The sequence below is a fragment of the Mchenga conophoros genome, linkage group LG15 (assembly GCF_057382185.1).
Source record: "Mchenga conophoros isolate Kocher_MC1m ecotype Shallow Benthic linkage group LG15, M_conophoros_male_GT1.1, whole genome shotgun sequence".
Classification (NCBI taxonomy): domain Eukaryota; kingdom Metazoa; phylum Chordata; class Actinopteri; order Cichliformes; family Cichlidae; genus Mchenga; species Mchenga conophoros.
The window spans coordinates 39,862,750-39,992,379 of NC_140540.1; the positions used below are offsets into that span (position 1 = coordinate 39,862,750).

At 39.1% G+C, this 129,630-nt stretch overlaps 1 protein-coding gene and 1 long non-coding RNA gene across 4 annotated transcripts; one reads left to right on the forward strand and one right to left on the reverse strand.

Annotated features, from left to right (window-relative positions):
• Positions 1–2,562: 2,562 nt before the first annotated feature.
• adgrl4 (adhesion G protein-coupled receptor L4) lies at positions 2,563–14,466 on the reverse strand. The gene is made up of 16 exons (XM_085247606.1): positions 14,340–14,466; positions 13,824–13,973; positions 11,264–11,413; positions 10,803–10,952; positions 10,473–10,543; positions 9,577–9,756; positions 8,979–9,162; positions 8,055–8,168; positions 7,771–7,970; positions 6,105–6,284; positions 5,231–5,434; positions 4,731–4,951; positions 4,166–4,232; positions 3,973–4,064; positions 3,599–3,767; positions 2,563–3,096 (listed from the first exon to the last, which is right to left on the reverse strand). The coding sequence occupies exons 1-16, from the start codon at positions 14,449–14,451 to the stop codon at positions 3,034–3,036; spliced, it is 2,307 nt and encodes a 768-aa protein (XP_085103732.1). The 5' UTR covers positions 14,452–14,466; the 3' UTR covers positions 2,563–3,033.
• A 22,424-nt stretch (positions 14,467–36,890) lies between these two features.
• On the forward strand, positions 36,891–101,020 carry LOC146558905 (uncharacterized). Of its 3 annotated transcripts, none has more exons than XR_014888598.1 (5): positions 36,891–36,964; positions 73,757–73,821; positions 95,620–95,738; positions 96,043–96,152; positions 97,367–100,723. It is a non-coding gene; the product is annotated as an uncharacterized LOC146558905 (long non-coding RNA). The 3 variants fall into 3 exon arrangements; XR_014888597.1 differs by lacking the exon at positions 36,891–36,964 and adding an exon at positions 100,959–101,020 and having other exon boundaries at positions 73,692–73,821; positions 97,367–97,435; XR_014888596.1 differs by lacking the exon at positions 36,891–36,964 and having other exon boundaries at positions 73,692–73,821.
• Positions 101,021–129,630: the final 28,610 nt, after the last annotated feature.

Below are 129,630 nucleotides of genomic sequence, written 5' to 3' on the forward strand. Positions count from 1 at the left end.
TAAAGATTCTGCCTTGGCCTAAACGGGTTAACAAACATCCCTGTTCGTATGTGAAGTTTGAACTGTGAGGGTCGTGCTCACATTTCACAATGCACGTCTGTCTTGTGCAATCACACCCAGTCTTTATTTCACCTCTAGGGTGATATGGAATATCATATTTTTGTCTTGAAGCTTGCAAACGTGTTTTAAATAATGTTTGTTAACACACTTGAGTGGCAGCCAGTTATGGTTTTAGATTCAACTGCAATTACAATCATAGATTCAAATGAAATAAAAAATGGCAACATTGTACCAAAATCACAGAAAAAATTATATTCCATATGTCCTCTGACAGATTTAAAATATCCTACTGTTTCAGCGTTTAAGACTAAATAGGTGCATTTAAAAATAAGAAAAATAATGAAAGTTCTAGTTAAGGTCACAAACTTCATAAACGGGATATGGCCACCGTGACATCACCCTGGGGATTTTTTGTTTTTTTTGAGCCAGACGAGTAAATATATTTAGAAAGAGAGCTACGTGCTCAGTTATCAGCTGCAACTGGCAGGCTTGTCAAGAGTCTAGCACGTTGGACAGATGCACATATACCTGCAAATAAAACAGAAATAGATACTGGACCAAAGACTTTTTGTATATGCTACAATTAAACAAATAAAAAGCTGTAATTTTATATTATTTTCTCTATTAAAATGATCAAAAGAGCACTAACACAGACACGCCTAGCAGACTGATATATTAGTATCTACCTGTCAGTCACAGACGTCTGGCTCCAAACTTTATTAGCTTTAAACCTTCAGGGGTTTCGACACAGGCCACAACACTTGCTGCAGTGCAGCGTTTGAGGGACTTCTCAGGTCTCTTTGCTGTGTTTCCTTATTCCCATAAGCTTTAACGGATCTGCAGAGCTAACGTGAGGAACACTAACAGATATAAGATTTGCTTGCTCCCATTTTCTACAGCATGTTACGAATGATTCATAATGTTAAATATACAAATAATCTGTTTATAAAATCGAAATTGTTGAAGTTAGAAGATTTAGTGTCCTCACAGACATTATTAATGATGTTCAAGGCAAAAAATAATAATACATTACCTCTTAAGTTACAAAGTTTATTTGTATTGTGTTCAGGAAGTGGGGACAGTAGAAGGATTATTATTATTGTAAGCATCAGTTTGGCAAATGTGTCCAACAGTTGTAGGCATAAGAATATGGAGCTCTCTCCATGATAATCTCAAGAGTTGTACAAATATGCACCGTTTTAAAATGCGTTTCAATATGAATTCAATATCTTCAATATGAAGAACACAAAAGTAATTTGGGCTAATTGTGGAAGGAACAATTCTTCTTTGCCATCTTGTGGTTTTGTACACTGTTGATTTTACTCTTTTGTTGTTTTGTTTTGCATTGTTAAATGTCGATAAATGTTAGAGTGCTCTTTGGGTTGTAGGTGCCCACTATTTGGTATTCAGATAGGGGGCAGGTGTCAATAAGAATTTATTCTTCCTCCTGCTCCTTTCCATTCACGGGTGCAGTGCTATATTAATGGGAATGATGTTTGCGTGTCGGAAACAAAATTCTGTTGAACCATGTGTGAAACAAATAAACACAAACCTGATGTGTACTTATACGTTTCCCAGGGCAGTGCCTACTGTGTCACCAGTGAGAGCACCTTTACCATTTAGATGGTTATTTATTATTTCATTAAATAAATAAATAAATAAAGATGAAAAAACTCGCCCTACTATACTTCCTTTAATTAAGGAACTGCTGTTTTTTTTTCACTTTCACCTGTGCTTTATTATGCAGCCCCAGAGATTACCACATGCTCTTTTTAATAATGACATACAGTTTCTCAGATAGTCTGAGGACTGTTGGGTGGCTGTAGTAGACACACACTGCTTTCTTGTTTGTTCAGTAATATAGGTATTGTAGGATATATCTTGCTAGCACCCTCCAATCAATAAATGTGTCCTATACATTAATAATTAACGCAATATACAGTGTTCCCTCCCTACTTCTGAAATGAACGAGCAGCATGAGAGCGTTTCCTGGCTCTATAAAATAGAGCACTTTCGTTTGTTTCACTCAAAAGTTTGAGGTTCAGTTTATTAGTAGAGTCATGACATATGCAAATGTACTAGCATGAAGACAATAATGAAATTTTTGGTAAATGTGTTTAATTGCTAGACCCCAGGCTGACGTTTCTTAACCTCATTAAAAGATCCCACAGCCTAGGAGACAGATAGTTAAGGAATGCTGTGTGCTGAGGAGATAACACATATTAATTCATTACAACATTTTTTTTTCTTAACATGCAGATAAATAATGCAAAAATACTCTGAGTTTATGGAAGAACGAGTGTGCCTGATAATCTCCACTAGATGGGGCCATTGGCCTATCCAATTGTTACTGTGGCGCATGGACAGGACACACAGCCATTCATGTTGGACTTCCTGTCCACTTACCAGTGTGTTTATTTAGCAAAGAAGGCTGATGAATGCATTAACCAAGCCCAATGATTATTTTGCATTTCGGTTTAAAAGAAATGGGCAACAGAGAAGTTTTGCTTTGACACATTTATTTTAATAATTTACAATCAATTTCAAACAAAAGATGAGAACAAAGACGGACACGGCATTGATTATTTGGAGTGTAATGCTTATAAAGGCACTAAGGTAAAGGTACTCAATTAAACTGAACATATGCAAACTATTTTTATTCTATTGTTACTCTCACAAGAATTGCTTTTGTGTAAAAGGCAATGCAATTGTTTGGCTTTTTATGTACTTTATGGAACAAAACAAACAATCAAACAAAAAGTGTGCTGCATAATTATGATTCCAGTCTGTTAAAAAGCAAACAAGACATTTGAAACTACCACTGCTACATGTTCTAATTTATTAGACATCTGTACTAAAATCCTCCCACACCATTTTTCCCAAAAGTGGAAGCACGAGTCACAGGATATTAAAAAGCTGTACTATAGACTATTATTATACAAGTGCAGATGGTCTGGCTTTGGCTGCATTAATTCATCTTAGGCATTCAAAACAACAGGGGACATTTTTGAAAAGCCTGTAGTATTCGTCTTGAATCTGAAAAGACACACACACACAACAGAAATATGCTTTAGATATAATACAATGTATGTTTAATCCATACAGTGGTGAGCTGTGCCAGTGTTGTTAACATATTTACAGGGTTTTCATACATTTATAAACCTTCACTTGGATATTTTGTACTTTTAACTCTAATTTATATATTTCACAAGTATACTAGTTTGTGACCTGTCAAAACACTAACAGGAAAAGTTTCAGTCAGTTCATTAAATGTTTGATAGGGAAAGATTTATGCATCAATCTGACCACCTGGGGAGAGAGAAAACATGGCAAACCCAAACAAACTGAGCATATTCGGATGCTTAAATCCTAATCCAAAATGCACATTTGCTCACACACAGGTTTCTTTTTTCATATAGCCTTAATATCTTCACCTTAATATTCTCAGTTGACTATATAAAATGTGTTTTGTTGGGGTCTATTTGTTCTATTTGATTCAAAAAAGCAAAAAGCAAAAAACCCAAAAAGCTGATGTTACCTTTCTGGACAGCACACAGAGGAAGATGAAAATGAACATCCCTTGGAAGGCGTTGGTGATGGTGAACAAATAGGCAGTGAGGGTTGTCTCATTGAGAATGTGCAAGACTCCAAACGTCCAGGTGGCACCGAGCACAAACAGCAGAGCCAAGGCACCACGGGCACAGGACCTGAGAGGGAGATAGCACCGATTTAAACACCCTGCACATGGCTAAGCTCCTTTCTCAATCAACAAAGAACTCAGCTGTAATTTAATTCTGCAAAGGCACCACATGATACCCTAATAATCCACCAGATAAGGAACCTACAACTTGACTTTCTTTTTTTTCCCCTTCTTTTTTCCAACTTACTCAACGGGAGTAAAGATAATCCTACCTGATGTTTTCATAGTGGCTGATTTCAGGCTTTTTCACAGCAGTATGCCGGTATACCTTATAGATGATTACTCCAAAAGCCAAGAGATTAACCTTTAGTGGAAAAACAACAATCAAATGAATATCTGTTATTAAAAAAAATTACTTTACTTGCTTATTTGAACACATTCATGAGTCATGATGTATGATTTTACCAGGATGATCAAACATGCAGGTCCGATGAAGCTCCATATGAAGTGGTTTTCTGTGCTGAGCCAACACCTATGATGGAATAATATTTAATAACATTTTAATACATTTGATTCATATTTTAGCAAATTATGATTTCCACCTTAGTGTAAAATTCCCTGATGTTAATTATAATAATACTGTACATAAGCTTTCTTATCTTAGGATAAAACCCCTAAAACCCCCTAAAAAAAGCAATCAACGCGTCTTTTGCACAACTTATCTCTTGTCTTTTGTAATAGCATTTTACACTAATAAACAACAGGGCTACTATTTTAGGGTTTTTTATCAAGCTCTCTGTGGTACCCAAAACATTTCAGAATTTATTTTCTGCCCCACGGCACAACCATCTTCAACTTCCTTCATGTCCCTCCAGGCCAAATTTAATCTATGTCCCCTTGTACTTGTAATTAATGTAACTTGTTTATCTTGCTTCCTGAATGAGTTTGAAAAATGAAGAAGTCATTTTACGACCCTTTGTCTATCCACACATACATATATATAAAAAAGCTGCAAATATTGTCAGCTTACACTTTATCTGTGCCATAATACTTGGAGCCTAGTGTTGCGGAAATGGCCACCACTACCGCTGGGCTTCCATAGCCGAAAATATAAAAGTTACGGTGCAGAAAGCCTTTGTTGTAGATGACGCCAACCACTATTAAGTACAGATGGATGCCCTCGATGCACATCCAGGCAAAGGCCGCAAGGAAGAAGTAGTGCAGCAGCCCTGCAATCACAGAGCAGAAAAGCTGCCAAGAAACAGACGGGAGAGAGAAAGACAGAGATTTTACAATTTTAGTTTAAATAAAACTGTGTTAAAAAAGTGGTACAGTATTCATATACTCTAAGTGTATTTTGCAATCTTTATTCAATGTGTATGTTGAGATGTACTGTTACTTTCTATTTTCATTTTCATAAAGTAAATTATCTGCAAGTCGAATAAGAACAGATTTACACCAGATTTAAAGCTGACAAACGGACAATATTTCATGATATTTCACGTTTCACTACGTCAAGGGCATCCTCACCTTATGCGTGTACATGTTGATTCCTACCAGGAAGATGAATTCGGCCATGAAGAGGCTACAGCACAGGTTCTTGTGGATGGTGGTTCTGGTGCTCTGAATTTCACTGAAGAACCAGAAGGTGAAGATGCACATGAACAAACAGATGAGCGAGATGATCATTCCCAGCTGGGTGATCCGGGTCAGGATGGTATAGTGGGCCACCAGCTGAGAAGCGAATGGAAAGGGAGGCGTTTCATTCACAGTTTCATGGAGCGCCGAGTTGTTGTCTTTTCTGCTTGGAATCATTTGGCATAACATAGGCACAGGCTGGGGTTACAGCAGCATGTTGTGCTTGGAGACGTTCTGGGGCGATACTGGTCCAAATATTATAGGCAAGTGGTTTGTTGTCAGTTTAAAAAAAAGTAACTTCCTCGTTGTTGGTGTGAAATTCACCAAACAATTTAAATTGGAATTGAAACCAACAATAAAGTGAGAGAAGGTTTCAAAAAGTAGTGGGTGGATAACTCTTATAGATGCCAAACATGTGCACTGAGTCACCTTGCCTCTAGGACCTGTTCAGACTTCCTCTGCATTTGGCTTTAGTTGATTTTTTATCTTTCTACTGTAAACAAAGCAGCGCTTTCAAAATATTTAGTAGAAATTTCCATCATCTTCACAGATAAATCCACATATTTAAATTTCTCAGCTAACAGGCGACTAATTGTCCACCAAGCAAATAATATATGACTTAAAAACAAGACAACATAGTGTTTATTTTGCATGAAATGAAATTTCTCCCTCAGTAACCGTGGAAACATTGGTGAAAAAAGCTGTTAAAAAACTCCTTGATCTTGCTCCATATTTCACTGTTGTAATTTAGTGTATGCTCACTCACGTTGGCTCGCCCAGAGGACATGAGGATAGCAAAGTGTGTGAGGTGATTGCAGGAGCAAGTGGTCGCATTGCTGTTGACGTGGACTGTCTTGCAGCCGTGAGTGGCCCACCGGCCCTGCAGGCTATCCGCCTCGTACTCCCAGAAGGCGCACTTCGTCACATCAGCTTTAGTGTCTATGGGCTTCAGGGGATGGAGAGGAACAAAGACTGTTAACTGTGGAGTTATTATTAGTTTTTGCAGCTCGCTGCTTTGGGATAACAAATCAATAGGGGCTTAAACTGATCCCAGAGCTGGTCTCATCAAAACAGCTGTGAGAAATCATCACAGCCCATCGAAGGTCTGTTGTTCTGTTATTGATTCTAACACTATTTATGAGCTTTGCTTTTTCCAAGTTTTCACGTTAATATTGCCATTGACATGCAAGAGCACAGAAAATAAATGTAATGGGAAGATCATTAATCACTGGCACATGAGCTTTTTTGCTGGGCTCACTGGGCCTATTCTAAATGATTATGTATCAAATATATATATTTTACAATGATATAATATATTGATATAATGATTTTACTTTTTTTTATATGTTTTAATGATCCTAAAAGAAAATACCAGGACAATATGTTTGTATATCAACGTTTAAAATTGTGTATTTTATACTCTCAAAGTCCTTAATTAAAAACTTAAAAGGTGCAGGCAAGAAAAAAGCATCCCGTGCATCACAGGAGAAAAAAAAATCTGCTTCAGTAGTAAAAAGTATCTGCACAAAAAAGGGGCCCAAATTATTGATTGTTGCTCTTCAAAGAAGGCAGTTCACAGAGAATTTTCACGGCTCGAAAATAAATCAACTCATCCTTTGTTAGCCTTAATACTCAAGGGAGCAACAAAAATAATGATTTTACTTTTTCATACATTTTAATTATCCTAAAAGAAAACACCAGTACATTAATTTTTAGGGCTGTTTATCTCATTACCCACGTTTTTCCATAATCTCGTCACGTTTCCTCAGCTATTCCCTTTAAATGAAAGGTCATTGCCGAAATACACGGTGCGAAATCTTAAAATTTCATAAAAACTTTACACAAAGCGCTAACTGTTCCTCCCATGTGAGTTTGTTCAAATTTGACTTTAATGGAAACTCTGGCAGTTATCAGGTTACTGCCAGACCCAATCTGGGACTGAGGAAGCTATTTCTCACAACAAAAGCACAACGCCCCAGTCTGACAAGGATATATATGATGAGATACTGACGAGAGAACTGAACAAGATCCTATTAGCTAATGTTGATAAATGACTCGTTTGCAGAATAGAAAGTTTAGCTGTAAGTTTAAAGTGGCACAAAAGTGAGCAGCAATGTTTGTTTTTAACGCCGTATTTAGCTTGTTTATCACACGACGCTTCGAAATGAAAAACCTTGAGTAACATAAACTATTTTGAATCGCTGCTCTTAATTTACCCTGATCAAATTGAGCAAAAGGATTAGACTGAATTTATATAGAGAATAAAAATGAATGAAAATCTCTAGTAATCGCTTCCCTTAAGAAAAGCTGCAGTCATGTGTAGAGGAGCAGCGACTTTCTGAAACAGTATATGTTTTGACATTACATTCTACAAATGCAGAAGTAAAAAAGCAAACAATGTAGCCTGCCTCAGCACTCTGTGCAGTCTGTACCTCACTGTGTCTCAGAGTGAAGGTGACATGGTCAAGTTGGTAAACGTCAGCAGGTTTGACGGCTGCTGCAATGACTTGGGAGTTGACAGTGATTTCCCCCGTCCCTGCATACCGCGAGTAGTCAGTGACACCTGGGTCGCTGCTCGGCTTCAGGATGTCACTGATGCTGTCATATCGCACAAACACCACTGACACGCTTCCTGAGGAAAAAAAAAATTTATACAAACTTTTCTTTTTGGCACAGATTGCATCTGATTTTCCTTTTAGGCTTTAAGCTACTTTACCATTTCGGTCTTCTTCTGGTCTCACTTTCAGTGTTAGATTTATATGATCTCCTCCCATGGAAGCAGACAGTTTGGCTTTTGTGTGATGAGCCTCGAAGGTGAAGAGTTTCACTTCTGCGGTTGAGGATAAAAAAAAAAAAGAGGTCAGGGATAACCCTCTCCATTTCAAAGCCTCGCCAAACTGGAGCCCAGTGATAGTTACTGAGTCTTATCAGGCACACTGTAACTATCACTGCTGTTCAAACACCAATCAAAATAAACCAAATCATAACACACTGTAAGGAAAGCTATTTGGGACACAGAAAAGAAGAAACTAAAAGCTAAAGTGGATTAAAATGTTATTTGGCTCTAAAAAGAGATTACGACTTGGAAGAATAGCTCTCTGCTGAAACAGAAAAAAGGAGACAGATCCAAAGCAACAACAAGCACACAAAAGGAGGACAGATATTAAATAAATAAATAAAAAAGAACCCGTACCCCCCAAAAAATATTCAACATTGCACGAGGGTGAAGTTTCACTTTCTCGAAAATAAAACAGTGAAATGAAGCCATGAGGTTCAAGATTATAAATAAATAGTATTTAAATAATTTGATGACCGACTGAAAATTCAAATAAAATAATAATAACGGGCAACACCTACTATTATACTACCATATCTAATTAATACATATGCTGTATTAAAATTCATATTATTTTTTTCATAACTGCCTTTTGTGTATTTTGATACCTTTAGTAATTTGTTTCTGTGTTTTTGAACCGCTCATTGAATTTTAGGGTGAATTAATTCATGGCATTCATTTATGTTTACAGATGATTTTTTTTAAACAGTGAAACTTCTAAGCAAACGTAGGAGCGCCCTGTCTGGTTTTAAAGCAAATAAAGGAATTAAATGCATCACAGTGACAATTAACTGAAAGCCTCACCCATATCTGTAGCTTTGATTTCAAGCTCTGTTGGAGTTTTGTAATTGCTGGCCAAAGACAGAGCGCTTTCTTCAACAACATGCAGCAGCTTGGTGATGGTATGCTCACGACGTTCTTCTTTCATTCTGGTCCAAGCCACCAGTTCATCCTTCTCCACCAGGTTGTTTACTGCATTTACTAATTTCTGTTTGAAAAGATTTTCTTCGAGTATAACATGTGCACAATAATATAGCATGTAATGCATGTTATGTCTGCACTGCAATATGCTTCCAATTAGGTATGATTAGAATGGGATGTTTACGTCAGTTTGGCTGTTTTTGGCCTTTCATTAAATACAAGCAGCAGCTACACTGTGTTTAAAAAATTATTGGTTAATGGGTAATTTTGCTGTCAGCTTTGGGACAACAACAAAATAATAAGTGCTAATAATAAAAATGACACATTAGCAGAAAGTAATAGTATCTCCAAGGCATAACTGTTAAGAAGGCAATGGGCTGCAACCAGTGCCACTTTTTCTTAAACCAGTTCAAAGCATAGCTGCACTTCAGGCAGACTTCCAACTGTTGACTGAGAAACAAGAATGGTAAACAAAGATTACTGAGAGAGTTGAGTTGATGGCAGATGGTTTGACAGCGTAATCCTTCTCCGCGGCACCCAGTGTTGATGCGGATCTACTCAAGGCCTCAACATATGCAATCACTTCCACTGAAGTAAGTTCACCAGACGTCTGCTTGGCAATTTCTTTCAGTAGACTTTGGGGCTCCGTGAGGTTGCTCATCTGGTGGCGGAGAAATGTTTAGATTGATAGATGTCCTTGTTATGTTTTTTTGGATCACAGCTGTGAAACGACCAAACTTTACATGAAAACGTGACGTATCCTATTCATCCTATTCACACGTGTGCACATATCTAATCACGTGAAGACTCTCTACAAAAGGCGGCAATTGTGTCAAGTGTTTTTACTACTTGAAAAGATGCTAAAAAATTTTCACGTACTCCTCTTAACTTCAAACTAATCACAGCTGCATGCAGTAAATCCCCAAATATGACCTTCAGAATTATTTTTATTTTATTTTTTGCTTTTCTTTATAAACATCAGTTCATGAACGACGGATTACTCAGCTTCATTATCACGTTAGTGAGCCAGTTTTACATAAATCATCACCTAACCACACGCTAATTAAATCTCTCCCATTCTCCTGTAACAGGGAACACAAAATGTGCTACATGACATCCATTAACTGGTCCTGCTATAACTTTACTCTCCAGTAGGGGGCAGGACTCCAAACCGAAACTGCTGATTGAAACTGCAGGTTGTGTTTGGATCATAGCGGCTGGTGTTGCATATCCTTGTTATCATACAATCTCGAGTCATTTCAGCCGTTTTCCTATTCCACCCTCTGTTTGTCTTCCTTCTCGCCAACAGAGGGCAGCATCATCTTATCCTTTCTTTTTTACCCCGTTTGGTTAAAATTGTGAGAAAGGAGTACTCACAGATTCCAATGTTCTGTTGACAACCTGCGTCACGCAGCCGGTGTTGTCATGGCAGTATTTCTGGGGATGCTCTGGAAAACAAACAGTTTGCAAAAGCGCATCTTTAATTCACTACCATGACTGGGCCAGTCTGCCTTTCATTTAGAAAAAAACAGCAGCTCTCTTTATCATCAACTTTACTTAAAACATCAAACAATTCAGTATTGCACTGTTCACTCGATGTATTGCATCGAGCGAACAGTGTGTGTGTGTGTGTGTGTGTGTGTGTGTGTGTGTGTGTGTGTGTGTGTGTGTGTGTGTGTGTGTGTGCTCTTCCATCCTCATACCGACCTTTACATCTAACTTTGCCCTCTGGATGAAAGTGCTTAGGGCCTGAAGTCAGGATGTAATCACGCTGACAGGTGCAATTGAAAGATCCATTTGTATTATGGCAGTCTGAGTTTGGTCCACAGACCTGTTCTGACTCGCACTCATCAATATCTGAAAGATGCAAATGAAGAGTTCAGCTTCAATTAAAGCAAAGCAGTTTGATGTTCCCTTACGTTGGCTGCTCGCTGACAAAGTTAATGCAGTTACAGATGTTTGTCTAGGCAGCATTCCTACCTCAAAATAAGAATTGGTTGGTTTTTTTAAATACAAATATGTGACCAGCTGTTCTTGCACGCATGTTACACATTGATAACTCTTTCTCACGACCTCGTTAAACTTTATAACTCTTTATAACTCTTTATGATACTGATCAAAACAAAGTTTGGTATATTTAAATCCTGAACAGGTCAACCAGACGTTACCGATGCAGTCAGTGCCATCGTTGGGCAGGAACTCGTCCCGTCCTGTCGATTTGTATCCAGAGACACATTTACAGTAGTAGCTGCCCACTGTGTTGGTACACTGGCCCCTGTCCCCACAGATATTAGTCACGTTCTGGCACTCGTCATCATCTGTGGTGAGGAAATGGAAATACAAACGCTAAAATGAGCTCAAAATCTTTCATCCTCAATAAGCAAAGTAGATTCAGCTTGTTACTCTGTTACTCATGGAGTGGGTAAACCAGCTGGTTAACAGATGACCTAGAACAAAGATGAAAGGAGTTTGATGTAGTCTGCATTTTTGCTTTGCATTAAAATTCATGTTTTTTTGTTTGTTTTTTTACAAATTAAAAGTTACAGCATTTTGAAAAAGGCTACTTTTTATTCTTAAACTGTTACAATATCATATTTCCATCTTGTCTCAGCAGATTCATTTCCTGTCCAGGTTTGTGTTGAGGCTGAAATGCATTTTACTCTAATGAGAAATGAATCAACAATAAATCAGTTCTTCTTTGAATGTGCAGCATTAATTTAAAAATCACTGAAATACTCAGACTCAGTTACTTTTTGAAAATGAAATCTTAATTTAATCCTCCATGATTAACCATATGCTATGCAAAGTGTTCTCTAAGTTTTTGACTCAAAATGTCACAAAAATAATACAAAAATTACTACAAAGACAGCATTTTTGGAAATTTCAAGAACCAACTTGAACTTATGCATTTGCCCCTAAATTTGTTGAAATTGTACTGGATGGAGAGAAAAAAGCAACCCATTTTTCATATCAATTTATATATTAAACCATAAAACTCAACATAACATCTTCCCAGATCCTTTTTAGTATCATTGTTGTTGAGTTACTTTGAGCGCATGTTAACACAAGTACACTCTGAAGTTTGATCCATGATTGCTGTTTCAGGAATGCCCAAATGTGATCGTGATCCTGAAGGCTGTGGTGTGGATGAGCTGATGAAGCTCAGAGATGTTAGTCTTCTTTTGATTAAAGCCTTGGCTGGGTGTAACTTGCACGCAGTTTAAATAGTTCACATTTGTGACTGATTTGCAGTTGTTTGCCTGTGTTTGATTTCATGGAAGTCAAATTACCTAAAATATTTTGCTTTCCAGGCTAACCGAGCACTGCTGAAGATGCTGCTTCATTATAGAAAATGCTGTTCCAGCTTTTTTTTTACTTCCAAACACACCTTCCGCCCCTTGTTTTTACTTGTCGACGTATGATGGACACTCTGCTCTTCCTCTCCTCTGTACCTTTGGCACACAATCTGTCCGGTAAGGGAAATCCTCTGCTTCAGCGAGAAAGGTGACCATAGTCAGAGAGGAAATACTCCCATAGCACATGTGATCCTTTATCTGTCATCCTCACAGACTTTTCACCCACATACTTCATGATTCACTTGAATGTCCTGTTTTTATGGATCCATTTTACCCTCCTATCATCACTTACTTCTTAAAAGTTAAAGATGACCCTTTTCTTCCTGTTTGTGTGAAATCTACAATTGTTGTTTGTTTCATGTGAATTTTCCAAACAGTTTTGGTAAAAATGCAGATTTAATAAAGCATGAGCAGACACAGTCTGAAATGCTCTTGCTAGTTAATATTGTCCTAATTTTACGTCTCTGGCTTCAGTGTAACCTTAACAACAAAAAAAACCCCTCTAACATTTTCATTTACTTTTGGCCCTTGGGCTATGTAAGCGGTGATTGTGGTCAGATTTGGCCAGGAAACCAAAGGGGTTCCAGGAATTCTAAACAGCCCAGAAACATAACAGGACTAACAATGCCGACTGTAGGCGATGCAGGCCATTAAAATCCTTCTAATAAAGCTGTATCTGGACGTATGTTCCACTTCACACTGTTCCCTTGGTGAATAACTCTGTGGCAACTTTTTAGGCAAGAAAACTCTAAAAAACCTCCCCCCTAACTTTAGCTGTTTTAAGCCAGCACAGCGAGTCGATCATACACAAACAAACACGAGAAAACTAACTTCAAATGACTTACACAGACCTTAAGTTTTTTTCAGCCATTCCTTTTGCCTACGTTTTCTAAACTGGCCAGAGTTAAGCTGAATTACAATAATAAATCTTGTTTGCTTGCACACGAGCATCCTTAGGTCGCTAATTTGCTTCATGTCTGTGGACTATTTTGAGATAATCAGAGATAAATGGTTCCAGAAGAGAAAAGCTGCACAAGTCACAGTGATTTATACTGATAATATGACCATAGCAGTGCCTTGTTCCTCATTAAGTTTTGACACAAACGTTTTTGCCATCGAGAGCCGTCATAAGAAGCTTTAACCCACCCAGAGTTATATTTTTAACGCCTCACATCTATGCTCTGCTCCGTCAAGTGTAATGTTCTAAAAATGTTCAATTAGCCCGCTTGTTTCAAAACGTAGGCCTAATACTGTTGTTTACGACACGCAGTCACAGCAACAAAGGCTTCCTAAAATAGTCGAGGCTTCCACAGTCTCGCTGCGTGTGCTCTTTAATATAAAGGTTGATTTGTGTATGCGTGCGTGTAGTCACCATTGCAAAATGTCGTTCCGTCTCCGGTGTATCCGTGATTACAGTAGCAGGCCTTGTTTGATCCATTCAAGGTCTTACATGTTGCAAGTGTGTGACAAGAAACACAAATGTCAGAGGGGACGCATGGGCCCATCAGACTCGAGAGCCACGCTGCGTAGACACAAGAGACACACTGTGTATGTTTTAATTACACCACAACATTATTATTCCAAACCTTCCTGAAGACGTGTGATTATATAAAAAACAAAACATGTTAACCTCCAAATTCCTAAAAGTTGCAGAGTCAGTCATGCAATCCATCAAACTTCAACTTAAACCGAAAAGCAACACGTACCTGTCAAAAACCGGTTAAACCCCCCCAAAAGAAATAAAGTTGAAGAGAAAATTTATGTTAAACAAAACCACCTTTCCAAACTAATAATACTTGATAATGCGGACCCCTCTGAGGGACATACATTTAAAACAGTCTCCCAGTAAGACATCTGGTACCCGTCGAGTATAAATTAGCTCACGTACCTGTCAAAAGTACAAGTTTCATTGGTGACTTGAGCAAAGAATCCATACTTGCGCTGTGTCTGGATTTTACTTGATCGTAGACTGCAGTGGGCTGTCTGGTGACGTCGTTCATTTCCTTGCATCAGTTTTCCTGTTTCCTTAAACCTGGCCCTTCCTGTCCTGCTCTTTAATCTGCTTTGAAAAACACGCAGCTTGGTCGAGTCATCAGCCACACAGACACGTTTGCCTCCATTTTTCACTAAATATAAAAGGACTTTTAGTTGCATTGAGTCGCTTTTTCGTAGCGTTGCTGACACTTTGTCTTAGGTTGTCATTTTGGAGGCCTGCGTGCCATTGTTCTCACTTGACCACATACAGTAGGTTACGTAAACACAGGCCTAAACAACACCAGCTAACTTCATTGAAGGACGACCCCCTCCCTTCCGCAGGCGCTAGCACACAAATTCACACACGGACATTCCAGAGCTGTGTCTTCCACGTATCATCTTACACATGCTATCCTTTCCAAGACACACGTTACTAAACTTGAGATGCAGACTCTTTGGTGGTGTGTTTAATGCATCGGGGCTCCTGCTCTTGAGAAAACACAGTGAAAGGAAATGTTGATTGGCCAGTGTTGACTGGTTCTTATCAGTGGTCCCACTGCAATTTCTATTAACAGTCTTTCTTTTTGGACTTTCACTTAAAAAGGCCCGATTTTCCACGTTTCCTCTAAAACAGCGCAGATACCATTTTCCATTTATAGAGTTGTTGAAATACGCTCCAGTTGGCTATTGTTCACTTTGTTATACACGTTGGATTTCTATGAGCACTGCCAGACTAATTGTCATATTGTGTAAAATGGTAACATAAACAGGTCATTGAATGAAGCTACATTTCGAGTTTGTCTTTGGAGAGAAGTGATTAAGCAACACATTGTATCGCAGGTTCTTTGACTGTCATGGAGCAGTGACCCCTTTCTTGCGTGAGGGAAATGAGCGGGGCCGAAGGTTATTTGGTGCGTGTGGGCCACTGACCTACACAAAATGTCTTCACTTGGAGTTGCTCATTTCAAATGCAGATATTTTCAGTGGCGCCTTTTCACCTCACCCATGAACATCGGCCCTCAGAATTGCTGTTTTAAGGTGGAATTGAACTAGCAGTGCTGCTCCAGAACAGGTGAATTAAAATGTGATGCAGTGACAATGGTTCCAAAAAGAAAAGTGGCCATTCAGGTGTCTGAGGTCTTTTCAAAATACCCTCTACTTTTTCAGCACACAAACTCATTCAGTGATGAATAGTTTCACTTGGAAGATAAGTTCTTTGTTGACTGTATTGCAGTCTGTGGAGGCGGTTTGAATTGCTTAGGCAAGGCGTTTAGCAGCTGCTTTGAATGACACCATTAGAATCGCTCTGCATTACTGTCCTGGGAAAGGGCTTGGTGAAAACCACATCTGAATGTCTCACTCTGACACTCTCCTAACGGTAAGGAAGGAAGTGATGTTGCCTCGAACAAACCTGGACTGATTGCACCCTTCCTCCTCCGCTTTTTTGTCTCAGGAAATCTCTCATTTAGTAAGAAACTCAGTAAGCCCACAGGAGCTTGGTTGCTCCACAATGACATTGTAAAAAAGACATCTAAGAGAAAAGAGCTCTTCAAATGTGTCAAGGCAGTCTTGTGTAAATGTTTCCTCCTTTCCTTTCCTCTCTCATGGATATGGAAATTTTGACTCTACGGTTGCAGTATTTTGCACGGCTTTCTGTGTGTGTGCAAGTGTGAGCAAATGAAGAGTGTTGTTTGTGCCATTGGGGATACTGAGATTTGCAATACGAAGAAGGGTGAAGAATCTATTTTGATACTTCTCATAGATATCTGTTCTGATGCTGGCCGTATGTTCAGCCATGATGGGAGGACTGAACGCTGGGGCACAGATGGCAGCAACTGTCTCATAAACTTGGAGCTCTTGAATATTTCAGGACATGGCGTTGGAGAGACAGAGTTTGAGTTCAGAGCTACCAGCTGCTGTGTGTGGAGAACCCTCTAGAACGTACACTGAAGGCACATATAGGTGGCACTACTTAATAAAAAGAGCCTAGAAAAATATGACCATGATAAGAATTTAAAAAATAACCTGTTGCTATTTTGACGACTGTCACCAATGCCTCGAGTTACCAGCTGCAGCACAATTATTTGATGCACTGAGATTGAGTTTGGGCTCATCAAGCACTAAAGTAAGTTTTCTTCTGGTTCAAATTTTCCATTTATTTTGGGCAGCTTTTGGTCAGGGGTAGATAAGAGGATCAAGAATATCCTCTTAAGTGGACCAATCGCCACAATTTCAGAAACTATTTGGTTGACCAGAAAAAAAGAAACCTTAAATTATTTTAGTCTGCTTAGATGTTTCAATCAATCCTTGTGCAGACTAGAAACTCTCTCTTACAAACTCATTAAATCTTAATTCATGTAGCAGGATTATGCACACCATGGAACAGGGATAGGTATTGAAAACCGGTTCTCAACAAGAACCGGTTCCCACTGTTTCAATTCCTTGGAATTGTTTGCCATTTTTGCAAACGATTCCCTTATCGATTCCAGTCGCCCCGAATAACGTCACCGCGTTATTCCTGCTACGTACCTGGCAGGAAGTTTGATTATACTTTACGAGAACGGATGACAACAGGGCAACTTGCAATACTTGCAAAGTAGATATTTCATTTAAGGGAGGAAACACTACAAATATGCAAAAGCATTTGCTCACAAAACACACGATGACCTTAAATGAATGTCGTGTTTTTAATTCCGCTCGACTCGTGAATCTCAACCCAGCAGCAGCGGTAACGTTTGCGCGTCCTCTCCCGTTAATGCGGCAGGTAAATAATCAACTAACAGTGCATATTATGTTAGCGCGAGTTTGTGGTCAAAGGCTTGCATCTATTTGCCACACAACAGATGCCCCCAATTTTTGGTAAGTGAATGTGTTTAATTGTAGGCAGGGACATTACTGGATATTCTTGCTACAATTGTTACAGAATAATTTATGTTATACTTTGTTATTGCTACAGAAGAATATTTATTTTATTATTTTACATTTACAATTTCTTTTCCTGGGGACTCTGTGACACTCCATTGAAGAGCCGTAGGCTGTGGATCTCTTTGTAAGGCCATGTTACTCCTAAATTTCTATCTTGTTCAAAGAGAAGATATAAAACAAAGTTCTAAGCTAATCGACCTTAGTGTTCTCCTTTTTTAAAAAGAATCGATAAGAGAATCGATAAAGAACCGAATCGTTAAACAGAATCGAAAATGGAATCGGAATCGTGAAAATCGTATCCATACCCATCCCTACCATGGAACAAACTATGTCTATTCATCATGATTGTTTAGTCAGGATATATTTTGCTGATGTATTTGATGAACCTGTACAGCAATGCTTATATTCAGGGCTGACGTTGAGGTTTCTTTTCATTGGGCACAACCGTTGCTGAGACCAGACACACCCACTCCCAGTGTGGGAGTGGGTGTGTCCAGACCAGAGATGGGCAGTAACGCGTTACTTGTAACGCGTTACTTGTAACGCGCAACTTGTAACGTTACTTGTAACGCGTTACAAGTAACGCGTTACTGTAATCCAATTACTTTTTTCAAGTAACGAGTAAAGTAAGGGATTACTATTGCAAAAACGGTAATTAGATTACCGTTACTTTCCCGTAGGAACGCTGCGTTACTGTGTTACTAAAACCGTGATTTTTTTGCGAGAATGTCTCATGACAGTGACGTAAGCAAGTGCGACGTTCGTTACAACAGCTGTGTGCAGTCAACAATGGATCATATATCCAGTGCAGGAGAGAGTATGAGCATGCAGCGTTTAAAGCGTGGAAGTACTGACCTTACTTTAAGTTTGACTCCATAAAAAGTGACAAAAACATTAGTTACTTGCATCTATTTGAAAGAGTGAGTGTAAACACAAATATATATATATATACAAACAGACAAACAGAAGAAGACGGCCGTAGTGATCGATGTAGCGGTTCCGAATGACAGCAATATCAGGAAGAAGGAACACGAGAAGCTGGAGAAATACCAAGGGCTCAGAGAAGAGCTCGAGAGGATGTGGAGGGTAAAGGTAACGGTGGTCCCCGTGGTAATCGGAGCACTAGGTGCGGTGACTCCCAAGCTAGGCGAGTGGCTCCAGCAGATCCCGGGAACAACATCGGAGATCTCTGTCCAGAAGAGCGCAGTCCTGGGAACAGCTAAGATACTGCGCAGGACCCTCAAGCTCCCAGGCCTCTGGTAGAGGACCCGAGCTTGAAGGATAAACCGCCCGCAGGGGCGTGCTGGGTGTTTTTATATATATATATATATATATATATATATATACACATACATACATACAGTGGGGCAAAAAAGTATTTAGTCAGCCACCGATTGTGCAAGTTCCCCCACTTAAAATGATGACAGAGGTCAGTAATTTGCACCAGAGGTACACTTCAACTGTGAGAGACAGAATGTGAAAAAAAAATCCATGAATTCACATGGTAGGATTTGTAAAGAATTTATTCGTAAATTAGGGTGGAAAATAAGTATTTGGTCACCTCAAACAAGGAAAATCTCTGGCTCTCACAGACCTGTAACGTCTTCTGTAAGAAGCTTTTCTGTCCCCCACTTGTTACCTGTATGAATGGCACCTGTTTGAACTCATCATCTGTATAAAAGACACCTGTCCACAGCCTCAAACAGTCAGACTCCAAACTCCGCCATGGCCAAGACCAAAGAGCTTTCGAAGGACACCAGGAAAAGTATTGTAGACCTGCACCAGACTGGGAAGAGTGAATCTACAATAGGCAAGCAGCTTGGTGTGAAAAAATCAACTGTGGGAGCAATCATCAGAAAATGGAAGACATACAAGACCACTGATAATCTCCCTCCATCTGGGGCTCCACGCAAGATCTCATCCCGTGGGGTCAAAATGATCATGAGAACGGTGAGCAAAGATCCCAGAACCACACGGGGGGACCTGGTGAATGACCTGCAGAGAGCTGGGACCAAAGTAACAAAGGTCACCATCAGTAACACACTACAACGGCAGGGAATCAAATCCCGCAGTGCCAGACGTGTTCCGCTGCTGAAGCCAGTGCATGTCCAGGCCCGTCTAAAGTTTGCCAGAGAGCACATGGATGATACAGCAGAGGATTGGGAGAATGTCATGTGGTCAGATGAAACCAAAGTAGAACTTTTTGGTATAAACTCAACTCGTCGTGTTTGGAGGAAGAAGAATACTGAGTTGCACCCCAAGAACACCATACCTACTGTGAAGCATGGGGGTGGAAACATCATGCTATGGGGCTGTTTTTCTGCCAAGGGGACAGGACGACTGATCCGTGTTAAGGACAGAATGAATGGGGCCATGTATCGTGAGATTTTGAGCCAAAACCTCCTTCCATCAGTGAGAACTTTGAAGATGAAACGAGGCTGGGTCTTCCAACATGACAATGATCCAAAACACACCGCCCGGGCAACAAAGGAGTGGCTCCGTAAGAAGCATTTGAAAGTCCTGGAGTGGCCTAGCCAGTCTCCAGACCTCAACCCCATAGAAAATCTGTGGCGGGAGTTGAAAGTCCGTGTTGCTCGGCGACAGCCCCAAAACATCACTGCTCTCGAGAAGATCTGCATGGAGGAATGGGCCAAAATACCAGCTACTGTGTGTGCAAACCTGGTAAAGACCTATAGTAAACGTTTGACCTCTGTTATTGCCAACAAAGGTTATGTTACAAAGTATTGAGTTGTATTTTTGTTATTGACCAAATACTTATTTTCCACCCTGATTTACGAATAAATTCTTTACAAATCCTACCATGTGGATTCATGGATTTTTTTTTTTCACATTCTGTCTCTCACAGTTGAAGTGTACCTCTGGTGCAAATTACTGACCTCTGTCATCATTTTAGGTGGGGGAACTTGCACAATCGGTGGCTGACTAAATACTTTTTTGCCCCACTGTATATGTATATATATATATATATATATATATATATATATATATATATATATATATATATATATATATAGATAGATAGATAGATAGATAGATAGATAGATATTTATTTATTTTATGTGCTGGAATGTGCAGAAAATAGGTTTAAATATTAAACAAATATAATATAATTAAATTTTTGCTTGATGCATAAAGTTAAAAGATTAAAACTAATAAAACAAGTTTTAAAAAGAGACTTTTCCATTTGATTACATTTTGTATGATGAATTATGCAGAAAAAGTAGAATTGTGCTGAAAGATCTATCGCTTTATCACCTATTCAGATTGTAAATCGTGTTTTTAAAAAGTAACTAAGTAACTAAGTAATTAATTACTTTTGAAAATAAGTAATCAGTAAAGTAACGGGATTACTTTTTTGGGGAAGTACTCAGTAATTAGTTACTGATTACTCTTTTCAAGTAACTTGACCAACACTGGTTCAGACTGGTGTCATTTCCATGTAAACAATGCAGTTTTGTCACTATGTCACTAGCATGTCGATTATGCACAAGGTGCTGTCTGGTGTTGGAGTGAGATGCATCAGGAAATGGTTTTCGTGAGACGAGGCTTTAACTGAATCATATTCTTTTGATAGCCAGTGAACTGTAAATCTAAAAAAATGTTTTGAGGTGGTAAAACTAATTTAAGGAGGGAATGGTTATCACAATATGGGAGATGATGAACAGCCAATGGTAAGTGTTAGTTTAAATGTGAGTCTTAAGGCCGTTACACATCAAGCGCATTGCAAAAAAAGCAAACCCGAAATTCCGAATTTTTTGGATCCGAACTTGTTGTGGTTTTGTGGAAAAGCTTTCCTCAAAAAACAGACCGTGAAAAAAATAAAAAACTGTATCAAGCGATGGTCGTGATGTTTCTAAGCAGCAAAAGGAAGGAACACATTCTGGGTCCATCCAACTCTCAAGAGAAGGCAGCAGCAGGGAGAACTTCATAGTTTGATCCAGGAGTTGAAACTGTATCATGGCCGCATTCATACATTTTTCAGGTGCCAGTGGGGCAGTTTGAGCTCTTGTTGGCAGAGTTGGGAACACATCTGATGAGGGAAATCATTTCAGAGGGCCGATTGACCCGGAGCAGCGCCTAGCTATGAGGTAAAACAGTATTATTTTAGTATTTCCTCGTCACTGTATAGTCACTACTTGTGCCCGTTTTGCGCTACGAGTGGTCTGATTGGTCATATCTGTTTCAGATAAGAAAAATCTGAAGAATTCAAGCTTGGTTTGGAAGAATAAACGCTGCGAATTCATTCATTGAAATTACATGATCTGTGAATGAGTGCATTAAGAATAGGTGAGTCCAAAAAGAGTTTTATTTGCATGGTGTGTCAAGTCTTTAAAGCTTATATTGTTCAGTCCGAAGCTAGCAAGCTTCATGAAAGGAGTTTCGTAGAGAAGACAAAAAAAAGGATAACGTCAACAGTTTGCTAGCATGATAGTTAGCTAGCTGTTAGTCCTTAAAACACAGTAGCAACCATGTCTGAGTAGTGCTATATGACCATATTTATTTCACTGATGGAGTATTTGATTTGATCTTAAATGAGAGCAAACCTCCAAAGAGTGACTCTGTTGAACTACGAACACTTGTAAGGCTGTATTCTTGCTAGCTTTGATTTCCCGATTAAGCATCTATCTGTTCCAGCCTTCAGCCCTCTTTTTTATGCAGCTTTTTGCAAACAGAAGAAACAATAAGTAGTTTTATGAAGAGAAATGATACTGGTAGATACTGGTTTGATACTGGTTTAGATACTGGTTTAGATAACTGCTAGCAGTTATCTAAACACTTACATCGCACCCAACCGGCCACGGTTGGTAGCTACCACGTTCCTTAGCCTGGTTCTCCTGGATGTTTTTCCTATTAAAAATGATTTTTTTTTCCTTCTCACTGTCGCCACGTGATCGTGTGATTGCTGGGATTTATTTCTAATATTGTAGCGTCCCTCGCTTACAATATAAAGCATGCTGAGGTTACTGTGAATTAGTGAATCAGTGCTATATAGAAAAATGAGGTCAAATTTTTAATTATTATTATTATGATATTTCAAGTTGTGCTGTTGTTTGTTGAATCTTAAGTCTACTGTTCAAATTTCTTTCAATGCAAAGCTAAGGAGAGTGGAGTTTCAGACGGTATAAACCGTCGCTCGTAGCTTCATCCTACATCTTTATAATGTAAAAGACTGACTCTAGCACTTCCGACACACCTGTTTGCAATCTAGAGTAAATTGCTACTAGAGCAAGCCTTATTGACAGTCCCATCTTTAGCCATGAATAGATGTTAACATTTCCTTATGACATCATTTCCATTCAAAATGACTGTTTTCACTTCAGCTTCTTAGACATAACAATAAAAATAACACATAAAAGGAGTTGAATTCTCTCCTGCCTGTGAAGTGTAGTGGCCTAAATGGAAGTTTTGATTTTGTGGTCTCAGTTCTGGGAAAAAAGTTACAGAGGATATATTGTGAAATTCAGAACAAAGGGCCCTGGCAAGATAAATGAATAATGCATAGTCAGACTACATCAGTGCACACAAGAAAAAACAGACCATTAAGCATGGCTAAGCTATTTTTAGCCCCAATAATTAGCTACCATGATAGTAATAATTAGTATAATTATGAAGAGGCTGCAAATAATATCAATGACGTTCATAAATTGTGGATGGTTTATGTTCATATTTGGTTTTTATTATTCTTACAGGTATGCTTGTATGTGTAAAAATTGATGACGATAATAATAAAAAATGTGGAATTGGGGTCTCACATTGTTTTTCACCGCAGCTCGGCTTGCTCTGTAAAAGCATGTGCAGGTGTGGCGTGAAGAATGTGTGAGGTCTGCACATTTTTACTGCATGTTCTTCCCTTTTTTAAAGGAAAAATTCCAGAAGTGGGACAAAGTGTATGTATGGTTTTTGTGCTTGCACTTGGCTTCTGCATTTATCCTTGTTGCCGTTCATCCTCACCTTCTGTCATGGTTTTGTCTGTTATGTCCATACACTTTACATACAGCATTAAAGCTCTCGCACAATCTATCCAAGCTCTTTTTAATTATTATTATTATAGAGTGAATGATTTTATGATTCGGCAGGCTGAAACTTGCTGCATGAGTAAATGCGTAGTATTTAAATAAAGTTCAATTGCTGCTAATAAACAGCTTACAGAGGTCATAGTTGAACCAATAACAAACAAGAAACAAGATTCTCTCTTGTGAGGCAGGAAAACTCTGACCTTCGTTGTACTGCCGTTTCGCCTTATTACTGTTGCTCCTGCATATTTGAAGGCACACGGAAACTCCAGCACAGCTCACGGTGTTTACGTGTGCCCTTACCACCCACGCACCGTATTGTTCTTCTGGAGCTAGATAGAGTTGAATAACAGTGCTATGGGTTAAAGCAGCTGCCTGGTCAACAGGAGTCAGGTTGACATTGGCTTCCTGTCACGTGTGGACTACAGAAAGCGAGCAGCAGGCAGCATTTCCCTCCTCTTGTCACGGAGTCAAAGGCTTGACCGTTATCAAGCTAATTTTAAACACTGAGAGATATATTTGTACAACTTTAGAACCAATTTAAATTTAAACACGCCCTTGCTAAAATTTAAAATACTACAGAAAGGTAATCCAGGAAAAAAGGACTTAAACTATACACATAAACCTAAATAAACACAGGTCTAATGTTTAGCTTTTGTCTATAACTTGAAAAGTTCCCAAGGACACTTACAGACTAATTGTGCAAATATCTGAAAGTTGAATCTTGCTCAGTGCTGCATGGATGACATTAAAACGCTGCTCTCAAAAAGAGTCACTGAATTTCCAACCACAAACAAAAAAGCCGTGCACCGTTTACAAATGAATAGGGCAAACCTCTCAGCATAAAAGCACTGAACCTCAAGCTTAACAGCTACAGGGTTTTTCTAGGCCACGCGCTTTCGTTTGTTTACAGGAGCACTCAGGTTCAGTGAGGCAACTGTCTGAAAAGATCGTCTATCTAACATCAAAGTGGAAGTGTGTGATTTAATGGCATACTTGACACCACTTTCCATAATTGCAGAGGTGGGACCAAGTCATTGTTTTGCAAGTCTCAAGTAAGTCTCAAGTCTTTATCCTCAAGTCTCAAGTCAAGTCTCAAGTAATGTCAGGCAAGTCAGAGTCGAGTCTCAAGTCACTGGTGTAAAAGTCCGAGTCAAGTCACAAGTCTGAAACTTTGAATTTCAAGTCCTTTCGAGTCTTTAAAAAAAAAAAAGAAAAAATAATGTTGCAGTTATGCTAAATGTAAATATTAGACCATGTAATTTTAAAATCTGTGTTTTTCTCAACACATGACAAAATAGTGAACTTGGAAAATATACACAAATTGTGAAATTGCACCTCTTTAAAATGCAGCTCAATTAAACTTAGCTCCAAGAATAATTTTCACCGACAGTTCTGAGATAAGCTGCATGTTATTCTTGGATGCGGTTGTAGGACCGGCTTTAAAATCGCATGACAAAAATATCATACACATTAAAAAAAACTGTATCACCAACATAGCCTGGACAACATTTGCTAGTTAGATGAAGTCAGCTATCTCATCGTAGCATATTTATATTAGAGATGGACCGATCCGATATTACGTATCGGTATCGGTCCGATACTGACCTAAATTACTGGATCGGATATCGGAGAAAAATAAAAAATGTAATCCGATCCATTAAATATCACGAAAGCACCTCACAAAACTTGCAACACGCCGTAACTCACCTCAGAACGTATGCATCACGTGATAGAGCAGCTGTGGCATGCAGGACCTGTCGGTGGTCTGGATAGCATTTGGAGCTTCGCTAGCAACCCGGCATTTCATCTCCGACAAAGTTATCCCCGAGAGAAGTAAAGCAAGTGTGTAAGTCCATCTCTGAATGTTTGTAAAGCATTCCTGCGTTAAGCTTAACAAGCGACTGCCTCTCGCTCTCTGGCTGCTACTTCAATCGTGAAACTGCTTAAATCAGCTGATCGGCTTTTCTGTCGCGAGTCTGTCTCTCGTTTGTTTTTGGTCCACTTTGCGCCAGAAAGAGGAAACCAGCGGCTGAACAACAGCAGCACGTTTAAGCTTGATAAGCTGTTGTTAGAATTTATTTAATATTACTTTCTACTCGAGGATCTTTTTCTACGTAGCTGACGCTGGTAACTGTGCAGGGGCGGATCTAACAAAGTTTAGCCAGGGGGGCCGATAGGGCATTAACAGGGAAAAGGGGGCACAAAGACATACTTTTCTTTCTTATTCTCATTTAAAATGTCTAGCTTTTAATAAATAATTATCTGACACCCAAAGTTTTAATTTGATGTAAAATGAATAGAAGTCAATTACTGTACATAGTGACTATTAAGTCTAATATATATACCCTAGTAAGCTATAGTACTTTTTACTTTGGGAAGGTACCATCTGTGCAGTCTGCAATTTTGTTGAAGAAAGATGTTGAATCTATTTAATATTTCTTGAAAAATAATTGATTTCTGTGCATTTTTTTTCACACTGCATCAAATTAAGGTTGATTACGTCGATTAAGCATCAGGAGGTGGCGCGTGAGGGGTGGTTCCCTATTTTTTATTTATTTAATTTTGTTGTTGCTGGGAGTTGGAACCCTATTAGTTAGGTTGATTAATATTTACGCTAAGTACTCTTTAAAATACCAGAATAGGGAGGATGGTGTAGGTCTAAGTTTATTAGATTGATCAGTATTGCTGAACTATGAAATATTTTTTTTGTATACAGGTATAACAGAATAGCTTTAGTGTAGTTGTTGTTTTAAACTTGAGTATGAACTTGCAGACTTGCAAAATGCAGCAAGATATTTTAAAAAACAGTTTTGTTGATTAAAAAACACTATATCAGATTCATATCGGTATCGGCAGATATCCAAATTTATGATATCGGTATCGGTATCGGACATAAAAAAGTGGTATCGTGCCATCTCTAATTTATATGCATATTTATAATCATACGGTTCTTGGAGTGAGTGCATACACTCATGAAGTTTAGTAACTTCAGGTCACTGCAACAAGCCCAGGTACAGTTTACCGACGGATGGGTGCAGTACCTTAAAATGCACCGTGTAGAAAGTAAAGACCATCGTACGTATCATAAGTTTACCAGTCTCACAAATCGTCGTCATAAATACACATTCCTTAACCGTTTATTAATAGGACCTTTGAGCTCAACGGTAATTAATTAGTAGTGGAAATAATTTCTGGTAGCATCACAGAAATGTAGCAGTGACAACAATATTGTATCCTGTAATCGTACTGGACAATTAGTGATACAAAACAACTGTTTTATCCTGTGAATAAAAGTATATGTTTTTGTCAATGTACCATAATAACAGAAGCGAAACGCAATATTGTGTCAGGACAATTCACTATTTATGCACAATAAATAAAGGAGCATAGCGCGACAATTTCTGTTCAGCGCCAGACTTGCTTGTAACCTATATCACTAATTATGTTATGAAAATGACGTATTAACTACTAAAAAACACTGACCTTCGTGTAAATGCTTGGAGCAGACTAACCTGTGAGCTGGAGTGTTCTGGGACGTTATATTTGGTCTTTGAATGGCTGCGATCCAGGCCATCCGTCGCGTCTTTGTTACTTCGGAAACATGGCTCGAACAATTTCTCTTCAACGACGTAATCCGATAACAACCGATCTCTTTACCCGTCAGCTTCTCGTGGCTGTCATGCGACCGGCTATTGCAGTTAATAATACAACGGCTTCTTGACATTTTTGTGTTTCTTTTTATCGCTGTATAACTGATTTCAATTGAAAGCCTGCGTACGCTAGTACCGCTTGCCACGAGTTCCCAGAATCCTTTGCGGTTCTACCCGTGAATGACGTCACATTTTCAATCTCTATATAATATGCGTGTTAAATTTTATATTTGGGGTAAAATATCAAGTCTTTTCAAGTAAACCGGTTCAAGTCCAATTCAAGTCCCAAGTCATTGGTGTAAAAGTCCAAGTCAAGTCACAAGTCTTAGAACATTTTTTCAAGTCAAGTCTAAAGTCATAAAATTAATGACTCGAGTCTGACTCGAGTCCAAGTCATGTGACTCGAGTCCACACCTCTGCATAATTGTAATCAGATTCAAGTTTGTGTGTACAACAGACGTATGAGATGAGTGCACTGAGGTCCCTTAGTTAAGACAAGGACTGCCCTGATCTATTCTATGTTCCTTTACAGTGAATATTTCGCTCCTTTTAATATGTGTATTACCTTTAATGCCGGGCAGTCAGTAGACTTTAAATATACCTGCACAAGGGGAAACAGGGCACCTTTCTGGAGTCAGTTCGTAATTCTCATGGGAGTGGAGATCCTTGAAATAGAGTAAATTCTCACCTCTTTTAACCAAGAAAAAAATAACATCATCAGTGTACACAACCTCTTAACCGGAAGTTCACGAGGCTTAATAGTTAAATATCCCTCTTTGTCTTTCATTTATTACCTGGGGTTCTAGCAAAATGTAGAACCCAATGTAATGTCCTTCTGTGCCATAGACAATCTTTGTGAAACTTAAAGAGCCCCCTAGTGTCAATGTAAGGAACATGTTTAGCAAATTGTTTAAAGGACAAAATATTTACATAGTTGGAAAGAATATATCCATTTTTTTTACTTGCTCCTCCATAAACCACTGATTTTTGCACAAATATAATTCATTATTCTTCATTCACTTAAAAAAGTGTTTGAAGACCTCGGTACTCTGACTGCATCTCTTTCTGCAGAGCTCAAAGCTAAAACATATTTGTTCAAATATACAAATTGATGCAATTCAATTCATTCATTTTTTTTAAATAAAAAAAAACCACCTGCCAAATTTCTCGAAGTATTTAATAGCTTCTAATATGCTGTACATACAGAAATGTTTAGTTATGTGCAGTTCTAATGTAACATATGCAAAGTATATTAAAATGCACAACGCGGTTTGTGTAGTGTATTTTAATATATTACTGCTCAAGTCCATTTTTGAAGTCTGTGTACAGCTGGATAAATGAAAAAGACTTTGTTCTGTGTCGATCCTGCATCTGGACCTGAATTGGAAAAAGAAGGAATTTTTTCCAAAGATCGGGTGCAATTTACAAATGAATTTCCTTCATGCTCGACTGCTTCATAAAAGCATTTGTCCTGACTCAGATTGAACACAGTTGAATGATTCTATCCATATTCCCGACTTCTTTACAAGACAATGTTTTTCATTTTCTCAAACAGAGAAGTCTAAAATTTCCATGTTCTCAGGTGCAACAAGTGTTACTGATTGGCCCTTTTTTTTCTCCTGCCACCAACCTCTTGTTAGGTTAGCGACTGGAACAAAATGACACTGGAAGAGCTTGTGCTCGTTCGAGGATAAAGGGGGTCCTATTGAGGTGACAAAGCTGTGTTATACAAAATATACGATCAGCGTGGTTTTTGTTTTGTTTCCGAACTGGATTCAAATACACGTAATTGCTGAAAAAATCAGCAAGAGAAACTGCCTACTGGTAATTCTACTGGTAATGGTAATTCTTTGTGCTAGATTTAAACTATCTGGGGAAATCTGCATTAAATTTCACATTTTTGGAACTTTAATAAATAAGAAAAGAAACACACACACACGACCTCACGCACCTGCCATTCGCACTTCCAAAATTACTGCATGTTATGATGTTAAAAACTGCATTGATACATCCTGGCATGATGTGTTCTAACCTTTGGTGCAATTGATTTATGCAAAGCTAAAGGTGAAGCCATTAGTTTCTGGTATGAGATCCCTCTGTGAGGCCGATTCTGAATTTATAAAATTTCAAGAAGCTCTGATAATTTAATTTGGAGTGCCCTTTTATAGGTTAGGTCACCTGCAGCGTGCCTTGCAAATTGAATAAAGAACAGTAATAGAAAACAGGATGTCAGGTGGGCTCCCTGCTTATAAAATCATTAACAACAGTATGTCTTTTCTCATAAAGGAGCCCATTTATTTTGAGGAGGGAATGTTATGAAAGTGTAGGGAGCAACTCAATTTATTTTTCATTAGGAATTAACTCAGGAGAATCACTGAGAGGGTTAATAGCTGTATGTGTACATAACCAGTATGAACTAATAGGTTTGAGGACAGCCTCTTCGAAAGTCTGTTGCACAGTTTTAAAGTATTGCTCTCATGCAGTGTGCATTTTTAGTGGGTTTGTGTAAATACATGTAGATTTAATGACGCTTAGTGAGTGCATATTAATAAATAATAATAATAAATTTATAATGCCTTAATTATTAACATGTTGCAGTTTTACTTTCACAAGTAAAACAGAAGTTGAGGTCTTTGGTAATGTGACTTATTTGCTATTGAGAAGATTTAGTCATTGTGTTATTTTAAAAGATTAAGAAAGGAGCTACAGATGGCGAGTGCTTTGCTACAACGCCTTTACTGTCTCCTTTATGTATCTTTCATTATTATGAAGTGAAGTGTTTACAAGACTAAATCACATCTCAGCCACAGACTTTGTTTTTGTTTTTTGAGGAAAAATTCAAACACACGAGATTTCGCCAGCCGCCTCCACCCAGAGTGAGCTGGGAAAGACTCCAAACTGAAGCTCACATTTCATAGGTCAAAGGTAAACCTTGCTGGGACCTCATGTAAAAAACATAGACTGTATTAAAAGACAAACATGAAGCATGATTTCCAAAAAAAAAGTTTAAAGGTTTCATCCTTTTATTACTGTCGCCTCTAAATGTTTTCTGTTGTGTTTTGTGTGATTTTGCAGTGCTTTTCTATTTGCTGGTGTATCCTTATGATGCATTACTTTTGACCTCTCAAGGCCAAAGTTTCAAAACTACTCGGCTAGTGGTTAGTGAATGTTTGAGGACAAGACAAGTTTTCCATGCAAACTTTGGCTGACCGTGCCAAAGCAACTGCAAGTTGCAGCTGATTTCAGCTGACCCCCCGTTGTTTCTGGCCTTTAGGCGTGTATGACTGAGACCATGATCAAAATTAGTGAACGGCCACTAGTTCAGCTCTTGTTATATTACCTCCACAAAAGTTCCACACAGGCATCAAAATGTTAAACCACAAATGTTTAGGATGCACAAAAGGCATTTGTTTGTATTCTGATTGTCAGAGTTATTTTATAATGTTCAGTATTTTCCCTCGGAAGAAGAATTCTGCACAAAGATTGTCTCGGTCCATTTACACCAAACACTGAACTTCTTGCATGCTCTCCAGATAAAACTGATCTGAAACAAAAATACATTTTTGTCCCAGATTGCTTTTCGAGAAAGTTGCATTGATGCTACTGTGGTCATATAGAGAGATAATAGAAGCTTCCTGATTTACTGAAATGTATACATTGTATCACTAAGTGCCTCTCTCACTATAGAGCACTATGAACCTTTGCTTGCTTCTTTCAGAAAAGGAATCCCTGCTAGTCAAGGAAGTAGAGCTATCACGACATCCTCACACACACCACCTTCAAGCAGGCACTGTCAAAATTATTACCCTTAAATGTTGAAGCATCTTCAAACGTAACCCATATCTAAATGATGTCCGCTCTCTGCCTCCCCCAGTGAGATGTTCCAATTTGAGAGACAAACTGGTTCATTCTGACACCTAAATCTCCTGCAGGGTATTTTTGTCATGGCCACTGTGCACAATATTTCTAAGCCACGTATTTTTCACATCTATGCACTGGCAAAAAATAGTCCTTAGAATCTGTCATTAACTGCAGTTACACACTATAAGTTAAAATGCTTAGTCTGGTTCATGTCAAACAAATAAAAAGAACTTTAAAGATTTGCATATCTGCACATCCAACTCCAGTACATACACAAACATGCATTACGCTATATTAGACATTTGTGTGATATTTTGTTGCAATTAGCCTGCACGACCTCATGCACAGGCTTATTATAAGCAGACACAAGCCTCATTAAAGTGGTGAGGAACTGGAAAAAGTATTTTCTTCTTCTGGAGGTGGTGACATCGTCAACCCAGCGCGCTGCGGACAGTCGCTACGGTCCCCACACTTTAAACACAGCCGAGGCATAAATGAAGAGCTGAGTTTGTCATGTTTCCCCTAATTTGTCACACATGACTAATGTTTATACTCTACCCTTATCTTTGTAATTTTAAGAGAGGCACGTGTTTCCTCGTTACTCATTTGGCGGGTTAGAAAAACGTCCCCTTGCCCATACCCACACCACAAAAATGGCATAAATCCCAGAATATGTTCAAATGTAATTATTTATGTTACTGAAAGAGATTTAATTTCCTGACTTAAAACCTCTTCAGTTTTTACAATTTAAAGACAGAAACTTAAAGGAAGGACTGTGGCCAAAACAACATCTCTGATGGACAGAGTCTCCCACCCCATGCATGTAAATGTTGCTGAACTGCAGACAGACTGCTGCATCCTAGATGTACGAAGGAGCGTCTCTGCAGGTCCTTCCTCCCTGCAGCTGTCAGACTGTACAATCAGAACTGCTCCCAACAAACATAGATGTTTACATCAATGCTGTAACTGCAATAAGTTAATTAACCGATTCACATTACAACCTGGTTTGCCTCTCATCTGTAGTTATTTTTATTTAATTTAATAACTGTACAGTATTCTGTATATAGTAACCACTGTCCTTAATGTAAATATGTAAGAAAAATTGTGTATGTTTCTGTTCTGTGTCCTGTGTACTGTTTGTTTGTGTATGTGTCTTTTTGGCTGCTGTTACAACCAAATTTCCCCTTGAGGGACAATTAAAGGATTATTCTATTCTATTCTATTCTATTCTATTCTATTCTATTCTATTCTATAGAAACTGAGAATGTTTGTATGCCTGAAACAGAAGAAATATGATAATAAAAAATTACAAAATAAAGCTGTTTTGGTTTAGTAACTTATTTTAAGAAGGACTTGTAGAAAAATATTTACTTCAAATTAGGTCTATTAGAACTAGACATCTAATAAAAAACACCTCAGCTCTGTTTATCATGTAATTTTCATTTATTCATAAAATAAATAAACAAAAACACTAGGTCAGCCAGTTATCTCTGTCTAAGTTGCCTTATTAAATGTTGAGTTATCGGAACAAAAAATGTTAAAAATTTAAAAAAAAGGAACGAGTAAGAGACAAAAATAGAGTGCACCCCCTACCCTGGACTCATGCTGATGGCTTTTGTTTGGGTCATATCAGAATAATGCGGCAAGCAGGTCAAATCCTTTCCGTCCTGAACAGACTTCAACAGAGCTCCTGGTGTTCTCAGCATGACTCAGTCCATGTACAGCAGGAGGTAGAAAACCCTGCCTAATCCCTTCAGTGCTTTTACAAATATCTGTATTTCCCCACTTAGGAGTTCTGAAGATTACTGCCACAGTCTGTGTATCTGTGGACAATGAGTGATTATTGTACCCACATGGTGTTTTTTTATTTGGCCCAGCAATCTATTTTATGGTTCAGGCAGCAATTCTGTCATGGATCCTGGGAATACAGTACAGGATGTGTTATAACCTCTGCGAGACGTGTGAAGTTTTCCATTTTTGGTTGTTTTCTGTGTCCATTGTTTAACCTGTTCTTTAACCTGTACACTTATCATTTTAAATGGAAAACTTTATGTTTGTTTGTTGAACTAAGAGTTCAGAAATGAGGTTTTTAAATTTTTTGAACCTGCAAAATGTTTAGATTGTAAGAATATGGTTTATCGGACAACTCAAATATAGTGTGATAAAATCTTAATGATGTGGGTAAACAAACAATTGAAAATTAAAATAAAAACAAAATCATTTTCAGACAATTATCAAAAAGCAGTGCAAGGAGCCAGAACAGATGTGTGCTGGGTGAGCTAATATCAGTTGCACTGCAACTAATACCAGTTACACCGCAACTGATATTAGTTGCAGTGCAACTAATATCATCAAAAACAAATTTGATTAATTTTAAGAAAATAATGCAAAAAATTTTGCCTGCATAGGTTGATAAAATGTGACAATTTATTGCTTTACTTTTTTTATTATCATAAAATAAAATAAAAAGAAATAAAATAACAGGTTCATGTGTCGTGTTTTATCCATTGAATTACTGTATAGTACAAAACTAAAATGTGCGTCTTTTTCCTGTTTAACGTCATTTTTTAAATTAAGCTTGAACAATGAAATAATTACCAGAAATTTCTTTCTTTTTAACCGGCCTGTTTATTGAACCGTCTGACAAAAAGAAATTAAATATCATTCAATCATTAAATTTGTATTATTTTTCCTGCGTCCAGGATTTTTTTGTGATGTATTGTCTTAACAAATAATTGGGGAAATTAATATTTACATATTTAATATTTAGTTTGATGATGTGGAGGTCCAAAAAACACAAAAACACATGCACCAAATATGACACACTTGTGTTACAGGGTTAAGTAAACAGTAATAACGGCCAATTAAGCGAGGTATTAAAATAACATTTTATTGATAGTATTTTGAATTAAATATCATAAATAACTATCAGTTGGTAATGTGACTACTGCCTGTAGTATTATTGCTAAAATGAGAGTAATGATAATTGTTAATGTTTTTACCCGACTCTGTGATGTGCTGTCAGTCATTTATTTACTGACTCTTATTAGTAACGGGCTCATGCATACTCACCGTGATTTCCCCAGCCTCTGCTGATGTAGAGAAAAAAAAAGGTTTTATACACTGTCATCTGCATAGATCGTGATATTGAGTGCAACACTATTCTTTTATGTATGTCTTCATTAGTGTAATCTGCAGTGTAAGATGTGATTATAATATAAGCTTGAACAGCGAGTACACTCATATGGGTTATTCATGCATGTTGTGTATTAATTAGCAAGGAGCCTCTCTGGTGCGTTTCTTTTCAGGCCGGTTGTTTGAAGTGTTTCTTTACCAGCAGAGGATGCTCATGGCATTGGAGCCAACTCTGAGGAAGAGCCTCTCTTCCTTTTTCCCTGAAAGTTCACCCACCAGGGAGGCTCTGCTAATAAGTTCCCCGGGCTAACCCCAACCTGTTTTCAACCTCATTCCCTACAATATAAAGAGAACTAAAGATGCATTTGTTCTTGTAGATATTTTACTAGAGCTCTCAAATGTTGGACAAAGTATTCAGCACTTCATTCATTGTGGACTTAAAATGTTAAGTATTCGCGTCATGAGATATAAAAATAGAATGTATGGTGCTAAACATAGTTGAATAGTTTCTGTGTTCCTCGCCATTTCATGTGAATAAGGATTAAATAAATTGGAGGGCTAGGCCATTACTGGACATATTTTCACAGCTTAAATCTGAAATGGAAATGAGAGGCAATTATAACAATTTCTAATATCACCATTATTACATGGTGACCCTTCATTTCACACAGTTTGGGCACTTTGGATAAAGCAGGCTTGTTGGAAGTCACACGGGCTTTTATTTTTCTTTCTGTCTGAAAGGGGCACTTGTCTTCGCTTTGACCTCTCAGGAGAGTGCTTTGTGTGCTCACTTTACTATGTGTTTTTTTCTCCCTTCTTCAGCTGTATCAGGGTGTCTGACTGTCCAGGAAAAGTCACCCAATCTGCCCCGCTGACACAGAAAAGGGCTTTTACAGGCTTCTGGGATTTCTTGGAGAACCGCAATCCAAAGTGTCCACTATGACCACTTAAAAGATGCTGACAACAGTATTAATGAGATTTCCTTTAGGCTGAATGGGGAAAAAAATGATGCCACAGTTTCAGTTCAAATATTAGCTCTGTGGTATTGGTTTCCAAGGACTAGACTTCACTGGTACTTCACTGGTAATTTGATAGTTTAAGATGTAACTTTACGAAGCTGAAATAAGAATAAAAACTTCAGAAATTAATAGATTTGTTCTCAATAAATCAGTGTCAACAGACATATGGTAACAATCCTTTAAATGTAGCTTTTCATGTCCAAGTATTTATAGGTTTATCATTATGCAGTGATTATATGACACAAAGGTTATTTTACTGTTTTGGGACATTGTAAACAACAAACGATAAATAGAAGTAATTAAGTAACAATCTGTGCTTTAATCAATCAAAAAAATAACCTTGTTTTTCAATCTAAAATAATTCTTTCCCCCCTCACAATCACAGTGATCATGATTTTATTTCCTTTGGTTTTGTAAAGTCTGCTCTCGACTCTTGCTTCATTAATTTTTTTCCTCATCAGTTCATCTCTGTAAGAGTGATGCTTGTTGACACATATTTGGACAGGGCAGAGGCTGTTATATCAGTGGAGCATGCCCATGCTTGTGAAGTTATCACCTTCAGCAGATCAAAGACAGTTGGCACATTATGTATGCATTGCTGAAAGGTGAGGTATTCAGTTGAAGTCAGCCAGCAAAGCATAGCTACCCTTTATTCTGAAGTAATGATTTCCTCTTGATTGAGTGCATCCAGTCAAATGCTGAGAGATCTGTGTTCTTTGTTCTGTGTGGGGCATAATATGAGACTTCAAAATAAAACAGTATTTTGTGGGGTTTTGTCAAATAATGTTGGACTGAAACACCCGCAAAGTTAACTGTGAGACCTGATTATTATTATTATTATCTTCAGAATTACTTTGCATTGATTTGTGCTAGGGTAAGTCGACTGCTATTTACTTTCCTACAGTGTGTTAATTTCAGAAAAAATGAGTAGTGACACAAATACACAGGGCTAACTAAAAGGTTGTGCCCCCAGACCGTGATGATCCTCAAAAAATTGTTTTATAGAGGATATACAGCGGTGAGCCCGAGGCTAGTCTTTAGCTGCTGTTGTTTCCTAAGGCCTAAGGCAACAACCTTGGTCCGTATCATAACCCACTTTTATTATTAGGGAGGATATAAAAATATATATTCTGTGTCTTCATTGATTATCTCCCCCAATGGATCGGGTTCTTCGGGTTATAGCTACTGCTTTTATCAGATTTAACTGATGTGCTGCACAAATATAACATGTAGTAAGCTCTTAATTATTTATATTTATTTATTTTTTAGTTGATGTCAGCAGTTTGGGCCGTCAGTGAACCGCCACAAAGAGTTTGGTCCTTTTTAAACAGATGTTTCTAATGAGCAGAGGAAGCAGATTTAAGCAGCCTGCTCGGTCAGGACTATTTTCACTCAAAGGTCATTCAGGAAAGAGGAGGTACACCTCGTCACTTTTTGAAGGACTAAGTGTTCTGCTTTGAAACAGACCATTGGGAGACTCAAATGACTCAAAAGGCTATATCAGCGAGCACTTGTGGTTGACGTTATTTATTTATTAATTTGAGGCCTGTCTGCTGACACATCTGAGTGGTCTAATTGCTGCGAATTGACACCGGTTACAGTCCATAATGGGAGCTTGGGAGTCTTTCCTAACCGCAGTTCATTCAGCCGCCCCTCGCTGCAACTTAACTGCCCTTAAAATGTCTGATTGCAACATGGGAGCTGTGGGGCGAGACAGGATTATCAGTCTTTGTTGTGTGACTGTGTCTATTATCCTGACCTCTATTCACAATGGGCCCTTAGGAGTGTCGCTTCCAGCCACACAGCAAACTACCCCATACCCGACAAACAACAAGTGAATCAGAGATCTCCCCCTGTCCCAATGCTCTAGACACTTACAGCTCCAACACTTGGCAAAGCGCACCACTGCAGGTAAGGCTATCAAATCCCTATTGATTTAATAAAGATAAATTGGAGGCACTTCCTTTCGGTGTTATTGCTGCAGAGCCGATTGATTGTTTGTGTTGACTGGCGATATTGTCACTGCAGTACTGTTAGTTACGCAAGTTCATTAGCTGTGAAAAGTTGCTTGCAGGGTCTTTTGTCTGGGATGTAGAAAGCTTTTGTGTGTGTTATAGTGGTTAAAAGTGGATTTGCACATGCATGTGATTTTGGTTAAGGAAAGGCCATTTTGGAAAAGCTAGCATGTATCTCCTGTTTTTATGTTGTTCCATGAGGATAGTCAAGACAATCAAACATTTAAAAGAATACATTTGAGAAATCCAATTTCCAGAGGTAAACTGTACAGCTTGTTCTTTTTTTAACAGATTACATTTAAAAAATGTTGTGATTAAAACAATCCTAATTTTGTGTTACATGAAACATTGTGTTACATTGCATTTTAATTCAAATGCATTATTTATCACCATTTAGTTTGGCATCAGAGGATGAGGTTTAATATTGATGAAAAGAAAAATAAAGTTGTAGAGCACCTTAGTTGGAGTCCCAAAGGAAATATATATCTTTAAAATTTTAGATCAGTAAATTAAACGTTCCACTGCTCACCAATCCAAGGTTTTGTAACTTTCTTTTTTTTTCACTTGGATTTAAAAATGTAGCTTCTGTATAAAACAAAACTCTCGAGCCTTTTCTCTTTGTGCCAGTGAGAAACGGTAAGAATGGATGTGAACAATGCCAGAGGAGACGTCTAAAGATCCTACCAGCAGAGGGTTTTAGATTGAATCCTGGCCCAGCGTAGCTCACAGACATAGCAAGCGTCTGAATCAATTCCATACATATCCATTAAAGCACAACTGATTAATTCATCATGTTTATTTTCACGGTGGATGACACGCAGCCTATTTATAAACTCGCTATAATCATAAAGGTATCAAGGCAACAAGAAATTGAGGGCTTCTGTGGCTTACTTTCAATATTAGATTTGACCTAAAACCTAAATACACGCATGATGAATGAAAGATGAAGAAGGACAATCGATTTTTCCCCCTTCTTTTATTTTAGTTTTCGCATATCTAGTTGAAATCTCCGTGCTGTCGTGGCAGGTTAAAAGGAGGAAAGGGCGTTGAAGTTAACATCATCATCCATTAAGCCTTTTTGAAAACCAAATATGGCAGAGCTTTCGTTTTCGCTGAACCTATTCTTTCAGTAAAACGGTGCAAGCATAATTCTTCTCCATCTGTCAGGAGAACTTTAAAGCACAGCAAGTGTGAATTCAATTTATTTCTCTGTGCTCTGCCCCTCGCTGCAAATTGCTTAATGGTTTGAACTTTATTTCTGAAAGCAGCAATACAAAGTTGGGCGAGATAACATCTAGTCAGGGCCATTAGAAGTGCTTTGATTGTTTTGCATTTGTGTTATTGTAGAGTATTGTACCGGGGCCGTCCTCTGAATGCACTCTGTTTTCTAATTATCAAAATCTTGGATTTTTGAAACCTGAATAAAAGCATCAATTCATAAAAATACACGAGGAAGGAAATTCAATAAACTAAAGAGGGGACAGATTTTATTTCATGTGATCAGTTGTTACAACAAAAGTGGGATTTTTTTTGGCACTCTTTGGTTACAGGAAATAATTCTTGAAACTTCCTTAGTGGACTGCTATCGCTGAAGTCATCTCAAACGTGTCCTACTGTCAAACGGAGCTGTTCCACTGACTGCAGACTCACTTATCCTCTCTCAGCCCACTACATGAGATGGGGATGATTGCAGTCTTGAAATCAATGAAACCACAAACCTTCCTGATAATATTCCCTCTTGGGGTGCAGTGGCAGATACATTCAGCGCACTATTTATCCCTCTGCCAGAGTCTTTACTGGAGGCATTTGTGGGCTCAATTTGACGTGAACTATACTCAATGAGCTGGTGACAAATCTGCATGTTTACCACAAAGCTGTTCAAGCGGTGTCATATGTTGCTCCAAAAAGAAAGTGAAGAAGTTTACAATGTGTGCAAACAGCAAACAGGTTTAGCGCGTTTTTAGGTCTTATTCTTAAAGTCGGAAAGACTTGAGGAAGATGATGCTTTTGTTCTTTGGCTTTGTGTGATCGAACCCCCTGGAGAAACATTCACACATCTCTAAATACAAGTTTGACAATAAAAAAGTCTCTCAAGCCCTCCGATCAGTCATCGCTTTCCACAGCATTATTCCCCAAACAATAAAAAGACAATATCAGATTAATATATAGCCCGTTCTTGGTTGGGATTTATCCTTGTGGGGCAGGCAACGTCTCCCTGTCTGAACTCACCAAGCAGTAAGAAGGATTTGGTTGACAGAGCACAGCGGGCTCAGAGATGCCTTCGCATTTGAGGTCACTGGTGGATAGCGAAGTTATCTAAAGCCCCAGTTTGTGTCGATTTCCCCCACCGTCCCAGCGCGAGTGTCAGAGATTAGTGGTGCATCCATCCTCTGTGACCTCTAGGAGCTGAAGAGATACTTTGTCGCCATTTTGTTGCTGTCAAATGATGTAAGGTGAATACAGTGATTTCATTGGCAACCTATGCTGGCCCCGTTTTTGTAGCATGGCATCTAATTTAGTAATGACTTCATGAACTTCTTCACAAATAAAATTTTTATCATTAGAGAAAAAATTACCAATAATCATCCCACAGATGTAATATTATCTACAGCTACTCTTAGTACCATTGATATTAAGTTAGACTCTTTTTCTCCAATTGATCTTTCTGAGTTAACTTCAATAATTACTTCCTCCAAACCATCAACGTGTCTTTTAGACCCCATTCCTACAAAACTGCTCAAAGAAGTCCTGCCATTAATTAATTCTTCGATCTTAAATATGATCAACCTATCTCTAATAATCGGCTATGTACCACAGGCCTTCAAGCTGGCTGTAGTTAAACCTTTACTCAAAAAGCCATCTCTAGACCCAGCAGTCTTAGCTAATTATAGGCCAATCTCCAACCTTCCTTTCATATCAAAAATCCTTGAAAGAGTAGTTGTCAAACAGCTAACAGATCATCTGCAGAGGAATGGTTTATTTGAAGAGTTTCAGTCAGGTTTTAGAGCTCAGCACAGCACAGAAACAGCTTTAGTGAAGGTTACAAATGATCTTCTTATGGCCTCTGACAGTGGACTCATCTCTGTGCTTGTCCTGCTAGACCTCAGTGCAGCGTTCGATACTGTTGATCATAATATCCTATTAGAGCGATTAGAACATGCTGTAGGTATTACAGGTACTGCGCTGCAGTGGTTTGTATCATATCTATCTAATAGACTCCAATTCGTGCATGTAAATGGAGAGTCCTCTTCACACACTGAGGTTAATTATGGAGTTCCACAGGGTTCAGTGCTAGGACCAATTCTGTTTACATTATACATGCTTCCCTTAGGCAGTATCATTAGAAGACATAGCATACATTTTCACTGCTATGCAGATGACACCCAGCTCTATCTGTCCATGAAGCCAGATAACACACACCAATTAGTTAAACTGCAGGAATGTCTTAAAGACATAAAGACCTGGATGGCCGCTAACTTTCTGCTTCTTAATTCAGATAAAACTGAGGTTATTGTACTCGGCCCTGAAAATCTTAGAAATATGGTATCTAATCAGATTCTTACTCTGGATGGCATTACCTTGGCCTCCAGTAACGCGGTGAGGAACCTTGGAGTCATTTTTGACCAGGACATGTCCTTCAACGCACATATTAAACAAATATGTAAGACTGCTTTCTTCCATTTGCGCAACATCTCTAAAATTAGAAATATCCTGTCTCAGAGTGACGCTGAAAAACTAGTTCATGCATTTATTACTTCCAGGCTGGACTACTGTAATTCATTATTATCAGGATGTCCAAAAAACTCACTGAAAAGCCTTCAGCTAATCCAAAATGCTGCAGCAAGAGTCCTGACAGGGACTAGAAAGAGAGAGCATATTTCTCCTGTTTTGGCTTCCCTTCATTGGCTTCCTGTTAAATCCAGAATTGAATTCAAAATCCTGCTCCTCACATACAAGGTCTTAAATAATCAGGCCCCATCTTATCTTAATGACCTTGTAGTACCATATCACCCTATTAGAGCGCTCCGCTCTCGCTCTGCAGGCCTACTTGTTGTTCCTAGAGTATTTAAAAGTAGAATGGGAGGGAGAGCCTTCAGTTTTCAGGCCCCTCTTCTGTGGAACCAGCTTCCAGTTTGGATTCGGGAGACAGACACTATCTCTACTTTTAAGATTAGGCTTAAAACTTTCCTTTTTTCTAAAGCATATAGTTAGGGCTGGACCAGGTGACCCTGAATCCTCCCTTTGTTATGCTGCAATAGATGTAGGCTGCCGGGGGATTCCCATGATGCATTGAGTTTTTCCTTTCCAGTCACCTTTCTCACTCACTATGTATTAATAGACCTCTCTGCATTGAATCATATCTGTTATTAACCTCTGTCTCTCTTCCACAGCATGTCTTTATCCTGTCTTCCTTCTCTCACCCCAACCGGTCGCAGCAGATGGCCGCCCCTCCCTGAGCCTGGTTCTGCCGGAGGTTTCTTCCTGTTAAAAGGGAGTTTTTCCTTCCCACTGTCGCCAAAGTGCTTGCTCATAGGGGGTCATATGATTGTTGGGTTTTTCTCTGTATCTATGAAGCGCCTTGAGGCGACTTTTGTTGTGATTTGGCGCTATATAAATAAAATTGAATTGAATTGAATTGAATTAATTTCAGTCAGTGCGCCTTCCTCCCATCCTTTGCTTCATAAATTGCAGACATGGAGTCAAATTATGTGGGGATGCTTAGTCTCATTCTCCAGGAGACCACAGAGTAATGTGGGAACATTATTCTGACACCAGTCATTTTGGGTATTTGTGTTTATTTTTAGTTTGATTTCATGTCAAAAGAATTCTCAAAAATCTGACTTTATCTCATGTCTTTAATGTCACCTACTTATCAGAAACACTTTACCCTAAAACACACTTAATGCCAGTTCTAATTGCATAGCATGCAGAAATCAATCATATAGATCTTTCAGTTTTTAGTACATTGACTATTTAATGACACTCCATAGTCTGACGACTAATTGACAGACCTTCACTCGTGGTTACCCAACCGTTAACGGATCACCTCATATTTCAGTATATTTCTCATTTCAGCTGACAAGACAGTGATAGAAATAGACAAAACTTGTACAAGTAGTGTCAAAATGTCAACCCGACCATCTATGATCAACAAAATGTCTGTATTGAATCTCTCTACGGCCTCAGTATTCCCCGGCCAAAACAACAGAACTCAATGCAACCAGAAAACTGGCATAAAAACCTCAGCCAGTTATCTGACATTCCCATTTCTAAGGCTGTCAGTCCTTTGCCTGGTTCTGGCATTGTGCTGTGTATAAATCCTTCCCCTAAGGAAGAGGAGTTACTCAAAACACAGAGCTACACCAAAAAGCATACTTTACAATATCTTAAGAAACGATCTGCTGAGTGTTGAGGTGCGTGCATTATCTGAGAAAAGCAAGCAATCCATTCAGAATATCAGCAGTGAAAGTAAAACCTACACTTTCTGAGATCACCGCGATAAAATATGTACAACAGTTCACATAATGTCTAATTACCATTCCTCCAGATGTCCCCATTGTAGTGATTTAGTCTAGTATGAGAGAATCAATGTAAAAAGTACATCTTAAATTTATAGACGGCTCTCTGATTCTGCACCTTCTTGTTTTATCATGTCAAAAAACATGCATTATTAATCCCATGTGTTGCCTCGAGTAATAAACCTATCTGAGGAAGAGCATGCGCAGCTCACTGAATGACGAGTCCTTAAGAAGGAAGGAAGAAACAGGAAATCCCCCCACCCCCACCCTCAGTATGTTTCGAGGTTTCCACATTTGAAACAGCAGTGCACTTCTTTATGCATTTAATCTCCTCTATAGATAGACCTGAATAATGCAAGGAGTTCTGTGCCAAAATGTCTGTATTTGCATCGGCAGGGGAGAACATATCTTGGGTCCACTCGTGCAGTTACCATAGCTGCAACTCCTGCTTAGGGATGGGTACCGGTGTCCGGTGCCATGATGGCACCGGTTCTGACATAAACGGTAGTAACCAGACCGAAAAGCAGCGCACATTTCGGTGCTTTATTTCGGTGCTTTTTTTTCCTGAGCTGTGATACACTTCTAGCCAATCATTTTATGTTTCCCAGGATAGTAGGCGGGGCCAGGTACGTAAGTTCAGTTAGAGCAGAGCTACAGATTAAAAATGTCCAAGGCGAAGCGGTCAAAAGTCTGGCTGTACTTCACAGCAAAAGATGCAAACTCAGCAGCAACAAGGGCTTTAAGCTGATACTGTGATACTGTCAAAGGAGGTAACACCTCGAATCTGATGAAACACCTGGCGACGCATAGCGTTTTGTTAAAAGCCGAGAAATGCGCCGTATTTGATAGCTTGCTGCGAGACCTCACACTGTGCACGTTGGGTGGGTTGCCAGTTATCGGACCCGGAGCAACATCCCCCAAAAACCCGAAGAGGAGAGTCCTGGCCCCTAGCCCTGCCAGTGTAGCAGAAATGATGAGGATGATGATGCAGCAGAAGCCGTTCTTCTCTGCGTGAGTCGCTTAATGTTGTTCGAGTGTAAATTACGTTGAGTAGGCTAACCACGTTATTACATTAATGCATGTAAGGTGAACTAGCAAACACCATCATAGCTACATGCGGCTGACCTCTTGTTTGATGGCAGATGCTCCCTTCACCCTGGACAAAAAGGCTAAAATGACCAAAGAAAAAGTGGGAAACAGTTAAACATGAGAGGTTTTTGGACAAAGTTTGTGTTTTTTTCCATTGTTTAAGCACTGCTTCCAGCCAAGAGTGATACCATATATGCCCCATAGCTGCAGAAAAGGCTAACATTGTTATCTTTTTACAAAAAAACAAAACAAAACAGCTGAACATGAGAGGTTTTTGGACAAAGTTTGTGTTCTCCATTCTTTAAGCACCGGTTTGAGCACCGTTTAAGCACCGGCACCGTTTCAAAAGTACCGATTTGGCACCGGTATCGGATAAAACCTAAACGATACCCATCCCTACTCCTGCTTTGTAAACGAGCGCCAACTTTCGCATCAAAAAAGGAAAAAAGAAAAGGAAGAAACCGCATTTTCTACAAGTAATTGTCAACTTAGCACATTGTATTGTGTTAATGTAGGAGTGAAATTGGCTGTGGTTACATGCATATCTGCCTTTATGCACACAATTTTTTCTTTGTGGTACACAAAATGTGGTCCTAAATGCTGGAGTATGTAAGGTAGCAAGGGTGTTTTAATTCACCTGGCTAATAGTGTGAGACAAGGCCCTTTAGGTCATCAATTACTATAAAGTAATGATTTCTAAAACTGCAGTTACACTTGGACAGTTCATGAATTATTCAGGAAGTACTAGAAGGATTAGAGGGACATTGTCCTCTCATGCCGATATCTTCAGTGGTTTACTTAGAAGTTTTTCCTTTTCTCACGTTGAATTTCATTGACGAGCATTCAAGCACACAAAAAATCCAAATAAACTATCTGCAGCAGCCATAAACATCTATCACATGGAGTTCATTAGGACTTTAGAAGAAGGAATAATTAGGTAAAGGCACAAGGAGAGGTTGTCTGTTTGTTTTGCCTGTAAGTAAGTTTATTTGGCTGAATCGTTCAGTTTCCCCAACAGTGTCATATCAGTGCAAACGACTGTAAATCATGCCAGCAATAAGCATGCGTATCACTATGTCTTGATTGCAAACGGAGGAATGAAAATAGACACATCTCTTTTGCCTGATTTTTTACAGAATTTAACTTGACATTACTTAAGCTAAAACACTGTGCCGCTCCTACTGTGCTGCTGTGCCTTGTTAGGCTGAATTGCTGCTGGGGGATGTCAGGGAAAGAAAAGGCCCAAGTTCATGCTTTACCTGCAGTAGATATTCACAGTAGAATATATATATAAAAAAGAGTTGCTTTTCATTATATCTACTCTTTGCCCGGCAAAAAGCTTGGTGGGTGATGGGTCGTGTTTATTGTGGTGGTGTCAGCAGGTCCATAGAGGCAGACTGGACTGGTGTAATAACCATATAATTCAAGTTGTCAGCCCCTTTTCACCTGGCAACACAGAGAAGGAGCTGTCCATCATGTGCTCCGGCTTGCCTTTTAAATGGCCCTTTTCAAGTGATACTGGCCACTCGGGCGCTTGCATTCCAGATTCGTGCATGACGCTTTCATTACGATTTTAAGAGCACTCTGAGAGCTGTTTAAGTAGTGTTTAAAAGGAAACTATTTGCTTTACTCCTAACTGAGTGGAACAGGCGCTCCGGACCGGAGTCATACTACCAGTGATATGGCCTCGCTTCAATCAGGCCTATAACAATATGCCTGGCAGTCAAAAGTTAATGATAAGTATTGGAAGGAATAGCATTATCTGCTTAGTGTTCATCTCCACGAGCAGAAACTAAATGTGCTACCTGGGCCCAAGGCAGAATCTGTGTTCATACCTAGATAGGACCCCAGCTGTGTGTTTCACTGAGATAGCGCACCACAAAAGTAGCCATGACCAAAATGCTGATAAATGAATCGGTGACATTTGATGTGTTAGTTTAATCCCCCCCACCCCACCCCACTTTTAAGGCTCGATTTATGTATCAATTCATTTTGTGGCTTTGCTCCTCCTTAGCTACGAGGAGTTTGGATTTGTGGCTGCAGGAAGACTTGTGGAAGATTGATGTGTTATTCTTATCAAGCATGTCTTGATTAAAGTGTTTATAACTTTTCTGCCCTTAAGGGACAGGATGTGACATTTAAGGGTTTTTTTACCTTTTATGTTCATGAAGAATTTCATTTTAAATCTTTTAGTTCTGCAATTTTTGACCCATAATCCCATTTTTTGGTTCTTTTGATTGGGACTTCAACTTTTTGCAACTGAAAGCAAAGACTTAGTATCTTAAACCACAAAAATATAACAGTCAGCCCGTTTATATGGAGTTCCAGTATCAAATTCTGTGGAGTATCCCAATTTACAATTGTAATAATATGTGAAAAATCTCATTGTTCACAAGCTTTATACTAACCAAGGCACGCTATCGTTTGTGACCACAAAGCAATTTTACGTTAAAAGCCAAAATATATCTATATGAATGCATTTTAAAAACGTAAAACTATATTACAACCCAAATCCCTCATTAATGAGTAGATCAGCCAAAACAAGAGACTGGATATGAAAAAAACCAATGAACAAGCTTTATGAAAGAGCCAAGATATCACAGGGTATCACATGTTCTATGGGCTTATTTGAGCTGCCTGAGATTACAATGCAAGAACAGCGAGCTTTCTTCCTTGAATCGACTTCAGAGCACACTGTTTTCAGATGCCGCTCCAAGTTCTACTACATGCCATGATTAATTCAGCCATAATGTATGTTAATATATGTTAATCTGTGTCACTGATATGCTAATGAATACCTTACTCCCACAATCCAACTTGTCTGTGGCAGCAGCGCACGCTACTTGAAGGAGGTACAATGTTAAAATTCTACAGAAAGATCGTCTGTACAAATTGTGCTCATATAGAAGCCCTGTGGTGGGCTGTGAGTCGACTGTGGCGACGCCGAGCATTGCCGGAAGTACTGTCCACCGTTCTCACAGAACTGTAACATAGAAAGAGATCAGTCAAGTTCATGATCACACAATTACAACGTGAAACCATATTTCTATTTGTGAAAACATGTTGTACTGAAAATGGCTTCGTGTCATTTTTACATCTGTTTACAGACACTGAGATTTGTGAGAGTCCACAGTTTGAAAGGAAAAACTCCCATACATCAACAACACACACACACACACACACACACACACACACACACACACACACACACACACACACACACACACACACACACACATCAAATAAAAAGGGCTCTAGGAAGGAAAACTGGGTAAATATGTAATTTGGAATCACGGTTCCACTTTCCTGATATTTTTCAAAGGCATATGAACCTCGAGCAATATCATCTCTTTATTAACAGTAGATGGCACCATGTCATCGTGATATAAAGAGTAAGCTTTAATTCATCTTTTATTTCCAAACCATCTCTATCACAAATGGGAGGAGGAGCGGGGATGGGGGTGGGGTACCAGATCTGCCAAAATCCACTGAATGGGAAGATTTTCTTGATTTATTTATTTAGAACTGTAACATTATTGAACGTCTTGTAGTAATAATAATAATAATAATGCAGTTTATCATATTTGAAAGAAGATGCTCCGATGTGTCTCGTTCAGCTTGGAGCATGCATTGGAACTGAACGCTCATTGTTTGTGATGCAACAATTGTGGGTGTGAAGATGTTCACTAGAAGAGCTGCTGGAGTGTTTGTGACTACACCAAAGTACAATCAGCGCAAAAATGTGTTGCAGCAGAGACTAGACGAAATGTCAGAGCGAGAGTGAGGGTTCACGTTTGCTGGAGATAACTCTCTTTGAACCTTAACCTGAAGGCTTCTTGACTGCTATTACCTGTTGCACTTTAAGAGGCCCGAATGCACTTGATGGTATCTGGTCGACATTCTTCGTCTGTAGAAAAGTTTGAAGAGGGCAAAGCTAGAACATCACACGCTTCTTCAGTGGTTTTAGTATTTGCTGTCCGTGGTCAAGTCTCCCTGTCTGGGCGAGGACACCTGCATCCTTGTAAAAATGACTGTGGAATTAATCATTTTCAAGCCAACACTTTGGTGAATATTTTATGATTCTATTTCGCTCTATTTGTCTTGGTTTTTTGTGACAATCAGGCCACTGGAAAACAGTTATCAATTATTCACATTTGCTCAACAGGCTCATCAACATTTACCAGAACGGTGGGCTGACGAGACACCTAGTAATACAGGAAAAAACGCTGTTAAACATTTTTGTTTTCTTAATTAAGTTTTTGAAGATAATGTGAAAACATAAGAATTAAGGAGTACAAGATACGAGATGTTTAATAATGTTGTCGTATCAGGAGCACGATGAGAGCGGAAGAAACTGCAGACAAAGAGCGGCGTGTTCAGGTTTACAAAAACAATGCATTTTCTGTGAAATAAATCATGTTTCTTTCAAACTTTCTTTACTCTGAATATTTCTGATTGGAAAGACATCAAGCTTTAGGGTTATTGGACTTCCTCTGATTCATTTCATCTGCTTTTTTTTTAAGGGCGCACTATTAATGATCGCGGAACTCGTAAACACACTCTGGCCATTTGCTTCGTCAGTGTTGTAAAAGATAATGACATGTTGAAAATAAATGAGCCACTCATAATCATAGCTAATCTGCCATCGCAGTCCTTCTCGTGAAAGACATTAATCAAGTTTGAATCCAGTGGGATATTTTATTTCCAATGCCTCAGGATAGCAAAGTGAGTGTAGACACTTAAGCCAGCTTTGAGTTGCACCTACTATAATACAATGGCCGCTAATTGCTAATTATGAAATTCTCTGATGGGCAGAGACACAGTGGGTTCATCCCATTATTGTTTATTTCTCATTATGCTGAGCTTTGTGCTAATGATTCCATTTTATTCACTGCACATGCACTGAAGAGTTTATCCACTGTCATGTGCAATATACTGTATATACTGTGCTGGATATAGTCACTGAACATAGGTCAAGACTACACGAAAACAAACCTTTTAAAGGACTGTTTTCAGCTGTGCCATTTCGTAGTCGTAATTGAATTTAAATGATTGTTTGCTCAGCGGGCCATAAAGTCCCTCAACAAAATGTCTCTAGAATGGAGCCATAACATCAAGTGAAGTCTTTTAAACAGTCATGGAAACATAACAACAAATCTCTGAGCAGCTCAACTGTAAAAACTAATTGTTATTGTCGGTGGAAAACACTTTCACGAAGCAATTCAACTTTGTATCAAGACGAGATCTAAGCAAATCTATGGAATGTAATTTTACAGCTTAGTTGTGTTCCTGCAATTCCCAAATGGTCACCCTCAGGATAAACTAAAGATTGTACCGCAGCAGGGCCCCTAATGACTCTAATAGTATTGGTGTTGTGAAAATACTGCTCAACAACCAGCACTGATCATACTATCAAAGCTTTTGCAAAGGCAGTGCAGAAAGTTACAGTTTTGAATGCTTGAATTTCACTTTAGGTCTTCACGCTGTTTCCAAAAAGGCTTGGAGGCAGCACATCTTCAACATCGCATCAAACCATCTGTTTGCTGCTCTTTACACATCAAAGGTTCACACAAAAAGTCCACTTACAGGTAGATGTAGTCAAGTCACCAGCATCGGTGTCGCCCAGTGTTAAAGCGAGGTCATTTATACCTCGTAAGTGCAAACTTTGAACCTGCCTCAAATTTACTTTGTCACAACACTGAGCAGTTACATAAGGAAATTTGCAGTTCTGATGCTCTGGAGCAAGAGTTGGAGCTCATTTATTAAAGTAGGACACCCCTGTGCAGCCTGCCACTGTGCTCTGCAGTGCTATTGTACAGTACAAGAAGAATAACATGGCAAGAATATCAAAATGTTTAAGGAGGAGTTTTTCTCTGTGACTGACAGTAATTTCTTTTTAGTTGTAAGCCGCTGATGTTTGTGTATTCCCTCTACTTCGTTTATGGTTCATCCTCATAGTTTTTAGGGGAACTTCTTTAGGGCGGTCTCAGTATTCACCTCGACTGTCCTCCTCCAGACAACATACATAGGTCATTTGTAAAAGCGAGAGTGCAAGTGCAAGCGAGACTTGTACTCTCTGTGCTCTCCGCTCCCGTGTCAGCACCCCCCGGTGCTCGCTGCTCTTCGTGCCTTCCACGCTCCTCCTGCGGGAAACAATAGACGCAGCCGTCAGGACACAAATAACCGCGGGCATACACTTACACACATTAACTCAATTCAATGGGACGACTAACGTGGAGTCTCAAGGAATGATCCCGCGTCGGTGGGAGCTCCAAGACTCTCCTAAGTAGCTCCCCCGACGAGCCCTGATCAGCGGCAGGTGTGTGGCTTCGGGTGTGGCCAGTCCCCTTGCAGGGCCACACCCTCCAGGCCTGACGCCGCCTATAAACAAGTGCTCAGCCACCCACACACACATATACACAAGCACAGGGAAGGGGGAGCAACACCAAAATACACAGCAATAATAATAATAATAATATAATACATGACTGCTCAGGGATCCTGGGTCGCCCAGTCCCAGGACCCTGACAGATTGTCCAGTTTCCAAACATGTACTGGCCACATAGGGTTCTTTTATCATCCCACGGGATTGTTATCAATTTAGTTATACTTGAACTTTTTATTGCATTCAAATGGCTAGAGAGTGAAACTAATTTAAATGCAGACGAGTTCATGTTTTTCCTTTCACCCCTGGCTATCGAGTGGGTGTCAGTTTATGCATGCTTGTTAAGATATGTGTGTAATGAAGTTAAAAAATCAAACCAGAATCCCGAACATGTTACACTTTCAGTGGGTCTGTCTGTGTTGTGCATTTTGGTCAGTTTGCTAGCAGGGTTTATTTGTCCCCTTGGAGCAAATCAATAAAAAAATATATCCGTTTTTTCCCCACGATGTAACATATCTGTCCTGATAGGAGTCGTTTCCTAGTATCAAAATAATGTGATCACATGATATGACCTGCGGTTATCATATATTAACTCAAACATCTATGTTTTTTTGCTTTTTTTGAAGGATGGTTTTCTGAGTTACCAGTATAGTTTTTTTTATCGCTAAAGGGTCATCGTAGCATCTGATGGTTCTTTTTTACAGCATCTGTGTTTGACTGAATAAATTCAACTTTTTAGACCTATTATTTCATTATTACACATTTTTCTGCACAGAAATAGTATTTTTTACAAATTGTGATAATAGCCCTGCCTCTGTGGGGTTAGGAAGGTAGAAGATTTTTACTCTCCCATAAATTATTTTTAAACTATTTTATTATTATAAATAAAATAATTTCTCTTTGAATTCAGATTTTTTTTAACCTGACTGCAAATTCCTGAGGATAACATTATTTCTTACAGCATTTACAACATATACTACTGAGCTATAGTATTATCTGCAACTACATTATGGATGATATTATTCATTTTCATGTAACTGCTTCAGGGTCAAGAAAAAGAGAGAAAATACTTCAACTACTGTTTGATTTTTCACGTTTTCATCATTACAGAATTTCGAGAAGAGTCATTTTTGCATCAAGTTTGCAACGGCAAACTTGATTGAACCTCTGCCACCAGCTCAACTATTATGCTCCAAAACACCTCTGTTCCCCTACACTTCTTCATTTCTGACATTCCAATTATCTTTACATCAATCATTAAAATCTATTAACATTTCATGTGTTTTTTTATGGATTATCTTAGGCTGCAGTTCCAGTCTTCGTGCCGAAAGATTTTTCTGGCAGAATAAAAATTTTACAGCTCAGTATAATTGAGTCTGTGTGTCACTATATCATGCAACATCCAAATGGACTCGTATACACTTCCTCTTAATAGTGGTTATAGCCATATGGAGTGTTTTATGATACATAGCTTTAATTAAAATACAAGGTGTTTTTTTTTCTCTTCAGCCAAGTTGGACAAAGTTAGAAATGATTTGAAGCGTGGATTTCCTTGTGATACTTGTAGTATCACAGAGTGTATTTGCCTTTCACACTTGGCTCATAAGTCACACAAGTATTCCTACAGATTACTCATTACTGATCTGATGCAGTATCAAAGTGATTGCCTGTTCAGTGACAACTAAGCTCAGTAAATATATTTAGTCATGACAATAAGAGCCAGAAAAGTCCCTTTGTTGATGACTATTTGCTTTTGAGCACCATTCACTATTCCTCAGTATTATTCAGTACTTGCTGATTATTTGGTTTCATTTAATTTCTATTCGCTCTGTGTTTTTAATTCACACTGATGCAAATCCATTCCAAGATTGTTTTATCCTTATTTTTACTAAAACTGTCACAATTTGAATTCCTTTTCAGAGAGACCCCATGGTAAGATTCATTACAGCCAGGAGGGAGATCAGTGCTAAATAACTAGCTCATGGTGGCTTTTAAAGGCCTCCAACTTCCGCAACGGCAGGAACCTGAAACTCTATAGCATATCCATTAAGTGCATAAGTTAGCAAAATGAACTTGATAGGACTGTATTTGTCAGCAGAGGGTCAGGATTAGACTTGGGTCTAATTTATTGTGGAGAATATAAGATGTTATTTCAAAAGATGGGTGTTTAAAAAAAGCTCAGTTTTATATCTTTGTGGGTTTAACAAGAATTTCACAAAACTTTAAAAATGTGAAAAACAATATTATCTTAAATGTTGCTTGTAGCAAATCAATAATCAATTTTATAGTTTATATATTAATGTTCTTTAACAACATTTATTTTACATGCTTTCACAACGGGGCGATCGTAGGTCAAGAGTTGCAAGTTTGCCTTGTAATCGGAAGGTTGCCAGTTCGAGCCCCGGCTCGGACAGTCTCAGTCGTTGTGTCCTTGGGCAAGACACTTCACCCGTTACCTACTGGTGGTGGTGGCGCCAGTGTCCGGCTGCCTCGCCTCTGCCAATGTAGCTGCCATCACCAGTGTGTGAATGGGTGGATGTGTAAAGCACTATACAAATACTTTATACTCCATCACTGCACGATGAAGAAAAGTGAAGTTCAGGCTAGCTGGAGAATATAATAAATCTACATTTATGTCTTAGGAACAGATTAAGGATATATTTTTAATGCTGATGTAACAAACCTGCAAGAATGAAAAGAAAGGCTTACCAGATGGTAGTGAGTGCCTGCTGTGATGTATAGTCGGAACATGGGGGTACAAACAAAAAGAAAGAAAGCTGAGCGCAAAGCTGAAGATGCGAAGATTTTCAGTTGGAGTGACCGGGATGGATAAGGTTAGTTTTCAGAGGGACAGCTCAGGTTGAGCAACGTGGAGTGTAGTTTGGAGGAGGAATAGTGAGGATGTTGAATATGGAGCTAGCAGGCAGGATGAAAAGAGGAAGACCACAGAAAAGATTCATGGATGAGTTTGGTGTTACAGAAGAGGATGGTAGGGATAGGTGAGATGGAGACAGATGATCTGCTATGCCCATCCCTAAACGGACCTGCTGAAAGAAGACGAATGTAAGCAATCGAAATATTCCTTTTTCAATTGATTGCTTGCCATCGCCACCTCGCCTTCCAGTTTATATCTCACTGGCGTCTGCTACTCAGATAATGTATAAGGATGAAGAAGAACAGAACAGAAAACTGCTGGTTTTACTGAAACAAATACATTTAAACAATTCAGAAAGTACATTTAATGAAAAAGAAGAAAAAATGAGATTGAAAGAAAAATAATGCACTGTTTTTGTTCTCGTGTAATGGGGAAAAAAAATCTCAGTGCCAGTCAAAGAGATTGATTTCCATGTTCACAGGGGGGTCAACTTTCATATCAACGATGCTGTGATGTGATTTTGATTATGACTGCTTCAGTGCCACCCTGCTGAGATGATGTTTTTGGTTGCTGTCTCAGATATTTAAAATTGCTTAAGCAACAAAGTGAACTGACAGACAAGCAGACTTCTCAGAGAGCAGACAAAGTAGGAAAACCGATTCCTTCATTACTTACCTTCAAATTGCAGTTTGGGTAGTCAGAGTTTACAAAAGTTCTCATGTCGCTGTAGAGCAATTGTCGTGTTTACAGGAATAATGAAAGGACAGTGGTGTTCTCAGTTTTTCCCTTTGTATTGCAGCGGAGACTTCTCTCAACGCCGCTGTGAAGACATCCAATTAAAATCAGAAAATATGGACTCTGAGCTGGAGGTTACTGCTCCCAGTGGTGTTCCACCAACAATATTTTCATGGATAAATGTCTGTCGATGGAAATAAATATACTTCACCGTGCGTGTAAGACCCCAAATAATGGCAGGCCTGATTGCGACTGAGTATTTCCCACTGTTATGGGCTTGTGTATAGTTTGGCATGTTCACAGTTAAATAAAAAACAAAAAACTTGAAAACTGAAGCATAATTTCCTCAACTTCCATCTTAAAACCCACCATGAGTGATGTGGAAATGTTTGGGAAATAATTTCATAAAGTCATAAAGAGATTGATTGTTCTGCACAGTGATGTAAATCAGTGCAACCGTTACAAAAATCACATATTTATTGATTACAGTTGAACAGAATAGGTGCTCCAATAGTAAACTTACCAACATTTGGTCTGCCCTGTCTGAATTAGTTCAGCTTTGCCTCCGTGCCTGTAATTACTGCCCTATCGGAATGAGCTTAGCAAGCTAGTGTGAAGAAGTCCAGGTGAGGCCCAGCGTGGGTCCTTTCAGCCCTGCATATTCCAGCCCTGCCATTTAAAAAAAATGTTTTACCGCCTTGCAGCTCTGGTAAATGTCATGCCATTCTCCCCTGTGTGGGAGGAATTGCAGTCATGGCGGTGGTCAAAGAACCCCAGTCCTCACAACCAACAGGAGGCCGGGCATTTTGAGAAATAGATGAACAAACAATACATCCTGGGTTTTTTTCTTTTACTTATTTGAAATGGAAGCGGGAGGAGAGAGAGGGTGTGTGAAAGTGATATTACAGTAATGTGGATCAAAGGTATAAATTTGCTACATTTGTATTCACAGTAGAGGCAGTAACAAAAGTTTGTATGTGTGAACTCTGCATAATGTTCATGTTTAAGGTCAGTGTGTGTGTGTGTGTGTGTGTGTGTGTGTGTGTGTGTAGGTGGGTCCATATTATAAATCTTGTGAGTGGTTTTGTTTTTTCTTTCTCTGAGGTAGAACAACAATTTGTTTTGATTAAATATACGATTTCCTTATTAACGGGTATATTTGTAAAAGCAGAGATTTAAAAACAAAGAAAATCTGTTGTAATCCGAATATTTAATACGAGCATTTTGCAACATTGTTGTTCTTCCCTGTGATGCAAATTCACACCAGAGGGTATTAATTTCTCTCAAAATGGGTTGTCACAAAACGAGACTAACCTGACTGTGAGACATCTCTCGATTTAAAACACCTATATTTGTGAAGATGCAAAGTGTTTTCTGCTAATCCTGTTGGGAAAGCTACAGACACAATTAGTTTCAGGAGAAGATAATCATCATCTTAAAAAGCCTTTTCCTTATCCATGGAAAATATTAATACTAGAGCTTAATATAAACGCTATATTTGTCAGTCATCTACTCACACTCTCCTTTCTGTCTCTTGGAAGTGGTCAGAATCATTTTCTGGGGAGTTATTTTCCGATCTTTGTTGTTAAGCTCCTCATCATCTGTGATTCTTGGCAACTTGGCAGATTTCTGGGCTCCGGTATAATTTTTCTTTCTTTTTTTGTCTTAGTAAAGATGTTAGAGGATAATTTTAACTTGGGTTTACTCATCAGGAATTTTTGCAGCATTTTTTCGAGGCGCTGAAACATGTCACACATTTCACTAACTCCTGTTTTTGCTGGTACAAAAAAAATGGCTTCACTGTAACACTTTACTTGATTGTCCTTTCATATTTTAATCAAATATTGCATTGGAGAAGTTATTTATTCTTATTATAAAAGCTGCTATAAGCATTGCCCAGATGACTTATTTGTTTATGTTAGGCCAAAGTCAAAGAGCTCAGAAAAGCCAACTGGTTGATAAATCATTGCAGGAAGTGGCTCAGTGAAATCTCTTGCAAGGACAAACATTTCTGTAATTGCTTTGTGTCTGCAAACACTCATCAACAACTCACCATTGGATAGTGAAGCTTCAGAAAAAAGCAACATGCAAACCCTTCAAAGTAAAAGTTGTGCCTTCCACCTGCAAACACCAACACATTTCAAAAGGTGTCTGAAACATTCACATTTTTCACTTGCAAGCAGTGCTTGTCAGGGTACCAGTGACTCGTCTCCAGGCCTGTGGGATTTATGCACATACTTCACACACACAAGCAAATAAAAAAATAAGCACACACACTGTATAGTCAGACTGATACATTTATTTGATTTAATTCCAATACATACCACAGAGTAAAAATATCCCAGATTAAAACAGAAATCAGTTAAGAGCATATATACTGTAAATGCAGTGTGGTACAGTACCAGGATAAAGACTTGTTTTCGTAGTAACCAATAGCGGCCAAACATCATTAATAATAAAGCTTGAAATTTTATTTCAAATTTGTGGATCTCCGTTTGTTCCACTTACAAAAACCAATCGGAAAGATCAAATGAATCATCTTTGCAGGCTGAGGCAATTAGGCAAGCAAGCAGGTCTCCCATATGCAAAGGACTCAGAGTGTGTATTTTTACTCAAAAGTGAGCATTCATCATATCACAGCTTGGTATCCTAATCAGCTTAAAGAGTCCCTTAGGTGATTCTTCTTTAAAGACATTAATCATAAATGCTTATTACACATGACCTGCTGATACCAGGTTCCTTCATTTATCTTAGCAAGAAAGATCCCCCCACCCCCCTCGTGTGTGGTCAAATACTTACGCCTGATCTCTTTGAACCCCAGCAACACTTACAAAACCTGGTCTTACTCCCCCGTAAAAGTGTGGAAAGAACTGTATGATATTTTAAGACTAGTTTATGATGCTGCTCTGGTGTTAGTGCTGAGCGTAACCCTTTCATGCATGAATTATGACAACCTCAATCTAGATTTTCATTCATCTTTAGGCATGAAAAAAAGTTTTTGACTTACATGTCCACTTCAGGTGGACAACATACGTTTTGACTTATGAATTTGGTATGGAGTGACACATCAGTCTCCAATGTAGTGGTTTATGTGCAAGTATACAATCAACACTGGCACAAATACAAGAAAACAGCCTTTGAATAGCTGTAACTGTAGTGACCGCTATGCATGAAAGGGTTAAATAAAATAGAACAATAAAACTGATTTTTATGTTTTTATTTTGAAAGTTATTACATCTGACAAGATCCCTGAACAAGCATTTCTATTACAGGATAATATCAAAAAGTCAAAATAACACAAATGTTAGTTTCTTTTTAGTGATTTTGTTTAGGTAAATTACTGTCACCACCATCTGAAAGGAAATATTATTCTACCGGGGAATTATTGTCACTATTAATGCTAGTAAATATCGAGTGTTTCTCTGGGTGTGGTTGTATTTCATGTAAAATCAGGTTTAGAATCAGTTCAGAAACCATTTAGATTGTTATGCGAGTCGCATCAGTTCCACCTAAATAGTCCCATGGATTCTGTGAAGGATAATAATGTAAATAATTCATGTTCTTAATCAAAGTCAGTCCCATTAGGCAGGTAATCAGTTCTAGGATCATTCACAGCTCAAATCCACATAACGGTGGCAAGTTTTGCAAAGTGCTTTGATGTAGTAAAAAACTGTTCTTGAATACGTAGTGCAAAGAAGGAAAAATTTGACATTTCAAGGTGACAGGCTTTTAAAAACATCACTTCTTTAATTTAGCAATATTTTTTGCTTTGAGTTTAAAATAGGTTGCAAATTAACATTACATACAATATAAATCAGAGAAATTCAAATAACTCACATCTATATGCTATTTTTACCCAAAAAATTCAAATTAATCATAGTTTACTAATGAGCTCAGATGCTCCTCGTTTATGTTTTATTTTATGGATAATAGGGTCACAGCAGCTGAGGTGAAGTGTTCCTTAGGATGACTCCTGTGCTTCACATCAAAAAGGCTCAGAAGGTGTTTGAAGTGCACGAGCTGTCTGCACCACGGTTGCATTGTTTTAATGTTGATCTGGAAGAAGAGAATGTGACTCTGAACCTGAAACGCAGCTTTTAAAAGGACAGAAGCACGATTGTGCTGCTTTCTCTGGATATTTTTTTAGCACTGTTTATAAAAAAGGATTTATAAATAACCCAATTTGATTCATAAACTAATTAAATGATTTAAAATTAAAAAGATGCTTAAATAATAAACATACTTTCAAAAAATGTATTATATAATACATTTATATAATAACAAATGTATGAGTCTGCAGACTACAAAGGACAGTAAACTGTTTTTACTCAAGTTTCCAAAGAACTCAAGTTGATGCAAGTTTTTTGCTTTTTTTCAGTTTTTTTACCCATGAAACATAATCTGGTTTGCACAATTTCAGTTTTGACTTTGAATGCAGCTTATTTCAGTTCAATGCCTTTGGAAGAACACTTGAAATTGTTATTTATGCTATAGACAATAAGTGTTTTTCATAGTGTATCCAGGAGAATTGGGCATCGTTTATTATTTAGCAAACATTTGTTTTTCATTTATAAATAAATCACAACATTACTTTTGCCAATTTGCTTCAGACTATTGTATCTTGAACAAGGGCAAAGTATGAAATTATCAGTAGCTACCTGATGTGAAGATGGTTTATATGTATTATGTGAAAGATAGTCCCTGATGAGGTTTCCATTATCAGAAATGAATGGACCTCTTGGAGGCCGTAACTGTGCAGAGTTTATTAATGCCTGACTGTGGACATGTCAAAGGGCATAGTATAGTAACTTGCTAAGAATAAGAAAGGAAGTGAGACCGTGAATTTGTATTTTTGTGGACTATTTAATAAACCATAACATGTTTCACTAACACATGGAGCAACTGTTATCACAATAATGTTCTAATGAATAAGAAAACTTCTTTATTCCAATAAACCGGACAATCTGTAGATACAAGTTGTCATTTTTCTGGGTCTCTCAGCTTATGGCAATGATGCTATGATGGACTGCTTAGAGAAAAGGTGTGTTCTGTTCCTGCCTCCACTACAGTAAGGCTGCAGATCAACCTCGCGTCAATGACGTGTTTATTAACATTATCTCAGCACTCTCCAGTGTTCCAGTGAAACAGTGATGGATGTATAATGGACATCCATCCATCTATCCATTTTCTTAACCGCTTGTCAATTGGTTGCTTGGGGGCTTGGAGCCTATCCAAGCTGCTGCAGAGCAAGAGGCTGGGAACACCCTTGACAGGCAATCTTTTGCAGGGCGAACACTAAGAGACAGACCGCCACTCATACTCACATTCACACCTACAGCCAATTTAGAACCACCAATTAACCCAACACTTTGGACTGTGGCAGGAAGCCAGAGTACCGGGAGGAACACCACGCATGCACAGGAAGAACATGCATTTAATAAGACGGGAGAAAGGCCCCATCCAGATTCAAACCCTGGATCTTTTTGCTGTGAGACAAGAGTGCTAACCACCCCAATAGGCTAAATATTTGCCTACAACACGTACATGTAAGACAGTAAATTATCTGAGGTGCAGATAATAAAAAGGAAGATTGTGTATTTTTTTAATATTAATTAATATTATATAATTAATATTAATAAGATTTTTAAATAAATTAATAAAACTGTACATAGCACTCTCTCTTACATATTATAAAAACAAAAGTACTATCTCTGTATGTTACAGTTAAAATACAAGTGTCTGACTGTTTCTTTCCTCCTGCTGAAGGAAACTCAGACAGAAGCTCATCAGAGTGTGATGCAGTCCAACATCAAATCAAAATCTCCCCAACATGCCAACAGCAATACTTTATACTGTATTGGTTTTACTTTTCTTATCATGCAGTTCAATTATCTCATGCAATTATCGCGATATTGGACGGTCTCTGAAATGACACCATGGTAACAAACAGCTGATCAGCTCCTATTCTTCCACTTGGCTAGCTTGAATTGTCTGCACTTCCAACCTTTAGGCCCAACCTACCATTAAGACTATGTCTGTTTTAGGGGGTTGTGTACAGAAAGGGTGAAACAAAGGTTATGGAAGCTCTTCAATATTTTACAGGGGAACCCCTCCCTTGCCATAATTAGATAGATTACCTGTTAGCCATGCTTCTGTGTGCAGAAATGTTTTAAACTACTTTATCCTCCAGGCAAATGGAAAGGAAAGTCAAAAGGAATTACACGCTGTCCGGGCAACAGTGACTGCGCTATTAATGGCCACAGCCAAAGTGAAAGGGAAAAAATAAAAAGAAGGCAGAGTAATTTTCTCATGTTGAGTAGTGATTAATTTTTTACTGCTCTAGAGTACAAAAGGTTTGGTTAAAAATTTAAGGGCCTTGTGGCTGACAGTGGCAATCAGATGTCAGGAAGGTTCAGTCACTTTTACACTGACTGTTTGTCTAGCTTTTCTGCTCTCCACATGGACACAGTGCAAAGCACTGAAAGAGGACATTTTAAGTCATTCAATACGAAACAAAACAAAAAATATGTTGCTTTTTTTTGTCTGTTTGGCTACAGTTTGGATTCTGTCAGCTGCGATCTTTATAACAAAACTAAATTATATTAACTTAGTCCAGAGCAGTCATTTTTGATCAGTGCCTTTTATACTATTTTGCTCTGGTTTGCATATTTCAACATACTTTTCTATATTAATAAAATTGTGTCTATGACTTACTTACTTATAAGGGAAAGGAATATCTTTAGCCACAAGAACAACAGGGAATCTGGCAAATGAAGGTATGGCCCCACAAAGGACATACAAGAATATAAATTACCCACCAAGCACCCTGGAAAACTGGTCAAACCTACAGTCTGCTACTGTAAAGGACAGAAGATATACAAGCCCCTAGACAATCATCTCATAAACACCCAATGTCGATAGATAGATAGATAGATAGATAGATAGATAGATAGATAGATAGATAGATAGATAGATAGATAGATAGATAGATAGATAGATAAAAGCTCAAAACACACACACATAGAGAAACACACACACAAAGAGAGACACACACACTGGTGACTTCAGGTTTTATGACCAATGTCTTACTGAAATTGCCTCTTTTGGAGTTCACCTTCCATAAAATGCTCCATAAACACATTTTAATTTGCTGCAATGTATGAAGTGAAAACTTTTTTAAAAATACCTTACTGGAGTAATTAATTGTTTCCAACTTTTCCGATATGATTGCTTATGCTATATTTAAACCCAGTACAGCCTGTATGGTGTTTCCCCTGCGGACAGCAGGGCCATCTGTGTTGTCATTTTTTTACTGATGACACCAGTGCTTCAGTTGCACAATGTTTCTAAACCTGGCCCAAACTGGATGCGGTTGCCTAGCTTGCCTATTGTCTAGTTTCCATTTCAACGTTTTCTGCTCGTTCACACAGTTGGTGTTTTTGTGGTTGGCTGTTCAAACATTGCTGGTTTAATCTGTAACAGTTCTGTAAATCTGTAAACAAGCATTTTTTAAATATTTGGAATGGGTTTAAAGATTTGTTTCTGTTCTTTAGTCTAACAAACATATATCTTATGTGATTTAGGTCAGATCATTAAAAAAATATAGTGAGAACATGTGCGTAAAAACTTGTTTATCATCATGTACATGCATCCTTCATACAGTACAGCATAAGTCGCACTCATGACAGCTTTCTGCAATGTCAGATTAACTCTTGCCAAGCAGAGTTATAACAGATAAGATGTTTGAATTACCAAGCAGTAATTTCTGTCATCTTTATCTTGTGCTGACACCTAGCCTCAGGTGCTTTGATTGTATTTTAAGTATGAGTGCAATTCTGATGCAATATTTCAATTTGAAGCGAGCAGTAAAAGCCTTATGAAAAACACATGCATCACTGCATATTACGCTGCCTGAATGGCAGCTGCACTCCTCCACATTTGGTCCATCGGCATGAAAAGCACTGGACAAGAAGCTCTAGAATCACAAGTCTTATGGGAGTCCACCACAGGGGGGTTGTGGACATGCAAGTATCTTTCTCACATTTTAACTAAAACATTCCTTTTCTCAAAGCACGGGGGGGGGGGAGTTGCGTAAAGAGATGTCAGATCGAAAGAAGGCCAAGAAGATATACAATGTCACCGCCAGACTATCAGAAACTTTTTCTTTTAATCACAGACCCATATAATAATATCCACACGCGTCTGCCTGTTCATTTGCAGTGGTCTGAGCAGCACCTCTGACATACTGAATGCTCTCGCTCTTTCCCTGCTATAGGAGGTGATGATGTTGATTGACCCAATTAGACAAGTCCACTGGGTGATGCTTGCTGCTTATTAGTCTTTCTCATTCATTGGATGTGGTATGTGAAAGAGGTGTAGAGCAACCTGGATAAAGGCTGACACAGGCCTGTTTTCAAGGGCAAATTAAACCACATGATTGCAACCTTTGGTTCACCAGCTGTGTTTAGTGTCCATCAATACAAAAAACAAGTGCTTAGTAGGTCACTGGTTTGGAGAAACCTAAATAAGTGCAATAGGACTTTTGCATATATATATATATATATATATATATATATATATACATATATATTTATGACTCAAACTTTATTAAATTTTAATATACACAAAAAAAAACAAAAAAAACCCATAAACCATATATACATATATATTTATATATATATGTATATATATATATACACGTGTGTGTGTGTGTGTGTGTGTGTGTGTGTGTGTGTGTGTGTGTGTGTGTGTGTGTGTGTGTGTGTTCTCCCCGGTGTCTTTCACATGTGGAGCATTTGTGACATTATTTCAAGACATAATGAAGCAATATTTTATGAGATGAGCTGTAGAGAGGTGGGATGTTAAAGAAGCAAGCAGCAGAGCATTGTGCTACAGATGCAGGTGAACTCCCTTGTGTGACGGATGGAGGGGAAAAGGTAATTTGTGAAGAGACCTACCTGCCAAGATGATGAAGAGTTCTCCTTTGTTGATTTTCCCAAAAGTGTCTCCCAGTCAGGAGTCATAAGAGAGCAGAGCTTACAGTGACACTTTGACTGGCATTTAGGGAGGGCTAGTCCTTTCTTGAAGCCTTGTGTGTGCATTTAAAATAAAGAATATCATTATGTTTTGATAGAAATTCTCTGTCACTTGCAGAGGTAATTCTTCTTCTCAGCGTGACATTGTTGCCTTTGGGCTTACTGTATGACAGTATTTGTAAATAGATTAAACTTTCCTTAAGGAATGCACTAGGCATTCAGTAACGTAGACAATAGTTCCCTAATTTGGTGTAGAGGATAAAGGTGTTCATGCAGCTTGTTGTTTAAACCATGTAGAGTGATTAATGTCTGGAACTTTAACCCAGAGGTTTCAAATATTCTAATGATCATTATATAAAGAGTCATTATCATAAAATCTGTAGACTAAAGTTGTGTTGTAGAAAGTTGCAAGCATCACTTCTCTTCTCACTGTCCAAAGATGCTTTCTGAGATATGTGCACAGAGCAAGAGAAATCATTTCAGCATGCGTTTTAAAATTCTCTTTTGACCGCTCAACTTTTTCATTTCAGTTTCTGGAATAATATTTTCTCTGGTTGCATCACGATGTGACTCACAGTTTGAGGCTTTGTCTAAAGTCCAAATGTATTTTGGCTGCTGCATTTTTGTTTTATTGCAATGAGTAAGGTGTTTACTGAGTTGATGCATGGTTGCATTTTTACGTGTTCAGCAAGGAAGAAAAGTGGAAAGAGGAATAGGCTTTTTTTTTCAGAAATATGCGTGTGGTATCAAAGAATCTGCAGAGGTTACGCCACTCTGCTGTGCATGTTATGTGGGTACTTTAAAGCATCTTTGTGCAATGCGATAATCTTTTCTATTCATTCTGTCCTCGTGTTTCTGAAGAAAGTTCCTGGGAATGCAGTGAATTTGATGTGAACTATTTATTTAGGTCACTGCAATCTGCTATTCTTCAACTGTTTTCGAAATCCTTCCTCGCATATTTATTAAAGCATGAAGTATTCAAAGCTGAGCTGTTTGCTGTTTGATTTTCAGTTAAATTATGCTTGATGAGGTGACTTGGAACAGAAATGCCACAATTTCAGCCGCGGTGGTGTCACACTTGGTGATAGGTACTTGTACAGAAGTTCTTGAATACTGCTCGCACGCATAGTCGCAGACAGGTGTTGTTTTAACAAACAGCATGCACCTAAGCACACCCCTTAAGTGAGATGCAGTCAGGAGCACATCAGGATCCCCATCTGTCATAAAGAGATGGAGGCTGGCCCAGAGGAACTCACACAAGTAGACTCAGTAAAATCAATAATAGGGCTGCATATGTAATGTGCTGTCAGACTTCATGATGGTGCAACATTCTCATTTGTTCCGAATCAAATTTAATTAGAAGTTGTAAAGTCTTTATGACACACATCCTTTGAGCAAAGTGTTCAGAGCTGCAGTAAAGTTAGAACTGCCTTTACCGATCTCAAACAAAGTACTTTACAGCTGTGCTGCATGTTTTTTATTACAATTATATCTTTTTGGAAGAGGTGGTGAAGGTTCGTTCGCTGTGTTCAGTGAAGCAGACAACTTGAAAGCTGCCATCTGATCTGTACAGTAGCGACTGTGCATTTCTGTACTTTCCATAATTGCAGACCTGACAACGATTTTAAAAAATCTTTTTGAAATAATGGAGATTTTCTCTGCTACAGCTTGAATGCAAGTATGCTTGGTATTAAGCATATTAATGACTTGTGAATTAAACTATTGTCCTGTGTACTCCATAACCTATTGGCATGGTCCCCTACAATATATACGTGATATGTTTGGTTGGCTGTGTCTCAGGAGGTAGCACAGGTCATCTACTAATTGAAAGGTTGGTGGTTCAATCCCCAGCTGCTCTGGTATACAAGTATCCTTGGACAAGATACTGAACCCAGGGTTGCTGGCAGTGCGTTAGCCCGAGTGTGAATGTTAGGCAGAAAGCACTTAGACACATAAAAAAGTGTTTATTTGAATGTATGAATGATGCATGTTGTATAAAGCATCTTGAGTGCTCAAGTGGAGCAGAAAAATGCAATATAAGAACCATTTATGTTATTGTATATAAGAGGAGCCCGTCTGTGTAGATAGCAAGTATATTTCTGACTACGTCAGACTGTCTGAGCTCCTTTTTCCTTAATGGTAACATTTATTGACATTAACATTTGGTACATTTCTTTATTTAAGTAACGTTAACCAGTGCTGTAACATTAGAAGCCAAGGACACCTTAAACAGTCAATCATTTAAATATTAGAAGGATTCAAATGTTTAACATTTTGCAGCAACATGGCGGCCTCAGACGTGCTGTTATGTTCACCACACACGTGATTGTGCAGCTCTTTGTATGAAATCACATTGTTTGTACTGCAACTGTACAGATGTGTAACCTTTTAAGCTGAAACCCTGAAAAAGATTTATTCATTTATGTCACATTGTTGAGGCAACATTTCGATTATGCGGCCTGTTTCAGGTTTATTTGTAGTTTTTATAAAAACAAACAAACAAAAACCAAATGAAAAAACCAAAAAACCCAAATTTGTTTTATTTGTTACCCCCGATGCTGTCTGTCAGAGGAGCGTCACCCTCTCACAGTTGTCACAAGTGCTCTGTCTCGTGTCTCCCCTCGGACTGCATTAGTGTCAGCATGTACTCTGCTCCACTCATTGTGTGTAATCATTTCTTTGTCTCTGGCGCCCTGACACACACCTCACTGCATGCAACTTCCGCAGTCCCACCGGTTCCCCACCACCAAATCTCTTGCTGTCCCCTGCGCCACTGAACTGCACTCGCCTCACACCTAAAGGGATTGCTGTCACAGTGAAAAGGCCAGGCTTTCTATGCCTGACAACTTGCATATTTGTACACCGTGATGCAAATGTTTCCCCACTGATATTGTTTTGTCACTTAATGGTGACCCCCACTAGTGCGCCATTAAGAACCAGGCATTCCACAGTCGTGCAGAACCAAGGCATTTCTGCAAACTCGTCCCCATTGGACATTTTCAATACTTGTCCTTCTAGTTATCTGTGTGCTATTGTATGCTGCACAAACCCATTTTCTACTTTATTCGTCCCCTGCTGAAAGATTTTGCTGGGAACCCATGGGGGGTGACAAGAGCCCTTCAACTCTTTCTCACTGGAAACTTTCTGCTATTGTCTGCGGTCTTATTTCTGTGTTAAGATGACACCTGGGAATAATCCCGAGGGGGTCGACATAAATGGAATTCAAATTAACTGGATTAAATGCTATAATCATAACAGGCATAATAACTGTTACAACTTTGGATATGTTTTGATTAGGTCTCTCATTTCATATTTTCCTGTTTTTATGCTCACATCTGAATAAGTGAGCATTTTTTGTGGAATAAAACATTAAATGGAAACAGTTCTTATGTGGTGCCACAAATGGTGCAGCACACACGTTAAATGAGAGTGGGACCACTCGCGTATAAACCCATTTTTTTAATGAATTTTAGACACCTAATGAAATAGATATGATCCAAAACAAAAACAGCAGACTCTGTTATGGGATTTAAATAATTTGCATTGAATATAAACTGTAATGGATCTGCTTCCAGTGCTGCGTGCAGCATATGGAACCATATGGTGCAATATTCTTTTGCTGCCACTTAAGGAGTCAGCCTGTCTCCGTGCACATAGTTTACCTTGTTACCTGTCACCACCTCTGCTTTGAGAAAGTTTGTGTCAGCAATCACTGCCATTAGTCACATGGTTGGGTATAAACAGAGCCTTTCACTTCTGTTAGCAGAGCTGTCACAGAATCACTGGCCAACATCATTAAAGCTTTTCTGGTGATATGTTTTAAATATCATTTTAGTTTAGCTGGCTGACTGTTGACATCAGCAGCAAAGACATTGTATTTCAAACTATTATCTATGAAAATGCTGAGAAGGTTGACTCATCCTTGAACATTAATAACTGTTATTCCAGCGTCTAAAGCGGTGTGTTTTTACATAATGTAGTGATAAAAAACAAATGTACAACTTTTTTTTTGTAAACCGATTTCAAGTTGCGATCAAGTGCGGACGACTGGAAAGCAAGGATTTCTTGTCATCTTCTGAAACATTTACCAGAGGTCAGAGGGATTAATTGAATATATTCCACTTTTTTTCCAAACGAGTGCTCTACAACTGTAAGAGGCCTTGTCTCAATTTTATGCAAAATTTGAGGATGTGTCGAGGGGGTAAAAAAAAAAGAACACTGTCTGTTGAAACTTTGCTGCTTTCAAGGACGTGGCATGCATAAAGCCTAAATACCTGGGGGGATATGTTTTCTTTTTTCCCCCCCTCCTTAATTGTACATCTTTTACAGTATATACAATGAAGTGCATCCTCTTACCTCCCTTTTTTAATTAATTGTGAAGACTATGATACTTGCATACTTATGCGGACGCAGTTTCTAAATAGGTACAGGGGAGCAGAGGAGCCATATGGTGTTGTTTGACATGAAGAAATTAGGCCACCAATGCTGTCTGTTCATTGTCACCAACTTGGCCACCTGCTTTGCTTCTGCAGTGGGTGAACTAGCGTGGACTCCCTCCCGCTGCCTCCCCAGTCTAACTTGTTATATCTTTATGAGACGAGCCTCAACAGAAAACCAAGCTATGTCGGGGCAAGTTTAGATACAAATTAGCTAGAAAGGCCAGTGGAGGTTGTCTGGCTTTACTCTAGAGAGTTCGGTATTTTGTCTAATATGAAAAGTAAACAGGTTTGTTTGCGGCTTTAGTGTGACGATACAGATGGTTAGACTGGCCCCTGCCATATCCTGTTCGTTTGTGTCCTTGACGTTGAGATTCTGGATGCTAGTGCCAAAGCCCACTCACTGCGTGGCCTTACTTTTCAAATGGTGTCCAACCAATGTTTTTGTGTGTCCTGGAAGCAGGACATTTTTCTTTGAGCCTTCCTCTTAAACAGACATACACGCGCTAATTTCAGCAGACCTTTAAGGCCACCTCGATACGCTGCGTTTGCATTGTAGTCACTTGCTCGGATATACCGAGTTGTAAAATACTGGTGGGAAAACATATGGTGGGACTAAAGCTCAGACTTTCAGTCAGCAGACACTTACTTAGGTCGCATTACAAGCTGCCCCGTACCACTCAGAATAGGGACGAGAACAACCTCTGGGGACAGACTACACACTCTTCCTGAGGCACTTAATTTTTTTCGGTGTCTGAATTAATTTTTCATCGTTGTGCTCTAGACTCAGCAAGGCTCCTTGGTTTCACTGATCTACAGTGGAGCGAACTGTCATATCCTTTTGGCAACAACTCACAGGCTACACGCAGCTGCTATGTTTGTGGCTTTGGTACGATGACACAGATAGTTGTTTAGATTGTCCTCTCTCGTATCAGCTTAGAATGTGTCCTTGACTTTTGGATGCTGGGATGTAGTGCCAAAGCCCACACAACACCAGGCAACTTTACTTTAATGCTCCTTCCAACTAATGATTAACTATTTGCTGTCAATACCCGGGTCCATTTCGTTTTAGTGCACTGCAAAGTGAATGTATTTACTAATTTCAATACAGCCTGTGGTTGTATTTTCGGATTTTTACGTATACGTAATCTTCTTTGTATCAGAGAAGATAACCAAGGTTAAATACGTCCTCTAAAAATCCCGTAACATATTTTTTTTCCCGACCTACCACAAAGCTCTGATGACCCTTCCCTTAAAACCTTTGCTGTAGACAAGTGATGAATATTGGCACATGTCTCAGCCCTTGGATATGAAGCGTTAAAAGGTCTCCTCAGTTGATTTGGCCCCATGAACAAGTCTTCCAGGCCTTTGCTTGAACCTTGAATGTGCCAGATTCCGGCCTCGTTCTGGTTTTGCAGGGAGGTTTTTACTCGCAGTGAGTAAAAACCTCCCTGCAAAACCAGAACGAGGCAAAATCAGGCTCCGTGAGGCCGCAGTGGCCCCACGGAGCCTGAGGAAGGATTAAAGATTGATGAGAGCTCTCAGAATCAGTTTATTGCTCCAGAGATCCTCGCTTGTGTTATGAGTGGGTAGATTGTGTTGCTGTTTTGCCTCAGTTCATGAGGCTGGCACAGCAAAGGAGTGTTTGACAATCAAGGTTAGATTGTTTTCCCCCCTCTCTTTCTTTTTTTGGCACAGTCGATTGCTAGCCTTTGGATTGCTGGAGCACTGAAAGTAGCCAACAGTACAGTATATTCTGGTGTAAAATGTGATGAAATACTTGTGCTATCAGGAAGAAAAGCGTTCACATTCCCACCGACTCATGCATTTTCCCTGACTTCAAAGTTGATAAGGGTTACACTCACTCACTATTGCAGATAATGCCTGGGCCATCCTGAATAAATTCTCACTTTGGCCTTTCTTTGCTGCACTACATCTGTCTGAAAAGAACATGAACCGAATCCGCTCAGCTTTAGTGAAAGGATATAATACTTTTCAATGCAGCTGAATTTGTAGGTGCTTACGGTAAGTTTAGACCCTGTGCTGTTTGCGATCCCTCATAAAAACATGCGATGCATCCAGAAGTTAGTGAGCCCATATTAAAGGGGAAAAAGTAATTTAATATTTCCTCTCACCTCTGTGAAGAAATTGAAGCAGAGCAGAAAAACAAGCAAAAGAAAAAGAAAAATCTGTATGTTAATAATTAAGCAGATACAGAGATCTCCGTTGACACTGCATGATTACTGTAAGTGAGAAACTCTAAATCTAGACAGTGGAAATAAAAACTTTAAATTAGAACATGAGGCTTCGCCCAGGACTTTGGTGTCTATGTCTAATTACTTTTTCCTGTGCCTCTCTGTCCTGATACATTTAGAATATTGATGCAAAATTTCATCTGTCTGTAATTTCAATATTAAATATGTCTGCAAAATCTTATATCTGTCAAGCCCTATTGGACGCGTTCGAGGCAGACCTGAAGCAGTGATAGAAATCTCTGTGGGGGGAAATAACACACTGTATTACAACACGTTAATTTTTTGGTGTTGAGTTTAATTTTTCATCCATGTGCTATAGACTCAGCATGGCTCCATGGTTTCACTGATGAACAATGGAGCAAACTGTCATCTCCATTTGGCAACTACTCACAAGCTACACCCGGCTGCATCCCGCGGCACAGGGTGCAGGGGGGAAGGGGACCTGCTAACAACACAGGGGTTTATTACCTGGGAAATTAATGGTCTGAGAGACTAAGATGTAATGGCTGAACCATCTGCAAGAAATCATCCCAGAAAGGACCTATCCCCTTTACTATCTGTATCTGTCTATTCAGCCATAATGCTCCAGCAGCATAAATCAATGAGCTAATTCATACTGTTAAGGTGAAGACACCAGAGTTAGCACACACAACCTACTGACTGATTACCTGCAATTAGACCACCGATATTTTTTTTCTTTTTACACAACATTTTTATATTTATGTTCTTTTTTTTGGGGGGGTTGTATGGAAGCCCCAAACGCAATTTCATTGTTCTTGACAATGACAATAAATAAATAAATACTAAATACTAAATACTAAAAACATTCAAAGGTTGCTGATTTTGTGAGGTTGCATTCCTCACATTTTTGTCATTTTACTTTTTGACCTTTTGCAGACACACTGAGCACTATAGTGTGAGTTACTGGGTGAAGACTGGAGCTCAATGGAGTAGTTGATGTCATTACTGGTGCAGGCCTGGTTTCTATGGAATGGTTGAGCTGGGCCATACACGATTGGCTCACAGGGTGTTGAAGAGAGCCAATAGAAGTGTTCGGTTTCTGGTGTGGAGCGCACACTCACCAATAGTGAGTGAAGAGGCACCCCCTGTTGCATGGTTGTAGAATTTGCTCTCCCGGCTCCATCCTCCACCCTGCTGGGGCTCACTAGTCCATAGTTTTTAGAGATTATAACCTATAGTAACGGACCAAGAGGCCTCAACAGTATTCTACTTTGACAGCAGATTTACTCCATAAACCCCAAGGATGCTGTAGCTGGATTTTGCGGCACTGCTATGTTCATGGTCTGTTCTGTGAGCTAAGCATTGTGAATTTAGAGTGGAGAGAAGGGACTCGATGAAAATCAGGCATTTTACCATGACTGGGGGAAAAAAACGCGTGCCTTTCTTGGTGAAATTCGATCGGATTATGCAGACGATCACACTATGGGGAGCCTGGCACTAAACTTTCACAGACTCAATTAATTGCCACAAGTGTCCACACTGTATTTGCAGTATTTGAAAGCTAATAATTCAGTCTTTAGAAGGTCATTTTGCACAAAATTAAATAATATGTTATTAATTAAATGTGAAGTCCATTATTGCCTATTAACAATTCAAACGGTAATGGATCATTTGCTAACTTGCGAAGAAGGAAAATGAAATGATTTTTTTTTTCAAATTTATACAAAAGCTGATTTCAGTGGTCATAACTTTTTAATTATTCTCACCAGCAGCATTCTTCTTTTTTTCCTAAATAAAATAGGCGTATTTCTTTCTCTCTTGCTCCAGCTCCTGCAGAGTTGGCACAATCACCCATTTCTCTTCTGCTGCTAATCATATTTTTTTTGTGAAATTGCATTGTACCTGTTGTTTGCCGCATATCTGGTGAACACACTCACCTAGAAATTTGTGTCCCTTTAATTGAGCCGTTAGCCAAGCTGCCATTCAGCCCTATATCCTACACACGTCCCCTCAGCTGACAGGATGCACAACCAGGAGGTTCCTCATATGAAAAGCTCTGACCTTTCTTTTGTGGTGCAATCAAATGGGGCTGCCTTGGTCCTTGGCTCTGAATAATTAATTCCTCCCCTCAGTAGGAGTGTTTGCTAAACAGTGGGGTCCTTGGCAGTTCACTTTTTCTGCACCGCTGCCACTGCACCCTAGGGGAGAGACGAGTGTATGCTTTAGTCAGACTTAAGATGTGCCTTTCAGAGAAAAGAGAGACAGTCAGGAGATATTGGAAAGCCTCTCTTTTCTTTTTTTTCTTCGAAGAGGAAAAAAATCAAACAAACAACTTGACGCAAGAAAAAAAATAGTTAGCAAACTTTGCATAATTTGTTGCCACCAGTTGTTATCAAAACGGGCTCAAAATATGAATCATTGCACTTCCTGTTCTTTTTCTAAAATGAAGGTCTTTGTTGTAGCAGCGCACGCAGCAGCAAATTTACACTTGCAGTAAATCTCTCTGAGATGCTGGCGTATTTGCCAGTAACACGTTCAGGGGTTAATTTAACTTTAGAGCCCTAATGTAACGGTCAGCCCAGGAGTGGATTGGTTTGCCTAATATCATGCCCCCTGCTGCATTTGCCTCGTAACAGCGTCATCTCCACCCCAGTACACACTCTTTCATCATCCACAGAGGAATAATATATTGTAGGGTGATGCTCCTGAACCATCCTCCACTGGCAGTGTGTGACAGGCACTTTGATCTCACTGTGAGAGGCTGAAGCTCCAGGAGAAATTATCAATGAGATGGGGAATGAGAGAGACAGGAAAAGAGAGGCAGCAGGAGTGGTCTGTGGTGTATGTGTGCATCTTGGGCATGCGTGTTAAAAATAGCCAATCCAATTAGAATGTGAAATTCATAATTTAGAGCCCACAGCTTACAAATCTGGAAAATGGGGGGGAAAAGAAAAAGAAAAAAGCACAACATTAATGAAAAACTGATTTTCTCTTAAACTGGAAACATACAATAGACGTTGCCTTTTGCAACATGTTAATTTCACAATGTCACGCTGCTGGCACCCTGCAATCATATAGTTTAACATACTGCAAGAGGGCAGCACAGGACTTTATTACAGGAGACAAAAAACCTTCAATCAAAGTGTTATTTAAGCCTGACCCTGTGATGGAGCATTAGCAGTGATCCACACTGGGTCTGCATTAAAGCCAGCGCATCTGTGATAGTAAATAATAACCTAACCTACTTTTTCGCTTGCAAATACCAGATGATCAAATACATTTACTGAGCAACAGTGTATGTGTCACCATAGAGTGGTGAAAGGATGATGCAAATCGTGCTTATTTATTCACAAAAATACAGCATTTGTTGTCTTTGAGAAGCTCGTTTTTACAAATAAAAGTACATCTTTGACAGCGTATTTCAAGAAGTCTTGACACCCTGCTTTTTTGTCAGGAAAGAAAAATACTTGCAGTGCAAATCATACCTGAGCTGTGTTTTAAAGATGGGATTTCACATTTAATATAACATTTAGAAAATATGCAACAGTCTATTCTGGACCTTGTAAATAAGGAAAGCATGGAAAATGTTTTTTTGCATTTGTCAAACCACATTGATGCCTACCACTGCAAAGCAGATACAGTTACATGGATATGCGGAGCCGAATAAAGCAGTTCCTCCTGTAAATGTTAAATGACAACAAACTAATTTTGCTGACCTCTTTGTATTCTTGGGGGAAAAAAACTATAAATACAAAGCATGTGTAAATACAGACAAAGCAATAAAAACATGATTTCATAAGCAACCTCTAAGAAGTGTTGAGAGGAAAAAAAGCAGAACAAAAGCAAAACTGTGACGTGTAAAGCAAAATATATCCTTTTGTAAAACTAGGGGAAAACACTAGTTGGCACATCTGCATATGAAAAATTGCAGTGTAATGAAGACATATTGGCCCGTAGAAATATTATTACGGGTGGAAGGAGGGGGATTGTTTTTTCACTGGGAGATCAGAGATGGTGCTGTCCTGCTTTCAGTCCTGATCTCATCTGTTTGGCATGAAGGGGGAGCTGTGGCTCCTCCTGTCTGACCAAGGTTAAAGCTCCGGGCTTCACTGTGTGCCTAGCACATTTTCTCACACTATTCTGGCTGTGCTGTGCCACATTGATTTAAATGTATCTGTTGAGGGGAAAATAATCAATGCAAATTCCCTGGCAGTGCAGCCAACAAATAAGACATGTCTGATTCATCAAGCGGACATTGCTATAAAGACCACTCTTTCTCTTTTGTCCCACTTCTCCCTCTTTCATTCTCTCCATTTCTCTCTCTCTCGTCTCTCTCACCTCTGGGCCACTCCACCCTTTTTTTACTCACTTCACCTTTCTCTGTCTATAAACTCTTAGGCTGAATTAGTGGAAGGAGCTTTATGTTCATACATGTGGAATTTCATCATAGCAATTCAATAAAGGTAGGTGCAAATAATTACATTTAAAGTAACAGTTATGATTATTACTTTGATAAAAAAAAAATCTGTGCAAACATTTGATCATCTGTGGAAATCTTTTAAAAATTCACTTATTATTTATTTACTTGTATAAAAAAGCGATGTGTGAGATTTATTTGCATACACACATGTGGATAATTTTATGGTTTATCTGAAAAGATTTATTTAAAAAATGCGCCTCGTTCTAAACGTTTCACAATCAAAGTAAGTCAAGATGTTTAGGAGGAAGAAAGTCTCACCTGACACCCAACCTTAACATTTTGTTTTGCTCCTGCTCCAACTTGGGCAAATAGTCTGGCTTATAACAAGGGCAGAGTGTACTCTGTTTATGTAAATTCACTACATGTGTGAGAGAAATAAAGGCAGGGGCTATTTGGAAATTCCTGTGTGATGAAAGGGAAAGAATATCCCCCAAAAAATGATTAATGTGGTGTTCAGGTACACAGAAGATTGAGTGATCCTGTCATCGTGCCATATGGTACCAATTTATTCCAGCAAGCATAAGGCAAACGCAGTGGAGGAGCTCTCACGACTGTGCTCCCAACACTTCTCAAAAGGGGGGAAAAAATAATACTCTCTCACACACACACATATATATGTGTGTATATATATATATATACAGATAGATACAATTTATATATATATATATATATATATATATATATATATAATTACTATTTGCTGTACATAAAATGCAATGTAGAATTTAAAAAAACAAAACAAACTTTGTCTCATTTCTTCTTCTCCATCATCAAAGTTTTGCATCATGAGAAAGTCGCCTACATTTTGACAGAAAAAAACATTTCTTTTCAAACTGAGTAATTCCTTAAATCTAGTCTGTTATAGTGAAACCTTATTTTTGGCTTTTGGAGAGAACCTCCAGGTTTATTTGGGTTTGAGGTCACTTTAAAAATATATATACAGGTAGAGACAGAAATTTAGTTTAGATCTGACAAGCTTGTCAAATCAGGATGAGGGCTGTAATTTGACACGGTTTGTTCATCGTCCTGCACTTGAATAGAATCATTTCCCAGAAATAAATATTCCGAAGTGCAGAAGACTGTGTGTACCTCTTTGACCGAATCATTAAACATTTTAAATACGCTCATTTTATTTTAGCAATATAAATATCAAAAGAACATTAACCTTGTTGCCAAAGCAGTTTTTCAGTCAAATGATTAAAACACACAACTTGTAACTCTGTATCTTTATTTTTTGTATACATCAGTAAATACGATGTTAATTTTAATTGAATCATTTTCTAAAATCGACCATCCGGTGAAACGTAACGCTCACAGCGAGTCCTCTTTTGCCAGGCAGCCTACAAAGTGCTTGACATTTTGTGACGTTGCTAAGATGCACGGAGTGCAGCATCTTCACATCACGTGACCTCAGTATCTCCTTCTAATGCTGCTCAAACATGACTTTTAACTCTCCAATCTCCTATCTCGAGTCATGAGCGGAAATGAGAGTTTTTTGAAAATGCAGATGGCCATTGGCACAGGGGAACAGGTTAGGGAGCTGGACTCCTACCACTTTTCTTTTTCACTACCTTGTTATTTGTCGCCTCACCCCTGCAGGGCATGCTGACAGGAACTGATAAACCTTTTTATGGGCTGAACTGAATTGGCTCCTATTATCCAAGGTGTGGAGCTGCTCAATGGTGGAAATAAAAGACTTTATCCACTGCCCATCTGCCCACCAGTCACTCTCTGCCCAGTTTTCAGGATTCCATGAAGCTGTGTCCAATTTGTACTTGTAATAGTTGTATACAGCTAGGTCGGGGAAAAACAACGCAAGTGTCTTGTGAGAGAAATATGGTTTGTTGCCAAATGCCTCATTTGAATACTGGCCTAATAGCTGCAGCTTTTGCCATGAAAAACAAATTGCGCATGTAAAAATCTTTTAAAATATGGGTGTAAGTGCAGTTTTATTATGTGGGTGTATAGCTCCTCACAATCAACAGAGAAAAAGGAATTGCTTTTAAAGGTGCACAGCCAAATCTTTTACGTCAGACATCTTTTCGGTGCTTTTCGTAATTCTGTAACGCTGTTTTTTTTCTGAAGTTGGTTGTGGTTGTGAACTTTTCTGAGGTGCAAATGTTTTACTGTCTTTGTGAGAATTTGATAGTGTACCAATAGAGTCACGTGAACGAGAAAGTACACACTCTTTCATTTCGATCATTTTAACATATCAGGATATAATAAGATATAACCTGGTCTAGAACATGAGATATTTATATTTTACACCGTGATGTTATTTATTCAACAAAAACGAAGCCACAATGTACAAAGCATTACACCCGTAAGGAATTCAGAGGATAAACAGGCAGCCAGGTGCTGCTAAATGCACTTGATGAACTGATTATCAGCAAGTGTGAGCACCTCTGTAAGAGGAGAAGGTTTGAGTTTTCGGGTCCAGAGCATTCAGTTGTGTGTTAATGTAAAGCCAAGGAGGAAAGACATCAGCATTGATCTTAGAGGAGCCATTGTTGCTGCCCATCAACCCATGAAGGGTTATGAGGCCATTTTTAAACAAACTTAAGTTCCTTATTCTACAGTCCCACTGCTACCTTTGGCTGGTCCCTTATTCACTACGGGTCGTCACAGTGGGTTGCTATGCATGTTTGGTTTGGCAGGTTTTTTTATTCCAGATTCCCTTCCTGACGCAGCCACAAAGGGATTTGCATCTCCTCCTGGGATCGGACGTGGGATTTTTTGTTTGTTAGTAAAATGTGGAATTCACTACACTGTTCTGAAAGTGAAAAAAGGTTATTTACAAGTGAGAAATGTTAAAGACAGTTGCCAATCTTCCCAGGATTAGGCATTACAGCAAATTCATCCCAAGGTCAGCTCATGCAATACTCAGACAAATTGCAAAAAAACCCCAAGAGCTACAACTGTGGCTCTGCAGGCCTCAGTTAGCATCCTAAATGTTTAAGTTCATGGCAGTACAGATAAAAAAAGACTGAAAAAGTATGGCTTGTTTGGAAGAGGTGCCAGGAGAAAGCCTCTTCTCTCCAAAAAGAACCTGGCAGCATAGCTATGGCTTGAAAAGTTGCATCTGAACAAACTACAAGACCTCTGGAACAATGTCCTTTGGACATAACAGACCAATGTGGAGACCATATAATGCACAGCTCTGTATTAGGCAAAAACCAAACCCAGCATATCAGTGTAAACACTTCAAACCAACTGTCAGTCATGGTGGTGGGGGGATGAGGATTCAGGCTTGTTTTGCAGCCGCAAAACGTGGGCCCCTTTCAGTCAGAGTCGACCATGAACTCCTCTGTATAACAAAGTGTTCTAGAGTGAAATGTGTCCAACAGCTAAAGCTTGGCCTAAATTGGGTCATGCAACGGGACAATAAATCCCATGCACAGCAGCAAATCTACAACAGAATGGCTGAAAAAGAAAAGAATCAAGGTGTTCCAGTGGCTCAAAGTGCAGACCTCAACCCGATTGAAATGCTGCAGCAGTCCTTTCTGAGAGCTCGAGCAAGGCTGTAAAGAAGAGCGGACCAAAATTCCTCCACAGTGATGTGAGAGACTGATAAAGTAATACAGCAAATTTATTATTGGTCCTAAAGGTGCCGGTGAAGCATGGGCTATGCTTAGTTTTTCACACACTGCTTCTTCAGTTTGGTTTGGCTTTTGTTAAAAGAATAATGACACCGTGTAACATGTTATATGTTGTTCTACTGAGGTTGTTTGAAGATTATAAACCCTGAAAAACCCTGAAACTGAAAAAGGTGCATTTTCCTTTTCAAAAGAGTGTATGTGAGTCTGACCAAACAAAGATGGTGCATAAAGACTGTGTTGTGTAAGCTGCCTTTTACCAAAAAGTAAGAAAAGCAGACAGACTGATGAAGTTAAATGAGGACTTGGGGGTGGCTGAAGCATCAGAGCAATGCTTTCATCTCATCCTCTCTTGTTATGCTCACTTTCTCAACTATATTTCTTTATACTTAATATTACATGGCATCTTTTGTCATGAACAAACACAGACAAGACTCACAAAATGCAGTACTTTGCAAAATATTGGCAAAACCTCAGAAACAAGAAAAATCACTAATTATATTTTGCTCTCCTGTGTTTTAGACTATTTGCTGTAACGGGACACATAAGCGTCTGGTGTGCATATGCTTAACACACTGTGACAGTTAGGGTCTGTTGAAGACCCCGGTGCTCAGTGGTGGCGGCGTTATACTGATTTTACATTTTGATTGTGATTTTTGTTTGTTTCACATTCAGATTCTTCAAAGAGAAATGAGTAACGATGAAATGTGTTCTTTGTACAGTACACTGTAAACCTGTGTTTCGAGAGGGTCAACTCAAGTTCATCCAGAATTATTTATAAAGAGTGTTTTACAGGAAACAGAGGAAACAAGCTAAAAAAAAGAGTTATTAAAGATGAGATGAATAAATGAATCACAGACTTTATTTGGGGGGTTTTGAGTGAAGACTGCTGCACAGGATAGCACTTGAATGACAATGAATCAGTGTGTGATAAACAACAGCAGTTTATTAAATAAAGAAAATGAATGTTAGCCAAGAGAAGGCAATGACATATAAAGAGTTTAGGCAGATGTTCTGGTGAATCTTAGACATACAGATGGAAACATTCAAGTGTGTCCGTACGACGAAGTAATCTAAGCTTAATCAGCACTGACTGTAGCTGGGCTCCAGGCTGCTGAGTCATTACCCACATTCTCAAAATACACAAAAATAACAATAAACATGCTTCAAAACTCTGAGCAGAACCACTCGCTTCTAAATGCCAAAATAATTTTATCCTTGAATACAGGACCAGCTAAATTTAAGACATACTTCACGGTGACTAAGGACTGCCGGCTGTCTTAAGCCACTGCATACATTTTAGCAATTTGGAAGTGTCATTTGTGAAGCTACATTAAATACAGTATTACTTCTCAAATACTCGAGTCACCTTGAAATGAGATGGCTATCTATCAAAAGTGCTATAGATGTGTAATTGTTCTTATGAAATGGATGAGCAAAGCATTAAATTAAACTGACTGTACTTTAAAGTCATCAGTGGAAACCCAACGAACGAGGCGTACACAGCCAAAAAGGCCCTAAATTAATTAGGAGCTCACTTTGTGTATCTATTTTTACTCTAATTCTTCAAGATAAAACAGGCTGTGACTAAAGGAAAAGAAAAAAAAGTTTGTGCCATGCAGTGATTGTATTTCCTCTTACCTTGAGCAAACGTGCTAAAATAAATGCAGGCTGACAGAGGCGTAAAAAGCACTGCATCGTTATTCAAGTCCGATAGGCGACGCTTTAAAGGAAATAAACAATTTAAAATATAAATGAATAAATGAAACAGATTTTGAAAGTTTGCTTTAATGTCACTTTGAACAGATGACAAAAAAAGTCGGGTTAAATGTCTGTATATTCAAGGTGGCTGGAGCCAGTAACGCTCACTTAACATTAGTGTCACTTGACTAGTTTAAGAAATACAGCTGACAAGGATCCAAATCCTTGAGAGAAGAGGGTTAGGCTGTGTGACAGGGAATCTTTCCCCCAAGCCGTGAGTATAATGACTCTGTTTGCAAAGATGGATGTTTAGTTTACTGTAGCGCTATCTGCAGAGTTTTGGACCGCTTTAAGCGAGTTATCAAAGCCATCTGTTTGGGCCTACGGGCTGAGGCTGATTAATATAGCCACTGAATGAGAATGTCACAAAGAAACTAAAGTCACAGGAGCCGACAACAATGTTTTTTAAACTAGCTGAAGGATTTAAGGCCTCCGACTAAGCATTATGATTTTGATCCTTCACCTGGGTAGACTCAAGAACGCACAAGAACAGCGTGACCTGAGGTCATAATGACATGTGTCACTACAGTGCCAACAAAAACGTGTTAAAAATATTCTTTGGTTGTTTTCAGGGTCATATTTGTTGAGCATCCTGTCGCCTCTGTGGGGAGGTATCTGAGCGATGTGGTGAGAAAGAAGTGTGGAGAAGCTTCAAAAGAGATGAATGACAAGGTTTTGGTCTGATATATGCCTCAAAATACAGCGATGATAGTTGCTGCAAAAGTATCTTCATAAAAACAAAGCGTTACAGGTGTCATGTTAAGTTTAACTTGCCACAAAGTTACAGTTAGTTAGCAATCAGTGATTACCACATCAGTTATACTGAGCAATTCCAAAACAGCCTTTTTCTTATTAGCATTTAGATGGGCATGCTAAATGGGATATTGCAAAGAACATAGTATAAAAGCAACACCCAATTCATTGACTCCGTGCTAACCACTCACAAATACATCAATAAACACAATCACAAGTAGTCCTACACTGCCCATCCTTGCCATTTGAATTATTTCAATTCAATTTAACTGCAGTGCCCCACCCTCTCAAGCACCACAACAACATTCGAAGTGCTCACTGAATTTCTATTTTGGACTAATAATCCAGAAAACAGATTTCCCTTTCCGACCAGTAAGCTAAGCGTCATTGATAGTTAAACGAAGACATTAGCATGAGTCAGTGGTTAATGACATTGTTTAATGGTGTGTTCACTTTGTTAATATGGCTGACAACACAGACACATTATGCTCGCAACTTTGAGTTGTTGTGAGTTCAATATAAAGAGTCACTTTGAAGGATAAGTTCACAGATTTTTAAATCACATTTCAAATGACTTCTTGCCTGCAGGCTCGTCTACGGGCCAGGTGAACAGGGAGTGACGATTGGGTTACAAGCGCTAAAAATACAGGGCGAATTGTGTGAGAGCAATTAGATAGATTTTTAAATAAATAGAGTCTCCACTAAGTGACACAACTCTTTAAACTGTGCAAGCAGAAACTGATGTTTTCCTCTTGTAAATGAAGTTGTGGATGCAATAAATTACTTCAACTTCAGGTGCTCTGCATTTAAATAAAACAGCGGTTGTGTTTTAGTGTCTCCAAGGGACCCATATGAAACAAATACACAGAGAAGAGCTCTGATGCTATAGTGAACTTCCAGAATATCTCAAGTAATTAGGATAATCGCCGTGTGATGCATTTATCCCTCATAGTTAATTATAACACTTCTCCTGTGCATGAGCCACAGCGTTCATGAATCAAATGCTACAACTGCAAGGCGAAGATAGAAGGATCCGTCAGAAGTCGCCTTCTTCGGCTCTCTGCGGTCATCAAAAGCTACATCTCTTAGCCTCGCTGTGCTCAGATGGGGTAATCATTATATAGTTCTAGTGTACTAATATCTCTCTAATTGTGGGATGTTAGACTTTGAAGTATTCCTTTTCTTAAAAAAAGCCCTTTCCTTGTATTCGCAGTCCCTTAAAAAGCATGATGCACTCAACCTTGACAATGCATCAATAATTCAAAGACATCATCCTCTCATGATGTAGCTGTCTGAAATTGCGGAGATTGTGTCTGAGGGATAATATTGCACTCTGTCACATCCGACTAGCTGTCACCTGCTAGAGCACGAATAAACCCAGCTAATAAATGCAAAGTCAAGGCAAACACATTTTCATGATTTGCAGTACAGTAACTGCTGCCCTTAGCAGGAAATGGGACTTTAAGATTCTACAACATTCAGATATTAAATAATTGGGTGCTGCATACATTTTTGGATTGCCCTTGAGTATAAAATTGATTTTAGGGATTTCCCAGCCCAACTTTTGCCCCCAATCCCGATCACAGTCCATTAGCACTCTACCAGAGTATCTACCACAACCAAGGCTGACCCAATACTTTAAAATCCCCCCTTCCCCCCCCCTACACACAGCACCGAGGTCTTAGCATAAAGTAGACCAACATTAAAAGAAGTAGAGCAATTTAAATATATTTGGCACACATCAGAGCGGCTCAGTTGTCACAGGACTTTTTGATTTTGCAGTTTTCTGATTTTATCAGTTGAGCGAAACATCAGTTTATTGTTCAATCAGCCCTGATATTCAAATGTAAAAAAAATAAAGCACAATTTAGAAAAAAAACAACTCAACGCGACTCTGCTCACAAGGTTTGCTAAAGCGTGCTGTTATTAACCGAAACTGCCGGCTGCTGTTTATTTGTTTTGAATGCTCAGCAGTTCTTAGCAGTGTGGCTCCAGCATTTAGGGATGCACGGCAGTGGGTTGGTGCACATGGCAAACAGTAGTAGCCTATCATAAACTGATTGGAAGTGTGCTGATATCATGCACCAGAAAAAGTATGTGAATCGATCTGATCTCATTCCCGTAGATCGGCTTGAGATAACCAGCTCTTTTCATCTCATTGAAGAAATAAAAAGTGTTTCTCGCACAGTGGCATCAAACTTGAGTCTCGCCACCATCTTCGCAGTCAGAGGCTTAGATTGTGGCTAAATCTCCTTCCTTTTAGGAAGCTGTGCTGAGGTTTGTCTGTTTGTCATTAAATGTCTTTAAACGTTTTCTAGTAAAGCAAAACCTTCAGTAGCTTAAGTGAAGCGCTCGTTTGAGATTTTACATTTTTAGCTGGGCGTGATGCGAGATTTTGCTACTGTTCTGTGTCTGTTGAAAGGCTATCAGTGGATCTAATTAAACTGTATAAACTATATTAAATGATTCACCAATTGAACGGCGGGGTCTGGAAATCTATTATCTGTTGTCATTTTCACTGATGAGATAGTAATGGATTTGACTAGACTCTTCAAATTTGATTAATTCATCATTACGCTTGAAAATTAATACAAATTTTCGCGATCAATTTGGCTGCCTCCCAGTAACTTCTGGTACAAGATAACCAAACATGGAAAATTAGTAGATATGTAAAATCATTACCCACTGTTAATCATTATGGAAGTTTGTCTCGTTCATTGTCGTTGCAGTATCAGCACACTTGTGAGACAAGAATATTTCACTGATGTAATGTAATCAGAGATGTCTATCTCGGAGAAGTTTTGGCTCAATTAGTCCTCCTGAACACTCAAGGCTGAGTGCCGTGCTAATTTTGTCCTCTACCCAGCACCTGCAGTGCAGTCAATACAGTCTGACAAACTTCATGAAAGAAAATATTTAAGAAGCATATCTAGGCGAAGGTTATTAACGAGAGATACAGATCCTAAGAAATAGGTATTGTCTGAACTGAATTTAGTCAAATTCATAAAAGAAAAAGCCTCCAATGTCCACAGGATTAAGGAGATTGCATCTAACATAAACAATCAGTGTGGTCTGATTTAAAGCACACAGCAATCCTCATCTTTGTCTATTTGATAATCGTGTTTAGTCTCCACAGCGCAAACAATCCTGAAAATAAACAGTCACGAAGCGATAATGCCGTTTAGTTTCATTGGAAACGTGCTCTGCCTCCCTTGGGCTGGAAGATATTTGGATGGTCGAGTGAAAAATTGCTCCGAATTCTGACCAATGAATCGTTTTACACATGCTTTAATGCATTTCATAAATAATCTGCCTGAGAAGGTAATTAGTGCAGGTGTTTACACATATTTCTGCCATCAGGGTGCACAGTAGGATCACAGTTGGCTGAGTGAGTTTTTGGTTATTAAATTAGGCCCAAGGTAACAGGAAGAAGGATGAGCTACAGTTGGGCAGGTATGAGCAACAACATGTTTCCCTATTCATCATCCAACCAAAAAAAAAAAATACATATTCAGGAAATTATGCAGGTTCAAGTCATCTCCCATTTGAGGAACGGACTCAGTGTTTGCATAATCAGGCCTGTATGCAGAAAGATTTTTCATGTTCAAGACAGGAGAGAGGTCAGTAGCAGAGACACATCTCCCTGGGGGGCTTTCCAAAGATGAAAGAAGGGTCGGACCTAAAAATGGAAAGAAATTAAACTGCTTAACTTCACAGGGCCAAGTAGAAAAGCAAATTAATGCCATCACTGTCTTGGAAATAATGCAATAAACAATATAACAGAGGAAGCCTTAAAAAAGAGACAACTTGAGGATATTACACGCTGCTACCACAAGACTCATTCCAACATAAGCAGTGGTGGCTTTTGTTTTGGGGAAATACTCCATCCAGCACCGCAGAAATCGGTCCGTCACCTCCCTTAGAGTCACAGTGACCTGCTGTCTGCCAGATCCATACGTCCCACTGCAGTTGCTGTTAAAACATCATTGCTTCTTAGTGCTGCAGAAACTACACAGGTGATGACAGGCCGTTCCCCGAGGTGAAGCTGATTGTTCCGCTGACCTCACCCGGACATAGAGCAGCAGTCACACTATTGGGTTTTGCAGCCTACGTACAGCAAACAGATGTCATTTTGACAATGAATGCTTACATTCTTCTTGAATCGGTTTGTTTAGACTAAAACCAGAAATGTATGTCTGTTTTCTTTGAAACACAAGAAGTACGGATGTGAGGGGAAAATGCGGTGCCATAACCAGGATAATTTGTCAGCTTATGAAATGTTGTAAAAAACAAAAACAAAAAAAACAAAACAAAAAACGAACTAAAGATGCTGTCCAGTAGATGACATATAATCCGTAAAATTCCGGGTTTTTAACTTATTTATTTTTTTGGAGGGCTGTTTTATTTTTTTGATAAATAAAAAAACTACCTAAATGTGCATTCATGTGCCTAACTGGAAATGCTGATTAGTACAGTGGCAGCTGACCAACTGATTTTACTAAGACAAAACTATAAAATTATAGAAATATGAAGACGTTAAACACATAGTAAAGGCCTAAAGCTAATTTGCTGCTGAAGCCAAAGGAGCGGTGTGAGTTTGTGTACTGCATGTGTGTGCAATTTAAGTGTTTTGGTCAATGAGACCAGAAAAGGCCTAGTATATTAATAAAGTGTTAACCTTTTAAAACTAGGATAGTATTAGTATTAGAGGTTTATCATTAAGACACAAAAGAATATGATGGATTATACTGTTATTCCATTAACCTCCTAGGACCTGGCGTCCACATATGTGGACATCACATTTTGGGTTATTTAGACCAAAATACTCAATTTTGCTCTACAAGGGCCTGATATGCACTTACGAGGACATTATGCTGCTACTGTTGTATCAAAATTTTAAACTAATATTGTCATATGTGGCTATTATTTTTCTTAGAAACAAAAATTAGGTTAAAAAAAAAATCCGGTAATTCTTTGTTTTTACATTCATCAGGTCCCAATCAGCCCAAATATGAAAGAGAAATTAAAAATGCCGTGGAAGAGTTCGGGTCTTGGGAGGTTAAATTGATGTTTAGACGTGGGTAAGAGAGTCTATTGATATTAAGGCCTGATGGTGCCCTGTTTTTACAGTCACATATTAATGGTTATAGAACAATAAACATGCTGTCAGCCAAGGACAAAAATGATTAAAAAAATCAATGAATGTTATCAGGGAAAGATAAAGAATTTAATCACTATTTAAAATCGTCACCTATCTGCACACTGCGGCCCAAGAAGTCTTCCAGTTTTCCAAAGAACTGTTGAGTCATACCTGTTTCAGTCGATCACTATTCACGAACATAACCTGCGCCACAGCAGGATAGGATGTTAACCCTAAAGTTACCCCACTAAGCCTAAACCCTGCTTCATAGCACAGGTCTCTTGGCATGTTACAGTTTTTTGTGTAGTTGCATTTTGCTTTTCTGCCTAATCATTGTAATGTTTTGGGAATCAGTAACTGTTGATGGCCAGGCTACCACTGTGTATGTAACCCCGCCGCCGGGTAGTTTGTGAAATAGTCTCAACCTTTAATCTATTGATTTGTGTTGCTGGGCATAAAATTCCCAACAGAATTTCATGTCCCTGAACACAACTTTCCATCAGTTTGCTTTAATATGTATTGACAAGAGAGAGAGGAAAAAGTTTTTTGAGGCTGGAGCGATGGCGGGGGAGCTAGGCATCAGACCCGAGCCCTATTCATGCACATCAAATATTTTATACTCATCGTTTACATGATTTTTGTATTTCTATGATGTTGCTTGGCTTGGTTTCGCCATCAACAGCTACTTGGTTTAGTTTAGAAAAAATATGGTTTGGAATAAAATACAGAGCTTGCCAGTCTGTTAAAAATTATGCTTTTCTGGTTGCTATGGTGACACCTACCTGCTTTCACTTCAAAAGTACATGCTTTGGACTCAAAAATATTTCCTAAATGTGGGATTTTGTGTCCAAAGCTTGAAAGGAACCATTCCTTTTTTGTGATTATATCACAAACTATCATAATTTTCACAACAATTGTCTGTACGTCCCATCTTTTTTCTTTAGCTGAAAGTACACTCTGTTCTTACAGCCTTTCAGCAACTTTCTCACCGTGTGGGAAAAAATAAATAAATAAAAAAACATCACCAGATCCCCTTGCACTGTTTAATGCAGAGGTGATTTTGCTATCGATGCTTACTTATTGGATGGCAAGAGCTGGCCTACAGCAAATAGTCCCTGGTTGACTCATAGCCCAACTGTGTTGACAATGAATGTTCTCTGTTTAGGAGTTGCTTGGGAGTTATAGTTTTGTTTCCTGTTGCGAAGATTCAGGTAAGGGGGTACCGCAAATTGCCCAGAATTGTGTCTCTATTAGTCCCTTGGTGTACTGGCAGCCCATCTAGTATGCTGTGAAGGGGAGAAAGGCTGAAATCTCTCTATTATTCCTGAATTGGAAAATGCTGAAAAACAGGATGGCCTTTAGTCTGAGGATGGTAATGTTAATCAGCAGCAAAGAGGTTCACAAGTTGAACGCACTGGTGTAGCAGCTGGTGCTAATGGACTAAAAAGGTGGGTCTAATTAAAAATAATGAAATGTGTGGGTTGTTGTAGCAGTGGTCTATTACCTGCTGAAATTATCAATCCTTGCTGTAACATTATGGATAACATTATTTCAAATCAATTGCAGTGACACGGTGATAATTTGGAGTTTGGGCAGGAGGAAGTGATCTCATTAGCACGTGGGAGTCCATATTGTAAAGGTGGCTTCCTTAGTGTTAATATTAAGACATATCTGTCTGTTTCACACACATATAAGAGCCTGTCTGTGTGCTGTTGTACAGAAATGTACTTTAGGTTGTCAGGTGGCTGAAACTGACTTTTCCAAAGTGAAGCAACGCTGGAAGAAACATTTTTTTTCACACTTGCTGGCACATCTTCAAATTTGATCTCCGGCTGATTCAAATACCTGCAAAATTTGACACAAACATTTAATACAACTTTTTATGAGGAGTACAATAAATGAAAACGCATGGACAGGTGTGATGATAGTGAAGGGTTTAACTTGTGAAATAATCACAATTGTTAAATTCTGTTCACATCGTGGTTTTGGAAGATCACTGGATGGTTAGTTCGGGGTCCAAAATTGCTTGGCTTAAAGCGTAACTATAGGTACGTTGGTGATTATGCAGTTAATAAAACAACATCCTGTCCGATTTAAAGTTTGACTTTGGGGAATTACAACTGCTTGATTCCTTTATTTTCAGCTATTCTGTTGCAGATTTGCTGCTGTGCTTGGGGTCACTGTCCAGCTGCATGACCCGAATCGGGCCGAGCTTTAGCTGCCGGACAGATGGCCTCGCAGTGACTCTAGAATCTTTTGGTGTAGAGGAGTTCATGGTTGACTGTTAAATCAATGACTGCAAAGTACGCAGCTCCTGTGGGTGCAAAACAAGCCCAAATCATTGGCCCTCCACTGTGAGATGTGCTGATATGCTGCATTTGGTTTCGAAAGATCAAAACTAGCTCAGAGCACTTTTCCATAATGTGATGGGTATGATTTGCGTCCTAACCGGTGCTGGAGGTGAATACAAACATCATAGGCCCACCATGCATTCTGTCCACATCCAAGAAACACAACAACGAAAAAACACCAACTTAAAGTAAGTTATGATTAAACAGGATGGTTTGATTATAACAGAATGGGAAATATATGGTTTGGAAAACTAAAATGTTCCACTAAAGATAAGTGAACATGAAAATGTAGCTGATTAATAATAGATGTGATAAATGCGTGGCAACTATGTGCTTTTGTCAGTTTCCTTTTTTTTTATCTACCCAAGTAAAATTGATGTGGTAGGTTATAAACTTTGATGTATCGGCTAATCACAGAACAGTGAAGTATTGTCCACCTCGTAACAGTTTCTGGCATCTGGGTGGTGAGTTGGGCACAGAGGCACAGCTGGTTGATTCATTGAAAATCAACAAAACACATTTAAGCAGTTATGTTCATTTTTTATGCTTCAGGGATTCAAACCTCCCAAAAGAAAATAGTAGCACCTCTTGGACTCTTAATGGTCATTAGAATTTCAGAAGCATTCATCTCTATATATTCCATTAATTTATGGAATATATAGATTTTAGTTTTCAAACTGGTGTTTGCATAGGAGCACGTCTGTGTGTGCAGGAGACAGGAGAACTAAACTTGTGGCGTTTCATGCACTGGTCAAAGCAATTCTTTTGTCTGATAATGGTTCACAGTCGGTTGTTTTTCTTCTGGAGGGATTTGGTATCATTTCTTTTAACGGAATGACAAACCCTCTGAGGAATGGAGGGGACAGGCGATAAAAATTATAATTTCGCTGTGTACTATTTTCAAATCACCGCAGTATGTAATTATGTGGCAAACATCTTAACGTGTGCTGTAAAGCTGTTAAGAACCTTAACTGCTCATTTATGAAGCTGTTTTCATAGCCTTGCCTTGAAGTGAAAGATGACGGGCTCGAGTATGCAACCGCCTTTAAAAAGAACATTTTACCACTGTGTCTGCAGATACAGGGCGACAATAATGGGTTTTAAGCAGCACCACCTTACTTGTTCGAAAGCAGCAGATGAACTCAAGTTTAATAACCAAAGTACATACATCTACCAAAACAGCACAGCCCTCTAAATTCATTATTTTATTTAAACAGGACAAATTTAGAAAACTGCATCTGGTCCAGATATTTATCAGCGCACACCTGCTCAGCTGATTGCTGCTTTTATCCTTCCTGGGAAAGCACATGGATGAGTTGTGCCAAATTTCAAGTCAGACTGATCACCGTTTTATTATATTGCAGAAGCATCATGTTGGCAAAATGCTATCAGATTTTGCAATTATACTCTTGAAACTACCATGGCGGTTAAAATCCCAAGCGTAAAGTTTTCTTAAACTCCCACATCGGAGGTGAAGCCAAATCCAAGAAACTATGCACCTGTTTTCACTCATGACCAAACTCTCCATCATATTTTCTTTTAATGTGCAAAATGTAATTTGGAACATTCTGAAATTAAACTGCCATGTCTGCGGTGGTCTTGAAGTCGGATCCATACCAAAAATGGTGCAATTACCTTTTCACTCATGACCAAATCCTCCATCAAATCTTCTTATAATGTGCAAAATGGCATGTGAAACATTCCCAAACAAAAACCAAGCCCAAACATTTTGGCAAATGTGCTTTGGGCTTTTGGTATGTAGATCTGTTGTTTGTACTTTCTGTGCTTTAATGTCTTTCTTTGCAGAACCTTAACTGAATCCTAAAAACCTGTCAACTTCTTTTCGACAGTGTTAAAAAAAACAGTCGCTAAATTGTGATACGTCTTTCAAACAGTCCGATGCTAGCATACTTCTTTGGAGTCAAAACAGTAACGCAAGCTATTGCTGTTTTCTTGAAGATGCCACATGTGTTATTTTGTCTGTCAATCACACTTTGAGAGAAACAGCCAATGATAACTGAAGGCACTGGTGTTATTCCAGTTTTCCCCATTGTCCCAGTGTGAACAAACCACTGTGACCTGCAAATAGTGTAAAAAGTCAGTTCAAACTGAAAGTAGCAGGAGGACAAATCCACTGCAGTATGTGAGAGACAAGTGTGCAGTGCCTCTTTTTGATGCTACATTCCTGCTCCAGAAACACGACTAATAGATGCTAACAGTAGCTGCAGCTAGGCCACAGCTGGAAGGACGTACAGTGCTGTCACTCCAACTCGTATTTGTCTTTGTATTGTTCACAATATGTATTACATGTCTATTGGATTATAGACTTGTTATTTGTATTAGGTGCCTCATGCATGGCCCTAGAACAATAAAAGCTCCAATAAAGACTATTATAAGCTTATGGGAACAGAAACAATGTGAATCATCTCATCAGTGACTTTTTGCAATAAACCATTCTTCCCACTGGTGAAGCCAAAATATTCAGTGTTTCATTTTAATTTTCCAAATAAACACATGCACAATTTGTATCGTTCTAATTTATGCCATACTGTTTGTCTTTAGTGGAAATAACAAAACATTCGCAATTTGCAAAAACAAATGTGCACCAAAAATCAAAACCAGCTTAGCTGAATGATTGACATCCAATGAATCCCTTGGAGATCAAAGACTGCTGTGATGGTGCCTGGTTCATGTGAATCCATGCGCTCCATCAGATTGCTGACCCTGGAATGTAGCGTCGCTTTGGACCAGGACTTTAATTAGAACAGACTGTTTTGAAGTCGGACGGGTCATTATCTGGCTAACAGAATGAGGACATTCTGTATTTCAGGTTGTAGAAGGAATATAGTGTCTGTTTTCAAAGCATAAGCAGATATGTATCAAATAGTCACAGCGGCAGATGAATGTGATTCCGTGTCTCGCTTGACATTGTTGCTAAGCTTGTCTTCAACTTTTCATGCTACTGTGAAATTACTCGATTTACAGCTGCTGCAGACAGAGGCTCATGGACGAGTGAGTGGAACGTGATTGCAGGCACTGAAATTTTGTGCAGCACCATAACACAGCTGTGTTACAGTTGTTGAGATTTATCAGTTAAATCAGGGAGAAATGCCTTCACGATGATAAATGAGATTGGAAGTTTAATTGAAAATGAGCCTTTATGGCAGCACAAATTTGTATGTTGCAAGAGTTGCTCACTGTTTATTCAAATTTCCAAATTTCCCTAAGCTTGACAAAAGAGAAAAATACAAGTAATCTGCTTTAGCATTTTTAAAACCAAATCTAAACACAAAAACCAAGTAGTCTCATGCAGTGCTTATGATTAGAAAAAATGGGCCATTTTCAATTGCCTAGTGTCCCAAGTGCAAATTTATTGAGACATTGTTTCAACATGAAAGATGGACCTCTTTTTCTTTATGCAGCAGAATTTGAAATCAACACAAAAGGTCATATATGCATAAATTAAAATGTTACGGAGTCTTTGATTTTAAGAAGCTTTTGTTCGTCGCTCTTCATAACGTTACAGTGGACAGCATGCTGAAAAAGTGTGGAAAGCCCCTTTTGGCCATGTGGCCCAGCGTTTTCAGCTGTGGTCTCTTTAATTACACTGGGAACAATGGGGTCAGTTGTTTCAATACAGTTCTGAGGGTACATCTTTACAACATGGAGAAGCTTGGAGAAAGCAGCTGTCAGCGAGGATTTCTCTCGCCTCCTCCTTTATCTGCTCAGCTGCAATGTTGCTAAGCACCCGGTATGAAACTATGTTTGAGAGAAAAATCATGCAGATATGTTTTCCATTCATTCATCACTATTCAGCATTTCAAATATAAGATGGCTTTCCTTTGCACAGGTATGTTGAGTGGGCGCTTGCCAAAGCCTGTGGCATTTCAATAGAATATTAAGCATGTCTGATCAAATTGTAGTCACAAAATTACTTACCAGAGATAATATTTATGGTAAGAAAAATGAGATCCCCTTTTATTCCAGTTCAGGAAGAGGAAAGAAACATTGTGTTTCTTGCTGTTTACTATGTTAGTGCCGTCCTTGATGACACTGGGTTCTGTAGCATCAAAGTGCTTTTCTATAGAATGAAGCATTTGTAAGATCCGAGCAAACTGATCACTTTGGGGGGGGGTTGTGCTTTACTGGGTAAGTGAAACGTGCACCAGTGAGGATGTTCATTTCATGTAGAAAGCACTGTGAGAAAAAAGGTGAAAGGCAAAGTAGGCTAGCACAAACAGCTAGGAGCTGCTTCAAAGTTTGTAATGTCTGAAACGGCGGTACAGCTGGTGTGAAACCATAGTTTCACGAATGCTAGCCAAGTAACTATTTGATCACAACAGTGGGATATCCATAGTATACCAAGCTGTGCAGCAAATACACAGCTCCGTGGGTAGTCAAACAGTCATACTTATGACATGCATAGTTGTTTGTTTGTTTTTTAAAATAAGGTATACGCTGGTTTACGCTTGTGGTTGCATGTTGTGTCGCACAGAGTCAAATTGAACAGAACAAAGTAGTGTCTAACTGTCTTCCCCGCAGTGCTGAAATAATGACCCGTCGTCTTTGTGTGCATTGTGATCTCTCTCTCTCTCATTTTTTTCCTTTATTTTCATCCCCTCGTTCTCTCACTTCGCTTTTTTTTTTATACCATTTTTAGCCAATTGAGATGTGGAGCTCAGCAGGAGGAAACATGCTGTATCTAGTGAAACAAGACCATGAATAATTTAAAACGGCGTTATTAATGAACTTCTAGACATTATGTTAATGAACGATTTCAAGTCTAATTTGTCAGCCAGACTTCTGTTGTCTTTTCTGTCACTTTTTTGTGCAGGTTGGGAGGCATTGAAATTAACATCAATTATGACAGGAGAAGAAAAGTTTTGCACTGTAATCAATCTGCAGTAAAATAATCCCAAAATATTTTTAAGTTTAAATAAACTTTAAATATGACTTGTGCATCGTAATATTTAGCTAAAACACAGCCAATCACTGTCTTGTAATTATCACATGTATAAGAAACATATCAACACAGAAACTATCGTCTCAAATAATTGTCAGTATCAAAGAGGATCATCATAGAAATCACCGTAGCAGGGATAAATGTCTTTGAACTAAACTACAAGGTGATGCTCTCAAGGTGGATAAATATTTAATCGAGAGGCACAATATAGAAATAACATGGCAGCATCTTTTCCGGCGAGACTAGTACCAGTTGTGTTTTATCAACGAGACAACGTGGTGCGAGTGAGTCTTCAGATCCCAAAGAGCCATTAGTGCCCTGTTTTTCATTGTGACACTGACTTCTTGGATAGCTGCCATCCCTTGATATCATATTACAGCATCAACAGCCCCCCGTTTATCTTTATTACTGGCCCCTAATCTCTGGTGACGGTTAATCATGTTACAAGTTCCTTGGGTCGCTTCTGCATTGTCTTCGCCATAATATTTATAACTTCTGATCACTGAACGGTGTGTTACGCAGGGTTTTCCCACCATCACGACTTGTGTCTTAATAAGAGAAGTCACCCGTTCTCCCACCGTGCTGCTTAGTCATGCTGTGATTAATGTCTTCATGGTCTGGTCAAAGTGTCGATATCTTAAACAGCTGGGCCCATCTGTCATCTTTTTCCTGTGACACCCCTGAACGTAACTCAGGTCCTATCAGGGAGGCCATCCATCAAAGTGGTAAACAGAGACGTCTCACATTAGCAGCCCCGAACACTTCTCATCGTATACCATAACAGACAAGCAATCATCTGGTATTATGTAGCGCTACAGGCTAATGTGAAATATTAACGGAAATATACAGCACACCAGCTGCCGATTGGATGAAGCATCTGTGCTTCGCGTAATTGGTGGGTAACAATTTAATATTGAGGAGACAGTAGATTGTAGATTTGCTCCGCAGATTTGTTCCGAAGCTGTAAGACAATGGCCACAGCAATAAAAACCGAAACACCGATTTCGGGGGTGTATTTCTTACACTTTTTCTGTCTTTACTTCACTGTGTGTGTAAAATTAAAGGCACAGGGTCTGTTTTCTTTGAATAAACTGTGCCTGCCTTTTTACTCGTGTCACATAATCTGTGTTGCAAAATAGCAGAGAAGAGCATTTCACTTATAGCTGAAGTGTGTGCTTTACAAGAGCCTCGTAAAAATGACTGATACCTACAACCACCTTGAACGCAGAGTGTAATGATGCATTTGGATGCATTTATTACCTTTGTCATTTTGTTTCCTCAAGGGGGCAGTAGAATCAGGGACAGCAGGGGTGTCTTTTTATCTGTGCGATTGGTGATGGATTCACTACCATTGCTGCTCAGATAAATGCTGCAGGGTTGAGGCCATGGGCCAGCTTACGAGGGATCAACCTCATCGTTTTTTCCACTGCCCACAACCTTCCCTCTATCTCTCTGCGCGGCACTCACTCCTGGTAGGGATTATGCCGAAATACTGTATATGCACTTGGAAATCAAGATATGGAGCTTTTGTCAGTACTTTTGTCAAGCAATGGAGATAAACGTGGCTAAAATATGTGTTTCCAACGCACGTCGCAGAAGCTCAACCTAATGCTCGGCTCTTTTCAAAAACCAAGGGCCACATTTCTATTTTTCTCTCTGCTTCCAGCATTGATATTTTTCTATTCATGAAACATAGATAATGGTCTCTGCAGCAGTGGGGTTTCTTAAGGATATACTTGTTAAAGTGGGAGATAAAAATGTGGATGTATCACAGTTAAAACATCAGTCTCTTAGCCCCCGGTTGCTCGCCATTGTGGTCCATTATTTGGATTCAACCAAAATCAAACCACATGGTGTTTGAAAAAGAAAAACTCTGTTAGATAAAGGAGGCCAAATTAAGCACAGGTCTCCAGAAATTGGAGCAAGATAGTGTTTCTTTGACTCTTTGAAACCGAAGCACGATCTGGCACACGGTGAGGAGGGGAACAGCTAATTGCATCAGCACCTCTGCATAAAAACTCATTCGGTTACGAAGACATAATGGAAAACAGGATTCGTCCGCAATGCTTCACGTAATACACACCTTTTTTATTTCCTCGCTCAGAGGGGTTTTTTTTTTTCCTCTATTTGCTGTGGTCAGAGCAAAGATACCCATTGTAACAGTAGGAAACATTTCACATGTATTGAGGAATGAAGCAAAGGAGGCCAATAATCAGGGCAGTTAAATGGAAATAGTTTCATTTCCTTTGGTGTAAACAAATACCCCATGTAGTCCTCGGACCAGAGCTGTGGGTAATCGGCTGCTATAACTCAACAGAACACTTTGCCCTGAGCTAAACATAATACTTCCTGCACTTAACTAAATCCATTTTTCAACCCTCAGTAGAGTTATGACACACCAATACATAGTTGTGCAAATGTCTGACAAACCTTTGCAAAGAAAATAATAAAGCAGTGCTTATTTAAAGCTGTTTACGGAGATATTTTAGAGCATGGAATATAAAGGGGTTAAAGGTGAATAGAAAGGGGGCTTACCGTGGAGTTAATTTAGGTTTCTCTGCTTTTATTCTCTAGTGGACTGAAAATAATTATATCAAAATATGAAAATAGCAATCCACGGTCTCCTCCTCTGTTTCTGCTCGCTTTAAATTGTCCATTTAATTTCAGTTAAGTCAGTGGGCCGTTGCTTTGTCACGTCCCACCAGCAGCGACTCTTTTCTTAATGCTTTTCATACACTGTGAAGCTCCGAGGATGACTGTGGGAAAGTTAAATGATTAATCACTGCTTTTAGCAACAGGTTCAGAGTGAAATGTATGAACCTACAAGTAGGAGGATGTGCAGCTCTGAGCCTGTCAAGCCCAAAACATCCAAAACAGAAGATTAGGCACCTGTCTTAATCCTTTATCTTGGATTCCGTTGTTTGCTTTCTCTTTCCAAGTTCTTCCTTTTGTAATTAGCACCTAGCGTCTCTGAGATGGGTTATAGTTGACTGCTAAAGAGAGGATGAAACCTGCATGACTGTAATAGCATGAATTCACCCTATCACGAAACGATGCAGGAGGTCTTTTTCACTCCTGCAGGTGGTGTGAATTCTATCGCCACACCTTCTGGAGCAGCATGGCTGTATCCAAAGCTGAGATACACCTATGATAGCTCACACTGGCGATGCTGTTTGTACTACATGGCATAAACACTTTGCCCATTCGTTTCACTCAGGTTGTAATGGTCCTTGAATGGCTGCTAGGACCCGTGCAGTTCATACCTCAGCACTAAAGCAGGAGACGGGTTGGTCTAAGGTCCCGTTGCGAGGCACTGGTAGATAAAGCACACTCCAGGTAAAAGCATGCATGGCCACTCACCATTAGATCACTCCACATGATGTCTCGAAGATGGCGCTCTTAATTAGAAGGTCCTTGGATCTCGCTGTCTAAAGTCACATTTTACTGCCCACATTACCACTTTATATAACACAGTTCATCCCGAGCTGAGTCGAAACATCGCCGGGATGAACAGTTTATTATGAATATAAGCTGTAATTGACACTACTTTGGAGTTACTTTATGGCTTCATGTTGAACCCAGCATTGTCTGCGCTGTCTTTGACGATTAGCCTGTTACTCACCTGTACTTCATCCCCCAGACAATGGCCTGTTCTGCTCATGCAGATGATGGTGTGCAATATCAAAGCCAAATGAGATGGCTGCCAATTAGGGAGGGCTTCCAAGTGCATTTCAATGCAAACGCGCACTGGTAAGTGCACCCTGTAGTCTTTTCCATTCAAAGACACTTTATTACAGGTAGATTTCAACAGAAACTTCTGAAAGTATTTCAATTACTAGAATAAATGGCAGACCTCATTTCAATACTTGGCTTTGGGGAAGGGGTGAACTTTGTAATGATGTCTTCCTAAATGTTCTAAGCTGGAGTTTAAACTGACTTTCTCTTTGGTTAACGGTGTGAGTTAACTGGAAAATTCATATAATCCTTTTTTCTGTGTTCTTGATGGACAAGGCTTGAAACGCCTGAAACAGTGTGAGACCACAGAAATATTTAGAGTACCCCCACAATCCCCACAGGACGTTTTTTCTTGCGTTCACGATGTCTCTGTACAGATGTCTCTGAGTTTAAATAACCAAAGTTTACAGTGGTTACATGTCTTACCAGGCAGTGTTTAATTTTGTTTCCTATTTAGTGCTCGGTGTAAAATTAACTAGTGCATCCTACTAAAAGTGCAACGCTTTTGTCTGCACCTAAGCCCTTTTATCTAACATTCACACTGTCTGACGGACTCCTTGGGCAGCTCGGCATTCAGTATTTTGCCCAAGGATACTTTGACACATGGGCTGTAGGATGAAAAGATGGTCCAATAAATGTTTCCCAAAGGATTTTTTAAAATGCCACACATTGCCTTTTAAGCATTATTGTAGCAATATATCAGGATTTCCTCTTTTAAACACCTTTTAATCAGAACAGGTTGGGTTAAGACAGCCAAAAAGTGTCTCCCTCTGAGTGTGTTTCCTGAATCCGCAAAAGCGCATCGGTGCACCACAGTGGCCTTTGAATCCAAATTTTTAGTTATTATTCAGATTAAATCAAGTCGGGGCAGACGGGAAGAGCAGTCAGAAGAAGCTCACTGCTCGAAATCTCGAAGCTCTACCTCTGTGATTGCTCAGGCCACCGTGGAATAAAGATTAGAAGAAAATCACTAATCACAGCGGATGTCATTAGCATATTACCAATAAGGGGTTGCAAAAAGGAAAAGAGGAATTGCCTTATAATGCTGGTTAAAGTACGAATCAATGCCATGTATGGATGCACACAGCTGCTTGACAAACAGATATATTCACTTCCAAACATGGGTAAAGGAAGTGTCTAATAATGATGTTTTTTTCAATGTTTTTGTCTGAGTCACTCGCTGAAGCACTTGATGCTAATATCACATTCCCCCTCTCTCTTTTGATCAGCTTTTGCAGCTGGGCTGCCCTGCCTCACTTGGATGCATCAACAAAGCTTGAAGTGGCCACTCTAATCTGGTTAAGTATTGCCTGGTTGGGGAGAAATTAGCCGAATTCTTTTAACTTTTCAAACAAACATAATACAGTCAAACTTGCTGGATGAGAATCAATTACATGAACTGAATATAGGTTCGGGGGGGAGATATCATTTCATTTCTGGAAATCATCTAATACGTCTATTCAGTGGAATATGCCTGTAGTATCACATCGAAGCCATATTTCAGTCCAGTGAAATGAATGAAGCAGTGGAGTATCTGTTGAAACACTGCCAGAATATGTTACACAAATCTTTTTCACCCCGTGGTAATATTGCCATTATCTGCTTTACTTCAAAAATACTTATATCTTGCCTAAATCCGCGAGACACTGTGAGGAATAATGGGATCATCATGCTTTCTCAAAGTGATTGGTTGGATTGGTGAATAGAAACTATTGCCCTACTTGTGTCAGTCTATTAAACAACATCTGTCTAAATAGAAAAAAACAGAAAGCTAATGTTATTCAGTAGAACGCAATAAATCTTCCAAAAGTGCGATACCTTTGTGTCACATGTATAAATTCTGCAGTATACTTTTACAAAGTTGTTGATACTAAATCATGTTGGAAATCCTCGATATAGAGTGGAAACCACTCTAACAGCATAATTCTGATTTAATAGGTGACAGTTTCACTAGACATTGAGCTATAGTTTTGCATTTAACACTAAGAATATCCATCTATGTACCTGTCAAGCTATTGTTTCTGTAGATTAATTGCAGCGATAGTAAAAAATAAAATACTTTTGTTAGACTTTGCTATAAGCGACTTCTTTTAAAATCAAGGGAAAAAAACAAAAATGAATTCTTTTATTCTTGACGTGCCTAACAGATGGTTTCGAGGGGAAAAAGAATATGATCACAATACAGACATTTCTGTTGTATTGAACATTTTCTCCCATTAGATCTTTAAGGCAGATTGTCTCCATTTTTCAATGTGTCTAAAGCCTTTGTTTGAGAGAGATCCGTTAAATCTGTCTTGCTTCTAATAAACTGCCATTATTCCCTTCAACAAGGCAGCTCTCATTAATAATGCTTCTGTCAGCTGCTCATTCTCTTCCGTGAAAATAGAAAATATCATTAATTACAGTTTCTGTCACCCTCTGACAGCTTAAGCAATTGTTCTAGTCCCTGAGTTCTGTTTCATTGTGCCCATACCTTGTGACCACCTATTCTTTACTGTCTCAATGGGGATGTCCAGCAAGTGAGAGCCACAAAGGCCCTGCGAGATTTCATCGCACATTGCAAAGCTTCTATCCCAGCAACACATTAGTCATCCGGGGAGCAATTGACTCAGGACGTAGACTCAAAATCTAGTTTTTATTTTACTCTCAAGCAGAGATTAGGGAAAGATTGGTTCGGTTTACTTTTCATTGTGGATTTGTTGCATTTTTGCCACTCTGAGAGATATTCTCCCTGGATAAACATAGAGGGATTTTCCTATTCAATTCATCAACTGGGGAAAGGAAGAGAAAAAATCATTGACTTAAGATTGCAGCTGCCGAATGTAGACAAGAGAACTGTTGCACAAATACACAAGGATCTCGTTGCGTGTGAAAAATGGCCCGCGCGAATAGAAGGAAACATTTGCAGGACAACTCTCCCAACATAACTGCACACTTTGTTAACAGAGGGAGATGCTTGGATTTCTTAGATTTACAATATGTAAACTACAGAGAAGCCAACAATCACACACCGGCTGTTCCCCAGAGTGCTGCCATGTCAGAAAACTATTTGGTTTGATCCGAGTTTCAGCTTTTCTTCAGCAAACTTAGTAATGAAGCTACAACACATTAGTCATAAATTCAGACCAGATATGAGTCTATTAAGTCTATCAAATACCCATTAAGTTGTTGTGTAGCGTTGGGTTATAGCGAGACGTATCAGCCTCCATGCAGAGCTCATTTCAGTTTGTTTATGTGTTTCTGGATTGGCTACAGGGGGCAAAATAAGCACAAACACAAATGGCTGTACAACACAGTTTGGCAAATTCAGTTTGAAGAATTGCTTTGATCTTGTCATCTGATCCCAGTAAAGTCATATTTGGATGACACCACAGCAATTATAATGCATTTAACCTGTAAATATTATATATATAAATATAAAGGCACAAAGGTTGAGTAAATACAAAATGATTACATAGCTAGCAATGTAATAAGCCACACTCTGTGCACGTAAAGCATAGCAGGGAATTTAGGTCCATTGCACAATAAAAATCACTATAAATAAAATGTAAAAGTACTAATTAAGTATTAATTGGTAGGTACAAGGAGAATATTTTCTTTGCATCTATCACAAGGTTTAGGTATATAAATATGTCTGTTTGTGTCAAAGTTAATAATGCACTTAAATCTATCAAGCTCGTGAATCCACATGCATCTATTTGAAGTTACTGTCCTAAATAAACATATATGGCTGTAACAATTTCTGTGAGCCCAAAGAAAGGCATTATGTCTTTGGGATTATCTATAGGTGCTTCAATGCATTTTTGTTTTTTACATAAATGCTGTGCGGCGAAATTAACGGTGATAACTATGAAAGGAAGTGTGATTAATAAACAACATGAGGCTAAAATTAAACTGCACACTCGAAGAAAAAGTAGATGTTCTTCAAAAGCTTTTCAAGGAATATCTACATTCATGTGCTGTTCATTATTCATTTGCAGTTCAAGAAAAAGCCAGAGAATTCATTTTATATTCTGCGGCTGCGATAAACCGTATTAATGGATTAGCTGCCGAGATACCATACTGTTTCTTAAGTTATTGCTGAAATATTCTTTCACATATTCTGTCAAACACCGGATTATATGACACAATAACTTGGACCTTGGTTAAAGTTTCCCATGATTGATATGCTTTGAAGAATATGATACCAGACCCCATACATGGATGTAATTAAACAAGGCCAAGTGATAGCAATAATGTATCATCCACCAGAGCTGAGGTCCCAGCTTCCTACAAACCAGTGTTACCAGAGACAAATGACTTACAGCAGTCACCACCATCGCTTTTAACTTTGCATGGTGCAGACACAAAGAGAGAATTCCTCCCTAACAGTGGTGGCCTGGCCTAGACAAATGGACAGTCATAATCCCCCCCAACTGGTAGGGTATGTGGTTTATTAGAATATGATACAGTGGATGTGAATTTCTCTTTTTTAGCAGTTCTGATTTAGTTTCCAGCTGATTCATCACCACACACAAGTCATACGTGACAGCTTTTACTGTTTTGGGAGCAGCTTAGCCATCTTGGAGCTACCGCCTTCATAGTTGGGTAAGCTGTTTTTCACGGGGAGTCTGATATTTATTACAACTGCCTGCTTGGGACCCCCCTGTGAGAAGGAACCATAGTGTGTAGATATAAGTAGGGCATAGGATTCTGTGTAATTAAGTTGGTGGAAATGCACCGTGGATTTAACGAAGGGGAAATGTGCATTTTTGAGCGTCCTAAATTAAGCCACTTATTCTGATATTTATTGGCAAACGCTGTTTATCTATTCTGTTACAGGAAACTCTGTTTGGGCCATGCATACAGGAACTGCTGACACGGAAAGATTTAGCTATGATTGCATATCATTACATGAATAAAATATGCATATGATTACATGAAAAAGTTTGTTCAATGATTCTTCAATTTGGGTTTGTTGGGATAGAAGGAGGAGGGGGCGCACAGCAGGCTTTGTCAATACCTTGCAAAGTAATAGGTTGATGACCTGGGTTAATAATTAACACCAAAATTACAAAAAGCAGTTTGGTAATTTTTCAATAGAGAACTGCATAGCTTCATGGTTAACATAAGCTTCCAGACACTGAGAAAGAATAATAAGAACTACAATAATTGCACTTATAACTTCTTGCTTCTTTGTGCTCTCCATTGTCGTGCACGTTCTCCTGACTCTTGGGGCTTCAAAACACGTTTCCTTTTTATCTCATACGTTCTGGTCATTTTCTTGAAACAGTAAGGACCTGCGGTGGTAAGAAAATCATTTATGACTTCCTATGTCCTGGCCAGTCCTCCAGGGCTCCTGCACAGTGTCAGGGGAATGTAGATGAGCCCACCTCAGCAGACTCTTTTTTGCCATTTTTTTTTTTCAATAGACCTGCAGATGGGTTCTTGTGCACTCAGACCCCCAGCGGGACCCTTTATCCTTGCTCTAAAAATGACCATCTGAGCTCCTCATCATAGACGGTTCAAGCGAGGCTGAGGCCTTTTTTCAACCCCTCATGTTTCTGTTGCCCAGAAACATTTCTGATTTACATGTACTGCTCAAAATTAAACATTATTCATCTGTTTTTTTAATGTGTCATCTTTGTCACTGAATCTACGCTTGAAGTTTTGTGCAGGGAATTCACACACAAAAGATTTATGTTGTAATTACTTGAGCATAATTACCGAGGAATCAGTTAATCAGCATGTTTCAAAACCAAATAGTTTGAAACATGTACACGAGGAATACACATACTATCCATTATTATGAAAAACATGAATCCAGGGTGCTCAAAAAATTGTTTGAAATAAAATCGACATTACTCTTGGGAGCAGAAAGTTTCCAGAACAGTCAGTCCAATTACAAGCAGGAAGATATTTTCTTCTTTGTGTTGTTTGTGTTGTGTGCTTTGTTTCCTACAAGCATACTTTAAAAAAACATTTGTAGCTACACAACATGAGCAGATCTTTTACTTCAGAATATAGGAGCAAGGATTCTAACCAAACCTTTAATTTATTCAACTTATTAAACATTTATCTTTATATTTTTTTCTGTGTCCACATTAAAAACACAAAGTACAACATGCAAAGGTTCTGTCCTGAGCCCAATTCTTACTAAACGTGACTTACACCATTATACCATCATGTGTCAAACAATACTTGCTATTGAAAGTCATCCACCATGTACCTAATTCCTATTTTGTGGAAAGGCTGAAGCCTGTCCCTGGATGAAAGGAGAAAAGCACCTGCCAATCCATCACTGTGCTACCCTGCAGTAGACAGATCCACATTTGTGCTACAGGCAGTTTATTGTCTCCAGTTAACCTGAGCTGCATGTCTTTGGACTGTGGGGAGAAACTGGAGCACCTGGAGGAAATATGCACAGACACGGGGACAAATATGTGAACCTCTCTGCTATAAAGTGACAGTGGTACTAAACCCTGTGGCTTCCCCAGTGAAATCCAGGCTAATGCTGATATTTTACAGCAGCAGCTACGCAGAGCGCACTGAGATTCTGTGCTTATGCACAAATTATGGGATTTGTTAATGCCTGCCTAAAAACAGGTGCAACCGTTAGATGGAAAAGGACGAGTAGGAGGCCACGTGTAAGGAAACATTCAGAGTGGAGCTCATTCATTAAAATCAAAAAACCCAAAAAGTGACTTTTGGTTATATTTACTCTAACGGTGCATTGTGTTATTGATAAGAAGGGAAGAGGGGGGCTTTACATAATAAAGGAGGAATATTTTGTCTGATGCTATGTTCTAATACATCACAATATGCTAGGATTACAACTGAATTCATCTTGAAGTAGACTTTTTGTCCTTCTTTTGCAGATTATAGAATGATCTTGTGGAAGGGATTAAGGATATTTGTAGACTATGATTAAACCCTGAATTTTAGATGCTCAGGAGGAGGTTGGGCCTGAAGAGGCTCGTGTTGGGAGTCAGTGCATTTTATAGCGAGAGCGTCTGTGGCACTTTGTGAATTTTACATGCAAAACATATATATATATAACATATGGAAAAGTGACAACTACTTGTGGTAATTACAGGAAAGCGCCCTGCCCCGCCAGAAATATTAGTTCACATGAATCAGTGTTTGATCATTTTGATACTGGGCGTTAAACATTCCTTATTGAGGTTAAAGTTATTAAATACTAATCAAACATGAAAACTAAGCACAGAATATTAACTTTAATCTCTGTACCTACTCAGGAATTTTCCTTTAAGAATATTGAATGTGTAAGTGTGTTAGCTTTACAAATGTGGCTCAGCATAAGAATAGATTTCACTCAGCATAAATTCTCTTTCTAAATCACATATTGCATGAATATGTTTCCTTTAGATTACAGTTAACAAGCTCTGTGTGTGGCTGAGGTTACTGCTTATGTGCTCTGACAAGGTGCTGTTTGCAGTTTCTCCCAAAGGAGGCTGAGCACTCTGGATTACAAGCAAGGCTAGCGTTTAGCTGCCACCCCAGACAACATGACTCATAAGCTCTAAAGAGCTGCCACATATGTCTGCATCATAAGTCCATTTGTGATATGACAACATGACCTTTGGATTGAGGCCCATCTGTTCTGCTTCAAATGTTTAGGAGAATTGCTTTGTGTTTGCACCGACTCAAGTTTTAGAAAATGTACAAACAACCATCTTTAAAAAAAGAAAAGATCTAATCCTCAGTGGAAGCTTTAACAAGCAGTAAATCCAAGAACACTGCGGTGTACTACATGTTCATTTTTCATCATATTTCATTTTGCTCTGCCTTCTTGGATTAAATATTTGATCATTTTCAGTGTAGTTGTGTTTCACTGTATTTTTGTTCCAGAATAATTCTGAATTTGAAGGTCCTTGTTGTTCATTTTATATACATCTTGGTATTAATTTATGTAAAGCAATTTGTTCATACACTTTTTAACATCTTGAAAGATCTGCTTCAGATGTGTACTTACATGGTCTGTCTGAGAACTACACCGTGCGCTCCGATCATCTGTTGTATGTTGGATACTTTGCTGCTCTTGTTAATGAAGATAATTCTCTATAACATGTCCTCATTTTTTAGGGTTGTAAATAAATTTATGGCAAGAATCGTTCATCACAGATTCTGTGTCCACTTACTTCTGATTGAAAATTGGAGTCAACTTTATTACTTTCATCAGCTCTGCTGCTGCTAGGAAAGTATTAAGGTGATTAGGTTGCGTAAAAAGGCAAAGAAGAGCTCGAGCTTCCTCCAAAAACCTCCGAGAGGAACTACAGAGTTGGAAGATTGCAAATGATTTGACTTTACAAGTCACTTGGTGAGTTTTTTAAAAATGTTTTGTACATTCATAACATTGTATTTATAACAACTGTATTTCTCACCCACATATTCTGTTCCACTAGTTATTATTTTACTGTGACTTTAAAATTTGTTGTGGTGTTACATTTATGCAGGCCTGTCTGTGAATTATTTAGTAATCCTTCAAAGACTTTAAAGATTAACCGCATTCTAAATAATCTACAAAATAGCGACGATAAGACCCAAGAGTGTGATGCACTGGAGCAACTGGGCACCTGAGCAAGCTTCAATTCAGACGGGACCTTCCTGTTAGTTTTCTGCCTGTGCGTGTGAACGTCCATCCAACTACACTCCTATACATACAATACATATCATAATTAGGTCTATGGTGACTGTGCTGTATTATATAACTGGACTAGGAAATGAGCCTGCATGATGTTTTATGTTTTATGTTAATGACAAGACCAGAGTGGCTCTGGCTCTCCTCCACACCGTGTCTTTGTCCTTTCTTCACCGCTCTCAGCAGATGGCCCCGCCCCTCCCTGAGCCTGGTTCTGCTCCTTCCTGTTAAAAGGGGGTTTTTGCTTCCCACTGTTGCCAAAGAATTTGCTCATAGGGGGTCTTAACGCCTCTACCTTAAAATATAAAGCGACTTGAGGTAACGATTGTTGTGATTTGGCAATATGTAAATAAGACAAATTAAACTAATTTGTCAATGATTCTATTTATTGAATCAGTGCAACAGCAAAGGAAACCAAGACACTTAAACGAGAGGCATGGAACTGGTTAGGTGTTGTTAAAAATACACAGCTGACAATAAAACATCTACAAATCCAAAGATTAAAATAAAAGAAGGTAGCATTGGTACTGTAAAAAATCAAAATGCGTAGAGGCAAACAGAGAAATTGTAAATAAACCAAGACCTTCAAAGCCGTCATGACACCACTGCAGCAGTGGAAAGATGTTTTTTTTACCATCTGCCACAATTAGTCACCCGCACAAATACACAAAATATAAAAAAAGAGTTACCTTAGCTGCACATAACTCTCATAGCCTGCGTCCAGCATGAGGAATTATTTTATGACATGCTGTATACAAAAGTAATTGGAAACATTACTGAAACAAATTTAATATTTAAAATTTTTAATTACACCACACTCACAATAATAACACTGAGAGAGACCGTGCAGCCCTGTAGTGCTATTCATCAGTGGAAGGAGGTAAGAAGCTTTGTGTTTGGCATTTATGCCTAATATGCTACAGACTTAATTCAAGGTGGACATAAAAAACTACACCTTCTTGCAGGTTGCATGGCTAGGTAACTAGTTACACATGGTTATGGTGTAATCAGTTATCGTGGGTTTTAACCTAGCAACAACCTCTGTGTGTCCACACATACACAGGCATTTTTTTAAAGAGGGGTTTTGCCAGCCCTGAGACTGGCGATGTGCCCAGGCTGTACCATGCCTCCTGCACTATGATAGCTGGGATAGGCTCTAGCTTAACTGCAACCGTGAATTGGTTGGTTGGATGGATGGATGGATGGATGGATGGATGGATGGATGGGCTTTTTTTTCTACAGAGCCACATCCACATGAGCATCATTTTTGAAAAATATTTGGCCATACTGTCAAGAGTAAAGTAACAGGTGGTGATATAAGCCTAACCTTACTGAAATATTAGCCAATCAGATAAGGGGGGAAATGTTCCCCCAGTAGCTGTAGAAAAGACCCAGTAGCTGTTTGTGTACATGTAATTGTGTAAAAATTCCAAATAGTAAGATTAACAGCAATAATATTTTGTTTATATCTGATATTGCAGAAAAATGCCGAATGCACACAATAATCAACAGCCTCATGTCAAAAAAGAATAAAGGAGATTAAAGGTACACAAAATCTTTGTTTTTCTTTTCCAAATGAAAAGGAAGGTCTTAATTCTGCAATGAGGCTTTCAGGAGCTCTTTTTTCAGTGACCTAAAATGTCATTTATGTGTAGAAAATGCACGAAAAAAGCACATGTACATGTGGGCAGAATTTGTTTTAGCATATAATGTGCCCAACGTCACTGCATTAAGCTTGTGTGCAAAAACGGTTTCTATCTATCTGAATCATTTTTGCTTCATAAAAACTCTGGAGGACTTACTCGTCCATCTGGACAGTGACGTTAGGGTTTACCCTGCATTGATTAATAGATGTGCAGCTGATTAGTGTCTGCTAGACCTCACCTTTGCTAAGTGGAGTCACTGAACTGGACCTCTTTGTGCTGTGGGTAGGGTGACCAAGTCCAGACAAACTAAATGTGGGGCAATATTTCCATGGGACTAAGTGGGATTAATTAGCAATCACTTAGCAAGCATTATTCACTGCTAAGTGAATATTGTAGGAATTAAAAAGAAGCTGAAGTTTGTGCTAATGGTCTCGTGTGATAGTCTTTATATATGTGTGCTCTTCCTTGAGCTATATCCAATCACTTATCTGTGTCACCATATTTTCTCCCGTGTGAAATTGAAAAATAAGCCCACCCTTTGTGGTAGTTATCATCATGTTCAACAAAATCTTGTGACTTATGGGATAAAAAAGCATTCACTTCACATGTATTAAATAAAAGGCAAACTTCAGAAAAGTCTTTGTCTTGCAGAGCCAATCAAAATGTAGAGCACTGTCTCAACATGCAGGACGGCGGGACGAGGGATAAAAATGTTGTGCAGTCCTGCATAAAGAAGGACATCTGGTTACACGTGTTGGTGACAAATAATGCAGCCTGCTGTGTGGTGCAGTCCCCAAAAACACTTTATTAATTATTAAATTAATTTGGTCTGTTTAAATCTGCTATAGAAATAAACTCACATGACTTGGATTACATCACACTGGCTATGCCCATCATCATACAGACTAGAAATTCAACTGTGGACAGTGCTGGTGCTATCCTCCCATTAGCACGTCATTTTACACTAACTCCCTGAAAATGGAACTACCTTAAGATGCACGATCTGTGGCACAATCAACAATGTGTGCTTTTTTCAAATGAATGGAGCAATAATAATAACAAGAAGAATATTTTTTAAATAAAAGACAAGACTGTGGGACAAGTGTAAAATTGCTTTCACCCCTTCTGTGCCAACCAGCAGGCCAGGTCATCGCTGCCGTTCCATCGTGAGAATATTTTGTGGAAATCAACTTTAAAATGAGAGTGGGAAGGTTACGTTTGTGTGAAGAGCAGAACCACTGACTAAAACGAATACTAATTACAGTGCAAACAGCTCATGCTGGAAAAAGTTTTTTTTCCTATATATATATATACATTTATATTTTTCTACAGTCCATCTTATGTTCCACATGCACTGTGGAAATCTGTGTGTTTTGACATCTGAAATAAAGACTGCATATATTAAAGCTTCGCATTTCACTCATCACTCGTATCAATCAAAGGTGTGAAAACGTTTAAATATACAACGCTGCAGACATGAGAAACTAGCTGTTGACATATCTCAGATAAATTAGACCCATAAACAAACAGTTCCATGGGAAATCATCTGTTAACTTAATGCGTTTGGTAAGAATGTATTTGTGCAGTTAGTGTCAGAGGGCACTCTGCTGTTAAATCAATCGGTGACCATCATTATTCTTAACTGTTTAAGGAAAGCAGTTTGTTCTCTGCCAAATATGCCTGTATTCTTCATCTACTGCACGACTGCGGAAATAGTTTTGCAGTAAATGATCTCTCATTTACCTCCTCATTTCCTGATTTGATAGGACCCGTTTGAGCTTGACATTGCCATAAAGCCGTAGTTAAAATTCTCATTTAGAGCAGTAACTGTCTTCCAATAATATGAAAAACGTCTTAACAACATGAAGATCAGCAAACAAATCTCCCAGGAGCACATCCTGCCATATCACTGGCTGTCAGTAAGACCCATCACAGTTTATCTGACTGAGGAAACGGATAAGAAAATAAGTCTCATGGGAACGAGTCCTTAGATAGTGTTAAGGAGCTGAAATAGTTTTGATTCCTCACTGGATAGTTTGTTTTCTGAAGAAATTTGACCCGAGCTCAGGGGTCAGCAGCTCGTCACAATTACCCTTTAGATCCTTTGGGTCCACACTGGGAAAAAAACGGCATCTCCGAGACCTTTGACTGATCATAAGTGTCACAGGAAGCGAAGAATCAAGTTGGCAAAATCTTTATCAGCCCATCAGCACCACTACATGACACGGGAAGACAGCCAGGCATTCTTCTCACAGGAGATCGGTTTCTTGGCTCAGCCTGTGTTTGAGTGGGTCCTGCCACTTCACTGTTGCTGATAGTAACCCATTTGGCAGCCAGGCATGACTCAGCTGTCTGGTGGTGGGCTTAGGTGGATGGAGTAAGCAAATCCAGTCATTGTGAACTTCATTGCAGTCATTTTAGGAATGTTGTGTGAGCGCCTCATTCACCGTATAGTTTCAAAGAGATAAAACCCATCTCTCACTTAGATCCATTCTTTTCAAACAGGGATCAAAAGCTATGATTATTGGGAACGCTGCATACTCATAATATAAAAGGCTTCAGTGAAGGACAGTGCAACAGGGCTCTCTTGCTGTTGCAAGGAGCTGTCGCTGTCACTGTAGACAGTCTTTCATAAAACAAAACTGTCAGCCTAATCCCCCCAGATTCCCCTCGTGTATTTGCTCAAATCCTGCGTGTAGATTTCTAAAAGTTGTAAATAAATGGATGCACTACAACATAAAGTGCAGAATATAGAAAGAAAAGTCAGCTTTTTATTTTATTTATCTAGCAAGAGCAAAATGCAATGCATATACTGTACCAAATATAGCTAAAAGAATCTGTGCTCTGTAATGAGGCACAGAATTTAGAATTTTAATGGACAAAAACATATTAAATGCAACCAGAGTAAACATTTAAACGGAAGTACTGCTCTCTCAGATACCTGAGCATTACACCAAACCTGAATACAGACCAGCAGTGTTTTCACGTATACAATGAAGAGCAGTTAATCAGATCATTTTGATATCACATAAGTCAGCATATATTATCTCTCAATCTGACACAAAAAGGATGAGTTTTGCTGCCATACTTGTAATTTCTGCCCAGATATGTGGCAGTTTGTGGCTAACAAGCCGACAAGATGTGAATAGCTTTCTAAAGTACAACTTGGTCATAGATAAAGCATATCATTCACTCGTTGACAGAATTATCAGTATGCGTAACAGATCACTCGATTGTTGTTAATCAATTTAACCTCCTGAGACCCGAGCTCGTGTTTGGGATGCATTTGTAATTTCTCCTAGCTATTTAGGATTAGGTGGACCTGACAAGTATATAAAATAAGCTTTCTCTTTGAACCCATTATAATAAAGTCAGTGTTACTTAATAAAGTGTGAAGCAGTAGTAGAAACAGATGTAATGTTAATAATTGGATGTGATGTCTGCAGTTGTATCATGCAAATCGCATGCATCAAAGATCCATCCAGCAAATACTGTAAAGGTAACGAATGACTCAGATCATTCATATTTTATTTTTATAGATCTCAGTGAATGAAAGTGTATTCATCCGCCAGCATGGAAATTAGTTGTATGCTTTTAGTTTTGTCCTTTTGATCTTTCACAGTAAATGTTGCTAATTATACAAAATTAATAAAGTCTTCTTGTCAAAATTTAGAATAACAGACGGGCTCAGGCCCAACTTTCCTTTTAATATACCTTTTCTTTATCCTGTCACCAAATAAATGATCTCTTTTCTCTCATATTTATCTATTTTTTCCTGCATTTGTTTTCAGGGAAACTGGAAAACTGAGCATGATCGTGCTCATGAAAGCAGACCTGCTGCTGTGTTTGCTGCATCTTCAGTGATATCTGTTACTTTTGAAACTCCGCTCGCTCTCCAGAGGTGATCCAGTCTGCACATGTGCTACTGTGCACTCATCTAGCCTTCAGTGATGAGAGGCTGTTATTTGTGACATAATCAGATCTGCTATAAACAGATCAACTCCACAGACGGAGCAGCATGAATGATGTGTTTTTCCATTTACCAGGAATTAGCTGGAGAAAATAATGACACGGATAATAGAAAAATACAAAAGCTGTAAAACATACATGTGTATGTCCCACAATAAAAATAATGAAATGATCAAAATGTGTTAGATAGATTAAGGTGAGCATTAAGGTTCTGGTGAAGGCTGCATTTCACATGGATGCATTTTGAAGACAATAATGTCCTGAACTACTCGCTTGGTTTACACCCTCAATCTAGCAAAGTACATCTCATTTTAATTCCCACTTATTTTCAACCAGTGACCACTAATCAATAGACTTTTTTGAATTTTTCCTGGAAGTGGCAGCAGTTTCCTCTGAGGATGCAGTCAGCACAGTGTTTGCTTAACAATTTGTGGGCAGCCCCTGTTTATAAGCAACAGTGTGAGTAAAGCAGTACTGTTTGCCACTATGATTAGTTTGGTTCTGTGTAGGCTGCAGATTGGAGGATTATTGGTCCAGGGAGCGATGTTTAGAAAGTCAATCACAGCCACACAATACATGCAAATGTCTGCATAGCAAATACGCAACATAACACGAATGGTCAAATAAAGAGCGGACATTGACTCGGATTGTGTGATTTTGCATGGGCGTGTCTCTGCTCCAGCTCTACTGCCATCCTCAATAAGCAGAGGTTTGGAGAGAGTCTGTACCGCAGGGGTAAACATCATTCATTCATTCATTCATTCGTTCATTCATTCATTCATCTTCACGTGATCAAACAATGGAACCAGCCCAAAAATGAGCTTTGCTGTCACCCTAAAATTTCACGTTTAAACAAACATGTTGAGAATAAACATTTCGAATTTCATGAAACTTGTGATGCTTAAAACTTGAGGTGTGTTTTTTCTGTATTTTCATGTGTGTACGGATTTGTTTATTTTTTATTTCTTTTTGCAGGCAAAGATTTTCCTTGCCTAGTCCGAAAACAATTAGTAAAAAGAAACAAGCGCATCATTGAGCAGTTATTCTAAGAGATACTTTTCATTAACTGGAAACATGAATGTAAAGTTGTTCGTGTATTTCTTTGGATAAATCATCGCTAATTTAACTGACTTGAAAATGTCACGAATTATGATTTGTGCGTTTAGCCCGAGGGTATTATGGAAATGTACGTTTTGTCGTGATTTATATCCATACATTAATATTTAGAGTTTATGCATTTTTATGTGAGAAGTGGATGGTGAGATTCGTGGTGGACATGCAGGCAGAGCAGCAAATATCTGTGAGTGTCAGTAAAAGCACCCTTCTTTTCTTAAATTTAACCAAATCACACCAAGAATTTTCTATCTGTGACTTATTTGCATTTAGTTGCAGTTAAAGAAAATCTAGCTAAACGTTGCAAAGTTTAATTAATATTAAAGAAGTCATCTATTTTCCTTCATAAACAAATGTGGTCTAACGAAGCAGCGAGGAGGGGAATGTTTACCTATCTCAGCTTTAATTGAGGACAAAATCCATTAGTCCTTGTCCCGGCAGAACCAAGGTGCTATAATGTTCTGCTATTCTCATGACAAGTTTAGACCCAGGACCTCTAGATCTTAAACCAATATATGGCTTATTAATAGAATTTATGTGCCATATACCATCTTCTTGGATGGGGTGCCTAATTATCCCCCAAGCTGAATAATATTGGTGTGCTTTATTAATGTTCCACGGTATTGCCAGGGACAACCAATAAATACGGCACTGGGGATTCTGCCAAATGAAATGGGAATATTTCAGTCTTTTAATGAAGCACTGTCAATGCACACCACATATACCCTTATTTAAATATGCACAAGATCCTTCAAAGACATATTATACAAAGGATGGGTAAGTGATGGTAGCTGACTTTCCTTTTACAACCGAAGAGCTGCTTTGAGCCACCTTGGGTCCCTCCTTATGAGAAAAACAACCTCACTGTATAAGCGAGATTCGGGGCATGCTTTTTATTATCATGATATTGTTCAGCAGGCGCACGTAATGAGCACCTTGGTGCCTAATCCCATCGGAACCGGCGGGAAAGGTTTACATTACAGACGTGAACTTTTACCGCCGTGGGTCAGGAGATCAAGGTACCGGGCTTGATTTCTCTCACCTTTCATTGGAACATAATGGAAACTCAAACATCATTATCAGTACATCGAGCCATAAAAGACAAATGTGTGTGTTACTGCTTACATTCTGTTTTCCTCAGTGTTTTATGTCCTCCCTAAGGAGATGTTGAGGCCTGTGGCAGATCGGCCATAAATCCCAAACTTAGTCTTTTTTTATCGCAGTGGGAGGTGGCTGTCTGGCTGAAGATTGACCATGTCTCAGGGCTGGGTAGAGACCTATATGACAGGCCCCACTGAGGACTGAATGGACAGCAGTGTCTGATGAATGGCCTGCCTCTTTCTTAATCACAAAGCACTCACTACAAGTAAGACTTCAACAAAGGCAAGTGTGGTTGTACTGGGCAATTTCAGGGATCTCAGTGTGTCTTTGGTTACTTTTGTTTGGTTTATCTGTGTAAGACTTCTTTAATGAGTGGTGTTGCTTAGTCAATGGGCTTGTAATCCAGGCACTAGAGATCCTGAATTATCAAAGAAGCTAGTGGCACCAGGAACAGCCTTGCCTCTTGCAATCTATAACAACACTCGAGGAGGTCTTCGAGGAGAAGGTGGGAGAAAGGGAAATTTAGCAGATGGAGGTACAAAAGAACCAAAAAAGACATTTTTATTATTATTAATCTCTTTATCGCTACAGATTGTAGCAGGGTCCCTACTGTGGGTTTGAATGAGCCACTTAGTCACAGTCTATAGATCGCAGATCTAAGCAATGTATTGCTGTGGACACTGTTAGCAACAACATTTATTTTATCTGTATCAGTCAAGCGTACACTTAAAATATTTATCTTGCTGTCAGACCGGCTCTTTTCTAAAGGGAACTGAAGCCATTATATTGCCCTTTTCAAAGCCACCAGACGCCTTTGGTGTTTTAACACGTTCTAAGCTAACCCTTTAAACACCAAAGTTACACAATAACACAAACTAACTAACCATTTGAGGCAGCGGCAGACCAGCAGCTCCCTTGTTCTGTGAAGTAAAATGACTGTTTTCATCAAAGGAGCAGCAGTTTTCAGGAGCGCATAGATGCGTACGCTCTCTATTGGAAAGTGAGGTAAAGTACTTGTATGCAAGTGATACTGCAAACTTGTAGGTGGAAATGGTTAAAATATGTTTTCCTGCAAAGCAGTAATTGCTCAGCTTCTGTGCCAGTATCCTCTGTAGTTTGAACGACCCCACAAATCCAGTAAAAGCAAAAACCTAAAAATCTAAACCTGAAAGAACTAAAAGGATGCTCTTCAAACCTTTTCTGTAAGCTCATTTTGTGTTAGACAATAATAAACATGTCTAATAAAACCAGCAGCCTCTTTATGTCTGTCTGCGCTTCCTTCATCTGTCTCATCAGCATCATCTGATCTACTTCAGTCTTGGTGGGTATATTGCTGGGGACCTGAGTGTCAGTGTCAAGTTTGAACTCGCTCTGATCAGAAGTGCTCCCATTTTTGAGGTCCTCTCCCAGTTGCTAAGCAATCAGTGGGCGGAGCCTGTCACTCATTTTGCTCAGCATAATCATCAGCGTCATCGTCATCTTAGGACGAATGTGGGATGTCACGTGATGGTGTTCAGATAGGACCGTAGGCTCTCGTGTTTGATTTGTGACCTCACAGCTGTCACCGATTCAGATGGCTCATCTACCTTTGATGACGCAAACGTGCTTTTGACAGCTGCACTAATTTAAAAGAAATAAAAATTGTGTTTTCAAGAATTGGATTTGATGTAAAAATCCTTATGTTATTATACGCTCCATTTAACAAAATGCAAAATGTAAACCTTAATAGGAATAAAACAGCCTTGTGTCAGGGGGAAAAGATGACCCTAAATACATCTTTCAGTGGCTGCACGCTGGTGAGTAGAGAGGAGCAAAATTGTCCTTCAAAGGCCGTTATTATTTGAGCAAGTTATTGCAATGAACGGTGCACAGTGAGCCCAGAGCATGGGTTGCATTTGCTCTACACTCCACTGCAAAATGAGACTAGTCAAGCCCTAATGTAACCAGCAAAAGCTGGATAAAAATCTATACAAACTCAATTATGAATCAATTTGAGTTTGTGTCAGACAGTCTGGTGCCAACAGAGTGGATTTTTTATTAACTTATGGTCTGGGAAGAATGAAACACTTTTCATTTGTGTACTTCAGTATGTTGCTTCATGATTCAGAGGAAGGGTGTTCACACTTTGTCTTGGAGGGATCTGTGATGGGGTACCAGCGTGAGAGGCTCAGCATCTTGTGGCTCGATTGTCGAATCGAAATATTTATTTTAAGCGTGTTACTTTCCTGCTTTTTACGGCACGCTCGCATCACAAAGACGTGAGAGGAGAGTAAACCTCTCTTTTTGCAAAGCAGAAGGTAGCTCAACAGTTGATTGAGTAATTACGATTAAATCCCTCCCACATTGATTCCTATTACCACATTGCTGTGGTACATTTGAGTTCAGATGGATTTTTACCCTGCACCCCACTGTCCTGCTCTAGCATTTCAAACTAGGTCACAAGCTTGAATATTCATGATCCTCTATGACAACTCCCCACTATTCCATGTCAAGACCTATGTTAATTCGCAGATTTGCACATTTGAACCTACTTGAAACTCTGTAACTACACTACCTCGAATTTTGAGCACTCTTAGAGCCAGTTTGACAACTGTAGCCTTTCAGAGCAGAAAATATTGTTCTGTGCAAGACTTATTGAATAACATCCAGGTTTGGTGTAGATTTGAGCAAGTTATTTATTTGCTTTTACTGGACATATGGCTGCCATTTTGGAAGTGGCTCACTCTACAGCTGTGGTAGGCTGAGTTGTTATTGATTTGAACGAGATAGCCAGGTGGCCAATGAGATTTCCAGAGAAAGCTGTCACATTGCACGCAGATAGAGTTGGCTCCATTTCTCGTGTCAGTGGAGAAATGACAGACGATACTTGAATATTCTGAAATATAATGGTCAGCAGCTCCTCAGCACTGCAATCTATTACAGTGTTATCGTTAGCCAAATGCCAGCTCACTTTTATTGTAATGCGCGCGTGTGTGTGTGTGTGTGTGCACATGCAGGGGCCATAGCATTCTCACATTCACAAAAACACACATAGGTCCCATTGGTTCCATTAAAAGTTGCCCTACAGTAGTTTGTCCTTTTCGGTCCCTAACTCACACACCTGCCACTTGCCAGGAATACCTGGCCTGTCCCTTAAGGTCAATAAAGCACTAAAGAACTGCCCAACAGAAATGACAGCATTTTCCCCTGACATTTATACCCAGTGTGTGATGACCTCTCATTAGTAAGAAAGTGGGTCATATAGGATCTAGGTAGTTATCAATTCTTGACTGAGAAACGGAAGCTGTGTATGCTTCATCTTGGGAAATAAAACAACCCTCTTGGTAGTCATTTACTACTTTCCTGCCAAGAGCAGCATCATTAATTGGAAATGGAGTGGAATGCTTGGCATGGTCCTTTTCTAACAAGTTGACTGAGAATTGAAGCTTTCACAGCCAAACTGTGGGTGCGTTCAGCACACAACCAGTAGGGAGGAAAGCAAATGTGATGGGAGTGTGCCATGTAGATAAAAAAAATGGGGAACATTTTATATAGGAAAGGTGTTTTAATTCTACCTACGGTGGCTAACTCGTGTTGTTTTTTTCCTTTCTGATCTTTTCCTTTGTCTTCGCCGTTTTTCTGCTTCTCTTTTTCCCAGTCGTTCAAAATTACAACTGCCCTGTTGATGTATCTTGAAGATGATTATCCTCTGAGATTGGGCTTCTGTAGCTGAACACACCCAGGGGAGCCTCATCACCCCCGCTGTAATAGACAAGAACAAAAGGAGTGAAGAGGGAAGGAGAGGAGAGAGGCAAGAATTCCACTGAGCTACAACAAAGAAAACAGTCAAATCTTTACCACCACCACCCCCACCCCACCCATCCCAGCACACCATCTACATCGGCCATTCAACCTGCTTGGTGTGAAGATAGCTCGATCCTCATCTTACCCGGGGAGAGAGATATTCTGAGGCATATTGATCATAGTCTCCTTACAGCTGTCATTAATTCAGACAACTCGGAGCTTAATGAGAAGTTTTATTTCTACCTCTCAGTTGCTTTGTTACTCGCTGGCGTTAGATGTCCTTCCCCCACCCCAAGCCACCCGCCCACCTACCCCCACTTAGTGTGACATAGATGCTGCCCCTCCCCATCTCCCACCACTACCAAATCCAACATTTAAAGATTTATCTCTTAAATGAGAACCTTTGGTAAACAGGCTAATCTGTTTGGCAGCACTCACGGTCATGGCTGAATAAAACATTTGACAACACTAAGCTCCTGAATCTTCCTATCTCTCCCTGGCAAAAGGCCTCTCTCTGCCTCCCTTCAGGGTTCCTTCATTGTTAATCCTACCGATCGCATTCTTCTAGCTTTTTGCTGTGCTGCAGGGGTGTGGCCGGACTTTTGTCTCGTCTGACAGAGAGTTCATTATGTGATTGGCGAGGAGCTAATGCAATAACGCTCATCACGTGCCGCTACCGGGGCCAAGTCCAGCCATTCATGCAGCACTCTGTTCCTCTTCCTCTCCTACTCTTTCACTGTCTAGTGAAGGCAGCCTGCCACCTCTCCTGTGGTGACAGGTTCCCTCTGAGGTATTTAACCACTTGTCTTGCAAAACCCCTTTTAATTGAAATTACCTACTGGCTGATAAGCTTCTTGAGTCTTATCAGGGAGGAGATATAGTGGTTAGGGTCTTTCATGCTGGAAGGTTTTGCTGAACCTTGCTCCCCTTCTCATTGTATTCCTCTCTCTTCAGTTCTCACCACTGGTCTGTCTCTTTCTTCTTTTTTTTGCTGAATTGATGTTGATGTTGATGTTTGTTTATTTCCGTGTGTCGGTCACTGTGTTTGCTGGTTTTTATTCCAATTTCATCCTCTTTTTTTCAGGTTTGAAAGTTGCACAGTCAAGCACATTGCCCTGTCGTGTAACAGCGCGATCCACAAGTGTTTTTTGCTTTTAACTGAAATGCACAGACTAGTTAGCAAAGCCGGCGCTGTTTGGACCAGCGTCACTTTCTCAGTTTGCTTTCAGACGCGATAGATGTTCAATGCACAGACTCCTAATTTATCATTCAACTGGTTCAGGCACATTACCTCAAATGCAGAAGTACCATAATTAGGTCAGCAACAACTGTTATTTAAATTCTGTCACAATCAAAGCTTGACAGCTTCCCTCCCATAGGCACTGCTTACACACATCAGCACAGAGAGACATCTTTGTGAGGCAGCAGAATAAGCAGCGGCTGAATATTTCTTTTTTTTTTAAAGTGACAGGGGGAATTTGGTGATGACATCATTTTGTGTTAAACAACTCATCCGTTTTTTCTGTCGGGTTCTGCCTGGCTAACACCATCTCTAAAGAATGATCTTCTTGGATTGGGTACCTTGAAGCATGCAGATTCTTTTGTGTAACACTGAAAGAAGAATGATGTTATCAAGTCAGAGACTTCTACAGTGCATTGGTTTGCCAATAGAAATGCACATTAGCTTGGTTCAATATCGCCTCTTTCCAGTTGCAGCACAGCACACTGCATTTTTGAATGGGCTCCAACTCAGCAGGTTAAATTCAATATGAAATGCAATGAGCATAAAGCTAGGCAAACAACCACAAACCTATTCTTATTTTTCCAAAGGTGACATGAATGCATGCACAGTAGGATGAGCTTACGAGTATGCACAGCTCAAAAGATTGCTTGTATGTTTAACAAAGCACATTGCATCTACCTGAAAGCATACAGTCAGGGATTTTTTTGTTTGATATTCAAATATTTTTCTTTGTGAGGTACTAAATAAACTTCAGCCTCTGCCCTACTGAATATAATTTCAAGGCTATGGCCTGCCGAATATAATTTGATGAGCACTTACTATGCTGAAACCCACATCACTCTTCAGGCCATGACACAAATGAGTAATTCAGTGGTCATTTATAATGAAGAGGCTGTTTTTAACACAACTCTTCGTATAAGCAAATCAATGTGACACCAGTGTTACATCTGAATTATTCATAGGTGGTTATTAGGCCCTTTCATTTACATGTCCTAATTGGAACGACTGCTTCGTACATGCCTGTATAATAATAGTTATGCTTAAGCTGTCAAGTGCATATAATGGCCAACAGAGCTCTCGCATGTTGTGTTTTTATATGTATGTGCTTAACGATCTGATTAGCGGAGAGCGTTTGATTCACATTAGCACGTGCCAAGTATCAGCAATAAATGAGCTTTTTTTCCAGTTTTTGTTTCTTTCACAACATTTCACATGGATTGAATTCAGTGTGTGTTACGTAAGCAGTAGATGAAGTTCAAGTGAGAAAATGCTTTAAAAAATTACAATGTAGCAAAACAGTAAAACATGTAGTTTAACAAGCTTTATGTCTGTGAAGGTTCTCAGTCATCCAGGTCATCGTAGTCAAAACAAACATCGTAGTTTAACAAGCTTTAGTTTTCACACAACTTTTACATTCTGTGTGAAAGAAAAAGGCAACAAATGAGAACGGTCTTAAACTTTTTTCCTCCAGCCAAAGATTGATTAAATGTTTTCATGGTTATGTTTCAGTACTCAGCACTTGGTTAAGGATTGGAAAAATCTGTGACCCTGATTAAATATGAAAAATAATAATAGCAGCTTCAAGTACAGTGCAAAACGTGCACTTTATTACCATTTTTAAAAAAAGAAAAACATCATCAACATAATCCAGACGTAGATCAAAGTGCATTTGTCACCTTACAGCAACCAAATCCTACAGGATGTGACTCATCAGCACTAAAGTCTTCCTCTTTTCTTCTTGTCTATGTGACATATTTCATAGTTTGTCTTCCACAAATGACTTTTTGGCATTAAGCTTAACAAAGTCAGGTGAGTATAGACTCAGAAGGTCAGTTTATTGATGAGGGTGGGAGTTTCTACAAATCTTGGTGTATTTTAGGGCATAGCGTGTTAGGTTTGAGGTAAGATGATTATTTGTACTAAAATCTGAGCTGTGATCAAAAAGATTCAGAAACTCAAAAAGACAATTTCCTGTTTTGAAGTTAACCAGTTTTTCCTTCAAGGTTGTTTTTCGCTGTCCGTGGCTGCTATTTTTAAATTGTTCATTGGAAGTCCCTTTCTTTCACTAGCTGAAACTGACATTGCAAATTCCACAACATGAAAAAAGTACTGGGCCATCTACACATTGCACCTAGAGGAGCTGCTCAACCGTGGAGACCCATGCCATAAAGTTTACAGTGCACGGTTTTTGTGTTGATGTTAACGCCAGAGGAGGTTTGTGTCACGGTCCGCTGTGACAGACCGTGCGGTGGTGTGTATGGTGGACCCAGGTGCGAACACAGGTGAGCAGGCGGGAGTGAACTTTAAACAAAAGCGAGCCTTTATTGTGGCTGATGACAAGGTATACAAATACAGCAGGGATAGCGTGGCTAAACGGAAACCTAAACTGGGAATAACTAAGGTAAAGCTATGACTAAGAATACAATAGACCGGGCATGGAAACATAGAGGGTGGAAACACAGACGACGCGACACAGACTACATGAAACACAGAGACTAAATACACAAGAGGGATGATCAGGGGAAGTGGCCACACATGGGAACACAGCTGACACAGATAAACATAACAAGACATGGCAGGAGTAAACAACACTGACGGGAGACTGTCAAAGTAAAACAGGAAGTACACAGAGGTGCAAACAGGAGGAGAGAGAGAGCACGGGCATAGTGGGCTGGGGAAACATGGAATGAAACACGAGGGGAGATGAGGGCTCACAGATACATAGAGGGGCACACAGGGGATAAGAGTCACAAGGGGAAGTCAAATAAGGAACAACATAACAGGACAACTCAGGAAACATGACCTAAATAAGGAACGAAATACAAAAACACAAGGAACTGAGAATACTGGGCCCACATGGCCCAGGACCATGACAGTTTGTAGCTCTGCGGTTATTGATTCAGCAGAGTGTTGGCGACTGTTTGCCTCGGCACTCGGGGACCCCGCTCTGCAACATTACGTGCTCTGCCACTTCCTGGGTGAGACACTAAATGCTTCCGCTTTCCAATAATACAACTTACAGTTGATTATGGAATATCTAGAAAAAAAAACTTCACAAACGGATTTGTTGAAATCCGATTCACTGAGAGCGACTCATTCTTTTACAAATGCTTGTAAAGGCAGACTGTACGGCTAGGTGCTTTATACCTCTGAGGCAATAACAGTGAAAGACTTGAATTCAACAAGTAAGAGGTGTGTCTCAATGCCTTTATCCATCTAGTGTACAGTAGCTTAGGCTATAAAGGCTGTGGTGTGTGGTACACTTCCTGTTAGATCCTTGTTCCTACATAAAAAATATCCACATGAACAAAGGTCCATCAACTATAATATACAGGGGACCCAGTAGCTTTGTCCTTTGAGTGCATGAAAAGATGCCCTGAGAGAAATCTGGCAAATTCGAGATAGACCAGTTCTGCTAACTTTTTTTTATCACTGTGGATCTCGTATTGTGTCTCAGTAAACCCTGAAGGCAAACTTCTCCCAAACTACCTCTGGTGAAAAAACCCAAAAGTAAATACATCTGCTGGTTGAAAGTAACTACTATTCTTCCATTTTCTATTCCACTGTGTTTCATGAGAAAATATTGGAGGTTTTATTCCACTACATTAATCTGAACTTCAAATATAACTAATATTCCTCAGGATCAAAGAGGTCAAACTGCTAAACATTTCTCACAAAAAGCAAACATTAAAAAACTCAGACACAGATTTGTACACAAGAACTTGGTTTTTCTTTCCTCCCGCCCCATTAATCCTTTCATGACTCAGATGACAGACATCTCGCATGACCTCTTGAGGAGGGAACGACCCCTACGTGAGAAACCACTGATCCCAACTATACAGTTGGATTGCTGAAGCCTCACTACAGTGAGGTACATACAAATTGATGCATCTGTAAATATCTCATATATCACCAAATTTTACCATTTGGGGAAAAAAAGACACAGATGCCATTTTTCAGTGTCTGTGTTGCTTTTGAACCTTTGCAAACATTTGCTAATGATTTCCTTTTACTTTTCCTTTGTTATTGCTCCTCCAGTAAAGGGCTGGAGTCCTTTATCCACAACTAAATATAACCCAGCGTAGCTGTGTAATGGAGGAAGTGTAACCAACAAGCTAAATGGAAGCCTTGGGTAGTCATATTTGAAATTTATTCAGGAATGTTTCAAGGAAAATAATATAGCTCGGGAGTTCAGGTGGTAAAGTAAGCAGACTAAAAAGCTTAGTAAACACAGGGAAAAGAAGGAATGTCCTGCAGATGGAGGAAGGGTGGAAAAAGGCCAGCACTCTGGACAGGCGTGACCTGAGACACACCATGTGGAGGTAGAAAGGCCCACTGGAGCCACCTGAGCCTTGACGCTGTCTGAAACAGGAGTGTTTCGTTGACAAACCATCACTTGGAAACCCTGACAGGGCTTTCAGCAGACCTTACTGGCTCTTCTCCCCTCACCAACCACTTGACACACAGCCCCCAAACCCTACCCTCCAGTGCATGTCAGCACTGTTATTAGAGTAATTGCCGATTACACACACAATTTTCTCACCTACGTCTGCCAGACACATGTCAATCGACAAATAGGTTTTCTTTAATTTGTAACAATTGTTAGGAATCTTGACTTTCTGCTTCTCTGACAGAGTATGTCTTTGTCAAGTCATGTGGATTTTCTTCTCTCTTTTTTTGGATTGAAGATGTTGTGATTAAAGCAGTCGAATGTATAATATTCATAATATTTGCACCCTTCCTTGTCTTATAGAGGAAAGGATTACATGAGTCATGGCTGGCCGGACGTCACAGGCGCAGGGTGGAAACTTGAATGCTTTAGTTTTGAGGCCTGACGATGGATAAGTGGACAATGTGTTACAGACAGGTAGCTGTGAAAAATTGCACTTGTTATGCCTGTAGACAGTCTGCTATCTGTGGAATTCAAGGTACTGAAATTCCTTCAAAGTAGTTTGACAGTCGGTCCTCAGTGGAAGTAACAAAAGCATGTATTGGGTTCATTCTTCATTTTTTCTGTTTGAAGCGTTAATATTTTAACTGTCAGGGAATTAGCACAATAACACCTGGTTACGGTTCTATTTCTATGTTAAGTTGAATGCTTTCTACCTGAAACATTTTTAAAACGTGTACAGCCGAGCTTTCATTGACTTTTACAGTTTGTTTATTGGGGAAAAAGTCAGAACTGAAGATTTCCTGCCCAATAAAATTAAAATAATGCAGTTATTTTGATTTGTAGGACTCTGCAGAGACCCTTATGTTAAATAAGAAAGGACGTATTTTGTGCACGTTGCTGATGAACACAAACCAAATCCACAGGTGGCAAAAATACAGACTTTCTTTACTCAAGTCAAAGTACAAATACCAGGGTAGAAAAATGCTCCAGTAAAAGTTGAAGTGCTGAAGCAACGTTTTTACTCAAGTAAAACTGAAAAATTACAAAGATAATTGAACCTTTTGCTTTATTAATATAATAATAAAATGATATTAACAGAAATACTATTCAAATCTAAATTCTAATTCTAATGAATGTGCTCAATTTGAATCTAACCTAAATGTGACCGTGAGCACCACGGTCACTGTGCACCGGACCAACACAGCGCTTTACTGGGAATTCTCCACATTAGTGCAAACTAACCTGCTTATACTGGACAAAACCACCCAGTGTTTTCATGCAACATTTGAATAATACAAAATTAATCTAAGTTCACCATGAGTGCAAAGAAATGTTACGAAATGTTGTTTTCCGTATTATTTTTTGCTTCTTATTAAATTTTCTGTTACTTTTCTTTCTTTTGTTTCTTCATTGCAGGATGTAGGAAAACACCACCATAGGATGCAGAGGGGTCGTCATGAAATACAGAAAATAAAGAATACACACAAACACATGCTAGTGTGTTTGTGTGGAACAAAGACACAAAGTTCACGACATCAAACACGTTCCTAACATACATAATCAGACACTTAAATGACCATCACCCTGCTGAATATAGATAATCGAAATAAGCTAACAAAGGTTAAGTGATTAAAGTCAGAGCCAACCACGAGCCAGCAGCCTCAGTCTGAATCTTGGAGTGAGCAGTGAGAGGATGAAAGTTATGGAGACGACTGACAGAAAGGGGTCAACGTCCTGTTAATATACAGTGTTCCAGAAAATAGTAATGTCAAAGTATCTTACTGTATATTTTACAGTTTACTGTCTTTCTAGAATATCATTACATTTACATAAGTAGACTGTGATTTTACATGTCAAAGGTAAAATAACATAACATCACTGTAAATATAGTAAAACACAATTTACTTGTTTTTTAAATATATTTTTTTGTACATATGCATATTTAGATTGTAAAAATACATTCAGAAATGTATCATAATTTCACAAATATTTGTCTGTTATGTGAGAGAATGATCTGTTAAATTCAAATGTAATACTATGGAAAAATATATAAAATGATCGGAAATTAATGAGAATAATAAATAATTAAAGGAGTATTTGAATTATAATTGTGCTGATTTCATGTCATCTAGGTCTGATTCAATAATTCAGAGGTAACAAGTGAAAATATAATTAATAGGAATAAAAACATAAAACATTGCACGCTGTGCTAATTATATATTTTAAAAAATAAATGTAGAGGTAGGACTTGCAATTAATACAAATCTCAAAGTATTCACAACAAAGAAATAGGCCTCTGCACCTGGGGTGAGGGCGTGGCCATGAAAACAATGTGACATGCCATTGGATGTTGGGACACATAATAACATGATGCTAAGCATCGGCCAATGAATGTGAACTAACAACCACAAGGTCGCGGCTGCACTGTAGGAAAACATCCTAATATGAAAGTATTTTACTGCATTTTACAGTTTTGCTCTGTTCTTCTAGAATATCATTAAAGTTACGTAAATAGACTGATTTCACATTTCAAATGTAAATTAACGTTAAATCACTGTAACTTAATAAAACATAATTTTCATGATTATTAAATGTATCTGTCTGTACATATGCATATTTAGATGTTAAAATACATTCACAAATGTATCAGGATTTCACAAATATCTGTCCGTTATTTGAAAGATCGAACTGTTGAATTCAAATGTAATGCTATGGAAAAGTATATAACATGATTCCTATAAGCTTGTGTTACATCACATAAGTATTATTATCATTGCTCTTCAGGGCGATCGTTGCTCAAGAGTTGGCAGTTCGCCTTGTGGTCAGAAGGTTGCCGGTTCGAGCCCCGGCTTGGACACTCTCAGTATTGTGTCCGTGGTCAAGACTCTTCACCTACTGGTGATGGCCAGAGGGGCCGATGGTGTGATATGGCAGCCTCGCCTCTGTCCCAGGGCATGCAATCCATTTTTATTTAACTGTATATTTCTGTACATTTACGTATTCACTTTGTTTATAGGTAATTTCATTGTTTGATCACGTTAAAATGTTCCTAATTTAATGTCTAAAAGCACTTGGAAAAGGCAGAATCCCATGTAAAATTAGCGCAACAAACTCTATTTTCATTAGCGAAAATAACTTTATTTTCATGAGAAAGTTATTTTCTGTTATTTTACGGTAGTATTTTGGCGCCCCAGCTGCCGGAATATTATTTTTTTTAGGATTTTTTTTTTTTCCTATTTATAGATAATTTCATTGTTTAATCACATTAACATGTTCCTAATTTAACGTTTAAAATCACTTGGAAAGTCAAGATCCCAGGTAAAATTAGCGCAACAAACTGTATTGTCATTACTGGAAATAACCGTATTTTTATGAGGAAGTTATTTTCTGTTATTTTACGGTAGTATTTTGGTGCCCCAGCTGCCAGAATATTACCGTCTTTTTAAGATGTTTTTTTTAACAGTGTACTGGAAAATTATGTAATGTTTAATATGTCAGGTAAAGTTGGGTGTATTTATTTTTATTTAATCCACTACTAGTAATACTAGTCTCCAGTCTAGTGCACTCTAGTGTTACTCTCCACTAGCAGACCAATTTTTTTTTGTTTTGTTTTTTGAGTGAGAAAAGTAGCACCTGATGTTTGGGAGATAGTTTTTAAAAAAATGTCCATTATTCTAAAAATCCATTTAGACTGAGGAAACACTGATGCTTGGATATGATGTCAGTCATATACAATATAATGGTGCAGTCTTTATACTGCTAATACAACTCCTTTGCAAGCTGTACAGCGTGCTAATGCTCAGCTGATCAAGAACCCAGAGTGACATGAAAGCTGAGTTAACGCTGACCTCAGCCCAGCAGCCAGAACCTGAACTTCAACAGATCCCAAACTGATGAGCTGTCGGCTGCAGCCTCCATCTCTACCTGTTCATTTTTCTACCGTAGAATCACCATGGCGATCGGTTTAAAGTCTCTTAGTGCTAGTTTTGTTCAGCTTTGTGTTCATGCCCAACTACTAAAGATAGAAAGACCATGTGTCCTCATCAGGATAGGGATTTGTGTTGGTGCGTGGGGCTGTAGCCTACAGGTTTACATTATTAACTGCTAATTATAAGACAATTTGCTTTGTGTCGCGACAGTAATGTAACGAGTAGTGCAACTAATTACTTTCTCCTGGGAGTAATGAAGTAATGTACTGGATTACTTTTAAGTGTGTAGCATGTATAATAAGTACCTTAGCACAAACATTTGTCCACACAGCATGGGATTCATTTGCACAAAGCCAAAGTGGAACCAGTCAGAATCTGTAAGAGAATCAATAGGGAATCTATCGATAAGTGATATTGATTAATGGAATCGTGTATGTAATATTTTTTTAGATTTGTCTTGCATCATTTTTGGTACAGGACAGTCAATCGAAGATCCACCAAGCTTGGCCAACTTGATGTAAAACTGCTGCACCTATGGAGTTAATGCAGAGGCTCCTTAGACTCCTCAGTCTATCAGTTTGATTAGCTCATCGAAGGGCAAGCATAATCAAACTGATGAATATTTCAGTTCTTATTTGGGGATTTAAATCAGCTCTCCTTTTTAAAAATGCATGATTTCACAAAAGTTCCACGATAACAATGTTAACAGATTCAAAGAAATGTTCACCTTTGCAATTAAACCCGAGAAATGTTAAAGGGAAGGCATGCTGTTCTGGCCTTTGATATTCAGACTGCGTTTCCACTTCCTTATAATATTGATTTCGGGTAATCACACTGAATTTTCTTCAAATGTTCTATTTATGGCTTTTTGTGAACACCATTTGAGGCTAGATTGCTCATACTTTTGCGCTCGGGTGTGCGGTGAGGACAAAAACCAAAAGAAGCAATGAGCGGAGAGGAACAAACGTGTCGTTTGAGGTGAGCGGGCTTCCATCAGCGCGAGGTGATGAGTTTATGCATCCTCACTCCCCACAGACCCCGAGGCCATGACCTCACATCCATCCCCTTACGCTCGCATTCATTTCACTTTCATAAGCACCAATAATGACTTTGCTCCAATGAAAGGGAAAGAGCGGAGGCTGAAACACTTGTTGGGAAGAAGTGGAATCTTCTTCCTGAAATGGCAATTGGTTGTGCTCTTAGAGACTGCGGCAAGCAGATATATAGCTATTACCAAGGTCACATAGGAGAAGAACAACAATAATTTTCAGCCTCTCGTGAAGAAACGCTGCTTTATGCAGCTGGCACTCAAACGGATTGACACACGCCTAAACATATACATGCATGCATAGCGACTAATCGCTCGTGCTCGCACAGTGGCGGATGGACCGATGGCTTGGCGCATTGTAATATGCTCGGGAGTCTGTACAGGGATTAGCAGCTCATTTCAGTGGCTGCACAGTTGGCCCTGACAGTCCCCCAGAGGAGGGAAACAGCTGTGTGGGGAGTGCGTGTGTGCATGTGTGCTTTTGTGTCTATGTACGAGGGTTGGATTGGCAGGGGGTTGAGTGGGGGGGATCAGTCTAGAGAGTGGGTAGAAGGGGGCGTGCGCTTATCTGACACCAAGGGGCAAATTTGAGATGGTCCAATACCAGCTTAACCAATACACACCAGTGCACCTAACTGAAACGGCAGCTGACTGAAATGGCTCTCGCCTCTCAGGAGAGGTCTTATCACATTGCTCCTCACTTTAAACAAACTACAAGTTTGAGGGGATTTAGAAAGGTTTCAGCATGGGAATATGAGGAAGCACGAGGGCATGTGGTGGAGAACATTTGCGATTACTTAAAAAAACAAAAAGAGCGATCCAGTTTTGTTTTAAAGTAAGTTAGAAAAGAAAGAGCACACACAATGGTCTCGCTCTCTGTCTCTTTTTTTAAATAACATAGTGAGACGCACAAGGCCCCTTAATTTGTTTTGACAATTACATGTGAAACCCCTGAGTTTAATTATTTTTTCACAGGACTAACCGCTCTGCCGGCTTCTGGTGATCGGATCCAGGTCGAACTCGGGAAAATATGACACAGATCTTGAGTGAAGAGAGGTCATGTGAAGACATGCAGTGGGGATCTCACACGCCAGATCTCACCCGGGAAGAAGCAGAGGGTATCCGCTAAACACAAATAAATATTTAAGTGGGAGTTAGCTCCTCTGTCATCTGGAGACTCGGTTTCTTTACTCATGCTTCCGAGGTGACAAGGTGTGAATTCTTTGATTTGGTGACCTGAACCTGAGCCTCTCTGGCTCTTCCAGCACCCACTCTCTCTGTTTATGTAGCCTCTTTTTCACGCTTTGCTTTCCACATCCTTTCAACCGTACGTGAGAGGCTAGAATAAAACAGAAGTTTACACTTAAACTTGCCAGCGTGTTTTTAACTGTCATTGTTGCCAGTAGTATAAACGCTGTGTTGAAGTAACTTTGTTGTTACAGGTTAAGATTTCGTGACTGCTGGTGGGCTCGCTTCCGGAATCCTAAAACGTCAGCTGTCAGCTCCAAAACAAACACTGCCGACTCCAACGAAAGGGAAAAGGAAACAGAACAAATCAAGAGTCCTCTACTCTAAGAAAACACTAGCAGATTAATACAGTATGACATGAGTCGAGGACTCATTTCTCTGGTTGTTTCCCAGGCACTCCCAGTGCTTCAGAGTGGAGAACTTAAAAAAGAAAAAGATCTCGGCCAACCGATGTCACAGCTAGTAATTTTTCAGACAAAGGAACTTTTAACCGTGTTGTATCCATTCTATTATATCGAGCGCCGTGAACTGTTGTGGCATTTACATGAGAAATGGGACTGGTGGTGAGCTTAGGCTCCATCTCACAGTTAGCCATCTTTCTAATCCAATCTACTGCAATGGTGCTGGCACCTCACTACTAGGGCTGCAGCAGCAGGGGACTGCTTTGTTAGGAGAGGAAGGGTGTTATAGTTTGAGACCCCCAAACCTTAGAGAGGTCACTGGCTTTGCTTTTCTGGCTTCCTCTTACTGTGGCGACATGCAGCATCAGATGAACTGTCCCTGTGTATTCAAAGGCAACTCTCACTTTGAGCCAGATGAGATATCCGCACAGAGAATGGGGCAAATAAATAAAATATTTCATTTTGTTTGAGCAGGCTTTCCTCCATTGATGGTCGTCATGTTATTTTGGTGTCTGTGAACAAGGACACACAAGTGGAAGCCTATTCAAATAAGACCTTCCTATGTCCTCACACTCGTTTCCAGACACAGAATGGACAGAAAACACATAAATATTTACTAAGCTCTCAGAGACAAAGATGCAATTGCTTTTACTCAGGCCTCCCTCTATTGTCGACTCTCCCCCCCACCCCGCAGAACATCCTCAGCTGAGGTTTCAATGTTTGGGTGCCGGAGAGGTTTGAGAAGCACCCTGGCCTCATTGTTCAAAACACAACAGCTGTGACTTAATGAGTCCATTCCAGTGATCACCCTTTGCCCAAGTCTGAGCCGCTTACACCGCCGCCTCCACATTGACCACATGACCATTGTCGCCGGGGTATTCACTGGGTTTTAATGGTAAGACACACAAGAATGCAGCGGTGGCTGAGCCTTTGCCACCTCGGAGAGATGGTGGGAAAGCTCCTGAGCTCAATTCTAGC

Coding starts and splice junctions, on each gene's coding strand:
- adgrl4 (XM_085247606.1), bottom strand. CDS start 14,451: ATGAACGACGTCACCAGACAGCCCACTGCAGTCTACGATCAAGTAAAA. Junction 10,544..10,802: donor GGGCAAAGTTAGATGTAAAG/GTCGGTATGAGG, acceptor TTTGTTTTCCAG/AGCATCCCCAGAAATACTGC. Junction 5,435..6,104: donor TGTCCTCTGGGCGAGCCAAC/GTGAGTGAGCAT, acceptor TTCGCTTCTCAG/CTGGTGGCCCACTATACCAT.